This window comes from Schistocerca piceifrons, chromosome 2 (assembly GCF_021461385.2).
Source record: "Schistocerca piceifrons isolate TAMUIC-IGC-003096 chromosome 2, iqSchPice1.1, whole genome shotgun sequence".
Lineage (NCBI taxonomy): Eukaryota > Metazoa > Arthropoda > Insecta > Orthoptera > Acrididae > Schistocerca > Schistocerca piceifrons.
In genome coordinates, this window is record NC_060139.1 from 511,563,259 (window position 1) to 511,707,437 (window position 144,179).

General features: G+C 41.8%; 1 protein-coding gene and 1 pseudogene across 1 annotated transcript; both read right to left on the bottom strand.

Annotated features, from left to right (window-relative positions):
* Positions 1-897: 897 nt before the first annotated feature.
* LOC124775527 (alpha-amylase-like) lies at positions 898-16,866 on the bottom strand. The gene is made up of 10 exons (XM_047250359.1): positions 16,693-16,866; positions 12,387-12,538; positions 10,762-10,927; positions 7,630-7,745; positions 6,995-7,122; positions 6,777-6,899; positions 5,386-5,507; positions 3,219-3,435; positions 1,158-1,276; positions 898-1,074 (listed from the first exon to the last, which is right to left on the bottom strand). Exons 1-10 carry the CDS (start codon positions 16,864-16,866, stop codon positions 898-900), a joined length of 1,494 nt encoding a protein of 497 aa, XP_047106315.1.
* A 35,829-nt stretch (positions 16,867-52,695) lies between these two features.
* LOC124775528 lies at positions 52,696-94,110 on the bottom strand (annotated as a pseudogene).
* Positions 94,111-144,179: the final 50,069 nt, after the last annotated feature.

Here is a 144,179-nt window from a genome sequence, read left to right on the forward strand (position 1 = left end):
AGAAGAAATAAAAACCTTAAAGGTTTGCTGATGGTATTGTAATTCTGTCGAAGACAGCAAAGGGCTTGGAAGAGAAATTGAATTAAATGGACAGTGTATTGAGAGGAGGATATAATATGAACACCGAGAACAGGAAAACAAGGATAATGGAATGTAGTCGAATCAAATCGGGTGACGTTGACGAAATTACAATGGGAAATAATACACTTAAAGTTGTAGATGAATTTTGTTATTTTGGCAGAAAAATAACTGGTTATGGTCGAAGTAGAGAATATATAAAATGTAAATTAGCAAGGCAAGAAAAGTTTTTCTCAAAAAGAGAAATTTGATGACAACGAGTATAGATTTGAGTGCCAGGAAGTCTCTTCTGAAAGTACTTGTACGGAATGCAGTCATGTATGGAAGTGGAGCATGGACGACAAATAGTTTAGACATGACAAGAATAGAAGATTTTGAAGTGGGGTGCCTCAGAATGGGCAGATCACGTAACTAATGAGGGGAGAACAGAATTGGGGAGAAAATAAATTTGTGACAAAACTTGACTGTAAGATGGGTTCGGTTCATAGGACACATTCTGAGACCTCAAGGGGTTACGGATTTAGTACTGGAGGGAAGTACGTGGAGTTCAAGTTGTAGAGAGAGACGAAGGGGTGAATACAGTAAGCAGATTCATTAACAAGGAAGTTGCAGTAGTTGCTAGGAGCTGAAGCTTGAACAGGATAGAGTAACATGGAGGGCTAGAATCAAACCAGTCTTCGGACTGAAGAAGACAACAACCGAAACGACAGAATTCGAGAATGGTAGAGTCACGTCCACCATAATGGCAACTTTTTGTACGAAAGCTCGTCTATTAATCAATGAAACTCGATTTGAGAGAATTAAGTGCGACAGATGAAATTAGCACTGTAGTTTACTTACACCAGTGTGGATGGCGAGAACACCGTCGTCCTCCGAGACCAGGATCTCGATGTAGGCGGTTCCGTCGGAGTTCACGGTGACTGACTTGCCTGTGCAGCTGCTGCCGCTCACCTCACCAGAAATGACGTCACAGTAGGTGCCTCCCGCAAGACCAGTCTGTAACAAGAGACCGCCTCGTTACTGTCACTGCATCATGTCACATTTCGGGGCACCACAGCTCATCTTAACACTGGACATACCTGTAGAGTTTGCTTCAGGTCCGCACTGGCCTCGTTGTTGATGGCAATGAAGCCTACAGTGCCTCGAGAGAAGGCTATCTGGTAGTTGTCATTGTCCCACCAGTTGGCAACCTCGGTAGCTGCAAAGATAACGATAGAAAATGTCATGTACTGGATTTGTCTGTAAAATCTACATCTACGTGATTACTCAGCAATTCGCAGTTAAGTGCCTGCCAGAGAGTTCATGAAACCACCTTCAAGCTACTTCTCTGCCATTCCACTCTCTCTCTATAGGTGGGCTCCAACAACACATTTTCATTCTCTCAGGTAAAAGTTAGTCATTGAAGTTTGTTTTAATGACCGACACCTCGATTCGTGCATAATATCTTTGGCTCTGTCTCCCTATTTCACGATAATAACGTTTAATGTTTAGCGACAATACATAAAGCTCCAGAGACAACAGTTCAGTGTGTCACATCTACATGGATACTCTGCAAATCACACTTAAGTGCCTGCCAGAGGGTGGTATGTATTACACTTGTCTGTAGCCACCGGTGATTAGTGTTTAATGAATATTAACGACGTGCTAATTGATATCATTTACACTTTTTCCAGGCCAGTGAGCAAGTCACAGGCATATAAAATGAAGCTGGTGTGAGGAAAACAATGTATCATAAAAATGTTGTATCAGGGATCGTATCTAATGGTTCAGGTCACGTAACTCTCTTCACGACAATCTCTTACGCTAGCGTCAATAGTTCTCCTACTGCCCACCAGGGATTTTGTACGCTGTCCACTGGAACAACACTGCTTACCAGGGCTAGTAGCAACAGCAGCTTCTGTGTCTCTCCTTGTAACAGAAAAAAACTGACTAACGTATGATAAAGAAAAATTATCATAGATCGATGGAAAAAAGGGGAAAAGACTATGTGATAATGGTTTGGAGCAAAATCAAGAAAAGGGAAACGACCTCCAATAACAGACAGTGTAACAACGTTGCTTACTGCTATTGTATTGCTGCTGTTTGTGTATGAAACTTGCTTAATGAAATATGCTGATACTTAACGTCTGGTATAGAACTCAGCCTGGACTTAAGGGACGTTTACGATGCTCACACATCACTGGCACGGCTCACCATGACAGAACAGGTCTACTTATTCTAGCAGAGCATTTAGCCTGGAGAATCGCTGCTAGCTATGATTCTCGTCAGGTCAGGATATCAAGCTGGTTTGTGTGTGGAGCAGCAGCCATCTTCGTCGGTTCTGAAACTTAGACTGCGATTGGTTTATTCAAGGTCATTCTATCCGTGCCGTTGTCTGGAAGGCTGCTTCTCTTTTCACGGTTTCTCTTCCTTGGGCACCATACACTTCATTCTAACTCTGAAAACTTCTGTGTACTGTGTGGCAAAGAGTATGTACCACTGTGGCACATAGAAGGATTCTTACCATTCCACCCGCCTATGAAGCGTGGGATATTTAGGGTCATCTGCCCATCTGCATGCCTTTATCAGTTCAGATTTTTCAGCAATGTACCTGAAAATACTAATTCGTCGTCTTACGATACTTGAGAATTCACATAAATGCTTTCCTCTTTCTGCGTTCCTGTTTCATTGTACGCTGAAGGAACGTTCCTTTCTCGAACTTGAATTTAATCAAGAAACAAAATGTTAAATCCTCGTCAATCTTCTTACCCAGCCACATCTGGTTCCAAATATGTAGTGCTGAGTATGAGTTTAACAGCTGGGCCACTGAAAGATAGGGCTACATTTCAACGATGCATTTTCAATGATTTAAAGCCGTTACAGAAGAACTTACAGCAAGACTGAAATGTAAATCCTACTCCACTGTGGGTTAGAGACGTTTCACGTGCTTATGGAGTAGACTAGGTTTCGTTTCTTCGTTCGCGTAATCAAAAATTTCGCTCGATACGTACACACCACACTCATACATCTCGAGAAATTACTTCTAAGAAAAGTAAGAAAAAGGTCGTGAATGGCCGATACCAAATTGTTAGAAAAAATAATCCTTTCGAAATACATACGAAGTTATCCAGAACACGAGCTAAATGACAGTATGTACTTACTTCCAGCGACATTCCTGAAGCCGACCATGTTGTATATCTGCCTCCAGCGGTGCTCGCACACCCACGGGCGGGCGCAGGAGCCGTCAGAGTTGATGGTGGGAGTGATGATGGCCTGGTTGCTGTCCTGTGGTGGTCCGTCATCTGAGGTGCTGAATTCGTAGCTGGACATCACTCGTGGGAAGCCGAACGGCCACGCCAACATGAAGGCGTTCGCCATCTGAAAATATTATCAACTAATTAATATCATAAGCGGGTTTAATGACAGTTTTTCTAATTCCATTCAGCAAGACGTAGCACTGCACACGGAGAGAACTGCGAGACATGCACTTTGTTTATGGTACAGCATACACAGTTGCAGTTCTACACTTGTTATTATGGGTAGTGGTATGCCGAATTAGTGGTGGAGGATGGAAATACTCACATCAAAGAAGGTTTGATATAATTCACGTTAGAACTAAATATTTGTGTAGGTATAGGTATTTCGACTGGGTTTCTTATCAAAATTTAATCCCAATAATTTTATGGATCTCTTCTACTTGAATCTCACCAAAGTTTGTATAAGATCTGGTGAAAACTTTACAGCAAGTGAAATACATACACGGAGAATTCAGAAATGTAATGTCCACTCTAAAAAATACTGCGACAGAGCCAACAACAAATGTATTTCGGGAAACAATCAGGTGTCGGAAAAGAATTTTGAGAGAGCACTAGACCTATGCAAATACGCCCGTGGAGAAGGGACTAAAAATTCTCCTTCTTAAAACACTGCTACACCAAAGTTGATTCAGGCTTAGTTTTATGACAGCCTTGCGTTCGCACTGAGCCACTGAGTAGCATGTAGCGCTATACTGCCTCTCTTACTGTTTCACTACTTAACGTGAAGTGATACACGTGGAGAGAACTGCGACACCTGTTCTTTCCTAATGCAGCAGCAGAACGTAACGGTCGAAAAGCTCAGCGAAAGTACAGCGAACTTTTCTCTGTACGAGTATGTCCGCATTATTATGGATGAGCAGACGAACTGAGCGAAAGACCAAGATGCCGAGTTCAAGGCAAATGTAGCGTCCAAGGGGCTTTTCTGGAACTCTACGAGAGGGAGAGAAACTGGAAAGAAATTTACTGGCATAGTTCTCTGTAAGGACAATCTCTGTGTGAGACAAGGTCATCTTGCGTCGAGGAAAAAATGCAGTAATTTTCTGTGTGTTAACGAACGGTAGGCGGATAGCTTTGCTTCACAAGAGCAGCAGAAAAACAGATTTCAGATTACTTGAGCGGTCAACATGGAGACTTTATCTCCAGTACCGAAAATCTTGAGCACCAATCGAACAAGTCAACAGACGCGTTAGAGAGCTGCTACAATCACAAAGATATCTTCAGTGGAAATCTAAACGTAACCACAACCTGCTAGACAGTCAAACACTGCCGGCCAGTGTGGCGGAGCGGCTCTAGGCGCTTCAGTCTGGAACCGCGCTACCGCTACGGTCGCAAGTTCGACTCCTGCCTCGGGCATAGATGTGTATGATGTCCTTAGGTTGGTTAGGTTTAAGTAATTCTAAGTTCTAGGGGACTGGTGACCTGAGATGTTGAGTCCCATAGTGCTCAAAGCCATTTGAACAATTTTTCATTGTCGCACTGTAAAGCCCCTTTTGTCTCCTGCACGACGAAAGCATATTGCTGTGTAATTTCACATCGTTGTCGTGAGGCAGCACCTTAGTCCTTGTGGGTTCACACACGCGGGACTTAAGCAAATGTTTTGGATGTATTGTTTACTGCATGCCGCTTGGACTGTGTTTACTTTTTAATTAACGTTATCTGTTTCCATTGTAGTAGTTGTGAGTTTAATAAATTACGTTGACATGTATGGACGTTATCAAGGATGGTCGATCTCTCACGGCTCATTCCTTCCTTGCCTTGCAACCAAAGCGTAATAAGTGCGCTACATTGAGCAAAAAAGTGAAGTCTGGGATTTTCGTGTTGGTGTATTAAGCGTGATATTTAATTTTCTTCGTCACATAAAATTGGTACCAATTCAGGTGATGATTATTAAGATAGTTAACTCAAAGAGAAATGCATGTCTCGGTAAAGTGAGTTATCTGCAACACACGTCCAAAAATACTGGTGTATGAAAGTATTTACTTTTGCGAGCAGTTACAAGAGAGGAACCTACCTTGTACAGCTTAGGGGTCTGGAAAGTGATGACGCTGCCACCACCTCCGTGACCTCTCTGGTTGTCGTGGTTATCGATGAACACAAGGGCACTGCTTCCGGCTACTAGGCCCCAGGATTCACCTGAAATTAGATGCAGAGAATAAAGCGTCTTGTACTGCATCATACAGAAACCATGCGACAAGTCACAAAAGGTAAGAGTAAGAAAAAAAGTGAGGTGACAGACACAAATGAAACTGCGAGAGGGGTTAGAAAAGTCTTTTTTCTTTCACATAAACTGTTTAATATTTTTTAGATGAATTAGTTAAAAACTGCTTCCAACAAAAGAGTGATTTGACAGTACAAGAAAAGATAATCAAATGTGTAAGATTTGCTGATGACATGGTACTACTAAGTGAAAATGATAACCCACTTAACAGTATTTTAAAGGAAGTGAAAAACTAGTTGTGAAGAGCATGGAACAAAAATAAATGTAAAGACTACTGACGCAATGGTTTTTACAAGACAACGAAAGAAGGTAAAAGTGAAAGTTTCTAATAATTTAGTGAAAGAAGTTGATAACTTTCCGTAGCTAGGATGTAAAATAACCAGTGACACGGCATGTAACCAAGAAATGAAAACAAGAATACGTGTCATGAAATAAATATTTTACACAAAGAAGCATTTCCCATGGTCCATTAAAATAGCTGTTAAGGAAAACTGTAGTGAATTGTATTGTATGACTTGTTGTTCGTACTTTGCAGAACCACGGACACTGCGAGGGAGAGAGGACGACTACCTCGATGCTTTCCAGATGTGAATTTGGAGAAGCATTTAAGGCGTTAAATGGACAGAAAAAATGAGCAATGTGTATGCGTTACACGTGGGGAATGAAAAGGTAAATACTGGAAACATTTAGAGGAGGAACAAAAGCTGGGCTCGGTGCTGGATGAGAAGGGTTTACATAATAATTGACGCATTAGAAGCACCAGAGGAAGAAGAAGACACCAGCCATTTCACGACATCAAGATAGCTGCATAACATGCAGTGTCTAATCTGTCAACGAGATGAATACATCACTATCATCGTGTGATGTCCCGTGCCATGCCGTGAGTGTAAAATTAGCCATCACAAGCTGTAAACTAGAAATCATTACTCAAACAGCAAATTTCATTATAGGATGTAATGTCTATACCACATGTTGGCAAGGTGCAAGTGTTACCCCTGTAGCATCACGCATAGGAACTGATTATATCTCTAATGACTATAGAAAAGATTTGAAGATATGAATCAGACGGATGTTGGTCCAACACGTAAACTCTATCATTTCTAAATTAAAAGTTGAGGACATTAGGCCACAATGTAATGACATACGCAATGTAATGACATGCGTTGTGAGATAATTTTTCTTACCGAAGTTGACTAGCCACTTCAGCTGGTTTTGTCTGTTAAAGCAGTTTGCTAGCTCGGTTCCATACTGGAATTCGCACACTCTTCCAAGGCCGACATATTCAGATTTCTTGACCGCTTCAGTGCCTAAAAATGAAAAGAAAACCACATCATATACTTCCTGACCTTTGTAACATATACTGTTTCAATATACACCCTGTCAGATATGTTTAATGTCTCACCAGGATCAATGACCTCCTGGTAGATGAAAGGTCTCTTCCCGCTTCCAAATACACCACTGTCCAGATCGCTCAGCTGGCTGTAGATCATGGCCAGGTTGTCGGGCCACATGTGCTTAGCTGCGTCAATTCTGAAGAGAAGAAATAACACCGTCACAGACCGAACTGTTAACCGGGCGGAAAACAAATAAGCGTGAAATTTTCTGGCCTATCTTTTCTAGTTGTTCTTACATTGACTCTTAAATTTATTTTTGCTGACATTATCCAGAAATATACATATTCTGTCAAACACTTTCGAAAAATATTTAATTTGAATATAAGGTCTCTAACCGACTTTACAAAAATTTATTGGCATGGCAGGTAGCATCCATGAAACAGTTTTATGTTATAAAATAGGGACTGTATCTTCCAAGATGATAACTTTTCTACTTACATGGCTGATGTATACATTTTTCAAAGAAACTGTTCTTTCACAAAAAAGGAAAAGAAAGTAATAGTCACTCTAAATCACATGCTGGGCATTCTCTGAGTAACGTACAGCAAATCGGATCAAGGCCAACAGAATTTCCTGGTGACACACTTCCTTTTATGTGCCATAGTTACATAACACACACAAAATTTCTGCTTGGTGAACCTACCTGAAACCAGCAACTCCCTTGCCGATGAGAGTGTTCATGTAGGCGGCAATCTTTCCACGCACAGACTCAGATCCGTCATTCAGATCGTGGAGTCCAGAAAGTTCACAGTTACGTACCTGTGGTGAGAAATGATAATTGTACTCACTCCAAACACTGACTCAGGGCTGTCCAACAATTTAAATGCTAACAAATATGTGTAGAGAATATTCTGCTATTTACTGATTTTTAACACTCGTACAAATTCGGTAATAATATACAGGGTGCCCCATTTATCTTGACCACCCTAAATAAATGTTAGTCCAGATGAAAATTACAAACTGTTTCAAGCAAATGTTCTATAGCCGTCAGGGAGACATCAATCAGCATGATTGCCTTCGTTGTAGCTTTGTTCTTTACAAAGATATGAACAGGGATATGACTTTTTTAATTGGCACTCTGTATTTTTTATTCGGTAATTCATTGCCTCTCTGAAAGACCTATTCAAAAATCTATCACAGAGTACCATTCATTGAAACATAACGTTATTAATTACATAACATGACATTGACGTTGACGCTCCCAGCGCTTGGTTAAGGTATTCGGGGTAATGGAACACATCCACGTGCTCACGTTGACAGAGCACAAATATAAACATGAGGAGAATGCACACCCGTCATTCCGTCAACCAACTTCAGTTGAAGAGTTGTGTGAGTAGAATGTACACCAGCGAAGAGAAGGTAGAAATGCTACTCATCTATGGGGAATGTAAGCTATCAGAATAGTAATTGAGTAATTGCAATACTGTTTTCTTATGTACGGTTTCATTTAGAACAGTATTTTAGTCCTTTTAAATACTGTCGTGTAGAGTAGGCACACAGTAAAAGCTGTCCTTCGTACAAACTGCATCGACATAACGTTTCTTTTATTGTTGTTGTTGTTGTTGTTGTTGAAGGTTGCCGAAATGCTACGCAGGCAGCGGAACTGTACAGAGAGCGATATCTTGACAAGAACCTACCTTCCCGACGGATGTTTTCTCGTCTTGTTGCGAAATTAAAAAAACGGGAAGTTTCAACCAACGACAACGCAATCGTCTTAGCACTCGCACGTACGAAGCGGCCGAAGTTCCTTTGCTATGAATCCACATGTGAGCACACGACAGCTTGAACACAAGACTGGCATTCCTAAGACCAGTGTACGTCGTATTCTTACACGTCACCGGTTTCATCCTTACCATGTACACCGACATCAAGAGATGCATGGGAATCATTTCCAGAATCGTGTACAGTTCTGTCAGTGGACACAGCAGCAAATCCTCGCCAACCCGAACTTCTTCTCCAATGTTCTATTTACCGATGAATGTTCCTTCTCAAACAAAGGACAGGTAAATACAAGGAACCTGCATTACTGGTCCAGCGACAACCCACTATGGCTTAGACAGGAGGAACATCAGCGTCAATGGAGGGTGAACGTCTGGTGTGGGATGCTTGGTACTACAATTATTGAGCACTATTTCATCAATGGTATGGGCACAGCGTTTGTCAAATTCCTCATACGAATTCTTCCTCTTCTTCTGGATGATGTGCCGCTATGAACCAGAATGATTGTGTGGTATCAACACGATGGATGTCCTGTACACAATGCTTTGCGAGTACGTCGTGTTCTGAACCGAAGGCATCCTGCCAGATGGATTGTTCGAGGAGGAACAGTTACTTGGCCTGCTAGGTCTCCTGATTGAAATCCTCTGAACTTTTGTGTTGGGGATGCATTAAAGACGTTGTCTATCGCGATATTCCAACAACTCCAGAGGACATGCAGGAACGTATCGTGCTTGTTTGTAATTATCTTCAGCAGGCAACACTGGAAGCAGTAAATAATTCTTTCATTCAACGAGTGAATCAGTGTTTCGAGGTCCTGGGTCACCACATTGAGTACCTTTGAATGCTCTACTCCTGGTCAATGGTACAAGAGACTCAAAAGTCAATTTTGTGTTATGTTTTTACTTGGTTGTCATTTGTTTTCTGACATCTCCAGCAAGTTAGTGATTCCAGCCTCAAAGTCAGTGTCGTGTTATGTAATTACCAACGTTGTGATTCAGTGAATGGCACACTGCGATACATTTTTGAATAGGTCTTTAGGAGAGGAAATGAATTACCAAATAAAAAATCCAGGGTGCCATTTTAAAAAGTCATACTGCTGTTCATGTCTTTGTAAAAAACAAAACTACAATGAAGGCAATCATGCTGATTGATGTCCTCCTGACGGCTAAAGAACATTTGCTTGAAGCATTTTGTATTTTGCATCTGGACAAACAGTTATTTGTGGTGGTCAAGATAAATGATACAACCTGTATGAGTTAGTAATAACTCCCAGTCATATCCTAGAACGTATTTATAAGCCAAATATTAACAAATAAAAGATTCTTCTGGTACAGAATGAGAATGAATAGGAACAGTAGCAGCGTTCCGTTATTTTCTGATCCACTACATATTTCAAATGACCTGCTCAGTTACACACTGAGGCCACATATGTGGACAGCGGCAAGCCGGTACGCTTGCCTGACATCGGAGGGCAACAAATAATTTAGAAGGGTTTCTATGATCTCTCCCCATAATTTCAGACCAACACCAGAATGATTATATTAAACTGATCGTTTGGGTTAATACTTGCGTGATATTGAACATTCGCCTCCGCATGTGTTCAGTTGGCTACACGCTCCGTCCCAGAAACACATCAACAAATCAAGAAATCAGATTGAGCTGACTTTTATATGATAGATAGACCATTAGCTTATATGAACTTTTCTCCCGTCGTAAAGGTAAATGTCAGTAACTCACTAAGATTGGCACGTGACCACGATGGTAAAATATTTTCTAAATTAAAAGCGATCGACTGCCCAACTTTTGTGAGTTCCAAAGAGGCATTAACGCTAGCTTAGAATCTTGGAACATTATACTCGTATTTGCTTTGATTTCCATTGAAGCTACTCTTTAGTCAATAGTGCCTTGTACTTCGCTTGAATTCAAACTGAAGCGTAAAAGCATAAAAAATTAATCTACACTAGAAAGAGTGAGATCTATTATCGGTGATGTTTGATAGCCGCTACAGAAAAATCGATATTCTCTTTTTCTACGTTGAAATATTGTAACTACTTACGTTGGTAGCGTCTTGGTAGTTGTTCACGGTACACGGTGGGTAATGGAAATCAGATTGCGTGTATGGGACGTCTGGGTAGTTGTATCCACTAGGTTTGCTGCCGCCAACGCCGCTCAGACCGTCCCATGAGGCACTCATGTGATTGATGACAGCGTCCACGTAGATTCTGCCACAAAGAAGGGTATAAAACTAATCAGTTGAAACTGTCTGTGTCAACGTAATACAGTTTACTTTTCTGCTAAAGTCTGCGAAATACACTTATTAGTATAATTGATAATGGAATATACACGGTTAGAAACCAATATTTTTGCATTTTAATGCCTACCTTCATCTTTCGTCGGTATGACTTGTAAATGTAAGTGTAAATTACTATTGAATGAAATGTGGAAATACAAACAGTGTACAATTAATCCTTCTCTGACGCAATAATAGTAAACCAAGAACGTTAAAATTACTGCTCTGAGTATAACAAAGTGAGAGATGCTTCAGGATGTAAGTGGAAAACTGTTTACCTTCATGTTTTTACCTACTGCGAGGACATTTATATCCCCGATGACGACACTGTCAGGTGGAAACTGACATAATCTAGTAAAGATTATCGCGTCTTGCCTTCTCATTCCTAGATATTTCAGTGTTTTTTTTTATCTGCAAGACGAACGGTACGATAGAAGAAACGTTGCTAGAGAACTTACAAAGATTCCGTACACGATAGTCAAACACATTATTGTACGTTGTTTGTGTGAATGCCCCTGGATCTTGGAAACTTTTCTCATACGCTCGGTTCCATATGGTTAAGCAGGGTAAGGTACCACGTCGGCTATTTTCTTCTTGGTTGTGGTTTTCACAATAGTGAGATTAATTATGAATTATCTCTACTATAAGAATACGGAATACCAAGAGATCATTCACGCTCATTGTTGAATACGACATACATTTCTGTTACCGCTGCATTGCAAGCTATGAATGACATTCGTTACACATGTTTTGTAAGTATTTACCACTGTGAAGACATAAATGCTATGTCAGAAAAGTACATTTACATCTACATTTATACTCCGCAAGCCACCCAACGGTGGGTGGCGGAGGGCACTTTACGTGCCACTGTCATTACCTCCCTTTCCTGTTCCAGTCGCGTATGGTTCGCGGGAGGAACTACTGCCGGAAAGCGTCTATGCGCGCTCCAATCTCTCTAATTTTACATTCGTGGTCTCCTCGGGAGATATAAGTAGGGGGAAGCAATATATTCGATACCTCATCCAGGAACGCACCCTCTCGAAACCTGGGCAGCAAGCTACACCGCGATGCAGAGCGCCTCTCTTGCAAAGTCTGCCACTTGAGTTTGCTAAACATCTCCGTAACGCTATCACGCTTACCAAATAATCCTGTGACGAAACGCGCCGCTCTTCTTTGGATGTTCGCTATCTCCTCCGTCAATCCGACCTGGTACGCATCTCACACTGATGAGCAATACTCAAGTATAGATCGAACGATGCTTGGAACAGAATGGCTGTTGCCGTAATAACGTACACATCTAGCCAGCTGTGGTATGGTGTCCGTTTGCTGCCATAACGAAGACGGCTTACTTCAGATGTAAACAGAATTGGAATCACTGAGAGCAGACTTACCGAACTCCGACATTGTTGCAACGGCTGACCATGTCGCCGAACTCGGCCTCGGATCCGGAACGGCTGACAATCCTGTAGGAGACAGGTTGGTAGCGCTCCCACCACGGCCTGTTGCTGCTGGTGATGGCCATGTACTCGTTGGGCGGGGATACCTGGAAGAACAAACATGGTTTCTACGAAACGTGTCCCTCATACCAAACTCTCACGAGGTAGTTTTGGCTAGGGGAGGTAGGGATTTTTAATGGCATGTACGTGTCTGCAACAGTTCCAATGACAGTGTGAAAAATGTAGAGAGGCACAAATCCTCAGATTACCGAATCTAGCAGTAGTTCGTATTGTAAATTTAGGACGTATTTTGGAAACCGTTAAACAATACAGGGCCTTCGCCTTTGATGAAAGGGTTCCAAGTTTTTCATTTTGGATTTTATTGGTTGCATCGTCTCGTAACTATTTTTTCATGACTATTTATTTTAAACTGTCGGTAACGAATGCATTAATTTACTGTAATTTATAGTCAGTTTGATGTTCTACCTGGACAGGTTATTGGCCTATCAGGAATATTTCTACCTGCGGGATCAGATTTTTGTTTAGAATTCCTCTGCTCGAGGTGAACTGTGTTCATGACGACCTCTGGAGCATCGCACAGTCTAACCCGTTGTGAACAATCTTTATCTATGTTTTTTGTAAAGGACATTTGTGGGAGACCCTGCCAGATCTTACTCCACCGCTAGCATAGCCCGCTGCTCCCAATCACGTAGTCCTCTCCAGATGGCACTGCATCACCCTGGGATCGCCAGACTACTTAGCAAATATGTCTTTGTAACACATATGTTAGAAACGTCCTATCTGTCAGAGTAATGAAACGCCATAACATGAGAATACGTGTTGGCGAATGTACTCTGTATTGCCTATAAGTGTTATTTGTTTCGTAGATTAAAAGAGGAGTCCTAGCGGTGGTCTCTGGTAAACTACACGGACAAGACAGAATTCGTCGCAGCTGGAAACAATAGGAAAGACTTGCAGGTAAGGCTAGAAATAACGAGCTGTAAGTTATGTAAAAACCGAGAAGTGTAAATAACAAAAAAACGCAACATATAAACTGAAATTGTGAAGAGTGTAGGTCAAGGTAGAGCAGTAATAAAAGCCCTACTATGGAGTAGAGAGACAACTTACGCTACTAAGGGTAGAATAAATCGAACGAAGTTTGGAAGTATAAGTAGGTGTGGGTAAATTATAAACAAGAACGAAGCGAAAATAAAAGCAATGTAAATTGAATAGTGTGCGCGCTTTTACTTAATACCGAGAACAGGGATAATGGGCACAGAAATAAGATAACTAATGGAATTTAAAGCTGGTATTATAGAAGGCTGGTAATGGCAAGGAAAGCATTTCTGAAGAAGAGAAATTTGTTAACATCGAGTATAGATTTAAGTGTCAGGAAGTCGTTTCTGAAAGTATTTGTATGGAGTGTAGCCATGTATGGGACTGAAACATGGACGATAAATAGTTTGGACAAGAAGAGAAGAGAAGATTTCGAAATATGGTGCTACAGAAGAATGCTGAAGATTAGATGGGCAGATCACGTAACTAATGAGGAAGTATTGAATATGATTGGGAGAAGAGAAGTTTGTGGCACAACTTGACTAAAAGAAGGGATCGGTTGGTAGGACATGTTCTGAGGCATCAAGGGATCACCAGTTTAGTATTGGGGGGCAGCGTGGAGGGTAAAAATCGAAGAGGGAGACCAAGAGATGAATACACTAAGCAGATTCAGAAGGATGTAGGTTGCGGTAGGTACTGGGAGATGAAGAAGCTTACACAGGATAGAGTAGCATGGAGAGCTGCATCAAACCAGTCTCAGCACTGAAGACCACAACGACAACATTATAGAAGGAAGGACGATTAAAATTTAACTTCCTCCTTACAGTGATGAAAGAAGCACACCCTCGTATGGGGTGTGGATGGGAAATGAAAGAAGCCGCAATCATTTAAAGTAAAGCATCTTGGGTTTTCCCTTAAGAAATTAGGAAAACGATGGATAATTCAAATTTAGATGGCCAGAAGAGGATCTGACCCATATCTTGCCACTGGGTCACCTCACCCGTTTGCCATTATGGGGCAGCTGAAACTAAATGACTGTGATTGTTTGAAATGGCAAATAGGGAGGACTCATTTGAACAAAGAATGACGGTTTAAATCCTCATTAAGGAAAAAAAGTAGATGGCTAGACATAAGATGAAGGAGACATGGATTGCAGAGACTTGAGAGAGAGTAGCCGCAGTGATAAAGTTGCGTAGTGGAACTAATGGTGGTGCAGGTGATAATGATGGGATCGAATCCTAATAAAGTCTCCCTAATTCACGTAGAGCTTATTGGCATCTTAGAAATCTAATAACTTTTAGTATTCTCTTGCACTCCGAAAAGATGGCGCCTAGAATCCACAGATAACATTTAGTTCAGTGGACACTTGCAGTTACGTATAAAAATACTTCATTAAACACCAAAAACGAGAACTAGTTCCGTCTACATAAGATTGTCTACTTTACTACATCAGTTGGTTAGTCTTCATTACACTGGCCATCCAGTACATTATGACCATCATGGTATGGAAGGGACGAGGCCTTAGCAGATCGCTGGAAGGAGATGGCATCACATCAGTACACACAGATCACCTAATTCCCGGCAAGGAGGCTATGAGCTGTGACATCACCTTCAATCACATCCCAGATCGTGTTTAGATCTGGCGCGTTTGGGGGCCAGCACATCAGCTGGAACTCGCCACTTTGTTCCTCTAACCATTGCATCACCCTCTTGGGCTCGTGACATGGCGCTTATCTTGCTGAAAAATGCCATTGCTGTCGGGAAACAAGATCGTCATGGCGGATGTACTTGCTTTGCAGCCAGTGTACTATACTCCTCGGCCGTCATAGTGGCTTGGACGCGCTCCACAGGGCCCATGGATGCGCACGGGAATGTTTCCCTGAGCATAATAGAGCCGCCTCCAGTTTGTCTCCGCCCCGCCGTACTGGTCTCAAGGAGCTGTTCCCCTGGAAGACGACTGATTTGCGCCCTCCCATCGGCACGACGAAGAAGGTATTGGGATTCAGTTCATCAGACCATGCAAAGCTCTGCCACTGCGCCAACGTATGCTGGCCGATGGTCGCGTGTCCATTTCAGTCGTAGTTGCCGAGGTCGTGATGTTAACATTGGCACATGCTTGAGTCGTCGGCTGCGGAGACCCTTCGTTAGGCTTGTTCTGTACACTACATGTTCTGAAACACCTCTTCTCTGTCCAGAATTAAAGTCTGATATTAGCTCCGCCACAGTGCTCCACCTGACCTGCTTCACCAGCCTGCCCAGCCTACGACGTTCCACGTCTTAATGAGGTGTGGCCGCCTAATCCCACGACGTAAGGATGTAGTTTCATCTTGGTTTCTCCAAGCGTTGAAGACACTCGCTGCAGCACTCCTCAAACACCCGATAAGGTAGTGCAATTTCCGAGATACTCAAGCCGACTCTTCGGGCCATCACAGTCTGCCGTCCGTCAAATTCAGATATATCACGCGGCTTCCCTATTCTACTCATGAACAGCACGCCCACTGATAGTATATGCACCGTGCTTCTCTCTTACCAGCAGTCATTGCTTGCCAGGTGATGCTGCTATAACCTGGAAGGGTTTATATCGATAGTAGGTCGATGGTCATAATGGTTTCGCTGATCTTTCTGTATTCGAGACAAAGCTCAAGAATACGGACGCAACAATTTATAAAGAAATAAAGTATCTCTCAAATTGACATTGAAGATCGATATAAGATATTTTGCTTCAGTACGTCAACTGATTAGTGTTTGTTTAATGCTGTGTCCAACCATCCACTACTTGATGTTTGGAGACCCAACATTGTTGTTACACGTAGTCTGCGAAAAACAGTTCATAGATATTGACCACTGAGGAATTGCGTATACGACTAGAGTTAACTCCTTCAGCGTCAGTTAATGCCTAAAGATGGTGCACTGAAGCACCTAAACTGGTAGCTATATAATAAATAACATCATGGAAATTGTCCGTAAGGGAGATTTTATCGTAATAACGCGATACCTAAATCCTACAACATCATCTCATTCTTCACACCGTACCCAAGTATAGTTTCCTAAGCGCTAAGGTGATTAACGGTAAGCGGTATCTGAGTCACCTGAGAAGTGGGAATGAGTAAAAAAGAATGAAATTTATGCAGCCAGGGCCTGCATGCCTGCTCGAGATAGGCCTTTTTAAAGGTGTACTGCCGAGACATAAACACTGCGGGCTCACCTGAACGCCGCCGTAGCCCCTGGCCGACAGGAAGTTCTCGCATTCTGACGCGATGTCCACCCACTTCCACTCAAACAGGTGGACCATGGCCGACCGGCCGTCGACGACGTTGGGCTCCCACTGGGCGCTGACCGCACCCAGCAGGGCGGCAACAAAGCACAGTGTGGCACGCATTGCCGGCTTCTGCGGTACGCAACTGCTAGAGGCGGTCTCCCACACCGTCCCTTATATAGGCTATGGTCGCGGTTAGCTTGGGAAACACTATAGCCTCAAAAATATCTCCTGGTTATTCCAGAGTTTGATAAAGATCAGTTCAAGTTAGTTGCAGACGATAAGAGTGTACCGCTAAGAGGATGATGGGAGAAATTCGTGATTAGCTTCATCGTTTCCCGGAATCGATGCGTTACGCTACGTACCGATAAAAAGTACGACAGAATATTCTCCGAGGATTTCAACGTCTTGTTGCACAGAATATTTGTTGCACATAGCTATGATATGAAACAGCGTTCTTAACGACTTTTTTGGGTTATAACAGGTCTATCCGAGGCCTTCGCTGAAAAGTTAGCCTTGTTTTAATTACGAAGTAGTTCAGATGTTTGTTTGACTGATAGAATTTTCTGTTATTTTCCTAGAACACTTCAGGCGAATGCCCAACTAAGCTGCCTAACTAACGACTGCGGTTTAGCGTACGTTCTCTTTCCACCATTTTCTTTACACGCTTTAATGTTTGTTTACAGTGATGTTTAGGGAATAACATGATAGTTTCTTGTCACTGTTGCCTTTCGAATTGTGTACAGGGTAAAGCGAAAAGAGATAACACGTATTTCGAAAACATTGTCTAAATCCTGTAAAAATGCATATGTATCAGGTTGGTGCATATGCTCGTAGTGTTTTTGTTTTGTATGTTAGTATTAGTGTTGCTCCGGATTTATTTATGGATTGTAATTTTTTATTTATAAGTCAAAAAATATGGCTCTGAGCACTATGGGACTTAACATATGAGGTCATCAGTCCCCTAGACTTAGACCTACTTAAACCTAACTAACCTAAGGACATCACACACATCCATGCCCAAGGCAGGATTCGAACCTGCGACCGTAGCAGGGGCGCGGTTCCGAACTGAAGCGCCTAGAACCGCTCGACCACAACGGCCGGCTATTTGTAAGTCACCGTTGTTATTTGAGTTTATATATTGCCATTTTGTGATTTGGAGGTAGTGAGTGCAGCTGTGTGGGCTAAGAAATCGAGTACCAGGTGGAGAATTCGGAACATTTCCGACGTAGCCTTCTCTTTGAATTCACTAGAGGAGTCACAACAGCGGAGGCAGCCGGGAACGTTTGTGCCGTGTATGGCAATCCTATAACGGGACAGAGCATCTCAAGAAAATGGATTTCTCGTGTCAGGGAGGATCGTTTTGACATTAGTAACTCTCAACGTTCAGGAAGACCTTTGTGGTTTGATGAATATTGTCTAAACGCATCAATCCACAATAATCCACGTCAGTGTACTCGAGTACTGGGAAATGTGATGAAACATCGTCATTCCACCATCGTGCGACATGCACATGCAATGCGAAAGGTTCAAAAATAGGGTGTATGGGTAACTCACACTCTAAGCCAAAATCAAAGAAATCAGACACATGTGCATCTCTGTTTGCTCGTCATCAATTAGCTTGGGAACAACGCCGACTATTCCTATCCTGTATCGATACTAACGGGGAAAATTCATGTCTTTATGCTAAGGTAAGGAAAACAAAGGAATGGTTCAGCCCAAACAAGATTCCAAGTAAAACACTTACACATGACCATAAATCATAACGTTATACATCTGGTGCAATTGCAACGTTGTGGTGTGTTACGGATTATTTCCCCCAAGTGTAATAATCACTGCTGACATTTATTGTCAACAACGGAGACGTCTTGTAGACGCTATCCAATAACAACGACCAGGAAGACTGCGTGAAGTGATACTACTCCACTATAACATCCGCGCTCATTCTGCTAGACTCGCAAAAAGCACTGTACATGAGTTGGCTTGTGATGTTGTTCCGCACTCAACTTCCTCACATGTTCTTGCCCTCAGATCTTCACCTTTACGTTCTCAAAAATCTTCAAGGAACGTCCTTTTTGGATGAAAATACACTCCTGATATAGTTCGACGAGACCGTCTCAGAACCACGTGATTTCTACAGCCTATTACTTCGGTCCCTTGTGTTTAACAAACTTACAGAAAAACGATACGAACGTATGCACAAACATAACAGAAGCATAAATGCTTGCCAAATATGTGGCACACATTTCTCATCTATGAGAAAAAATCGCTTTTGTTAATACATCGTGGAAATTGGAATATTTAACATTATCTAAAAGAACTGTATTTAGCCAACTTTACTCCTACGGTAGGTAAGATGACTCACCTTGGGTAAGAGAGATACCCTCTGATTGTACTTCGTAGCTAGTTCGATTAATTATATAAACAAGTATAACCTCCAGGTCTACAGCTGGGTTAAGAATCGTTTATTACGATTTCAGGCCAATGGAAACAATGAAGGAATCAAAATAACACTTAACTATCATAAGCGCATGTGGTAAGTGATACAAACGCGAAAACTACGTCGAAATATTCGTGGGTAGGTGACTAGACAAACGAAGAAATTACAAGATAGGAGGTATTGTTCTACTTTTACATAACTGCTGTTTTGCTGCTTTTTCTTTTCATTTCCTCCGCAAAGGGCTGTAAATTGAACAATCTTCATGCAACCACCGTTTCGACACTACATGTAACTAGTCAGCTTTAGATTGGCTTTCAGAGTAATTTTCGATGCGTTCGATACATACATCAACATTTCATTCCCCTGAGTCGTTACAGCATCGGCCGGATTTCTCAATTCATTTTCTCCCCAACCAACTCGATTCGTTATCCCACTGTAGGATTCGGCATGATGTCTTTGCAAACGTAATACACGTGAATTATCAGGCTATATGAAAGTATAAACGCAAAACTGCCGCACAGTAAACTGATACCCGTTTCACGTTTTAGGAGGGAATTTCCTCAGCGACTGCCAGAGCTAAGTACCGGAAATTTCACGAACGCCGCACAGTATTATTATACAGTGTGGTTGAAAATAGTCTGAGAAGGTAGTAAGGGTGTTGCTGAGTGGATTGTGCTGAGAAATAACAATTAAGAAAAAATTCTATTTGTCCCTCTGTTTCCGAGTTAATTAGCATTGAAGTTAGTTAGTTAGGCCCTTGGGCGTGCAGATACAAGCGGCCAGCCAGGAACAACCAGTGTCAGTTCTTCTCATAGTGCAAATGATAGTGCACGAGACTGCTCAGCCTTTCACTTGGTTTCGATCCTTACTAATGTCCCATGTCCAATTTTTGTATCGCTCTCTTTTTCGGTTTTAGGAAAACAAACGAAACACACGTCTGGTGACGCCGTGTCTGGCAAGCCGCTCGAATCTGCGTTGCGCAGCGGTCTGATTGGCTAACTTCAAAGCTAATTACCTCGGAAACAACGCAGCGTATCGAATTTTTTCTTACTATTCCTCACCACAGCCTACCCTGCATCACCCTTGCAAGCTTTTCAGACCACACTGTGTAATAATACGGCACTAAGAACGTGAAATTTCAGATACCTATTTCGGCCGCTCGCTGAGGAAATTGCCTCCTAAAACTCGTGAATTTGGTCACGATTTCTATAGAATTTGCAGTACGCCTGTGCTCCACAATATTACTAACTCGCTACTAACATTCTGGTGCTGCCACATCCGTCAAGAATGAACAATGAAAGTGGGTCTTCTCTTCTACCAGCGTCTACTAATTTTACACCAGTACATTTCCTGACTTCCAAACAAATTTCGATAGAGTTATCTAGTAGGTACGAAGTGGAATGTGGATAGTATGAAGACATCCTAGTAAACAGCTTACGTCGTTCGTGGAACACACGTATCAGAAGAAAAAAGATGCAACTAGTATGCATAATGTGTGATATAACCATTTTTGTTCGCGAAATATACAAACTGTGTAGCAGATAGTGTTTGCAGATTTCCGGAGCTCTTCACAGATGACACTGGGTGGTGGTCATGCCGTTAAAAATTGTTGGCGAATACAGTTACATTTGAATAAGATGAACGCTTTGTGCAAAGACTAGTATCTGACGTTCAACATTGGTAATTACAATCCAATGGTCTTAAGTGCACTAAAACATTTTTGTTGATTGTCAATACGATTTACCGTTAATCACTGGACTCGGTGCCCGACTCCGCAGACGAGATCAGTAACCCACTGCTGTGGAATGACTTACGACTGAGAATTAAACAGTTCGAATCCTGAAGGTGAACGAAATAATGTTCACTGCCCGAACCTTGCAACCATATTATGCAGTGAGGGTATTTCACGCTTCTAATGGCGATTCGTCTGTTGGGGGGTGAACGTTTAGTTTGGTGGCACCCTTGAGGGTATTCGAGAGGAGAAAATACGAGATACACACACTTCCATCTTTCGTCATCATATAACGGAAACATTACAACACTCAATAAACACTTTCATCACAGTCACCTACACTTAATAGCTACACTTAAGGCGAAACTCTCTCACATTTTAGGAGAAAAAGCCACTGGGATGAGAAGACGAAATCAGTTAACCTACCTCTTAGGGTCTCCCGGTCGCCATACGACTCGTTTTATTTACTTTAATTCCTCAGTACTGTCAAGACTGTGTGAGTTAGTCTTCCCAGATAGCCGCGCGGTGTAACGCGCTGTTTGCCGAACGGAAAGGCGTGCCGGTCCCTGACACGAATCCGCCCGGCGGATTGGTGTCGAGGTCCGGTGTGCCTGTAGCTGTGAACACCACCTGCCTCTCCAGCTGCTGCAGCGCCGTGCACTTGCCTCTGTAGCTTCCACGCCATTCGGACTTGTCCGAATGGCAGACACCACTATTCATTAACTATGCTCTGGCTCACCTTCGCCTCCCCACACCTGGCTCAAGTTGCCCATTTGAATGCGTTTTCTGCCAATAAATGGCCTTGTCACAAAAATTATCCAAATGATTTATTTCCGCCTACTGCCTTAGCCACTCAGGCGATACTCAAACTGGTGTCAGAAGTGGGATACTCTCCCATAGCGACTTTGTCGCTAATCCAAATTCTTCCAAGAGAATATGTCTTGCCAACAGCGCCATTCCACGGTACGTTCTACTTCTTTATGCTTCTAGCGCCGGCGTTTTGCATATGTAGAATGCGTTAGTGGGCCGCCACGTTCACACCGTACGGGTTGCGGCTGTGCCGGTAGAAACGTACAGAAAGCGCGCTGCAGCGACGGGTGAATTGCCCCCTCTGTTTATTGATTAAATATCCACTGAATTGCTATTTGTTTATTTAATGGGATAATAATAATTATTAAAAGGTGGCAATTTTATTTAAGCAGTGATTTTACTCTTTCGATTCTTGCGAGTCAGCGATAGTGCAATGCTGGTTGCTTTGGAGAATACACATTTTATAAGAATTATTTGGTCCAGGAAACACTTTTGCGATCACGGTTGCGATTTAGACGGTATTCGCGTAATTGTACTGATTAAAAGTTATCGTTTCCGAAAGACGCAGGTTCGATTAAAGCTGTGTGCACTTTTGTGCGTATAATGAAATTATTCGTAACACGTCGCGTAACAAAAAGAAACATGCGAATCACAACCTTGGTCAAACGAAGAAAATATACGATAACATATATGTTCTTCGCCCCCCCCCCCCCCCCATGAACCATGGACCTTGCCGTTGGTGGGGAGGCTTGCGTGCCTCAGCGATACAGATAGCCGTACTGTAGGTGCAACCACAACGGAGGGGTATCTGTTGAGAGGCCAGACAAACGTGTGGTTCCTGAAGAGGGGCAGCAGCCTTTTCAGTAGTTGCAAGGGCAACAGTCTGGATGATTGACTGATCTGGCCTTGTAACAATAACCAAAACGGCCTTGCTGTGCTGGTACTGCGAACGGCTGAAAGCAAGGGGAAACTACAGCCGTAATTTTTCCCGAGGGCATGCAGCTTTACTCTATCATTACATGATGATGGCGTCCTCTTGGGTAAAATATTCCGGAGGTAAAATAGTCCCCCATTCGGATCTCCGGGCGGGGACTACTCAAGAGGATGTTGTTATCAGGAGAAAGAAAACTGGCGTTCTACGGATCGGAGCGTGGAATGTCAGATCCCTTAATCGGGCAGGTAGGACAGAAAATTTAAAAAGGGAAATGGATAGGTTGAAGTGAGATATAGTGGGAATTAGTGAAGTTCGCTGGCAGGAGGAACAAGACTTCTGGTCAGGTGACTACAGGGTTATAAACACAAAATCAAATAGGGGTAATGCAGGAGTAGGTTTAATAATGAATAGGAAAATAGGAATGCGGGTAAGCTACTACAAACAGCATAGTGAACGCATTATTGTGGCCAAGATAGATACGAATCCCACACCTACTACAGTTGTACAAGTTTATACGCCAACTAGCTCTGCAGATGACGAAGAAATTGAAGAAATGTATGATGAAATAAAAGAAATTATCCAGATTGTGAAGGGAGACGAAAATTTAATAGTCATGGGTGACTGGAATTCGAGAGAGAAGGAAACATAGTAGGTGAATATGGATTGGGGGACAGAAATGAAAGAGGAAGCCGCCTGGTAGAATTTTGCACAGAGCACAACATAATCATAACTAACACTTGGTTTAAGAATCATGAAAGAAGGTTGTATACCTGGAAGAACACTGGAGATACTAAAAGGTATCAGATAGATTATATAATGGTAAGACAGAGATTTAGGAACCAGGTTTTAAATTGTAAGACATTTCCAGGGGCAGATGTGGACTCTGACCACAATCTATTGGTTATGACCCGTAGATTAAAACTGAAGAAACTGCAAAAAGGTGGGAATTAAAGGAGATGGGACCTGGATAAACTAAAAGAACCAGAGGTTGCACAGAGATTCAGGGAGAGCATAAGGGAGCAATTGACAGGAATGGGGGAAATAAATACAGTAGAAGAAGAATGGGTAGCTTTGAGGGATGAAGTAGTGTAGGCAGCAGAGGATCAAGTAGGTAAAAAGACGAGGGCTAGTAGAAATCCTTGGGTAACAGAAGAAATATTGAATTTAATTGATGAAAGGAGAAAATATAAAATTGCAGTAAGTGAAACAGGCAAAAAGGAATACAAACGTCTCAAAAATGAGATAGACAGGAAGTGCAAAATGGCTAAGCAGGGATGGCTAGAGGACAAATGTAAGGATGTAGAGGCCTATCTCACTAGGGGTAAGATAGATACCGCCTACAGGAAAATTAAAGAGACCTTTGGAGATAAGAGAACGACTTGTATGAATATCAAGAGCTCAGATGGAAACCCAGTTCTAAGCAAAGAAGGGAAAGCAGAAAGTTGGAAGGAGTATATAGAGGGTCTATACAAGGGCGATGTACTTGAGGACAATATTATGGAAATGGAAGAGGATGTAGATGAAGATGAAATGGGAGATACGATACTGCGTGAAGAGTTTGACAGAGCACTGAAAGACCTGAGTCGAAACAAGGCCCCCGGAGTAGACAATATTCCATTGGAACTACTGACGGCCGTGGGAGAGCCAGTCCTGACAAAACTCTACCATCTTGTGAGCAAGATGTATGAAACAGGCGAAATACCCTCAGACTTCAAGAAGAATATAATAATTCCAATCCCAAAGAAAGTAGGTGTTGACAGATGTGAAAATTACCGAACTATCAGCTTAATAAGTCACAGCTGCTAAATACTAACACGAATTCTTTACAGACGAATGGAAAAACTAGTAGAAGCCAACCTCGGGGAAGATCAGTTTGGATTCCGTAGAAACAGTGGAACACGTGAGGCAATACTGACCTTACGACTTATCTTAGAAGAAAGATTAAGGAAAGGCAAACCTACGTTTCTAGCATTTGTAGACTTAGAGAAAGCTTTTGACAATGTTGACTCGAATACTCTCTTTCAAATTCTAAAGGTGGCAGGGCTAAAATACAGGGAGCGAAAGGCTATTTACAATTTGTACAGAAACCAGATGGCAGTTATAAGAGTCGAGGGACATGAAAGGGAAGCAGTGGTTGGGAAGGGAGTAAGACAGGGTTGTAGCCTGTCCCAGATGTTGTTCAATCTGTATATTGAGCAAGCAGTAAAGGAAACAAAAGAAAAATTCGGAGTAGGTATTAAAATTCATGGAGAAGAAATAAAAACGTTGAGGTTCGCCGATGACATTGTAATTCTGTCAGAGACAGCAAAGGACGTGGAAGAGCAGTTGAATGGAATGGACAGTGTCTTGAAAGGAGGATATAAGATGAACATCAACAAAAGCAAAACAAGGATAATGGAATGTAGTCTAATTAAGTCGGGTGATGCAGAGGGAATTAGATTAGGAAATGAGGCACTTAAAGTAGTAAAGGAGTTTTGCTATTTGGGGAGCAATATAGCTGATGATGGTCGAAGTAGAGAGGATATAAAATGTAGGCTGGCAATGGCAAGGAAAGTGTTTCTGAAGAAGAGAAATTTGTTAACATCCAGTAATGATTTAAGTGTTAGGAAGTCATTTCTGAAAGTATTCGTATGGAGTGTAGCCATGTATGGAAGTGAAACATGGACGATAAATAGTTTGGACAAGAAGAGAATAGAAGCTTTCGAAATGTGGTGCTACAGAAGAATGCTGAAGATTAGATGGGTAGATCACATAACTAATGAGGAAGTATTGAATAGGATTGGGGAGAAGAGACGTTTGTGGCACAACTTGACCAGAAGAAGGGATCGGTTGGTAGGACATGTTCTGAGGCATCAAGGGATCACCAATTTAGTATTGGAGGGCAGCGTGGAGGGTAAAAATCGTAGAGGGAGACCAAGAGATGAATACACTAAGCAGATTCAGAAGGATGTAGGTTGCGGTAGGTACTGGGAGATGAAAAAGCTTGCACAGGATAGAGTAGCATGGAGAGCTGCATCAAACCAGTCTCAGGACTGAAGACCACAACAACAACAATATGTTCTTCGCTGTTATTCAAGACAGGCTCAGATTTGGCCTTGCAATTTTTAGTTATAGGAAATGACAAGGCGTTACACTTGGGAGATATTTGTTTTGAATAACTTGTATTTACCTTCTCTCTATCTCCTTTTTACAGCCTTTATACCTCCACATCGATTAAGGAACTTTTCCTTCTCTACCGACCAGTACGAGAACAAAATTCAGACTCAACCAAATGTCTTACGTCGAATTATTACATGCTTAACCCTTAACAATCATATATAGTTTCGTAGTACAAACAATGCTAATTTCTTCCGCGCACTAGAAAGGCTTTGATACACTGAGCACAAAAATGAAAATAATAAAATTAAAATTACATTTTTAATATCATGAATACTTCTTTAAATCATGGAAATCAGGTTTGACATCGTCGTAATATTAATTTTCATCGTTGTAGCACTACATTGCCCCCTTTGGATGTACAGTCACACTTGTTTTACTGGACATCCAAGCAGGCTTATTTTCCTTGTTCGTTCTGTTTAAAGTTCACTGTATTCTTTTACTTGGAAGCATGTGCTTTGTTTACTTTTAAGTCCCAGGGATTTTGAATTACGCTCCCCCATTCGGGCAAAGGCCAATGGGAAAAACCCCGGAAAAAAACCACGGCGGAGCGAGCACATCTTCCACACCCTCTTTCTTAATTTTCAACATTTGAATATTCACTTCGTATGACATTTAATAATGGTACAATTTCGTGATAGTGCTGCTGGTGACGACGGCTGACGACTTGGTGTACTGAAACACCGATGTCTCGCCCCATCAGGTAAGTCTGCGATGGACTGCGATGACGTGGCAGGGTGCGGCAAGGGATGACGGATGATGTCGCTGCAGTATGCTGCCCTCACCGACACGTGTGCTCAGCATCCCAGCATACAGTCACATGAAATTCAAACAGCAGTATCAGTTCCTTAAATTAACATCAAAATTACATCATATTTCACGCACTCTTTCACTCAACAAGAAGAATGTGTTTTTTTTTTATTGTGAGGTGTTCGACTGTTTGTGAGGTTTTTTTATCATGATGCAAGTCCATTCGTCCTTCCGAAGTAACTGACTATCTGCAATTAAAGGTTCGTGTAATTACATTCCAACATTGATACAGTTCTGCAACGGGTTTAAGGATATAGTCTCACCACTGTTGCTGATTGATCGATAAAAACACGTGCTCTCGAGTTTTAATTTGCCTGGAATGTTACGTCCACGCATGTGGTCCCAATAACAGTCTGAATATTTGGCATTACCAAACACTCGTAGCACAAAATTTGAAAACGAAATCATGGTAACACAAGGCACTCATTGAGCGTCCACTTTTGTGTTAAATTCCACCCTTTCGCCAGTGAAATAAAGTTCGTACGCGCAGAGGATAATGTTCACAGGAAGTCTTTGTTCATAGGTCATCTGTGACATGTTCACTCCACCACGTAGTCACTTGATCACAGTTATCAAGTCTGACAAGGTAAAGCCCTTGTGCTACCCATAAGAACGTCTTTACACAGTCTAGTTATATAATGATAAATAACTGAATGATTGTACATATCAATGAAGTACATAATTGTAGTCATTTAGAATATAAAAGCAAATCCTAAGTCATATATTTTCTCGAAAAGGTGCTCCTGGACTTACAAAGAATTGTGCAGTGATAAACACAAGTCTGTATATGTTTGTCTGTGTAATGATCTGTTCAGTCATGGACAACATCTTGCCCGAGCACTAACTTACGGTGGAAAATTTGTTAAACCTATACGTAACTCGCGTAAACTTTACATGTTGTAAGTGTATCCTATACACCGTCTGAATGAAAAAAAAGAACATAACTTGCTCACCCTAGTGATTTCAAAATAGTTAACAATCAACAAAATGAAATGTTTATTTTCTAAAGTCACTATATCCTACTGTTGTGTGAAATATGCAGTTCTGTTCACTGTTCGTAGTTTCACACACATAAGTTCATGAAAGTTTAGTAAATCTCAACAAGTTTGTATTGTGTTTGATTAAGCGTCTAAGGGTGGAATCATCTTGAAGCAATTCCTCCTCTCCTTGCTGTAGCTCGGCGTCCTCTTCTCCGTTGAACTGGAGCTGAAATTTTTTTACAACTAATTGGTATTCTGTTACTGCTTCCCTTTTCGCTCTGGGTATTCAGTACGTTTGATGACAGTAAATATCATGGGGAAACACTTGCATGTCGTACACGTAACTTTTAATTAGTCCAGGTTTTTTTCAAAAATACTTTACGATAATTAGTAAGTATGTCTAATAATTGCTTTTGTTGCAGACTGTCAAGACCAGAGTATTGTTGTACTTTTTCTACTATATCTGAGAGGTGGATATTCTCCTCGTCCTTCACATCTTCCATGACCGGGAAGGTACGGCAATTGAAACTATCTTGAAGCCGTCATAAATGTGAGCGAATCGGTTCTATCTTTAAAATTTGACAATATTTGCCATGCAATTCTTTGGTCTTTACCAAGTCTAACCTGACTCTCGTGTCACCGAAACACATGCTGCATTCACCCTTTGCGAGATCGATTATAGTTTCCGTCTCTCGCAAAATATCTAATCCGAGGAGACAGTTCACGGCTAAATTCTTTACAATAAGGAAGGTGCACTTTTTGGCTCCCATTCCAAAATTAATACAAATCCGTGTCTGTTCCCGAACTAGTTGGACTTTCTGACTAATGGCTCCTGTAACTCGACAATTACTGACTGGAAAAACCGGCATCTTTCTAACCTTCTTTAAGTGAAGAAAGAACGATTCATTCAGCACAGAAACAGATGTTCCAGTATCTAAAATCACCGTAGTTTGAATACCATAAATATCAAAAACTATAGCTGCTAGTACAACTTCCCGTTCAAACAAATTACACTTCTTCCGAAAATCTTGACATAATTCCTCTCGTATATCGACTCCGTCATTATATCTCAACATCTGCATAGCTGAACTACGTTGCTGAGCAACATCAACAGAATTAATCCTACACACTGCATCTTTTGCGTCGTTCGACCCGATCGCTGCTGATTCTATGCGACACACATTCTCATTGTTACTACAGCTGGTTGTCTGCACGTTTGGTTGCTCGTTATTGCTAACATCATTCATGCAGGTGCCTCTTAGACACCCTGCGACTGACACACGGGAGCAGAATGTCGTCGCGTCTAGTTTGACTGACTGGTACTGGTTGGTGGTAGCGGCTCACTTACCTCAATGTTCTTGATATTTTGATTCGGTGGTTGCCATGGCTGCGCATTCATATGCTGCTGCATGTTATTTGGCATATTTATATTGTACGGGGGTTGTACATGATTGTTGTTGTGATATTGCGGTGGCCTAGGCTGCTGCCGTTGCTGTTGTGCATAACTCTGTGTTGACCAGTTATGTGGTGGTTGCATGTTTTGCTGATTATTTGAAAAACTACCGTTATTGTAATTGGCGTTAGCTCTAAAATCTCGTTTCCGTTTCTTTGAAAAGTTTCCGTTATTTCCACTATTGTTCTGTGGATGATAATTGTGATTCGGTGAATTACCGTACTGTCCATATTGTGGTTCTGCCATCCTGAATAATTCGGACTATTCCATTGATTTTGATTCCCGTAGTAGGTGTTTCTATTACTATTGTTCTTGTGGTTTCGCCCGTTGCCATTACCATTACCATTATTCGACGAATTATTCCCATAATGGTGTCTGTCCACTTCGATAACCAAATCTAAAGAGTCCAGTATAGATAGAAACAATTTCTCCTTCAGATCACGCGGTAACTTCTCCTTCAATATCTTTAAAACATCACACTCAGGGATTGGTGTGGATAAATATTTCACTTTGTCCAGATACTTTTCGAAATATTTCCGCAAAGTACCGCCTTTTCTATTGAATTGCTCAGGACTATAAACTTCTGTTCTTAATCGTTCTTGTACCCCACGCGACCAATACTTGTTTAGAAAAGCTTGTTCAAATTCATCGAAGGAGCTGCATCGATCAGCTTTCTGTGTCGCGAACAACGCTGGCTCACCTTGAATATGGACAATGGTAAAGACAATTTTCTCCCTTTCGTTCCAACTTTTTGGCGTTATTCCGCGGATCCCTTTGATAAACACAATTGGATGGGGTCCGTTCTTATCATTGGTAAACTTCTGAAACTGGGAATTCTTCACTAAAGCATCCTGAGTCACCGGTGATTGTGTATGATCTTGATAAACGGATGTTACTCCACGTGTTGGATTGAAATTATTGCCCGTCTGCCTCCTACTTACAGTTAATGGCGTTTCATAATGATCAGGGTGTGTTTCTGTGATACTAACACACTCCGGTGAACTGTTATGAGATATTTGCATACGTGTTTCATTAAGCACTTTCTGCGCTTTTGGAATTCAGTCTGGAGTTCATGAATCTTTGTGTTGTTTTCATGTATCAGTTGTGTTCCTGCTCGTTGTAACATCACAGGTAGTTCCTTCTGTATAACAGTACTAATTTGTTTGTCTTTATCATTTAGCCATGTGTTGAATGTGGTCACAACGCGTTCTTCTTGTTCTTAGCATTTTTGTTCTATTACGTTTCGATTATCAACCGTAAGGTTTTCTATACGTGTGTGTTGCGTGTTTCTGCTTCCAAAGAAGTGTGTGTTTGTTGTAATTTGTCCACATCCTGGGTTACTTGTTTTACATTCTGTGGTAAGTCATGGTATGTTTGTTTCATACTTCAAATGTTGTTCTGTATAGCAGACAACTGGGCATCTATTTGCTGTCGCAGCTGGCGATCGTGTTCTTTTAACCGGTTTTCAAGCTTTTGATCTATCTCTTTTGAGAACTGTGAAAAGCTTAACTGCGTACGCTCGTCTAATTGACTGATGCGTTCATCCAAGGTCCTAATCCGTTCATCTACTCTGCTAAGACGTTTATCTAAATTATTATTAATCTCAGTTGCAAGCTGTTTAGCAGTTTCTTGTCCACGCTGTATCTGTGATTGTTCCTGTATTTTAAACATTTGTTCCTGTGATTGTTCCTGCATTTTAAACATTTGTTCCAATTTCATCATTAAGAGAGAAAATGGATCCATTACTGTTTGTGTTGGCTCTACCGGTGGTAAATCGACTGTAACTGGTGTTTCGTGTGGTTCTGCTTCAGTATGCACTTGAACTACGTCTGTATTCTGCCTGAGTGTTCTACAGCAGATGGATCACTGACTTTAATATTAGTGTCCTGTTCTATATCCTCTCTCTGATCTGAAAAAATATTATCAATTTCTACATCACTAGTTATTCCTTCCTCTTCTGAATGTTCTACATTTACTTACTGCTGTGTAGCTTTTCTTACACGTCGCACTATTTTCACCATGTCTGCAAATGTTTGGGTGCAAGTCTAATCGGGAAAACGTCACACGCAACACATCAATTATTCCGTCACACAAAACTTAAATTAATTACTACACTGCACCAGATTGGAATCAGTACTATAAATGTTCACTTTCGTTTGATTAAAATTCAGCTCCAATCACGTTCAGTTAACCTCTACTGAAAACACTTGATGCTGTATTTTTACTGATCCTTCTCGCAGTTATTTAAATATAATTGTCTCTGATAGCTTACTAAGAGGACACGCTCACAAAATGTAAATTTTATTTTATTTTTGTTTGTTCAGTAAGATACAGCACCAAGTTGAAAAAGATGTGCATGCCTTATGCAGTGCTGCGTTCTGGCCACTGGGATGGAATAGTACAGCAAAAGTATTGTGCTTAGGGTCGTCTTAGATTTCCGCTCATTACAGCCTGAAACAAATAGAAAAAACACACATTGGCACACATATAAGCTAGTCCTGTCAATAGGTTGCCACTGAATTGCCCCCTCTGTTTATTGATAGGATATCTACTGAATTGCTATTTATTTATTTAATGGGATAATAATAATTATTAAAAGGTGGCAATTTTATTTAAGCAGTGATTTTACTCTTTCGATTCTTGCGAGTCAGCAATAGTGCAATGCTGGTCGCTTTGGAGAATACACATTTTATAAGAATTATTTGGTCCAGGAAACACTTTTGCGATCACGGTTGCGATGTAGACGTTATTCGCGTAATTGTACTGATTAAAAGTTTTCGTTTCCGAAAGATGCAGGTTCGATTAAAGCTGTGTGCACTTTTGCGCGTGTAATGAAAATATTCGTAACACGTCGCGTAACAGAAAGAAACATGCGAATCACAACCGTGGTCAAACGAAGAAAATATATGATAACATAAATGTTCTTCGCTGTTATTCAGGACAGGCTCAGATTTGACCTTGCAATTTTTAGTTATAGGAAATGACAAGGCGTTACACTTGGGAGATATTTGTTTTGAATAACTTGTATTTACCTCCTCTCTCTCTCTCCTTATTACGGTCTTTATACCTTCACATCGATTGAGGAACTTTTCCTTCTCTACCGACAAGTACGAGAACAAAATTCAGACTCAACCAAATGTCTTACATCGAATTATTACATGCTTAACCCTTAACAATCATATATAGTTTCGTAGCACAAACAATGCTAATTTCTTCCGTGCACTAGGAAGTCTTTGATACACTGAGCACAAAAAGGAAAATAATAAAATTATAATTACATTTTTTGTATCATGAATACTTCTTTAAATCATGGAAATCAGGTTTGACATCGTCGTAATATTAATTTTCATCGTTGTAGCACTACACGGGGTCCGCCTGAGTCCGAGGGAACCAGCCATGAGTGCCGGACGCCGTTGCGCCGCGCGCCGCCGCCCGTCTCCCTGCCAGAGGCCTACGGATGCAGCCGAACCACCGTCGTCCACTGCCATCGCATCTGCTGCTGCCCAAGGGTCCAGTAGCCGCCCTCCCGCACATACGACGGCCACTGACGATCCTGGCGACCGCCGCACCATCATGCTGTTGCTGCCGCCAACATGTCGTGTTGAATCAACCTTCACATAAGTTGCAGCATCGCTTCAAACTCTAACATCATGAGCCGTCCGAAGCTGAATTAGGCTATTTTGTGACTTCTCGTTTTGTAATGTTCATTCTTGGGTCACTAGTGCCCCCTGATTTTGTAAGCATGCTGATGGGAATTCGAGCAATCGAACGGGATACTCCCAAAGAGGCAGCTACCTTGCAAGACCCACTCGAAGCTATCATTACTAGAATGAACCAACTGTTCATCCAAAATCGAGAGTTAATCGAGCAAAACCGCATCTTGAAACAGACGCTGGACGCCAGTGTGCGAACTACTGTACCTGTGGTTAGCCCCACACCTGTAACAATTGTGCAACCCGTGACAACTGATAGTAATTCTGTGACTAATACAGCTGCCACAATCTCAGCTAACATGGCATCTGTAAATAATTCTCTTGCAGCTTCTTTCATTTCACCTTTTCTGGAAATACCAATGAAAATGTGGTTATGTTCATACAGAATATTCGTGATTTGGGTTGCATTTGTGCCTGGCTGGATGATCTATTGGTCAACGTAGCCAGATCGAAGTTGACAATGAAGCAGAGCCTGTTACACCGGTAGCCCTAGACAGGAAGGCAAGAAAGAAAGTAGTACAACAGCCTAGAGCACAACCTAGGTATGTTCTAAGGTCAAAACATCCCTTTGGGTTACAGTCCAGGGACTATGTCCAGCATGCCATGTAATTAACTGGAAAAGTTCTTAGTGAAGTAAGAGAATTAACTGACGGGGAACTGCCATCGTTGCTATTTATTCATTTAAGTTGTGCATGTTATTTGTAAGTATTCATAAGTGTTGGCAATCATTTGTAATATAATGTAGGAAATCACATGTTAACTGTGGGGATTGGAGATTTTGTAATCATTCTGTCTTACATCATTTAATGTCCCCAGTAACGTTGTCATAGCAGTAGAAAACTGGAAACACAAACACTCTTTAGTAATGGAACTAAGGGGAAAAGTTGTCCTTGTCAATGGAACACACAGAGTTAAGAATCAATTAATTTTTTATATGTCAAATGGAATGACACTTCGTCTGTTGATTTAATGAAGGATGAACAGAAACAGCTGTGAAGCCCTTACCATAAAAACATGTTAGTAACGCGTACTCATTAGCATAAAATCAGTGACAACATGCCATGCTGCCCTCTACCTACCGTTTGAAATACACTACACTACATGTATGTTTATGCTAAACGTTCACACACCGATAATGACACTGCTGCAAGGGAAAGAACAATTCGAATACCAGGCTATAGAGACAGTAGTTTCGATTAACAAGAATACATAGGTCTAAGCTAACCAGCCAATACGTTCCTTTGAAAGTAAAAGGAGCCCTCCCAAAGTGCTATATTATTGTTTTCTTAATATGCCACTGAAGAGACAACGAGGTGAGTTTCCTTGATACTAAGTGGCTCTGTATTTCAAATGCAAAAGAGAAAGTCACGTGGTTAATCCCAGGCAAGACTGCCACCCACAGTTTGTTTACAAATCTCAAGCCACGCCCCTCCCGCCGTCTGGTGACATGACAACCCTCACTCCTCTCCCTCCTCCCCACAGGCCTCTCCTGCAAGGGAGCAGCCATTAGAGTTCCACCTCCCCCCCCCCCCCCCCTGGTGTCTTGTGATGTGTACCAAGCTCCCACCTCTACCGCTGGTGGAAGCAGTGTCTGCAACTCTCCCCACCACCCCATCTTAGCTGCTCAGACTGACCTACCGTCTTCCTCCTGCACAGAGACACTCCAGCCCCCACCTCCTCACTTCCCCTCTTCCTCCCCATGGACCACACATCTCTGCCGCTTGGATCCACTTCCCACGCTACACTTTCGTACATTCATACGGTTGCAGTGTAACCAGCAAATCCAAGAAGATTGTTATGAAAATAAATCCACCAGCCTAATATTGCCCTACAGATTGTACTAGTTTTACCCAGGGATAGAAATCTATTCGCGTCATCTATCTGAATCCTCAGTAAAGAACAAGAAAGAGAAAAAAAAGTTTTTTGTAAACAGTGCCTAATCCACAAAGATATGAGACACTGGGATCTCAAATTGGTCTCCAAGTACGTTGTATTGCCACCCTCTTGGTTAATAAACAGATCTATATGGCGTCAAGGAAGCCCACCCTTGCCATGATATTTATTCTGTAAGTGAGCACTGTGTGGGAAACACGTTGGCCAAAAGATCGAGTTTGAAATGCCATCATAAAATAAAGTAGAATAAAAACTGAGTTAATATCAATCCAGAATAATAGTTCTAACTGCAGACTCAACTGTCAACCTCAGTAGTAATTAGTCCCAAATTTCAAGTAAACGATATGTGACAGAGCCAAGTCGTCATCACAACTCATGCAGAAGTACAAAAATTTATAAATTACGTACATCTTAGAATATCAGAGTATCTAAGTGAGTAAATCAATCATGATAGTTGCACGAACTTTAACCTTTAACGATTGAGTTATCTGAGTCCTTTGAAAAGAAGATTCTTCATGAATAACTGTTGTGAACAACGTAAGCTAAGTCTGGGAGAAATATTGTGACCACCCAGAGGAACTTGACGCACAGCAAGGAAGGCTGCCCAGCCCCCACATACAAAGGCCCTATTCTACTCTCCATCACCGTAAGACCCCCCCCCCCCCCCAACAGGACCAGGCCAAGCCATCTGTTTTGTATCCATCCCCAGTCAAAACAAACGACTGCTGAGAAAGTCAACACCCCCGCATCCCTGAAGCGTCTGAGACGTGTTGCCAAATGCAGTATACATTAGCAAAGGCAAGAAGTACCCGAAACATCTACACCTTATATGCGACCATTTTTACCTTTGCTAATACTACTGCTACTGAACTTAATTTTTAATCTGTTCCCACAGTATCATTGAGAGTGTTCTACATACGTATTAATCAGGAGTTGTAAAGTAGGGAAAGATAAAAGCCCCAATTGAACACCACGCAAGTATCCTTCAACAGAGAAATAATCAGAGTAAAATACAGAACTACCGTATACTTCAGTTTGGAGAGAGACAGCCCCTACTAGCATCGAACCCATGACCTGCAAACAGTTACTTGAGAAGTCATCTATGCCTCTATCTACCACATTAGGTATACGAGTTACAGTCGCCGTTAGTACTATAAAATAATCAATGAACCCGTCTTTCGCAGAGAATTATTCTAGAGTTTTTTAGCGCTCGATGCTCTGCTGGTAGGACAGCTACCAGCACCGCTCTCGCACTAGTTAGAGCCGGTCATATCTGTAATGTCAGCACTCTGCAATCGTACGAGCGTGTCACCTGGGGCGTCTCCAGCGACCCGAGTAGCACTGATTCTCAACACGGGATTCTTAACCACTAAACGACGAATATTTTGAATAACTTTACGGACATTTTCAATACTAAGGTAATTACCTTCTTTCCTATACACTGTACACATGGCAAATGGACTCTAATTTTATTCAGAAACCAAAATGTACAGTATTTAACCGTATGACGTGTCTCAGGGCACTGCGATATATCTAACGATAGATGTGAGTTTTAAGCAACCAGCTGGGCCCTATGAGGCCAGCACTAAGGAGTTACAGAGGCAGCGAATTTAGTCGCAAAATGCTCGAAGTTTTTTTTTTTTTTTTTTTTTTTTTTTTTTTTTTTTTTTTTTTTTTTTTTTTTTTTTTTTTTTTTTTGAGAGAGAGAGAGAGAGACGTCGAGTTTTAAGAATAAGTACATAGCAGCTATCTTGGGATCGCAGTATTGTCGTATAAACAGTTAAGTAGGCGACACCGTCGTGTCAACGATGCGCCGTACATTACACCTTCATAAAGGAATAGCCCATCAGAAATTAAGCTCCACTTAGTCTTTTCTAACTCAACCCCTTACGCTTTCTATCTCCACTGCGGAAGTTTCTAGATTCTCATCAAGTTTTGATTTTCTCTTCTCGTTCTCAATTATTTTGGCATTCAATGGCACAGTTTTCGTGTGCAAGAACAGGAACCCGAGCCTAGCAGACGAACTTATCCATTCACTGGGTGCACGAACCCATAATTACATGCCTTATAATTATTGTTTTGTTGGTCATCATTGAATGAACCATATCGATTGCACTCATCTATCTTTCTTATTCAGTAATATTATACCCCTTCTGTGACATTATATTCATCACTTCTCACAATGAGTCACATAAATACGTTCATCGGGTGCAGGTGCCCAAAAATCATGTGGAGCTTCCGTTCTGCAAGTAATCGAGAGTTCGAAGTACAGTCAGCACAGTAAACAACATCAATATGTTTTATTGCCCTCTCGTTCTTAGACCCGCTGCTTACTTCCTGTGTAGTGCAGTGACATAGCTCGAGAATTTGCCTTGTAGTCATCTGCCGTATGCCGCTCTGACGTAGCTGCCGCGCTGACCCTGAAGTCATCTGCCGTCCGCCGCTCTGACGTAGCTGCTGCACTGACCCCCGCCCGCATTACTAGTGCTACCACGATATTAGCACTTCGTTCCTACGACAATAATTTCCAGTTGCAAACATACGAGATAGAAATCTTGAACAGCGGACTATTAGTAAACAGTTCATATTGTAATGTCATGAAGCCACTTGTAACCTTTCGTGTCAGTATGACTTTCTCTGTCAGTATTCGCGCCCATTTACCTATCTCTTTTTCTACCTGAAAGTTCATTCGTGATTCCTTTGTCAACTGAATTAACTGCTTTATCTAATATATCAAATGATCATCTTTTAACGTCAATCAATGGCCTCTTATGAAACGTGTGAACCTCCCCTCTTACTCCATTGCGCTGAGTGTCAGTGAACGCCCCCTTCAGGCAGCACCTTGTGCGCTGCCCGCTGGGGACAACAAAACGCACCACATTGCGCCACTCAGTCCCGCGTGTAACTTCAGTGGTGATATGTATACTCATTTAAAAAACAAAGATACGTGGCGTGTATGCCTGATTCAGATGTTCAATTCTAAGATGTTTTATTCACACTTGTTAACTCAAGTAATTTTATTTGGTTCTTTATATTATTTATTCCTTGTTCTTGTGTAAACAAATAGTGTTGAAGGGTGTAATCCCGTTTGTGACCCCTAGGAGATCTTCAAAGTCTCTACACCCCCCCTTAGTTTAAGGCCACTGCCGTCTTCTGTGGGGACCTTTAACAATCAAATAATATCTACTTTGTTATGCAAACTAAAATTGCCTACACTTAAATAACAATTACAGTCAGCGAATTCACGTACGTTCTCCGCTCCAATTGAAGGGGGAGGAGTGTAAGGTTTAGCCAGATAGTAGAGGATTCAATCGTTAATTTATTTCGAAAGGTTAATTTCATTCTGTCGTTACCGTCAAGCATTAGCTGGCAGCTTCGGCTGCCTGTAATTTTCTCGTCCCAAGGTCTGGCAATAGCAAGTCAGCAACGGGGTTAGCAATCTCGATCACGCGCCTCTCTCGTGTGCTGACAAGGTATCGCAGCCTAGGCGACGCTGACCAGGCCACACTTCGCTACTTTCCATACTGTCCCTGTGGGTTTCTTGGCCTCCGATCAATCAGGGCGCAGGAAGCCGCATGGCCATGCTGGATGCACGCTGCCGCCCGTCAGCAAGACCCTCTCTCTGCCGCGCGCCCTGTAGCTGTGAACACCACCTGCGTCTCCCGGTTCTGCGGCGCTGTGGACTTTGTAGCTGCCACACATGTTTGACCTGTAATTCATGAACTATTGATTAACTTCGACCAGGTTTGATGCGAACTATGCATCGCTTACCACTACGCTCTGGCTCACCCTCGCCTCCCTAGGCCTGACTCTTGTTGCCCATTTGAATGCGTTTTCTGCTAATAAATGGCCTTGTCAGAAAAATTGTCCTAATCATTTATTTCCTCCCACCGCCTTAGCAGCTCCAGCGATCCTGAACACGTCGTTTTGAAGAAACTATGCGGAGATATGCGGCTGGAAGCTCTGCCGTGCACGTGACTTTTTGACAACTCTTAAATTATTCATGCAATTTCGGTAATACTGTGTATTGTTTGTTTGTTGATCGACCTTGTACTGCGACGGAATTGCCAGGAGCAACATGAAATAACTCTTCATGCCACGTTCAACACTGCTAAGGCCTTGGAATTTGCTGTATCTACTTCAAGGCTTCTGAGTCCACTCAGGAAAACTGGGTCTAAATGGCGTAATTGGACGGTTATCTAATAATGTTGTCCATCCAAATTTTAGTACTGTTTGTAAATATTATCCATGATAAGGAGACACACATACTGCCCGTTCCATAGGTGCATAGTGAGGAGATTCTCAAGTACCTGGAATGTTTCATAAAAAATACACAAGACATATTTACAAAAGAACAAAAACGTTAATATTCGTTACGAGATCATAAAGTGTATTGCTATTGAGGGTATAGAGAATCTAAAAAGTCTGAGATATTGTAAATAATAAAATGTATCTACATCGGAGGGCGTAATATATCTCTCAGGTCTTAGTAGCTACGTATCATAAAATAGAAAATGGTTTACAGTGCACAGTTACACAGATTGCTACTACATTGAAAACGTGTATGTGTCAGATTTTCTATAGTAGAATGATTATTTGGTATCATTAACCGATCGAACTTAGTATTAGAAGCTAAGCTTTTTATTTTCTTTGGAAATTTAGAGACAAGATCTATTCCTCATTAATGGACATCTATCTGGAGCAAAGTAGGTAATTTTGTGCACGTAATTGTTATTTATAGAACAGATTCCGTGAACTGAGCTCTTGGCCTGAAACAAAGATACATTATTTGTGAATAAATCTTCAAGGAAGCAATAGCTACTATTCTCAGTTTCTTAGCCATATCTCTGCAGGAAGCTGTTAAATGTACCTCTTGATTCGTAGAAAATGTTATCAAAGCTGCGACTGTATGGATGTACTGCATTGGAAGTCGTTATCTTTGAATCACAAGCCTGCTTGATTTGCAGAGCTCTTCTTTCCTGCAATTACAACGCATTACGAGGGGGAAAATGCTGATTGGTTATTTCCACGAGAGCAGACGTTTGCCTGCATATGAACAGCGACCGACAGAAATTAAAACTGCGCAACTGCCACAAGTCGTATATAACTTTTTTCTTTATTTTTACATCCTTCACTTGACCAACGCGGGCATCTTCAGAAATTATGTAACTGAGAGCAACACTTACGACAGAGGCGCTGTATGTAGCGCGATGCTCGTAACGTGAGCTCTTCGGTTACGTAGTAATATCTGGAGATGCTGGCACCGGTCCTGTGAAACATAAAAATAAAGAAAAGTTACATGCGATTTGTGACTGCTTTAATGTTGTAAAAGTTATTTCCATTTTCCTCGCTTTCTGTTTCTGTACTACTTTTAGATAATTGTATGTATTGATTCACACTGGGGTGACAGAAGTCGCAGAGTAGCGATGTGCACATATGCAGATGTTGGTAGTACTGCTACAGTGCATTGGCGGAGCTCTCGTTTGAACTCTGGTAATTCATGTGGAGCGGTTCCTGACGTTATTATGGCCGTACCACGGGAATTAACAGACTCTCAACGCAGCATGGTAGTTGGCGCTAGGAACATGGGACATTCAGCTTCGGAAATCGTTATGGAATTCAGTCCTGTTAAATCCACAGCGTCAAGAGCGTGCCAAAAATACCAAATTTGAGGCGTTACAACTCACCACGGACAACGCAGTGTCCGACGACCTTCACTTAATGACCGAGAGCAGCGGCGTTTGCGTAAAGTTGTCAGTGTTAACAAACAAGCAACACTGCGTGAAATAGCCGTAGAAATCAAAGTGGGACGTACGACCAACATATCCTTTAGGATTATGCTGTGGAATATGAACTTAATGGGCTATGGCTGCAAACGACCGACATGAATGCCTTCGCTACCGGTATAACATCGCCTGCAACGCCTCTCCGGGGCTGCTGACCGTGTCGGTTCCACCCTAGACGACTAGCAAACCGTAGCCTGGTAAGACAAATCCCACTTTCAGCTGATGGTAAGTTTCGAGTGTGGCGCAGGCCCCACATATCCACTGCTCAATGTCGTCAACAAAACACTGTGCAAGCTAATGGTGATTCCATAACGGTGTAGGCTGTGTTTACATGGAGTGGGTCCTATAGCCAAACTGAATAGATCATTGACTGGAAATGGTTATCTTCAGCTACCTGGAGACCATTTGCAGCCGTTCATAGACTTCATGTACCCAAACAACAGTGAATTTTTCGGATGACAGTGTGCCATTGTTCACTATTGGTTCGAAGAATATTCTGGACAATTCGAGCGAATGATTGGTCAAGCAGATCGCCCGACATGAATCCCATGCTCAAAATCCAGCACCGGCTACACTTCTGCCATTATGGACTGCTGCAGCGCGAGCATGGCTCAGTAATTCAGAAGGGCACTTCCAACGACTTATTGAGTCCGTGCCGGCTCTGGTGGTCTAGCGGTTCTAGGCGCTCAGTCCGGAGCCGCGCGACTGCTACGGTCGCAGGTTCGAATCCTGCCTCGGCCATGGATGTGTGTAATGTCCTTAGGTTAGTTAGGTTTAAGTAGTTCTAAGTTCTAGGGGACTGATGACAATGGATGTTAAGTCCCATAGTGCTCAGAGCCATTGAGTCCGTGCTACGTCGAGCTGCTGCACTATGGCGGGAAAAAGGAGGTCCGACACGATATTAGGCGGTATGTCTGTTCTTTAAGACATGTCAGAAAGGCAAGACACCATTTTATCAATGCTCGCTCGCAGCTGGTCTCTGTGATTCTTTTGTCTCTTTATCCCATGACTTCTGTCACCTTAATGTTTGCCATACTTTATTTTATTTATATACATTATGACATAAATTTAAATGACTTTTAACTATGAAAGTCGTCGCTAAGAGCGCTCTTAACGATTTCCTCGTTCTATTGCCAACCATGTTAGATTCCCTATTTATCTCAGGCAACCATCACACAAATAGTTTAGTGACTGTAAATAATTCTTCGTAGATGGCTGTCATCTAGTAATACCCTCAATGAAATGTTGACTCCTAGCATGTTTTGACGCAGCCATTAGTCAAGAAATATTTACGGGCTATCGAGAATGACAGGAGAGTCTAAACCGGGAACCGGTACAGCCACTGAGCAAGTTGTGAGAGCATTGACTGAAATAAACTTTACAATGAGTAAGTGTTGTACCAGTTAAGATTCTAGCTCCAAATCACGCTGTTAACACAGAAAGTCACAAACTTCAAAAGAAGATCATCTTATAGTATTATAATAATTTATTAACCTCTTTTACAGTCACAGATCAGTTATTCCCACAAAAGGTTTACGACCTTCAGAGATAGGTGTACGTACTTTATTCTTCGGATGAATATTATTCTTCGAATGCAGTGCCGCTTTTCCATGTCTGCTTCTGAGAAACGAAGAACATTTTAGTTTATTTGTTGTATGTGTAATTCCTTCTATTTAAGGCACTGAATATTTGTAAGGTATTTTTTTAAGATCAAACTACAGAGATGAAAAACTGCTCACACTTTGAAAACTCTTTCCCAAGCGGAAGCAAACTTCAGGAACACGTGGTTCGAACAGATTCGTATAGGCCATCTCGGTCCAGTGTCGTTACTCCCCACTGCAACACGACCGTTCTGTATGAATGCAGAACCAAGAGTAATCTGTAGTCGGTGATGCTCTGGTTTTGAAATTTTAAACTTATCCAAACGGTGTCTCAAAAATTAATGGCTAGCTAACTTGAAATCAGTCCAGAAATAGTGGTGATTATCGTCTAAGATAAAGCCTCTCCAGAATAGCCTTCTAATTTCAAACTGGTCGGCCTCCGGTACAGCACAAAATTTTTGAAAATGAGGCATGTTGCGTGATGTAACCATGCAGTAACACAACATTTTAAATAACATCCATTGAGTACCATACGTTATTGTATTAAATTTATTATAAATCATTTTGTTTTTGCACTGACGATGAACATCCCTGAATCGTAGATCGCCCTTAACTACATTCATGCTCATAAAGTAAGGATAACTACCGAATGTGGTGCCACACAACGTGGCACTATGCAAAACTGGCGTTAATAGCATACGCACATAGGGAACTCACACGACACAGATCTTTAAGTCCACAGTATTGGTTATAAGTTGAGAAAACCGTCCCGAAACACATGTGATACAAAACGACACTGTTTCCTGCGCATGTACCCCGACATCAACATGCGAGATGATCACCATGCACACGTACACAGGCCGCAAGACGGGTTGGCATACTCTGGATTAGGTGGTAGAGCAGCTGCTGAGGTATAGCCTCCCATTCTTGCACCAGTGACTGTCGGAGCTCCTGAAGCGTCCTAGGGGTTTGAAGACGTGCAGCGATACGTCGACCGAGAATATCCCAGACGTGCTCGATGGAGTTTAAGTGTGGAGAACAGGCAGACCACTCCACTCCATTTTCTGTTTCAAGGTACTCCTCCACGATGGCAGCTCGGTGGAGTCGTGTGTTATCATCCATCAGGAGGATATACTGGTTCAAAATTACGTCCCGAAACAGCTGACCTGTTACAGTTCCTCTGTCAGACATGCAGGGGTGTACGCGCACCAATCATAATCCCACCCCACACCATCAAACCACGACGTCCATACAGTTCCCTTTCAAGGACATTAAGGAGCTGATATCTGGTTCACGCCAGATGAAACCCGGCGAGAATCACTATTCAGACTATACCTGGACTCGTCTGTGAACATAACCAGGAACCACTGTCCCAACGACCATGTACTGTGTTCTTGACACCAGGCTTGACGGGTTTTCCTGTGACCTCGAGTCAGTGGAATGCATCTAGCAGGTCTCCAGGCGAATAACTCATATCTGTTCAGTCGTCTGTAGACTGTGTGTATGGAAACAACTGTTCCAGTGGGTGCGGTAACGTCCCGAGCAAGGCTACCTGCAGTACTCCGTGACCGTCTGCGGGGGCTGCTCGTGAGATATCGGTCTTCTAGTGGTGTTGTACACTGTGAACGTCCCGTACTGTAGCGCTTGGACACGTTTCCTGTCTTCCGGAATTGTTGCCATAATCTTGAGATTACACTTTGTGGCACACGGAGGGCTCTTGCTACGACCTGCTATGTTTTACCAGCCTCCAGTCGCCCTAGTATTCTACCCCTCATAACGTCATCAATATGCGTTCTTTGAGGTATTTTCAACACACAGTCACCATTAGCACGTATGAAATTGTCTGCGCACTTTCTCGCTGCACCGTACTCTGACATGCACCAACACACCTCTGCGTATGTGGACTGCTGCCAGCACCACCGTGCGACGACCGCAGGTCAAATGCAACGCATGGTCATACCCCGAGGTGATTTAAACCCGCAAACCGCCCACAAGAGCGTTGTTTCACCATGTACCAGCATTATCCTTAATTTATGAGAATGAATGTATATAACTCGACAGCCAGTTCCAAACCTGGTGACTGGACGCTATGTCATCCCCCGCCAATGTTCTCGTTCGGATGCAGCCTGGATGGACATTAGGTCAGTACACCGCTCTCCCAGCCGCTGTAAGTTTTTCACATCTTGAAGCAGTTGCTTCGCATTCTGGTAACACCGTAAGTGACCTCACGAGGTCCCGTCGCCGGTCCTCTCACCAAGCAGAAATCCATGGCAGTACAGAGAATGGAGTCCGGGTTCTTAGCATGACCGTCAGATATGCCGATCACTCAGCTATGGACGAGGACCGCCCATAGTGCTTGTTCAGTGATTAAGGTACATCGGGTTGTTCGAACCAGAACTGAGAGTGAACAGCATTAGCTTTTAAGGAGACATTTTGGAGAGAGACTTCGTATATGTGAAAAATAGACCTCATTAATAAAAGGTAATGAAATGGTCTGACTAGAATTTTATTTCACAGTAATCCTCGTTCATTTCATTGCATTGCGTTGCATTGTATTATCATTTTTCTATTCCTTTTCAGACATCAGCCTTCAATAGTGACTCTTTTCATGTACTTCAGTGCAACTTTCGCTTTCTTGGTGATCTGCTGGATCAACAGTGTACGTTGCTTACATACTCGTGGTCTAGGGACAGCTTCTTTGATAGTCGACCTTCAGCCGCGACACTGCTCGGACGCACGGTGCGCGGTCCACCTCTACGCACGTGTGTTTATTTACTCGGTTGTGCGAAGTACCGCAGTCGCTGTTGTGATTTACAACTCTGACTAGATATGGCGTCCTCTTGTCGCCAGGAGACGGTGAAATTCACGTTAGACGAATCCTACGGCGTCCAAAGGCTTATAAAATCGAAAGTTTTTTGAGAGACGACATGCGTGTCGATCTCCACGAGCTGATAGGCACCCATCTGGCTCTCATTTCCAGGACAGTGTACCTCAAGATGAAAAATTAAGAGGCGTGTGTGAACCCAGTCTGACGTCTCACCAACGGCTACGCTTCCGCCATGCTGACGGAAGTGTGTACGGTGCGCATATTCGAACTGCTCGTCACTGATGCGTTACGGCCGTATGGCACGTTCTTCAGCTAGGGGGAAGTAGAACGCGTTTTGAAACGGATCGCGTCCTCAGTGGCATCCGACAGGTACACATCGAATTCTGCAGACACGTGCCGTCATACGTGTTCACCGACGGTTGCCAAGCCATCACTATTTATGACAGACAGCCGCTGTGGACAGGAAGGACACGTCCGATCAAATTGCCTACAGCGCCGCCTCGCCCAGGTATCATGCGCGGAACCACTGTAGACAGTGGTGCCGACAGATCTACCTCTTTGAGTAAATGGAATCCGTGTGGCAGGTGTGCACAGTAGCCACGCCCATGTCGCAGCCTCATGCGAACACGAGCTCAGCCGCCGATGACGCCATGACGGCGGCGCCGCACGAAGAGGCGTCCTTGAAGGAGACGACGTCAGCCTCCACCACAACCGTTCAGTTTATCATGGTCAGTGGTTCCGGACGTCGGCCTTAAGGCCGAAGCTGGTGTACCCGGCCCCTCAACGGGGGTGGACAGGCGGTCCCGGGAACAACGGTCGACGTAGAATAATAAGAAACGACGCCTCTGGACGCATGACGATCAATGGAGACAAGTGCAAGCTGCCGACACCGTCGTTGCCGGCGGACTTTACCAGTACCGCCCCAAAGCAGGCAACTGACGCTGCAGCAGGTCGGTGGCCTCGCCCACACCAGACGACCCCATGCCGACGCTCCTCAGGATAAATACCAGGCGATGGAGCCCCTTACCGTCACCGATCGCTTCCCCACTCAATGACTGGGCTACTGAAATGGAGGCAGAAGACGCACCAGACACCCTTGACGCTCGTCCGCCATATGGGGCTGACGCCGCTCTTGGGGTGAGTCTGACACCTACAGAAGGGCCACGTTAAACATGCCTGCCACAAGGCTGGGTAGCCAAGTGGCCTCAATACCACCGCCATCTGCCCCAACATACTCTGCTTAAAATGTTCCAATCTTACCATGTGGGTACAGTCATCGTCAACAGTATACACTCTGTTATCAAAACGTGCATGTTCCATGACATGTTCCAAGCGGCGGACCTGAATATCACCCTCCGTCAAGAAGTCCACCTGGAGCTGCGATTGGACATATGTGGGTACATGGCCTACTGCAATCCATCTTGCGATGGTACTGGTAGCATTGGACATCACATATCTGCCATATGCATGAGGCCGGACCATTACAGTGGGAATAGTCTGTATTTTCAATGTATATGCACCCTCCAAGACATCTCGCTACAGTGAACGGATCACCGTTTATTCTGAGGAAATTGCTCCACTCCTGCATGCGAATATGGACCACTACCTCAGAGGCGGCGATTTTAATGGCGTCTTGTATCTAGCAGATCTGTGCTGCTTTATCTGCCCTGCACTATAGGCACTCGTGCGGGATCTGGTGCTCCAAGACATGTGGCGTCTCCTTCATGGATACCGCCTAGCTATTTGTTCTTTACGAACACTTTGCCATCAGCCTCAACCAGATGTACATCTCCCGAGAACTCTGAGCTGTGGCAAGAGGACACGGAAGCGTGGTTGGCAGCCTTCACCGACTACTTGGTGCACATGTGTTCAGTCACTCTCCCCCAACAACTCGTATGCCGAAGACACTGTCCAAGGACGTTGAACACTGCTTGTCTGTACGAGGACGCATGCTGCTATGTGGGAGTGCTGCCTCCAGAGTCTGCATGCACATCCTTCCACCTTCCATTGGTGACTCGACCGCGCAATCTGGCCCTCGGATGGACACTCATGGGATGTGGTCATGACAGAGCGTGCTGGCGTCGGGTGAGGTCGGAATTGTATTAGACAGTACTGACGGAACTAACGACACAACCGCCCTCACGATCCCGGCAGCAGCAGATAATCGTCTCAAAGCTCGCCTAATCCGTATTACCATGGAGCAGTCTGACAGAGCGCGAGTCTGTGCGAGGACGCCGGATACCATCCCCACCAAAATGGCGTTCGCATATCATGTCATCCGAGAGAGACGCCATCGCGAGCGCCACCTTACAACATCATTAGAGACATCATAAGGTGGACGCGTCAACATACAATGTGCCATCACTGCAGCATTCGTCCAACATTACAGAACGTTTTATGCCCGTGACCAATGGACTGTCCATGAGTATGAAGGCATCCTGAGCGATTAGCCCACCCCTAGAATAGTGATCCAGGACGACGTCCTGCTGGCTCCCATAACTGCTGAACACTTAATACTGGTCTTGGTGTGCACCGATAGGTACAAATCTCTGAACGAATTATATTGCGTCTTCTATGCCCTGATGGGCGCTCAGTGGATTAACATGTTTCAAGACCTCCTCCCCAAAGACTTTACCGTCCTCATGGATTTCCTCGAAGGCATCGTGATACTGGTTCAAAAACCAAGTGGCTCAAGCTGTTGTCACGATTATCATCCTCTTACGCTCCTGAAAGCGAGTTACAAACTTTTCACCTGTATCCTTCGCACGCTTCAGACCACAGTTGGACACATGATCCAACTAGACCAGACAGGTTTAGGTGGCAACGACCACATCCACATGGCACTTGGCGTCTACCGCGACGTCACGGCACTAGCGACTGTCAGCCGCCTACGAGACGCCCTTGTCGCAGTCGATTTTGATCACGTCTTTGATCGCACCTATCACTGTTTCCTTCATGCCGTGCTTGAACGCATCGACCTCTCGCAGGTGTCAGCTAGGGTGATTCTACGTTTAATCGATTGACCGCGCTCCCGTATTATGGTCAATGGCCACCAGACCAAACACATAACTCTTGGACAGTCGGTATGACATGGATGTCCTTTATCAGGTGTTCTATTCGCGGCGGCCCTCGAACGCGCGTTACACGGCCTTAGCCGAAAGGCATCTGCATTCGAGACGTGACCTGCCGATGTGTTGCCCCCGCTGGCGATGTGACACTCTTGGCGCGGTTGGGAGACGAAATTCAGCGACGTTTCTGTGGTTGCGTCGCTCCGTCTTTCGGTTACGACGCGGCTCCAGCCTGCGTCGTCAACATTTGCAAGGCAACTTACATGGATGTCAGAAGAGGCCTTCAACGTTCGACAGCGATCCACTTCAAGAAGATTCCCCCACTGAACCATTGGGAGGGTAGTTCGCCGAACAGTTATAGCCACGTATCGCCGGCTGCTACCGCGGACACATGCGCTGCTCCCTCACAGCAAGATCCCCCCCAGATGAATACGGACGAGCTACGTTAACACTTTCCTGGAGTCGAAACTCAATTATTTTGCACACATTCTTCCCTTAACGGTCACCTAGGGCCGCAGTTTCCAGGCGGCATATGGACATTTTGTGAGCGCAGGTCAAATATCCAAACTCCGATACGCTACTTTAACGGGGCCGCCGGTGACGGAAGGTATATGGTTGACAGCAGAAGGTGTATGGTTGACTGATGTCCAGTACGGACGACGCGACTCGCACGGGCCGCAGCCTGTACCAGCTTGACGGGCACGCTGCTTCAGATCGTCGCGCCCAGAGATCTTCCACCGCCGTGGGCCAGATAGCTCCGTCTCACACCAACATGCGAGATTTCCTGGTCGAACTGAGCTACATGACCGAGCATCCATCGGCGACGAGAGCGCCCCGCACAAGAGACTATTACCATCTCTATCTAGCCCAACAACCCCGCAACAAGGTCGAAAAGCAGCACCTGACAATCAGCTGGAACAGCGTTGGCGGGCTGTCCACACCCCATATCACCACAGGTACACTCGTTCCTTGTGGCACGTGGCGGTGAAGGGCAAATTAACCATACGACAACGCCTCCATTCCATCCATCTTACAGACGACACTGTGCCTGCTCTGCGCAGTCGTCCATTTGGACGCCCACCGCTTGAGGGTTGCGACGGGCAGCTGCATGGATTTTATAAAAGATATGATCGCGCTCCTGTGTCGGTCGAACTCATATGCTCAGATACTGTTTACTTTTCCGCCGCCAGAAGGAGTGCCGTCAAGTGGCTGAAGGATGTAGCGCTATGCTACGTTTTTCAAGCCGCGCCAGAAAGTGCTCTCGACTTATGATTTCACCGGCGCCATGCAATCTACCGAACACAACTATCTATTTATTTAGGTGCATTATTCGAGGGTCCTCTTGTCCATTTCTGCTTTCCGAGCACTAAAAGGCACACGTGAGGATGATTCACGAAACATGATCGGTCCTCTGAGGGAACTGTCTAGAGGGTGTCTTCCTCCATAAACTTGCACGAAGTCGACTCGGAAGCTTCTGATGCCGGTAGTAGGATCTGCGGAAATAAATAAATACATTTGTTCAAATAAACCTCTCTTGATTCTGTGAGACCCCTTTCCTTCCTTGGCTCCGGGAGGGCGGGAATGGGACATTGTGGCAATACACAAATGTTGACCCCTGCCCTCTTTGTCCCCGACACTCCTCTCTGGCTCGTATTTTTTTTTTTTTTTTAATGGGGTGTGGTAGAAAACTTCCTGACTCCCACGATACAAGCACATCTTAAATTTTGAATAAATTACCAGCAGCGCCGGCCGAAGACTTACAGCATAAGAAGTTACCCTCATTTTGCAAACGGCCTTATCAAAGAGGGCGGAGGAGTGGGCAGAAGTTCAGTGCACTCCTTTGCCCTTTAGGTTGGAAACTGCCTCTAAAGATCGAAGAATCAACAGTGATCAACGGCATGAAGATGCAAAAGGCGATGGGAAACACTGCATTAAAAACACATAATGAAGGTATGTATCGACAGGACATACGGCCGGAAATTGATGTCATGTAAGTGTCTTGATGCTCTATGCATTAGTCCCCGCGAGGGGACTGCATAAGGGGAAATGACTGAAAAAAGGATAAAAAACGAAATGATACCCTTCTGCGAGTCGGGACGTGGAATGTAAGAAGTTTGATTGTGGTGAGGAAGTCAAGAGATCTGAAAAGGGAAATGCCAAGTTTCAGTCTAGACAAAGTGGTCGTCAGTAAGTGTAATGAAAAGTAAACAACGACTTCTGTTGAGATGAATATAAGGTAACATCAACAGAAGCAGAGAATGTTATAACGGGAGTATGATTCCTTATGAATAGGAAGGCAGGATAGAGCGTGAGTTACGTTGAACAGTTAAGTGATGGGTTTGTTCTTATCAGAATAGACAGCAAATCAACTCCAACAACGCTAGTTCAGGTGTGCGCGCAAGCAGAAGACAAAGAGATAGATAAAGTTTATCAGGGTACTGAACGGGTAAATCAGCACGTATAGGGAGAAGAAAATCTAATAGGCTTGGGGGATTGGAATGCGGTTATAGGTGAAGTAGCAGAAGATACGAGGTAATATCGGCTTGGTACTAGGAATGAGAGAGGAGAAAGTGTAATTGAGCTCTGCATTAAATTTCAGCTAGTAATAGGCAATACTCTGTCGAAGAACACAAGAGGAGGAGGTACACTAGGAAAACGCCGGGAGATACGGGAAGCTTTCAGTTAGATTTCATCATGGTTGGCCAGAGATTCCAGAATCTGATATTGCATTGTAAGATGTTCCCAGAGGCAGATGTAGTTTCGGATCAATATAGTAATTATCAAGACCAGGCCGGAAGAATCAATGTCCGAAGAAGTAGGATGCGAAAGTACTAAGGAACGAAGAGATACGCTTCAAGGTCTCAGAGAGTATTGATACCGCAGTAAGAACTAACTCGATAGGCAGGTCAGTTGAAGAGGAGTGGACATCTCCAGAACAAATCGGGACTCGTAAGTGAAAACCACAATGGCCCACTGTTCGACCGTCTAGGTGGTATGTTGACGGCTCCACTCCAGACGTTCTGTTCTGCAAAGGCACGTCAGAGGTACGCATACAGCAGGTCTCCGACAATAAAGGCCACTCTACCGATGCTTTCTGTACACAAAAAGAGATAATTTGTTTTCGAATAAAAAACTGTGTTGTTTTTCGTTTCCATATCAGGTGATTTAGATGAGACGTAACGTCTACCACGAAGTAAAATTATTGGATTCATTGATCGTTCGTTAGTTCTGGATACTGAACACCCTACTTATGGAGAAACGGTTTCATTTCTCTGAATAAGATAGTTTCAAAACTTTTCCTCTTGACAACCAACGTAACTTATTATGCAGCAGAAACTCTGCTACTCACTCTCCATTTCAGCTAAAAATTCTTTAACTTAGCGGTGATCAATAGCTTTAACCTTGTACGCGCTCGCCCGCACGCGGTCTTTCCTGCCAGAGCCACATACAAAAGCCCGACCCCCGATACGGCACGTGAGCCGCGGTTTGCCGATTACTCTTTAATTGCCGTCAAGGCATCAGTTTTCTCCAAACTTAACTCACTTAGCCATACAGTTCTCACTAGATAGCACATTAACACATTTACGCTTATCAGTACCCTCTTTAGGTTTTATCAGTATAACTGCTTCGTCCACGGAGTTGGCAGCGTGTCAGCTATCTTGCAGCTTTCTTGTAAACAATCGATTAAAGATATCCCTGAGCTGTTAATTACCTTGATATCATATCAACTTGATCTTCAATGCTACATTATACAGAATTGCTGCCAACTGTATGTTTCAAGGTAATGGACTTCAATCCGCCTTAAATAAGTATTGTTGATTTGTCGAGTGTTACTAGGCTCGGACACGTACTAAGTGAAAATGGGTGAAAAGTAAAGAAGAAATATGGGGAGGCTATTCATCAATAGTACCACAGTTCACTACCTTATGAGACTCCACGTATTCATGGAAAACGTGAGGTGTCGATTGAGCTGATTACGATACTCCTAAGACGCTGTAAGTGCGATCACCAGTGACTACAGGGAATGGGAGCTCCTCATAAGATCATGCAGATTTAAGGGAAACATTTCCGGGCAACAGATACAGTCTTATTTAATGAAAATTACTAGGGGTGCCCAGCTAAGATTGAAAGTACGGGTACTACACCTCACAAACTAAAATTAATAAAGGGGCTCACGTAATTAAAAAAGGGACACTACAGGCAGCTATAATAATTTGGCTTATTGCCGTAAGACATCAAACAAATGATTTACTCACTGAATAAAGCATACAAACAATTGGGAAATGGACAGAGGGCTGTAATTGTGACCTACGGCCTTTACTTTACTTTACTTTACTTTTCCGTGTCCAGATCAAATTTTATTTCTCCAGTAGTTAGCCACCACTACGGCTTTGTCGTTGGCTTGTAGCAGGTGACTAAAACTGCAGTGCTCCGGCAGTAGTCGGGACATGAGCAGATGTGCCTCGTCTTGTACCTCTCCGCATCCGCAAAGAACGTCGTCATCGTTAGTCAGCAGTCCCCACTTGCATAGATTAGTTTTGCATCTGGGTGCACCAGCCCTCAGCCTATTTAGTGTTCTCCACACTGTATAAGGATTTTGTTTCCAAGTGCCATTTGCTCTTTTGGTGCGGTTTTGTTCATTCTCCCATTTACGGACTCTATTACCTTCCTGTGAACCGTCAAGGATCTTAGTTCTTGCAATAAACCTATTTCTAGACTTAAGCCTCCGGGCCTTAATGACGTGCCCATTCAGTGGGTGTCGAGAATCTGTTTCTTTCTTGGTTCTCTCAGCGTCTGCTGCCACTTGCCTTCTGATCTTGGATGGGGCAATTCCAGCAAGTAGGTACAAATTTCCTCTGAGACAGCCTGTAACAATTCGCATTGTCTCATTTACACTTACATCAACCTGTTGAGCATGTGCAGATGCTTCCCATACTGGCGCTGCATAGTCTGCTGCAGAAACACACAGAGCAAGTGCTGATGTTCTCAGTACTGATGGTTGAGCTCCCCATTCATAGTTTGTCAGCCTGCGGATGACGTTATTCCTGGAGCAGACTTTAGCCTTGGTGTTTTGGCAATGCTGCTTGAAGGAAAGCGTTCTGTCAAGTACAACCCCAAGGTATTTAGGTGCTGGACAGTGCTTAGGTGGACACATGAAAGAGTAACATGATACGGCAAATGACTGCGAAAATGGTTGGTGAAGAAAGAATCCCAAAAAAGTACGTACAAATACCAATAGAATTACCAAAGTGCATGATAGTAGCAACTACCTGGCTTTAAATGTTAAAACTGCGCAGTTATACCTCGTGTTAATTAACTATCGTCTAGTGATCGCATCACCGTCTCATGCTTACCATTCTCAAACGATGTGAGTGCGGAAGACGTTGGCGGTAATGACTGGAAATTCTGTGTCCATCTAGACTTCTGTGTTCTGCTCTAAATAGGAGTTGTCATTCTCTGCAGTTCTCTGCAACGACTTGGAGCAAGGGCTCTCTTAACCTCTCTACTTCACTTGTTTTCTGACGTTACTCTCTGAATCTTGGCTGGTTCTGTCAGCACAGGGATCTCGCCAAACAATCCCCACAGTCCTCTGAAGATCCGACAAATAATACTTCTATGAACAAGTTAAGCGAATTCATCATCTCACGGATTTTTCTTGGTTCATCAACAATGGTGTGGGGAGGGGACGAAGACAGAAAATCTTTCCCACTACACGACAGTCCGCCCCCGGTAGCTGAGTGGTCAGCGCGACAGACTGTCAATCCAAAGGCCCTGGGTTCGATTCCCCGTTGGGTCGGAGATTTTCTCCGCTCAGGGACTGGGTGTTGTGTTGTCCTAATCATCATCATTTCATCTCCATCGACGTGCAAGTCGCCGCAGTGGCGTCAAATCGAAAGACTTGCAACAGGCGAACGGTCTACCCAACGGGAGGCCCTCGTCACACGACATTTCATTTCACTACACGACTGATATCCAACACTGGCTAGTCAAAAGGATTGCATATAGACACATGCGGGAAAACGCACCTTTTACTGAAATAATTACTGTGTACTGTGAGCGAATCACAGTCCCTGTCATTCAGAGGTAAATGAAAATTCCTTTCTGGCATGGTCGTGAACAATGGCCGATCCTGTGGTCTCAAGTTACGTGTGCCGTTCCTGACCGTTAGTTAGCTCATCAAATAGGATTCCTCCTATTGTCACGCACGATGCAGTTGTACAGCGGTAGTAGCAGTAGTAGTAGTTGTTGTTGTTGTACTTTTATTTACCCTAGATCTCTTTTACAAGAGTACTGGAGATCTCCTAGCAATAGTTTATGAACAATAAGAAAAAAGTAATTCATGTATAAAAGCATTTTCAGATGTACAGGTCTAGTTATAGTGGGAACCTGCCTGAAATGATTTAGCAAAACTACAGAAAACCTAAATCAGAATGGCTGGATGAAGATTGGAGCCTCCACCCTCCCAAATACAAAGCTGTTTAAAACAGTGATATCTCATTCAGTGTGGCCTAGTGTAAAATACTGTTTTAAGTTATTAAATAATGATGAAAGGCTAATGACACAGTCTTCATTATTTTACTATTCCCAGTCACAGCACACAGTACACACATTATACACACTATCGGATTGTACCAGGGCTATTTCATGCCCTTCAACTTCCCATTGCTAGCCCGAAGAACAGAGTCAGTATCCCTCTATAATGAGTGAGCTGTAGGGCTCAAATAGATGATATGGTGTTAGATTATACACGAGCAGCTTTTGGAGAAGAACAGGAAACAATAAGGAAAAATATGGCGTGAAATTGTTGTGTGGAATGTTACATGTTTAATTATTGTTATTATTATTTGTATTACATTTTTTAAACAAAACCCTACTCTGTGTGTGGTAGTGACGGAGCGTAACTCGGGATATCTGCAGGGTGACTTTCATGCCTCCGCCACTAAACACGTCGACACTGTGCTGAGTGGTGATGCTCACGTGTGTCTTATTTTGCGGTGGCTAAAGATAATGATAAGCGATAACAGTTTAGATAGAGACTACAGCAACACCATTGTCTGCACGTTGAACAGCGCATAGTTAATGCATTTTTACACTGGAATTGGCATGGTCCAACGCATCATTGCACTAGCTATATTATTATGTATTTTCGTAACTCATTTCACCCGAGTAACGACTAAAAGTTTTGCGTAATAACAAAAATGTCAATGTCAGGACCCAAAGGTACACAGTGTGGTCAGAAACACCCGAAAAGCTTGCAAGGCTGTTGTTGGTGAGGCTGTGCTCAGAAATAATTGTTCAGACAAAAATATTCGAAACTCTGCACCGTTTACGAGTTACTTAGCATTGAAATTAGCCAATCCGGTCGCTGCGCGCGCAAATTCCACTTCTTGCACGAGCTCGAATGTGGTGATCCAAGGACATGTGTGTGTCGGTGAGTCACCAAGATACTCATTAGCGGCTAAAATGTGCCTTTTTCTGAACTGAAAAATTTAGCTAAGTGATACGTTTCTGCGGTTTTTAAGGAAAACAAAGGAAGAACACGTTTGGTTACACCGCCCCTGGCAGGCTGCTCTAATTTGCGCACCGCTCGACCTGACTGGCTGACTTGAATGCTAAGTAGCTCGGAAATCCTCTTCTTAGCAATTTAGAATCTTCTTCTTAGCAATTATCTCTCTGCACAAACTCCCCTGCAAACCATTACAAACTTTTGAGACTGTTTTGTGACTACCCTGTATATGCGGTACAGATTCTTCCTCATATCGTCTTTGCTGCTAGGACTATGTGTTTGAACGGTATGTGCTGATATTCTGTGATATGCTGATGTCGGTAACCGACAAACTGCTTCCACTCAACAGCATTTTATAAAGCTTTTAGCTAGAACTGCCTGCAAGCGTCCAAAATTGATCAGCGAGTGAAAAAAGAAAAAATTTATCATTGTAAAAATGAAATAAAACTATACACCAACTGTCCTTATTTCGTGGAATAATCAGTTTTTAAATATTGTACTTGCAGTTAGGTGGTGAGTATGCAGATGTGACTTCTCTGCAGTTCTGTCATCCTGTAACACCCTACGCAATAGTCGTTTGTTGCCATATATGTTTTGAAGGAAGATAGCAACAGAGAATTTAGTTTTTGCTCTATTACTGTAGTGCAATGAAATAGTTATATAAGTCTGATGTAATTGTAAAAAGAGGAGCAAGAAATTAAGAAAGCAATCAATGTGGCAACTGTAAATAAAACGTTTTACACTGGAACCCATCCTTCCATGGCGTTCTGCTAAGTTCCCGCTCGATTATCATTTTGTGTGTTAAGTATACGTTATTTTAGAAAGATACAGTTGACATTTTTCGTTAAACAGCTATATAATTGAAATGGGTAATACACTGTACTCGCAACAATAACGAAAAAAAATTTTTAATAGCAAGTGTAAATTTGTTCAAATGGTGAAGCAATCAAAAACAGAACAGAAAATACCAAAAAAGTAAAAGGCGTTTTGAGAGTGCGAAAATTTTATTAATGAAGTCAGGCTATAATTATTTTTGTTGTCTCTTCGTTTCAGTTCAAAATAAATAACAGGGAATGAAATTTGGCTGTGGTCGATGGAGTCCTTACTGAATCATTTGGTTTTTCAGTTTCTTCCTGCGGTTGAAGTAACGGCTGCAAATCTTCCTGGGCGCCAAATATTACAGCTTGGCCTGGAAAACAAATCGCAAATTAAGTTGGCAGCATTGCCATATGTACCGGGTGATCAAAAAGTCAGTATAAATATGAAAACTTAGTAAACCACGGAATAATGCAGATATACTGGTAGAAATTGACACACATGCTTGGAATGACATGGGGTTTTATTAGAACAAAAAAAAAAAACACCCCATGTTGCTAGACGCGTGAAAGATCTCTTGCGCGCATCGTTTGGTGATGATCGTGTGCTCAGCCGCCACCTTCGTCATGCTTGGCCTCCCAGATCACCAGACCTCAGTTCGTGCGGTTATTGGCTTTGGGGTTACCTGAAGTCGCAAGTGTTATCGTGATTGACCGACATCTCTAGGGATGCTGAAAGACAACATCCGACGCCAATGCCTCACCATAACTCCGGACATGCTTTGCAGTGCTGTTGACAACATTATTCCCCGGCTACAGCTATTGTTGAAGAATGATGGTGGACATATTGGGCATTTCTTGTAAGGAACATCATCTTTGCTTTGTCTTACTTTGTTATGCTAATTATTGCTATTCTGATCAGATGAAGCGCCATCTGTCGGACATTTTTTGAACGTTTGTATTATTTTGGTTCTAATAAAACCCCATGTCATTCCAAGCATGTGTGTCAGTTTGTACCTCTCTATCTACATTATTCCGTGATTTATTCAGTTTTCAAATTTATATTGACTTTTTTTATCACCCGGTATGTCAATAATTAGTGACGTACTCCACGCTGTTATATCCTTTACTTCTCTAAAATACGTCTGACACGACATTACGAGACGTCTGTGTTTCTTAAGAAGTGAAAATTGGAACACTTTCTCTCTCGAATACAATAGTAATATCTGATTTTGAGGCTGCTTTGTTGGTTACTTACGCCGGTGTGGATAGCCACGACGCCATCGTCCTGGTTGTAAGGGATTTCGATGTAGGCCGTTCCGTCGCCGTTGACGGTGACGGTCTTGCCCGTGCAGCTGCTTCCACTCTTGTCACCAGAGATGACGTCACAGTACGAACCAGCGGGCAGACCAGTCAGCAAATGGCCAATTACTGTTAAACTACTGCTTAGCTTTATGAGTAATACTCTGTCACTGCGGATCCAATATTTACCTAAAGGGTTTGTTTCAGGTCAGAATTGGCCTCGTTGTTAATGGCAATGAAACCGGTGTTTCCTCTGGAGAAAGCGATCTGGTAGTTGCCGTTGTCCCACCAGTTAGCCATCGCCGTAGCTGTTGAAACGAAATATGAAATTACGGTATTAGCAAACAGGAACTTACCGTACATGCGATTACTATCATTGAGAGATTACCAAGAGACTCAATGTGATGCTCGACAAAGGAAAAACGTTACAATTAATCCACATCCTCGTGGCTTCATGTGAGTAGTCTTGCTACGCGCTTTATATGTACAGCTACATCGAGTAAAAGTCAATAGTAAAACTCCGCTCTGTGAAATTATCCATCGACAAAGAGTGTGTGTTATAATTAAGAAGTAACAGCCGAATGGAGCTCTGAATAAGACGGTGAACACTCCTCATCTTCCATGTATTGCAAGTTCGGGATACGAATACGATACACATTCACCTGTGCTGATTCAGCAGAGGTTCAGTTAATTATGAGGTCGTAATATAAACAATGTTCGTATTAATAATGGAAATAATGCTCCTTTGAATGCTATTTATTCTGGTTTCAATTTCTTTGAGTTCTCTGTACCAGAGTGGCATGATGTTATCCATTGCCTCTAGTAGCATCGTCATTGACATTAAAGCAGTATACTGCCTTAAGCAGTAAATGCATGTTTCTTTCTCAACAAAAACTGCTACTTTGGTTTCTGTTCTTCATGACCTATTTTCACTTATTATACGTTCGGAAAACTATGAAAATCCACTCGTGCGGACCTCTGGTTACCTCTCACTGTACAGTTTATTTCAGTCCCTGCTCACGTAAGCTGTATAATGGCTATGCCAGTTTCGGCCAGTTTCGACAGACTAGGCGTAACCTATGGGCCACGAATATCTCGTGGGTGATTGCTACATCAAACCATTCTAGGAGTCAGCGTTTCAATAAGTTTAATAGAAGCTAAGAAATATAGGGAAGTTATAAAGTTAATGAAACGATTAATGTGTGAGGTGTAACACTAAGTGCTATTGGATTTCATAAAACCAAAGATGGCAGAACCAGTCCACTTGTGCCAAAGGGCATAATAACGAAACAGCCAATTAGTAGAGGGTTATTATAAGTGGTTGACGGGATTTTGTAGATTGTCTGTAGCCAGTCTACTTGTGCCAAGGGGCATTTAAACGAAACAGCCAATCAGTAGATGGTTATTATTAGTGATTGTTGCGATTTTGTAGATTTTCTGTAGCTATATTATTTTACTTATTGTCTCAGGGCTCTCCACATAAACGTAAGTCATCTTTTTTTGTATATGGAACTGTTTTCCGTACGTTACAGTTGTTTTCTCAACTAATTTCTAAGTATGCTATAAATGAGAGTCAAGTAGAGGTACTGAGTCGTAAGAGATTTGACAGTAGGGCTAATTGGTTTCTCTGTACGCAAAGACGTAATTTAAGGATATTGGCTCGTTAGGATATTTCATAAACTTCGCTTGTGCTTGTTCCCTAATTCTTGAACCTTACGAGACGTCTTCGAGATTTGAAATTACTTATTTGCTCTAACCCCGTGTGTGCAGTTCAGTCTATCGATTATACCCAACCAGTTGAAGAAACAGTCCATTCGATGCCGGACATTTCCCCCCACTGCTACATCTAACGAAGGAATTAACATTTTCTTGAACATCAAGACCGAGGGAAATTTGGAATAACAAATTTGTCGACAAAGCTGTCAATGAGTCCTACACAATACGTACTGAGATACACTGAATATCCATTGCTGTTTGGCGATCGAATCACACGTCGGTAGGGGGATGAGGCACAGGAGGTGCATTTGCTAAATCAAACTGCCACATCTATAACGTACCCATTCTAAACACTTGCTTAATGCGCTTCCGCATATGGCACCGGCTTATGATCCGTGAATTCGATGGTCCCACCAAAAGCGAGCGTACGACATCAACTAATAGAACGCGACATTTCCGAATGGTGCAACCCACTTTTAACGAGAAGGAAATGCATTTGAAGTACTTATTTAACCCTTTGTACCTCTTCACACATTCTTAGACTTTTGATGTGCATTAGTATTGGCCTGTTGCTTCGCTCGGTGGCTCAGTGGTATAGTACTAGACTAAGGATCCTAAAGTCCGCGTTTGCTCCCAGATCAGACCTAAGAGTTTTATCTATCACTTCTCATACCTTTCACATCTGACAACGCTGGCAAAAATTTCATATTTGTGCCGTGGTTCGGCTTCGACACTAAACCGTCGGCCTTTCAATAACTGGCTGAGTGCGGCAGTTGAAATGTCGAAGGAAGGCAACGGTAGACCATATCCAATGGGACCGTGCCTATTAGGTCATTATGATACTCAAACCAGCCTTCCGGCAGGTGACAGATTTGCCCTTACCCTCATACAAATTTTAATATTCTCTGACGACACGTTATTGTAGCTTGGGAGTTAACTGCCGGATAGTCACATATCTCTATCGGAACATCTACGACAAGACTACTACATAATATTTTCTGTATTCTGCCACGCATTCAAAAGAAATGTTTGCTTTTCGTGTACCCTGTCGATAAGTTTTTGTTGGCGGTTGTCCACCCCACAAGAAGAACAATGTGATTTGTAACGTCCCGTAGATTTCTGCTCAAGATAACATTTTCTTCCGAAAATTGAGTGCTTACTTCCCGCGTTGTTCCTGAATCCGACCATGTTGTATATCTGCCTCCAGCGGTGCTCGCACACCCACGGTTGGGCGCAGGAGCCGTCAGAGTTGATGGTGGGAGTGATGATGGCCTGGTTGCTGTCCTGTGGTGGGCCGTCGTCCGAGCTGCTGAATTCGTAGCTGGACATCACTCGTGGGAAGCCGAACGGCCACGCCAACATGAAGGCGTTCGCCATCTGTAAGTCAGTTCAGTTTCTGTAAGATGGCGTTCCACAAGCTGCGACATCGTCGCGAAAAAACACAGTGACACGTATATGTAATAAGTTTCCTTTAATTTACGTCTATGGTCACAATCTTTTTGTTTAACAGATTACCGGTTTCAGTCTTTAATGAGCATCATCAGATCTGTTTTATAAAGACAATGTCCTAATGTACTGCAGCCATAGTGACGATGCCACTATGGCTGCAGTACATTAGGACTTTGTTTTTATGAAACATATCTGATGATGGTCATTAAAGACCGAAACCGGTAATCTGTTAAACAAAAAGATTGTGGCCATAGACGCAAATTAAAGGAAACTTATAAGATAGCATATGTTGCGTCATTAAATGTAAAACTGCGTTATGCAGGTAGTTGGGTTTATTATCATAAGTCGGCATTATAATATTTGTACTGTAGGCATTCAATGCTAAATTTATGAACAGAGTCAGAACCGCAGTGTAGCAATTCATACTTCGAGTGAATTTCAGAAATTCGCAGATTCATCTGGATCACGATCACGTTGGCGTCTTACAGGGATTAAGCAAACGATTCTGTAAGACATCGCTTCTCGTAGAAGATTATCGAAATGACAATGTGTTTACAGCAGCATGCAAGTGGACATCATTACGAAGCATCTTAAACGATAGACAACTTGTGATCGAATTTCAAGAGGAAAGTAATGTAGCTCCTACAGTTTCTATCCTGGAAGTAGTGCTAATATGGACGGAAGAAATGAGCACTTTATTTAGCCTCCGTTGCACTTACAGAAGATGGAGTGACAGGTTTGGAAATAAATCAGGATCTTCTGATGGATTGTATTTTTCGTTAATGATTTGTAAGAGACTCAGCGACAGGTATCTGCATGAGGCCGGTATATTTCACTGAGTGTTCCAATGCAAGGGGGAAATGAAGCAGACCTCAACTGCTGCCTAATTTGTTTGGCTTTCTATTCAGAGACATTAGATTAAACACTATCAGTGAACGAGAAGCGGTATGTTCGTGTGATATGTGGACGATACTAACTAGTATCTCTAGTCCCCTTGTGTGAGTATAGAGAAGTGACTGTCTCTGTTATACAAGGTCGATGCAATCATTTCCAAACCCGTGTCTTACTTGGTCTGTAAGTAATGTTAATAAGGACGAAATTCTGTAATATTCTAACTGAGGAAAGACCTAAATGGCACTACATAAACTACGAGCTTCTGAGGTGTCTATGTTGTGACGCAATATGGGGTGGAACACGAAACCAATACACCAACAGACCGACAGTGGGCCCTTCTTACTGTGTTCTGTAGGAACATACTTAGATTTGAGTACCAGGTTTGGTCTGGTTTGTTTCGGGAAGGAGACCAGACAGCGAGGTCATCGGTCTCATCGGATTAGGGAAGGATGGGGAAGGAATTCGGCCGTGCCCTTTCAAAGGAACCATCCCGGCATTTGCCTGGAGCGATTTAGGGAAATCACGGAAAACCTAAATCAGGGTGGCTGGACGCGGGATTGAACCGTCGTCCTCCCGAATGCGAGTCCAGTGTCTAACCACTGCGCCACCTCGCTCGGTTTGAGTACAAGATGGTACAGAAAGTGTTGTCGAATACGAATTTCAATCCAAGAGCTGAATACTTATAAGAATATTTCCAACAAATTTCTCGGAAGTAATCGCTGGGACCTAACTTTGCCAGATACGACACGCCCCATTGAATCTCCGGAATCTACCAACGCCTAGAATCCTGCCCGCCACACGGACGTCGTATCTACGGTTTCGACACTATGGTTTCAGTGAAAGGTCCCCTCTTCTTCGAACGCAAATTTGTAGAGCGTTAGACAGTAATACAGCGGGAGTTTCGTAATGTTTTCTGTTATCAGAGTAAAAAGTTTATGCATCTCGTTAAATTTTCGAAATAATAATACGGTGGCTAAACAAGGTGTTTTCCATTTTTCAGCGCATTGTGAATATGAGAACAGCCATAAATAGTGCGCTTCGAGTTCACGAATTGATCTTTCCTACAGTCGTGTACTTATTGTATACGTTACACAGGACTGAGTATAAAACTATTTACACTTCATTTTACGCTCTGAATTAATTATCAGACTTTTAGTACATCAGAACATTTCGTGTACCTTGTACAGTTTAGGGTTCTGGAAGGTTATGACGCTGCCACCACCACCGTGACCCCTCTGGTTGTCATGGTTGTCGATGAACACGAGAGCGTTGTTTCCGTTGACAGGGCCCCAGCTTTCGCCTGTAAAAGTGACATTTATTTATTAGAATATCTGTCGGAAAATGTGAAAAGAAATTACAGCGACATTCATGCATAAGTAACGACTGGAATGAGTTTCGAATTCACGTTAATGGCGTGCACGGACAAGCACGAAATCATACACTCGTTTAATTCTGTTTGGACAGGTATAATGCTGTAAGTAACTGATGATATTGTAGGTTAACTACCAAAGTTGGAAAGGTACTTCATCGGGTTTTTCCTGTTGAAGCAGTTTGCGAGCTCTGTTCCGTACTGAATTCGCAGACTCTTCCCATCCCGACGTACTCGCTTTTCTTCACGGCCTCAGTACCTGTAACGTGGAGATATGTTTTGTAAGACTTCAAATAGAAATAATTGACAGCAGTGAGTTTTCATAGACTATCCTCGTATTTATGTCTCAGTGGTTACCTGGGTCTATGACTTCCTGGTAGATCATTGGTCGCTTGCCACTGCCAAAGTAGTTGCTGTTGAGGTTGCTCAGTGCGCCATAGATTTTACCGAGGTTGTCTGGCCACATATGCTTGGCTGCGTCAATCCTGCAATTACGAAACATATAGAAATCATTCCTTCATTGACAATAGTGTCATTAAGCGTAATTGTTTTGAAAGAATCGAAAATACAATCTGCATCCATTATTCAATCCTTGTTCCGTTTCCCTGGTTTTAAAAATTATGTTTCGTGACAGGTCCTTAAAGTTCTTATGGGCGCAGTTTTATTACCTGAAACCTGCGACACCAATGCCGATAAGCTTGTTCATGTATTCCACGATCTTTCCCCGTACGTAATCAGACCCGTCATTAAGGTCGTGAAGTCCGGACAGCTCGCAGTTACGTACCTACGAAATCAGAAAAATAGATGGATTTATTCGATGACAATTGATTCCTTCCTGTGAAATAGATATGAGTTGACAAATACAAGACAAGCGGTATTCTCAATCTTACTGTCACATCACTAGAATTACACAGTCACACAGAGAACTGGAGAACAAATATCTCCCTCCAACAGTGCATGTTTTAAAGGCAATAACCGTTTCAAAGAAATGACAAGATAATGACGACCTAGAGGACATAAATAGGTGTGAACCACAGTCTTGGACCGATACAACTGGTAACATAGAAATATTAAAGGCTTAACTCTATATAGACAACAATTCATAGCTTAGAATGAATCAGGTGGAAGTACACCGACTTAGCACAATAATGATATTTTGGTAGTGCCTATGGTTTTGGAAAGGTAGAGTCCATGATAGGTTTTTATATTCATTTTTGGTGTTTTAAACGAAAATACTTGAGAACAGTTGTCATATTATCACTTTCTTCATTTTTGGAGATAGCTGCTACTCCGAAACCGCGCACTAAATTAACGAACAACCATTGACGCTTCTTTACCACAGCACAATGTTCATACCTACTACAAGGTTTTCTAAGTACATAAATGGACGGACGGACAGGGTGAGCTGCAATTTACGGCTGTTGCTGACGCTGTTGCCGTGTTCGGAAAGGCGTCGTCGTGGAGTGATTGAAGGAAGATACAGGATGACAGACAGAATTTCTCGTTGATATGATAAATGGAAGCTTACTCTAAATATGAGTTTCTGCGGATGAGTACGAATAACCTTCCTGTAATGCTCGATTACAACATTAGTAATGTGCAGCTTCACACGACCACACAGATTAATTATCTGGTGGTAACATTGCAAAGTAGTGTTAAATGGAACGAGCACGTCAGGTTAGCTCGTTTCACTGATTGAATGTTGGGAAAGTGTAGCTCATCTACGTGTTGACGTGACAAAATTCATGAGATACCTTCTAATATCGTGTCAGGTCTCCTTTTTCCCGGCGTAGCTCAGCAGTTCCACGTAGCGTGCACTCAGCAAGTCTTTGAAAGTCCTCTGCAGAAACACTGAGCCACGCTGTCGCTATAGTCGTCCGTAATCGCGAAAGTGTTGCCGGTGCAGCATTTTGTAAACGAGTTGACCTCTCGATTACGTCCCGTAAACGTTCGATGGGATTTACGCCCGGCGATCTGGGAGGACAAATGATGCGCTCGAATTGTGCAGGCATTCATTCAAATCAATCGTGAACAAGTGCGACCTGGTACAATTCTAACGTTGTTTGGGAACACGAAGCCCATGAATGGCTGCAAATGGCCTCCAAGTAGCCGAACCTAACCATTTCCAGTCAATGAATGGTTCATTAGGACCAGAGGGCCCAGTCCTTTCCATGTAAACACAACCCCGCCATCCTGGAGCCACCACCAGCTTCCACAGTGCCTCGTTGGTAACTTGGTCCCAAGACGTCGTTGGTTCTGCGCCACACTCGAAGCCTACCATAAGCTCGTACCAACTGGAATCGGGACCCATATGACCAGGCCACGGTTTTCTGGTAGTCTTTGATCCAGCCGATATGGTCATGAGCCTAACAGAAGCTTTGCAGGCGCTGTATGCTGTTAGCAAGGCCACTCGCATCAGCCGCCTGCTACCATAACCAATTAACATCAAATTTCGCCGCACATTCTAAGGGAAACATTCATCGTACGTCACACATTGATTTCTGCGGTTATTTCACGCAGTGTTGCTTGTCTGTTAGCACTGAAAATTCTACGCATACGTTGGCGCTACCGCTCAGTAAGTGAAGGCCCCGGTCTCTGCGTGGTGAGAAGTAACGCCTGAACGTTGGTGTTCTCGGTACACTTTTGACAGTGTGGATCTTGGAATACTGAATTGCCTAACGACTTCCGAAATGGAACGTCCCATGCGTCTACCTCCAACTAGTATTCTAATTCCCGTCGTGGGGCCATAATCACTACGGAAACCGTTTCAAATTAATCACCTGAGTACAAATGACAGCTTCGCCAGAGCCGTTTAATACAATTGAGAAAACTTGGAGAACCTGTGTTTGAGGCCGACTGTAAAATAATTCTAGTTCCAGAAATGCACATGTCGAGTAAGGGCAACGAAGATAAGATGAGAGAAATTAGGGCTTGTACTTAGGTTTATAGACAATGGTATTTCCCTCGCTCTTCTTGCCAGTGGAACGGGCAAGGAAATGATTAGTAGTAGTACTTTGTACCCTGCGGAATGCATCTACAGTGTTATGGAGTATGTATGTAGGCCGGCCGCGGTGGTCTAGTGGTTCTAGGCGCGCAGTCGGGAACCGCGGGGCTGCTACGGTCGCGGGTTCGAGTCCTGCCTCGGGCATGGATGTGTGTGATGTCCTTAGGTTAGTTAGGTTTAATTAGTTCTAAGTTCTAGGGGACTTATGACCACAGTAGTTGAGTCCCATAGTGCTCAGAGCCATTTGAACCATTTAGTATGTATGTAGATGTACAAATTGGCTACGGTACCAAAGTCGAAACCGGTCGTGAACTAAAATAAAGCACATTACAGCAACAGGAACACTTAATTATTAACACTTCACACGAATAAATTAAATAAATTCAAAACTTGAAACGTGGTTACAGTTACATAAAATGGACTGCAATACGAAATAAAAATAGATGATTTTTCCCTAACGTAGAGCCACAGTCGTATAAATCTTACGGAAAGATATAGCCACCAATTTTCTTAGTTTTCTGCTATTTGTACTTTTATTGTATATTCATCTATTCCAGTTGTAAACTTGGTACTATCGTAAGTCTGAAATCTGGATCATATAATATAGCATATCTTTCAGTCAAATGGCTGTTATATCTTCCTTTAAAATAATAAAAATAAAACTAATAAAAATTAATGGAGAAAGATTTGAATCAACCTTTTAGGAAAAACTAGTTTCCTCTTTCTTTCCTCTTATTTTTGGTGAGTGCAATTGCAGATTTAGTAATCTAGACATCATGAGTAAACACCAAATTGTTTAAAGACTCGTTCTCCCATGTGCGGAAGAGCTTCAAACTTCTGACTGCTTTACGAGTGAGTTTATCTGTTAAACACAGTAAATAAGTAGAAATAGTTTAGAAAAATGTTTGAAATTGTGCTTAAAGTTTGGTGGAAGTCCCTAGGTGCTCTTGTTATTACACACTTGGCGAGTATAATCTGGGTATTTTCGTTCTAAGTAAAAGCTAGTTTTCCACACATCTCAGTGCGTATCTTCCGAACTGTGTGTCGTACAATGATATCATTCTGCGGGGACCTCTCGAACAGGACAATCGTCGTCCACATGTGACAAGTGGCTCTATAAACTGACTGCATGATGCTACTTCCGTGGCCCGCTGTAATGAATTGCCTCCCACAGAATATGTATGGGACCAGCACAGACATCAGCTCTGTCGCAGTGCCAGACTACAGGACTTTAAAGTGCACCACCTTTCCAAAAATAGAGCTATTTTCACACCACCAGGTCAATATTTGCTTTTGGGGTCATGAAATGAAGCAAAATGAAGACAATTTGATGCATCTTTTTGTGAAATTACTACATTTTGCACTAGTTCTCTTCTGTTCCATGCCTAAGCATTTTCTCTTCCTTAATAGGTTTGAAGATTTTGTTTCATCATAAACCAACAATAATTAAGAAATATTAAAATATAATTTATGGAAAGCACTAGTAATTCTTCGTACCCCCCGACAACAACGGCCACCATCAGCAACAATAACTTCAGAATCAATGGTAAACCTGCAGCTGTAAAATGAAATAAAATTTGAATAATGATGTTGCAACAGTTGAAACCTAAATTCAGTTAGTGCTGGCATGGATTTAACGTTTCCTGTCTATCGATTGTGTACTGTCTTGCTCGCCGTGTTAGTGTTTACCAGAACGGATTTCTTACGACATGATTATGCCGAAAGTTAAAAAAAAAGTTTCGTGTACTTCGAGAAGAATTAAAGAGTCGGAACTAATGGCATCATTCTGTGATGTTCCACCTACGATATCAGCATTGCAGTCGATGACAAGCATCAAAGAAACAGAATAGACGAGCACATCCAGAACAATAAACATTTAAAAGACAATGAAATTCGCAAGTCGAAACCTTAGCAAATTCTTCTGGTATAAGCCTTCGCTTTAGGACCTGGAAAGCAGTGTTCATTGAATGAGTTTCATACGAATCTTCCCATTGTATTAATCCATTCAAGAACTATAGTCCACAACGTAAACAATCCCGTATTCAAATTATTTCTTGACAAGTACACACGAAGGCCAGTAACGGTTACAAGAACATTTTAAGGAAAATAAAGGAAGCGGTCGGAAAACATGAAGTGGGACTGGTTTCAGATGAAACAGCTGATGAGCTGCAAAGGTATATTTTGAATGTGTTGGTTTTTCCATTACTGGTGGCTAGGTAAAATCAATGCTTTTTAAACTGAGAACTGGAAATGACAAATGCCTGTACGATAATCCAATCTTTCAACGACTCTTGTGTGAACCATTGGCCAGTGGTCATAGAATACAAAACGGTCAGGCTTGTGATGAATAATAAAGCACACTACATGCTTTTGGTTTTCCAACAGTTGAAGAACGTGTACCCCACCTCAACCATGTACATGTATTGCACGTGGTCTTCACCGTGTTTGCGAAAGCATCAGGAAGAATTAATGCGTCGCCAATGACTTCATTTTAGCTCTATAGATGATTCTGATAAAGGATGTAAGGCGTCAAGTTTCGTGTCAAGAAATTACGGGGCTCCACATTTCACAGCTTCCTGTCATCACAAGCTGAGTTACTTGGATAATTTCTTGTGTGGAAACTTTGATAAAATCGAAGACTTCATATCTGCTCTAGACTCAATGGAAGCAGCAGTCATCTAAGTAGCCCAACAATTAGTCAACAACAAAGACCTAGAGTTGGAATTTTTGCAGTGTACGGCTACAAGTATTTTCATTATGTGATTCAGAGTTTGGAAAAAGATGGTACGGAGGAGGAGGAACAGTGGAAGAAATAAATATCAGGAACATCCTTGATGGATCTGCTAAAGACAAAATGCAATTACATTTGGAGAAAAATCCAGGTGTGTAAACTTTTGCAGCTTCGATTCAGCTTCTTTTAGGGTGGTGACGAGATATGTTTCATTGGCTCCTGTGGATGCCGAGCCGTGTTTCTCCGTATGTAAGGAGCTATTCATCTCAAAGCGCCAGGGTTAGTTTCAAAAACATGGAAATGATGTATGTAATCCAGAAGCCGACCTCGGGGAAGATTGATTTGGATTCCGGAGAAATATTGGAACACGTGAGGCAATACTGATACTACTACTTCTTTTAGAAGATAGGTTAAGGAAAAGCCAACCTACGCTTATAGTATCTATAGACTTAGAGAAAACTTTGAAATTTTAACTGGAACACTCTCTTTGAAATTCTGAAGGAAACAGGGATACAGTACGAGAACGGAAAGGTTATTTACAACTTGTACAGTAATCAGATTGCAGTTATAATAGTCGAGGGGCATGAAACGGAAGCAGTGGTTGAGAAAGGGGTGATACGAGGCTGTAGCCTATCCTGATGTTATTAAATCTGTACAGTGAGTAAGCAGTGAAGGAAACTAGAGAAATATCTGGAGTGTGAATTAAAGTCCAGGAAGAAGAAATAAAAACTTCGAGGTTTGTCGATGAAATTGTAATTCTCGCAAAGACAGCAAAGGACTTGGAAGAGTAGTTGAACGGAATGGACACTGTCTCCAAAGGAGTATATAAAATGAACGTGAACAACAACAAGACAAGGGTTTTGGATGTAGTCGAATTACATTACGTGATGCTGAGGGAATCAGATAAGGAAACGAGACACTTAAAGTAGTAGATGAGTGTTGCTGTTTGGCCAGCAAGTAGAGAGGATATGAAATGTAGACTGGCAACAACAGTGAAAGCGTTTCTGAAGAAGAGAAATTTGTCAGCATCTAATATAGACTTAAGTGTTAGGAAGACTTTTCTGAAGGTATTTGAATGGAGTGTAGTCATGTATGGAAGTGAAACATAGAGGATTAGCAGTTTAGACAAGAAGAAAATAGTAGCGCTTGAAATGAGGTGCTACGGAAGGATGCCGAATATTGGATGAGTAGATCACGTAACTAATGAGGAGGTAGTAAAGAACTGGGAGAAAAGAAATTCGTGGCACAACCCGACTGAAAGAACGAATCGGTCGATGGGGCACATTCTGAGACATCAGGCGAGTATGGGAGGGAAGTGTGTGTGTGTGTGTGTGTGTGTGTGTGTGTGTGTGTGAGGGGGGGGGGGGGGGGAAGAAATCGTAAAGGAAGACCAAGAGATGAATATAGTAAGGATGTAAGTTGTAGTGGTTATTCAGAGATGCTTGCACGGGATAGACTAGCAGGGATAGTTGCATCAAATCAGTCTTTTGACTGAAGACCACAACAACAACAATCCAGTATAACAGAAGCTCGTAAATGGGACAAAGAAAGTTAATTTAGTTGGTTTAACCCTAAATATAGTAATTTCATCGGCACCTTATTTGCCCCTTTTGTAAGTATTTTGAGAACCTTCCCTCCCCCCTTTTCTGATCATTATTGACCCTTAAAATCTCTTCACTAGTTATAAACAGCTGCCGACCAGCTTGCCTCACGGGAGGCCATAACCAACCGTGTCAGCCTTCGCATCCAGGCCAGACGAGGGTGCAGCATCATGCCGATAAGTCGGCTTATACTGCTCTAGGTTTTCATAAATTTGACTCAGTTTCATAATTACTGAAATAACATCACGTGCCCTTACGAACGAAGTTCCCTTCAATTTCCTCGTCCCTTCTGAGTGCTTCACCTTTTCTGTAAGGTAGGGTAATACGACCAATTAGCAATGACCGCATCAGGGGTTTCTGTTCACTTACGTTGTTGGCGTCGTTGTAGTTGTTGACGGTGCAGGGCGGCTGGTGGAAGTCGTTGGTGCCGTACGGCACGTCCGGGTAGCTGTAGCGCTGGGCTTGCTGCCGCCCACGCCGCTGAGGCCGTTCCACGAGGCGCTCATGTGGTTGATCACCGCGTCCACGTAGATCCTGCAACGTGCCCAACAACACTTATCATTATACATCACTACACACTAAAGTGACAAAAGTCATGGGATACCTCCTAATATAGTGCCGGACCGTCTGCTGTCCTGCGTACTGCAGCATCTCAACGTGGCATGAACTCAGTAAGTCATTGGGAGTCCACAGGACAAATACCGAGCCATGCTGCTTTATAGCCCTCTTTAGCCGTCCATATCTGAAAAAGTGTTGCCCGTGCATGAACTGATCTCTCGATTATGTCCCATAAATATTCAGTGGGATTCATGTCAGACGATCTGGGTGGTCAAATTATTCGCTCGAATCGTCAAGAAAGTTCTTTAAACCAATCGCAATCAATTGTGGCCGGTGACAATTCTATCGTTAGTTAGGGAACATTAAGGCCTCCAGGTAGCTGAACATAATCATTCCCAATGAATGATGAGTTGAGTTGGATCAGAGGAGCAGTCAGTTCCCTGTAGCCCAGCCCACACCATTCTGGTGTCACCACCAGGCTGCGCAGTGCCTTGTTGACAACTCGAGTCCATGGCTTCGTGGGGTTGTGCCACACCCGAACCCTACCATCAGCTCGTACAAACTGAAATCGGAAGTCATCTGACCAGACCACGGTTTTCCAGTCGTCTAGGGTCCAACCGATATGATTAAGAACCCAGGACTGGCGCTGCTGCCCTAACCCATCAACGCCAAATGGCGCTGCACTGCCCCAACGGTTACCTTCGCCGTGCGTCTCGCATTGATTTCAACCGTTATTTCGAGCTGTGTCTTTTGTCTATTAGCGCTGACAAATCTACGCAATCGCCGCTGCTCTAGGTGGGTAAGCGAAGGCCATCGTCCACTGTCTTTTTTCGTGATGAGGGGTAATGCCTAAAATGTGTTATTTTCGGCGTACTCTTGACACTTTCAATCGCGGAATATGGAATTCCCTAACGAATCCAGCTCCAACAATTCAAAGACTCTTAATTTGCTTCTTGTGGTCATAATCACGTCGAAAACCTTTTCACATGAATTAATTGACTGCAAATGACAGCTCCGCCAACCCACTGCCCATTTACACCTTGTGTAAGCGATACTACCGCCCATGTGTATATGAGCAAATTGCTATCCCACGGCTTTGTCGCCTTAGTGTAGTTCCACTCCGAACAGTAACGTTTTTGTCTAAGATATGATTCAGACAGTTTTGTTTCAAGTTAATGCAAAAATGGCCCGCACACGAGAAATTGTCCAGAACCTTATCTTAACAAAAGAGAAGTCAGGTCGTTCTCTTCGTCTGTTTCACTGCATTTCAAAGAATAAATTACATTCGTTATCCTAATACAGGGCTGCTTATGAAGCCATTGAGAAAGTTTCTGACGCTGCGGCTGATAATGGAAGCAAGACTAAAGATAATATATAAACATGTGTATATGTTTTGTCGTACTGGAAAAATGGTGCAAGAAGCTCGAAATTTTGTGAAAAGTAGCGGTAAGCTATAGAGAAAGACAGCTAACACACAATATGTACAAGAACCAAAGGGGAACAATTAGAGTTGAAGACGTAAAACTAAATAGTCCGATTAAAAATAGTGCAAGACTTGGATGTAATCTTCCGTCCCCTACTGTTTAGTCTGTACATCGAAGAAGCAATGAAAGAAATAAAGGATAGGTTCAAGAGTGGAATTAAAATTCAAGGTGAAAGGATATCAACGATACATTTCACTGACGATATTGCTATCCTCAGTGAAAGTGAAGAAGAATTCCATGATATACTGAATGGAATGAACAGTCTAATAACTACAGGATATGGCTTGAGGGTAAATCGAAGAAAGTCGAAGGAAATGAGAAGTAGCAGAAGGGAACAGCGAGAATCTTGACATCATAATTGATGATCACGAAGAAGGTGAAGTTCAGGAGCTCTGCTACCTAAGCAATAAAGTAATCCGTTTTGGATGGAGCAAGGAGCACATCTAGAGCAGACTAGCGCTGGTAAAAAGGGCATTCGTAACCAGAAGAGAAGAAAAGCGAAGCATTTGAGAAGTTGTGCTACAGAAGTGTGTTGAAAATTGGATGAACGGATAAGTTAAGGATTATGGAGGATCTCCGGAGAACTGGCGAGGTAAGGAATATATGGATAACACTGAAAAGAAGGGACAGGATGGTAGGACATCTATTAAGATATCTCGGAATAACTGGCATGGTACTAGAGGGAATAGTAGAGGGTAAAAACTATAGAAGAAGACAGAGATTGTTATACATCCAGCAAATAACTGATGTCGTAGGTTGCAAGTGCTCTTATAGGATGAAGAGGTAGACACAGGAGTGGAATCCGTGTCAAGCCGTATCAAACCAGTCAGAAAACAGATGACCCAAAAAAAATTTCTGCAATTGTTGTGATATTGTACCACTGTTTCTTGCTCTCTTTATCAGGAACCACAAATTATCTGACACAATGAAACGATGGTTATAGCCTTTACGGGTAATCTTTAAGACTGAAAGCATGTTTTCGAGTTTCTCCGTTTTAGTTTCTACGTGGTATGTGGATTGGTGAAACTGAAGGACAATTTTGGCTATTGACTTGCGAAATAACAACAGCAGTGAACTGTCAAGACCTTGTGTCTTCATTACAAAGATGATTCCAAACGACCACTAGATGTTTAGAGTTCATTTTCTGTACACCCTATACTTGTACAGCGATGCTATACAACAAATGACTAAGACGTGCGAACAGAAGTAGTTTCTATTGCACGTGCGACAGTGTTTACTGTAATTTCTTTACCTCCAGTACTAAATGTTGATAATTAGATAATGTACATCAATGGTTCAAATGGCTCTGAGCATTATGGGACTTAACTTCTGAGGTCATCAGTCCCCTAGAACTTGGAACTACTTAAACCTAACTACATCCATGCCCGAGCCAAGATTCGGACCTGCGACCTTAGCGGTCGCGTGGTGCCAGACTGAAGCACCTAGAGCCGCTCGGCCACTCCGTCCGATGTAGATAATGTACTATTATGTGGAATACGAAAAACTGCAACAGAATTTTATTTTTCTTACTTACCGTACGCCGACGTTGTTGCAGCTGTTCACCATGTCAGTGAACTGGGCCTCCGAACCAGAACGGCTGACGATCCTGTAGGAGACAGGCTGGTACCTCTCCCACCAAGGCCTATTGTTGGTAGTGATGGCCATGTATTCGTTGGGCGGAGATACCGGCAATGAAGTAAAACTTTTCTCTTCAAATTACTCATAAATATCACGTATTTTTTGAACAACAAGAATCGACTAACTTGATCCCAGGATAAAACGTAAAAATAATTGCTGGATGATCTTGTGGGCCTATGTAGGTTCAACCAAAACTGGACCGCTTCAGCATGCAGGAAGAGGACTCATCCTTTTAAGGTGTTTTGCTGAAAATTTTCCTTCCGTAGTTACGCCGCGTTCGATGTGCCACTGCTAATGTTTCTACAGTACATTCAATTAAGGCGTCAATGTTTGACACTAGCTAAATATAAAATACAGTTTATCGTCTACGCACGATTTAATTCGTTAATGTAAGTGGTTTCAGAATTAGCACTCTAACTAGAGACATAAACTCCTAAAAATTGTTACCATACATTATCATTAACAGAACAGTAGCTTCTTATCAAATTACAGCCTTGGTTATTGTAGTTGTATGAGAAATGGACAGTGAACTAAGGCACGCTTGTGTGCCTAAGTTTCGCCTCCTAATGCTGGAATGGAAACATCCTCAGAGACTTTGAATTCTTCGTTAGGTCCTTTGCGGAACCATATAATGTCTGCATGCCTTCTTGTGTGGGGTTTAACTACATGAAATCCATTATGTTATCAATTCTGACGTTGATTATTCGATCAATCAAAACTGAAAAACTGTACATGCACAAAGTGAGATCACCTGAAGATATCAAAGACGTTAGTATCATGGTTCTTCGTGTCTGAAAGGAATTTCAGATAGACTTAGACAAGCTGACTCATATAATTGGTCGCAGAGAGTTACGACTGAGAACGTCGGGGGAGCTCCACTTTTATGTAATTCTGAACGAAGATCCATGTAGAGTACAGATTGGCACTAACTTTCCTATTTTTCAGCGTGTACGGTGAAAAATCAATGACTGGAATAAAAGAAGGGTTCAAGAGCGAGATTAAAATTCAGGGCGAAAGGATATTAGTGATAAGATTCGCTGGCGACAGCGAAGGAGTTCTGCTGTCTTGGAAGTAAAATAACAGACGACATACGAACCCAGGAGGTAAGAAACAGAAGGTTAACAAACTCAAAGAAAGCGTTCCTCGCCTAAAGAACTCTTCTTGTATCATTTATCGCCCTTGTCTAGAGGAAATAATTTTTGAAAATATGCTTTTGGAGCATTGAACTGTATGGAAGTAAATCGTGTTCTGTGGGAAAACCGAAAGAGAAGAGAAACAATGTACAGGGTGACAATTATTGAACTATATGGAAAAAGACGTAAATTACAGTCAGTAAAATTCTTATGGGTTTGTGGCCGGACTGTCAACTATAAAATTCCGGCGTTTCGACGACTATTGCAAGATGCCTTCCTCATATTGTATTGCTAACTGTGACAACTGCCGCGGAAGCCTACGTTTACAAAATGTAAATTAGTTACAAACTACGGGGGGCACACAGTTTATTCAACATGTAAACGTCACTACATACATTAGGTTTTAGATTATGAGATGTTCGATGTGTCTGCCGTATTGGCGATGATGTGACGCAGACGAGTACCGAGATTCTGGGTCACCTGCTGAAGTGTCGGAACATTGATGCTGTCAGTGACTTCCTGAATGGCTGTTTTCAGCTCAGAAATGGTTTTGAGGTTATTGCTCTATGATTTCTTTAATATATCCCCACAAAAAGGAGCCCCATATGTTCAGATCCTGAGAACATGGCGGCCAATCGAGGCCCATGCCGCAGTCTGGAACCGCAAGACCGCTACGTACGCAGGTTCGAATCCTGCCTCGGGCATGGATGTTTGTGATGTCCTTAGGTTAGTTAGGTTTAACTAGTTCTAAGTTCTAGGGGATGTAACGTCTAGTAAGAAACGAAAACAACATATTATGTAGTAACGAGAAAATTATATGTATCATATTGTGTTATTGTATAAAATTATGTATTTTTTTTATTATTTATTTTTGAGAATATCTGCGTCGGCGAGTAATGAAACCGCCACAGACGATAAATGTCGAACAAAGATTAAAATAAGTAACTAGTATATAATACGTGACGAATATCAACTTCTTTGTCTTCTTCATCTGGGAGTCGAGCGAGTAAGATATCCTGTGTCGTAGTAGCGAACGCTAGTGTAACATTCTTTTGTCGAGACTAAGAGATGTACGCCATTACGTGTGAATTCATAAAGGTGTGTAACAATTGAAATATTTAAATGTTTTAATAGAGTTATGTAAATGAAAACTTGCATTATTAATTGTTAAAGCTTGCTTGCCTATTATCCCATCCTGTTGAGACATTTTTCAGTTATATAAATATTATCTGTGGTGCTGAGCTGCGTGGCGAACGAAAGAGCCGCTGCCGCGGCGTATTCAAACGACTTCCAATATAGTCTACCATACCGCAAGGAAGCGGTAAAGTAACAGTAAAATAATATTATTTCTTTTAGCTTCCAGACTTGCAGTGCAGATCAGCAGATTTTATGATGTGTTGCAGGTTGACGCGGGCTGCTGATAGTATATAACTCACAGTACAAATAAGTTAATGTACCGCCAAAATCTAATAGGAATCTTGCTGTTCGCCGTTCTGGTCTGGCAAACTTTATAGTGAAAACGTATTTTTTTAATAAGAGTCTCATGTTCTTGTGCTAGTCGTGGCATTGAATGGTGTTTTACCGAGAAACAAAATCCACTGCTAAATTTTGTTGTTGAACGATCATACGAACTGTAACATCAGTGTTCATAACCAAGTAATTTCAATTTTCAATAACTATAAAGTAGGGAAGATATGTTGATTTTTAGAATGAGTTACAGTCACGAAAAAACGTTCCTTTAATTGTAGGCCAGATACAGAACAATAAGATCTCAATATATAAATTTTGCTTTGTTAAAAGGTAATGATGATAAAGAAATTCAAAGCACGGCATTGTTAACAGATACTTCGCGGCTCTTTTCGTATATGCGATATTAAAAAACGCGAAACTGGCGCCCAAAAACGCGGGGCCCGAATTTGCAGTGGCCACAAAATTTTTATGTATTTTCCTTTCAGTGTCTATTGTTATATATGTATATATATGTATTTAGTGATAAATGTATGTATGTGTATCATGATTAATGCAATGTATTATGAATGTGCAACTACTCTTTCATGAAAAAACGTACTACTGCAAGCGAGTCAGAGAAGACGATCCTGATAGTACTGAGAAACTGTAACGACTACGTAATCCGGGGGCAGCCGAACCCCGAGATCAGATAAACTAAAGGTAAGACTACAGTGTAGTTGTCCTGTTTGTAGAAGCTGAGCTCCAGTGAAGTGATCTCATATCGCTAGTGGTGTGCGTATTGTGCGTAGTTTGATGTTAGTGTTATGACAGGACAATGTTGATGGTAGATAGTAATTTTTAGTGGGCAGTGTAGTGTAGATAAATTAACGTATTTTGTGTGCAAGTGGTAATTTATGGATATGGTTAAATTGCGTAGTCAACGTCCGAGCAATATGGATACTGAGGAACAGCCATTAGTTAGTGCAGGAAATGTAGAAACGGGTGCATTAAGCAGTACAAGTACTCTCTTTGAGGATATACCATGCGAAAATGTGGGGGCAGGGGCGCAGGAAGTGATGCCACCGCCCACCAGTGCTCAAGGAGAGGTAGATAAAGAAATTACACCACCTCCAGAAAAGCAGGAACCAGAGAGTGGTAATCTGCCCGGTGGATACTCACTTCAGGCGATATTAGAGCGCGTGCTGGATTACCAGGCAAAATTTGCGGAGCAACAAGCCGAGCGAGATCGCCAGCAAGCTGAGCGAGATCGCCAGTTAGCAGAAAATTTACTTGCCCAGCAGGCTGAGAGGGATCGCCAGCAAGCGGAGCGAGATCGCCAGCAAGCTGAGCGGGACCAGCAACTTGTGCAATCGTTAGAACATATGAAAAAGGAGATTGCCTGTATGAAACAGAATTATGAGTCGATACCTAAGGCCGTGCAGGAGTTGACTGTACAGGTCAACAACCTGCAAGTAGCAAACACTAACATGGTAGATGAGATAGGTGTCTTAGCCAACCGGTTAGAAAAGCTAGAGGTAGATTCCACACAGATTGTAGAGCAGAAGTGGAACGAACAAGCGACTAAAATTGAAACCGAATTCAACTCATGGCTAGAAATGAAGGAGAGTGAGATCGAAAAAAATATTAATTCTAAGGTACAAGCAGCAATAGCAGATAGAGATTCCGAATCGTTCAGTACCGCAGTAAATAGTCAGGTACAGAACGATGTGCAAACCATTAAACAAATACTCAGTGAGGATATCCCGCAGTGGCAAGTGAATATTAACAAACGGATATCCGACTTGGAAAAGGGTTTAACACAAAGTAGCAAACATCTTGAACATGAAACTATGTCGCCAACAGCCAATGTTTTTGGCAACGCACAAACTTATACGCGACGCAACAATAGTGAATCTGTAGTCGATAATGCGAAGAGCTGTAGCTTCGGTTCGGAGCAGACAGCATATGTCCCAGGAGCAAATTCATATAGTTCAAAAATATTAGTTGAAGAAAGTTTAATCAAAAATAGGCAGTTTCAAACGTTTACTACTGAACGGAAGTCAGTACACCCAGTAGTATTCATAAAATGCTTTAAAAATATCTTGCCTAGTGTGTGGAATGAAGCACAGAAAATTCAATACGTAATGTCATACATTCAGGGTGATGCAGCGTTGTGGGCTACGGAAGTAGCAGACATCTGCATGACATATGAACAGTTCGAAAGGGCGTTTCTGTCGAAATATTGGTCGCCTTGTATACAAGAGCGTCTAAGAAAAGAAGTATATAATCCCGAACCGTACTCACCCCGTCTTGGGAATTTGAGACGGTATTTTGAAAAGTATATAAACAAAACGCGCTACTGGGATGAGCCTATATCACCAAGAGACATAATAAGACTACTAAAATCACATTTACCCATTCATATCAAAGAGAAATTAATACACGTACCAGAAAGCGACGTGGAACATTTCCTGTCTGTTCTAGATTCAATAGACTTGATCCAGGAAGACGCAAAATCAGCGTGCGATCACTCGCGGAATAATGGATCAGGGTGTAACCATGACAGAAATAATAGTGCACAAAACCACAACCATGGAAATGGTGGGGGTGGTAACAAGCGGCAAGAGCATTCGCAAAATGGTAGTAATGGTAGAAGCCAGAACGGGTATGGGCAACCAACTTATAACAAAAAGCGTCGATTTGACGACCGGTACGAATCCGGAATGTCAGGGACCAACCGCTGGAAAAATGCGCGAGGTCAGTGGCATAGCAATTATAGTGATAGTAATCGAAATTGGCATCAGAATCAGAGAACAAGCCCAGAGCGACAGGGTAATGACCGGTATGACAACAATAGACCACCACCGCAAAACGCGCCTATTGCGCAGCCGTGGCGGCCTACAAATCAGAATGTACACATAGTGGAGGTCACGGACAATAGCCGTCCAAGTACCTCACAAGTAAGCAATCCAACAAACTAGGATCGGCCTCGATATGCTCTCCATCGCTGGCCGAGGGGTGGAGTGAGAGCAACACGAATGATAATAATATACCTGGAATATGTATGCTGCGATACAACGACGGTATCAGTATGGATAAAGATCTACTGAACGAACCGCACGAATGTAAGAAAGATAATAACGAAAATGTGCAAGCCGTAATAGAAGCGAAAATCAATGATGTTGCAGTGAATATAATCATCGACACAGGTGCCTCAGTCAGTGTAATGAGTATAGAGTTATTTAAAGCACTGGGAAAAGGACGTAGCATCCGACTTTCCCGGTTAATAATTGTAAGGTGTCTGGAGCCATAAGTGCACAGAGCCAATTAGTTAAATACCAGGTGCAGGTAGAGATTTGTAAGGAGGGCGAAGCCATAGTGAGCTCGTTCCTCATTGTTAAAGGACTAAAGGTGGCCTGCATTCTGGGAGTAGATTTTCTCCGTGAGAGGGACGCAGTGATCGACCTCTCCTTGGGGAAACTAAGCATAGTTAATAAAGGTAGGAGGATTGAGTTGTCTATGATGAAATCGAAGGAGGTACTTGTGCCATGTTGTAATCGAATTAATATCAAATGTAGGAACCCCTGGGTACTACACCTCGATGATTTTTCACATGTAGCAGACCTCTATTACCCGAATTTAGAGGATCGAAATTTTGAAACAAATGTTGAGACATTTCAAACCAAAGTGCAGGAATCTGAAGGTTTAAGCGATATCCAAAAGCAACAGTTGACGCAGCTGCTATCGGAATATACTATGGTATTTACCGACCGACCAGGAATAGTCAAAGGGTACCACTATCACATAGAGGTGATGCCCCACAAAACATACTGTCGCGCAACTTAATCCATCCCTTGGTCGAGGAGGGAAGTAGTGGCTAAAGAGATTCGGAAGATGTTGGCACACGAATGTAGCTATTTGTTAGCACATCCCCAGACGGGGAAAATAAAAGGACTGTATCCACGTAAAGATGTAAAGTTATTTATTCAGTGACATGTATGATGTAAATAGTAGTGGTAAGAAGATTTCAATTGTGTTTTAGAGTATAAGTATGTTAGTTTTAAGAAAGAATTTATGTATAGTTACAATTTTGAGGAAGTAGAATCAGTAAACTGAGCAATAATATGCAAATGGAAGACTTGGTTTACAGACAGTTAGTGTCATTAAAATACTACATGCTCTTCAAGCAATGAATAATCTTTTGTTGATAAAATAATGATTAATTTCTTGAATGATTTTGTTGTAAGTAAGTACAATTAATGATGAAATCTTATATAAATATGTAGCAGATGTAATTGTGTTAGAATCAAGGAACCCTGAGAGAGAGTCTATACTAGCCAAAAATTGACTTTGTAGTACGAAATAATTATGTGATGTAATGTTTACTGCCAATAGTGATCTGAGAACGACACTGGAGCAGAATCCAATAAAAAACAAAACCGTTCCGTGTAACCTATGCTTTGTATGTATTAATGCTTCAATTGAAGCCTGTGTACTTGGCACACGTTCTTGAATATTAATTACGCGGTACGCGAATCAAGTTACGCGGAAACTACACTGTAGTCCTGTAGGACGGACCGTTAAAAGTAATACTAGTACTAAATGAAGTATTTATTGAACAATATGCCCAAGTCAAGCTGTCATGCACATGGTAAAATCTGTTTGCTAGATGGGTGATAACCTGGCAAGCTACACTAAAAGAGGAAAAGAAAGCTATGTACAAAAAAAAAAAAAAATCACACACCTTTAAATAATTACAAAAAAGCAATATATGCCTAGTAATAGTATTAGAAGTGTGTAATGAGAACGTAACACAATGGACTCAATGTAGAAGAGAGTGATTATGCTAAGAACAGTTGTTATGCATTAAAAATAAACTGTGTGCATAAACAACCTAGGAAAGGACGGAATATTGTGTGTAGTAGGGACAGAAAATGACTGTTGTATCTGCACCAATATATACGTCGGTATAAGTTAAGTGTTGAGTGACTAACTGTCATAGTGCAGTGCTCAACGAACAGTAGTACACTATGAGTAAAAACGGTAGTTAGTGATCCGTTCGGAGTCGATTCAAACAAACATCGCTCGACGGAGACATTTAGTATGTGTGTACCGAAATATTTTCGCGTGTTGAAAGACGCTCTGGCAGTGTATCAACCGTGAGAACAAGTGAAAGTGTGTAGTACAATGTGCGTGTGACGAACCCTGAATACCAGTGTCACAATGCCACAAGAAACCTGTTATCATGCCAAAACATCCTGTGCATACCAGCGAAGCGACGGCGTAATGAACAATAAACACTTTTAAACAAGTTGCATTTTCTTCCACAGCTAGTAATCTGTGTCCTTAGAGACAGTACACCGTTGTGGAATGTTTGTTTCATGCACTACGACGGGGAGCCATGCGGAGAAGCAGAGACGAGTGCCTTGCCGCCAGCCGGCCGGTCGCGGTAAACCACGGCAACTCGCCGACATCGGCGAATGGTTCGGCGCGGTTCGCGACTGCTTGCGCCACGTCAGCACGACGTCGCTGTTACTGAGAGCCGGTCGTCGAACCCAGCGGCCGTCGGCACGCGGCGTTCCAAACGACGCGACTCAACAATTGCTTCGCGCCGCCCGCTCCGTACGACATTGTTGTCATTCAAATGAACTATCAACTATGTGGTTAATGCACTAATATGAAAACGGTATATTGGACACGAAATGACGTGACAAACATTGTGTTTTTCTTTAGTTACTCGATGCAGACTCAAAGTATTCATCGGTTCAGTGATGTATAGATATAATATGTTTTCGTCATGTTAATGAAGTAAACTTGCACGAATGCTAGAACATTTTAAAACAATTGTCGTGAGTAAGTGCAGAGACGATTCATTATACCACTGTAAAACTGTTTAATGAGTGACTTTCATTGCAATACAGAACACAAATGTGAAAAAGGGTAGAAGGTATATCGGTAACAAAGAGACTAAAAGTTTAACACGTTGTCATAAATAGCCTTTGATATCTGTCAACATTGGATAGAGTCTGAACTTTTGTGATCAAACTGGGTATTAAAACAAACCAGGCGAGATGACTATGGCTCCGGCGCAGTTTTCCCAGGTTTTCTGATCGCACGTAGCCCAAATGGGGGAGCCAGATAAATGTAATGACCCTGGGACTAGGTTTATGGTCACCTCGCAAAGTGTAAGAACAGTATAAAAAGTGTAATTAAACCTACAGTGTAAAAGAACTAAGAAGTTTAAAGTGAATGTTCCAACCAAGGTAACAGACAATAACCAAATAGACGTTAGTGGCAGCATATTGCCGAACATTCTTAACGTTAGTCAATTGCTGCCAGGGGGCATTGTAACGTCTAGTAAGAAACAAAAACAACATATTATGTAGTAACGAGAAAATTATATGTATCATATTGTGTTATTGTATAAAATTATGTATTTTTTTTATTATTTATTTTTGAGAATATCTGCGTCGGCGAGTAATGAAACCGCCACAGACGATAAATGTCGAACAAAGATTAAAATAAGTAACTAGTATATAATACGTGACGAATATCAACTTCTTTGTCTTCTTCATCTGGGAGTCGAGCGAGTAAGATATCCTGTGTCGTAGTAGCGAACGCTAGTGTAACATTCTTTTGTCGAGACTAAGAGATGTACGCCATTACGTGTGAATTCATAAAGGTGTGTAACAATTGAAATATTTAAATGTTTTAATAGAGTTATGTAAATGAAAACTTGCATTATTAATTGTTAAAGCTTGCTTGCCTATTATCCCATCCTGTTGAGACATTTTTCAGTTATATAAATATTATCTGTGGTGCTGAGCTGCGTGGCGAACGAAAGAGCCGCTGCCGCGGCGTATTCAAACGACTTCCAATATAGTCTACCATACCGCAAGGAAGCGGTAAAGTAACAGTAAAATAATATTATTTCTTTTAGCTTCCAGACTTGCAGTGCAGATCAGCAGATTTTATGATGTGTTGCAGGTTGACGCGGGCTGCTGATAGTATATAACTCACAGTACAAATAAGTTAATGTACCGCCAAAATCTAATAGGAATCTTGCTGTTCTCCGTTCTGGTCTGGCAAACTTTATAGTGAAAACGTATTTTTTTAATAAGAGTCTCATGTTCTTGTGCTAGTCGTGGCATTGAATGGTGTTTTACCGAGAAACAAAATCCACTGCTAAATTTTGTTGTTGAACGATCATACGAACTGTAACATCAGTGTTCATAACCAAGTAATTTCAATTTTCAATAACTATAAAGTAGGGAAGATATGTTGATTTTTAGAATGAGTTACAGTCACGAAAAAACGTTCCTTTAATTGTAGGCCAGATACAGCACAATAAGATCTCAATATATAAATTTTGCTTTGTTAAAAGGTAATGATGATAAAGAAATTCAAAGCACGGCATTGTTAACAGATATTTCGCGGCTCTTTTCGTATATGCGATATTAAAGGGACTAATGACCTCAGCAGTTGAGTCCCATAGTGCTCAGAGCCATTTTGAAGAGGCCCATGCCAGTGGCCTCTGGGTACCCCCAGAGCCAGAATGCGGTCCCCATAGTACTCCTCCCGGACATCAAACGCTCTCCTGAGGTCGAGCTCCGTCTTGACAGGAACCACATCTTGTCGAAATTAAGGTCACTTTGGATACTGAGGATGAAATCATATTCCAAAACATTCACGTGCAGTTCGGTAGTCACTTTGCCATTAAGGAATATCGCGCCAATTATTCCGTTACATGACATTGCACACCACACAGTCACGAACTGAGGGTGAAGAGATTTCTCGATCACGAATTGCGGATTCTCAGTCCCCCAAATTCGGCCAATGTGACATTTTCATGAGCAGATGGCCGACGACAAGATGGTGCGTGCGTATGCGCATACTATCTGTCATTCCCATTATGCCCTGCGGCCAACAGTTGAAAGGTGGCTACACTGAGCCACATCGCCAGAGATTGCGCCAAAGAGTATTATTCAGCCGCCTCCTCTGGCAGTGCTTGGGGAGAACTCGTAGTAATCAGTGCTTGTTCAGATGTGCTAGTGAAAAGTGCTTGCTGAGATGTTGTAGTGAAGAGTGCTTGTCGACAGGTCGTGGTGGAGAGTTCTTGTTGAGATGTGGTAGTAGCAAGTAGGTGTGGAGATATTGTAATGATTAGAGTGCTTTTCATCAATATAAATGAAGGTAAAAAAAAATTTTTTCTTTTCTCTCTCATTATTTCAGTGTCCTGAATAATGCGTCATTACAGGTTGAGTCAACAAAGCATCTGGCGTGTGTTCTTGTATTAGAGAGTAATTCTGGTTTTCTTGCGCAGTTATAGTATTTCTAATTTTTTTTTTACTTCAGTATATATGGTATTTAAAATTTCTTGTCTTGTTGAAGAAGAACCGTGCCAGATGTGTACGTTGAGTCACACTCCCACACGCAGAACAATTACACTTGTGCTTTGGTTTTGTAGGTTTTATAGTTGCTGGGGACTTAATTAATTAATTGTGTTAACAGAAAATTTTCATTTCATTCTTTGTTGTTGTTCTATGCAGTCAGATTGCGTACTAAAACTAGTCAGGGCCAACCGTTTACGAAACAGCGTAATCGGACTTACAGCTACTAAAAATTTAAAAGGTATTTTCACTTTAAATAATTAAGCCCCCATGCACATGGCGACTCTGCCAGGATCGTCCCTTGGAATTCTTCTGATTGTAAAAATAGTAGACAGTAGTATTGTTGTAGTAATTTGTAGTTTAGTAATTGTAGTCTATTTTGCATGTGTAGATTTGGTAATTGTCATTCTTCTAATGGTATTTCAGAATTTAATTTTATTTTCTTGTATACGCGTTTGACAATTTAGGGCAATTATTTCAATTGTTCGATTAATCGTGTTTGAGGGAAACATTTCGTGTGAATGGTATTGTTGGAGATAAAGAGTCATTGTATGTAATTTTCGTACAGCGACGAGTTTTGTATGTTTTGTAAATGATTACACGATCGATGAAAAAGGCAAAAATGATGGATAGTGAGAATGACGAAATTGTTAACATGGCGAACTCGCCAACAGAGGAAAACAGCATCATGAATAATGAAGTGGAAAACAATTTAATAAGTCGGGAAAATAGTCCGGAACCATTTCAAAATTTTTCTCAATCAGAAAATTCACAGAATCCGAGATGAACGACAGAAGATTCTGGAACAGTATCGAACACAGATAGCTTTATGACTATGCAGAAGGAAGTTAGTTTTGCGGGAAATGTTAGGGGCGAAAAGAATTTTGAACCATTTAATATGGAGCAGTTGATGGGTGCAATATTAAATTTGGGATCTCGGTTAGACTTACAAATGGGAACAATGGAAACACGGATAGGAACAATGGAAACTCGGTTAGGCTCACAAATAGCAACAATTCAAACAGAGATGGAAATAATGGAAACACGGTTAGATTCACGAATAGGGACGTGTTTCAAAAATATGAAAGATGAATTAAAGAAAGAAATCAGAGAAGAAGTACAACCGATTTTGAATGCTCACAATAATAGATTAATTGCAGTAGAGATTAGACAAAGGGAACAGGATAGAGAACAGGAGGAAAGAGATCGCGTGATAGTACAGAAATTTTCAGAGTTAAATTTACAACGTGCAAAATATAAGGAAGAAATATTTGAGAGAATCGAGGAATCCGTACCAAATGACAGATTAAATAACCTAACACAACAGTATGAACAGTTAACGACTAAATGTGTTAATACTGAAACCCGAGTCGCGACACTTACGGAAGACGTAAATAAACAGAAAGAAAAAATAGGTGATTTATCGGAAAGAGTCGAGGAGATTTCAGACAAATCGACAAATCTTAGTTTAAATGGGGACAGAGATTCAGATGATACAGCACCATTGCCATTTGCAGAAACCGAAGAGTACCAGAACATAAATAAACATGTTGAAAATCAGGGAAAATTTAATGAACGCGTTAAAAGGGAAGTTGAGGCATTACGAAAGCAAGTCAAACAAATTGAAGGCGAAATCGTAGGAAAAGACAGCAGAAGAAATTTAGAATCACGGATAGCAGAGGGCTTTGAAGAAATTAATTTATTTCATTTACGAGAAGCAATAAGAGAGCGCCAGGCGCGCGAACTTGACAATAATCGACATTGGGACAGGGGCAGGCGCGGTAGGTCTTTGTCGCCACGAGGCGAAAACTTTGACTATAAACACGTTTTGACTGTTCGGAAATTTAAGATCTTCCGCAACTCTAAGAATGACATACATCCATGTTCGTGGTTAGATCAATTTATGTACCCACTCCCGCCAAATTTGCCACTAAGTCACAAACTGGGAAATACGTGCGGCTATTAAGGTCCTCAGGGGATTCACTACACTAAGTGAATATGTGCCGTAGCGTGCATACGGCCCCGAGCTGTAGTGGTGCTATTTCCCTTTTAGTTTTCTGCACCGCTGCCTACTCCTTTACTATTCTTTGCATCTGTCAAAAACAACTCTTCTACTATCAATCTATCTAGAGAGTAAGTAAACAATAACCGGATATGACTATTTTACCCAAAAGAGATTTCGGAAATTACCATTTGGACTTACTGTACCTTCAGTAGCATTCATTCCTAGCTTAAATTAAATTTTACCTGTTTATCTTCGTGACAATATTACTTCATATGTTGACGATATTCTTATTGCTAAACATTCTTGGAGTGAGCACAACAAAATTTTGGATTCATTATTACGTATTTTTGCAAGAGTTGGCATTACAGTGAACTTAGAAAAATCTGAATTTGGTCGTTCTCAGGTGAAATTTCTCGGTCACATTATTTCTACAGAAGGTATTCTTCCTGATCCAGAGAAATTAGACGCTATTCGTAATTATGCTGTTCCTACCACAAAACGTGATGTTCGTAGTTTCTATGGTGTCTGTAAATTTCTTAGACGCTTTTTTAGATTGGACGATTTGGCCACACCTCGTTTTGCGAACTATCTGGAAAATTCTTTTTAAAAGAAAATCGGTCGACAACTCTGTTTGGTTAGTTTGTATTCCTGATGAGTGGGTTAATAAGCTGATGTGGTATATGCATTTCAGTTATGCACACTTTGGTCCCAGAAAATGCTTTCATAAATTACGGGAAAATTGCTACTTCAGTAATATGGAAAAACGTATTCGATCTGTTCTGGCCAAATGCAAATTATGTCAAAAGGCTAAGCCGCCAACAATTTCTCACAGAGCACCGTTGTTTCCTATCATTCCAGCGAAATTAAAGGAGATGGCTGCAGTCGATTTGTTCGGTCCAGTGGTTCGTTCTACTAATGGTTTTGCGTACATTTTCGTAGCAGTGGAGTTGACATCAAAATATGTGTGTTTTACACCATTACGCAAAGCAACAGCTCGTTCAGTATCTAATGCTTTCATTAACCATTTTCTTAAAGAAGTTGGTCATGTTGATAAGGTTATATCAGATAATGGATCACAGTTCCGTTCTAAAATTTGGCTTCGTACTCTATGGCGTCGTAAAATTAAACCAATTTCATTTCACTTTTTCACCCTCAATCTAATGCTTCAGAGAGATGGATGAAGGAAATCAATAAATTGTGTCGTCTTTATTGTCATCAGAATCACAGAACGTGGGATCAGTACCTTCATATTTTTCAAAACATTCTGAATGAAGTTCCTAATGACTCAACTTCTTTACCGCCACACTGATATTAAAAAACAAAGCACCGAAAAATCGCATTTCTGAAATCGTTCCTTTTCCGCCTTCACGGAAACTGCGGCATTCTGAAGTTGTCAACCTGGCTCTCCGAAATATTGCATCTGCGGCTGCTAGAAGAGAGAAATCAGCTAAACGTCCTGGTCGTTTAAAAACATTGTCAGTTGGTCAAAAGGTATTAATTAAGTCCCACCGTTTGTCTCACAAAGGAAAAGGCTTGTGTCGCAAATTTTTTCTGCTTTATAACGGTCCATATAGAATTCGCAAAATTATTCACGATAACACTATCGAAGTAGAAACTCTTAAATCTCGGCGCTCTAAGGGAATACATCATATATCAAACGTTAAAATTTTTGTGGAATGACATACTTTCGAGAAACCAACAGTTTACGTAAACATGCAGAGAATAAAAGGATACCGCCCTGTGTTTTGGCGGCGGCACATACTCAAAGCAACAGTCAAGTCTGCGCGCCGCACAAGGCAGTCGTTGACCGCAAACAATTGCTTCCTACGTCACACGCCTACAGCTGATCGAGCGCTCAGTGCGAATGCACTGACAGCCGTAAACAAATACACAGTCTAAGTTCTCCGACTAAATTCAGTATAAAGCTATAGTGACTTGATGAATTATGTTATTAACGTTCAGTATTTTTCAGGATACGGTTGTATAAGATATTTAAAACCTTCAGGTAAATTCTGTGTGTGTCCGACGTTAAGAGGACTTGCTATCGAGAAAATTTCAGGAAGAACGTAATTTGGAAGAAGAAACTAATAAACTAAAAATGTAACTATTAATTGAGTTTATTTTTTCAGGTAACATATTTCCACTTAGGTACATACTTTAGACGTAATTTGCTGCTCGCAATTACGTGATTCATACTTTGTGCTAATTTCATGTTCTATGAATTTACTTGTGAAGCGACGTGCTTGCGTACATTTGCTGATTTTTGTCAATGTTTTATTAATGAACAGGGTTGTTATTTGTATAAGTTATGCATCGCTTGGCTGCACTGCTTTTTCACTGATGTCATATTTTTGTATTATGTGCCTGCTGTGCTTATTTATTTAAATTATAATTGTAACCGGATTAATTGTGCTGGCTGTGATTATGTATGTAAGTTATACTTTGTGATTTATCTGCTTGCGCCTTCATGTTTACTTATTAAGATTACATATGAACATCAATTTGCTTATGCTGATATGATGCTAATGACCTGTTTATTATGTTAGATAACATATTTGCTGCCTTGCTTATGGATTGCATATTTACACATTTCTGTTTTGTTGTCATAACTACTCTTTAATTTGGTATATAGAAATGCTGATATACTGTGAATGAACATAGAGTTTAGGTCACACTATTGTATTAATTATAGATTGTTCGCTTGGCAGAGCCTCGTTGTAAGAATTGTGCTGCATCCACTTGTTGACATTCTGTTCTCTACTGGTATATTTACTCGCTATTGCATGTTTTGCTTACGCTCAGTGCCTTATACTTTTAAGATAGGAAAATGAACTGCTATAATTCGACATAAACGACATTAGTACAAGAAACTTCATAGAAGTCACATGAGCTGGAGGTTTTATGAAAGATGTATAAATGTATGCTAATAGGAAGGAAGCTAACGACATGACATACCAAAACTAGGTTTAGACCATTGACAGTTCTTACACTGCATTTTTCGTGAGCAATTGAAATAGGAAGTGACACTTGACACAAGAAATACTCCACATGTTTGCTTCTAATTGCCATAATTCTTGAAGTGGTGTACACACTGTGAAATATTATGATCATTCACACTCCGTAATCGTACTTAATTACTGAGAGTTATTCGAACTAAGTCTGTTAGAGGTCATGTATGCATTTCTTTTGTTTATAATTCATAATGAGTAGAAGATTTGGGTCAGATGGATTACACAGAGGTTGTGTGTTGACAATGTGTCTTCGGATTGTATGGGATGATGAGGTTTGCATTAGGATTTTATCTGTACTTGTTCGAGGAGACTGACTAGAGGAAAGAGTTGTTATGGAAGTGAAATGATTTTGGCGATAAGGTTTATATGTATCGACGTATTGAAGAGGTGTTATTGAGATTATATGAAGTTGATGATTATTGGAGTTTATGTGGACAAGAGGTAAGGTAAATGATATTGATGATAAGATTTATATGTATCGACGTAAGAGGTATTATTGAAGTATTGAGATTATGTGATGCTGATGATTATTGGAGTTTTGGTGGATAAGAGGTAAAGTAAGTGAGGTGCATATTTCTTTTTTGTTGGTCTATATGGAACAAGGAGGATGAAGATAGCAGATTAGAACACTAAAGTGGAAGGAAGATCGTTTACACACACTTTGTTAAATCAATAAGCAGTACATACTTTTTTTGAAGAGAGGAAGTATTTGCATATCTTGGCTCACTGACAGTTGTTCAGCAACAGTACATTTTGATCTGGCTTGGCAAACATTGGTCTTGACATGATGACTATGATGTTGACTTAACTATTATTGACTGTTATACATTGCTGCCACTACTACTTGATACACATGATGAACATCAAATTTTGACAGAATTGCATTTACACAGTTAACACAATTCAATTACACAGTAGTCCTTAATGTGGATGAAAGATGAGTGAGTGTGTTTTGTGTATTTTCCTTTCCTAATCCCAAATAATTAGTCCCAACCTATCTCCTAAATATTATTTTACTTGTCTGTTGTGGCTTGCACTGACACCCATAAATATTATAGGTTTACTGATATTTGAGTATTTGTAATAGTCAATATGACAATTATCTGACATCATTTGTGTGTTTGTTATGATTTGTATGTTTAGTGTAAAAGCATTTGTATGTGCATACAAACTATTGTTCATGCCTGAACTGTCTTATTAGTGATGGTGAATATTGTGGACTGTTACCTGCACTTTTTCAACATAATGGGTGCCACTTAGAAATGATTAATTTCTGCTGATGAACTGTGTGATTAAGATAGTGAATATTATGGACTGTTACTTGCGCTTTTTCTACATGATTGGTGCCACTAGGACATGTTTAATTTCTGCTTATAAACTCTGATGAACAGTGTGATCAGTGATAGTGAATATTATGGACTGCTCTCTGGACCTGCTCATCATTGCTAGGTGCAACTGATGGACTGCTTCTACTGAAATAATGTCACTTGTTGGTGTCTGCACCTGCTCAACATTGCTGGGTGCCACTGATGAACTGCTTCTACTGAAATGATGTCACTTATTGCTGTCTGCACCTGCTCAACATTGCTGGGTGCCACTGATGGACTGCTTCTACTGAAATAATGTCACTTGTTGGTGTCTGCACCTGCTCTACATTGCTGGGTGCCACTGATGAACTGCTTCTACTGAAATGATGTCACTTATTGCTGTCTGCACCTGCTCAACATTGCTGGGTGCCACTGATGGACTGTTTCTACTGAAATAATGTCACTTGTTGGTGTCTGCACCTGTTCAACATTGCTGGGTGCCACTAATGGAACTGCTTCTGCTGAGAAATGTCCCTTGTTGCTGTCTGCACCTGCTCAACATTGCTGGGTGCCACTGATGGACTGCTTCTACTGAAATAATGTCACTTGTTGGTGTCTGCACTTGTTCAACACTACTGGGTGCCACTGTTAGAACTGTTTCTACTGAAATAATGTTACTTCTTGCTGTCTGCACCTGCTCAACATTACTGGGTGCCACTGAAGGACTGCTTCTACTGACATAATGTCACCTGTGCTGTGTGCATCTCTTCAACATTGCTGGGTGCCACTGATGGATTGCTTCTACTGACATAATGTCACTTGTTGGTGTCTGCACTTGTTCAACACTACTGGGTGCCACTGTTAGAACTGTTTCTACTGAAATGATGTTACTTGTTGCTGTCTGCACCTACTCAACATTGCTGGGTGCCACTGATGGATTGCTTCTACTGAAATAATGTCACTTGTTGGTGTCTGCACCTGTTCAACAATGCTGGGTGCCACTGATGGACTGCTTCTACTGAAAAGATGTCACCTGTTGGTGTCTGTACCTGTTCAACATTGCTGGGTGCCACTGATGGACTGCTTCTACTAAAATGATGTCACTTGTTGGTATTTGCACCTGTTGACCATTGCTGGGTGCTATTGCTGGAACTAATCATTGAAAGCATTTTATGTGAACATTTGTATAAACTGATTTTTTGTGTATTGTGTGAACTATTATGTAAAGTCGCATGTATGAAAAGAAGTTGTATAGCTTACTGTATTTTATATATTAGGTTATTGAAAGGTCAGTGCAAAGTAAAAATTTTATCTAATTATGTGATATTTACGTATTAATATTATCTTTTATTTTTGTCTGTATTTTTGTGGACGAATTTAGTGGTATTTTCACCACCAATGCTGGCAAAAATACCATCAAATTCTGGCCCGTGGAGGAGGGGCATTTAAAAGGTGGCTACATTGAGCCACAGCGCCAGAGATTGCGCCAAAGAGTATTATTCAGCCGCCTCCACTGGCAGCGCTTGGGGAGAACTCGTAGCAGTCAGTGCTTGTTCAGATGTGCTAGTGAAAAGTGCTTGCTGAGATGTTGTAGTGTAGAATGCTTGTCGAGAGGTCGTGGTGGAGAGTTCTTGTTGAGATGTGGTAGTAGCAAGCCGGTGTGGAGATATTGTAATGATTAGAGTGCTTTTCATCAATATAAATGAAGGTAAAAAAAAATTTTTTCTTTTCTCTCTCATTATTTCAGTGTCCTGAATAATGCGTCATTACAGGTTCAGTCAACAAAGCATCTGGCGTGTGTTCTTGTATTAGAGAGTAATTCTGGTTTTCTTGCGCAATTATAGTATTTCTAATTTTTATTTACTTCAGTAAATATGGTATTTAAAATTTCTTCTCTTGTTGAAGAAGAACCGTGCCAGATGTGTACGTTGAGTCACACTCCCACACACAGAACAATTACACTTGTGCTTTGGTTTCGTATGTTTTATAGTTGCTGGGGACTTAATTAATTAATTGTGTTAACAGGAAATTTTCATTTCATTCTTTGTTGTTGTTCTATGCAGTCAGATTGCGTACTAAAACTAGTCAGGGCCAACCGTTTACGAAACAGCGTAATCGGACTTACAGCTACTAAAAATTTAAAAGGTATTTTCATTTTAAATAATTAAGCCCCCATGCACAGTGCAGTTTGAACCACCTAACCCAAAATTTTCAGAATGACGATTTTATTTGATATAATTCAATAATTGTCGCCCTGTATGTGGGATGTGCTATTATAGACGGATGTTGGAAATTAGATGGTGAGATAAGAAATGACGAAGGCCCCCGCAGAAGTAGTGAAAAGACGGATATGTGGGAAATACAGACAAGAAAAAGGTGTAGATTGACAAGGCATGAGCTGAAATGCCAATGCATAACTTCCATGGTAGTAGTGGGAGCTATAGCTGGTAAAAACTGTAACGGGTGACAGAGATTGGAATATGACCAACAAATAATTGAGGGCGCTGAGTATTCTTGGCGGGTCGCATCAGACAGGTCAGAAGACCGATGATGGGAGAGAAATGCAGAGGCCGTTTTCTTCTCTTTATACTTACAGTATCAAGGAGTTTCGCATCAAGTATCTGAGGATGCTGTCTCACCTGTACGCCAGCATAGCCCTTGGGAGCCAGGAATCTCTGGCACTCGGAAGCAATGTCCACCCACTTCCACTCGAACAGGTGGACCATGGCGCTACGGCCGATCGCCACGTTGGGGTCCCATTGGGCGCTGACTGTGGCCAGCAGGCAAAGTACGGACAACATGGCTGCAGCCTCGACTGTCCTGAACTGGGCGATGGGCGTCAGTAGGCTACCCGTTTTATACTTCTGCAGAACTAAAGAAATATTAGCCCAAAAATTCGGATCATGACCACCAAACTGTCTCCTTGAAGATAACCGATGATCAGTGCGGCGGATAACACTGTCGTGACATCTGCTGGCAATTAAGACCAAAGCAAGAGATTAGATTCACTCATCGTTTGATGATAATGGGTAATCTGACGACAAACAGCTCGTCATTACAGTACGTGAACTGTTTTCGTAAACTCGAGATGTCCACGTGGTGGCAGAGGCTGTAATCTGATTATCTTTCAGTCCTTTACAAATAACAAATAAAAAATATTGTTCTCATTTGCTATTTTGAGGGAGAAAGTGATGGACTCTAGAATGTTGTCTTGTCTTGGTAATAACAACGTGCTCAGTAATACAGAATTTCCACGACATAAGCGTTGCTCGACAGATAATGCGCTTTTCATACTGGAACGCCTCATTAAATTACTAAATACTACCGACCGGAATTTTTGTGATTGTCCAAGACGGTTCGGTTCATAAATGACAGCGTTTCAGAAATTAACTCCAGAAACTTAAAAGAAGTATAAGCAAAAATGGAACCATGCCAAATAAATAACTACGCTAGCACACTGTTTTGGAATCATTTTATAAAGAAAGTAGAACATGCTACATATGAGCGATAAAATTTGACTGTTACCTAATGAAATACTTAAATACACTGTTGGAAAATGAAAATCGCAAAGCCAAAAAGGAGTCGTGCGACATAAACGAAAGTTGGCAAGCGTGTTTCAACAACTGAAAGATGATGTCTATTCCAATTTCCGTCAGTCGGATAATAGTGGCGCTAGTAGCGCCACTATGAAGATACAAATCAGGTTTGCTTTAAATACGTGATGTAACAGTCGTGACAGTTAATTACCTTTGAGATTGGATGTGAGTTAATGTGAGTCAAGGATGCCCAGAAGGCGACAGAGTCACCCTTATCAGCACCTCAGTGAGTTTGAACGAGGACGTGTAATAGGGCTACGAGAAACTAGATGTTTCTTCTGTGGTACTACAGAAAGACTTCACACGAATGTAGCCACCGTAAATAATTGCAGGCAGTGGTGATCACGAGAATGCACGGACGCAAGAAGACCTAGCCCGAGACGGCCATGTAGCACTACCGAGAGGGAACGCCATCGTGTTCGGCGTATGCGCTGGGGCACCGTACAGCATCTGCAACAGCAATTAGAACAGAAACTGGCATCACAGTGACCGCAATGAAGTGTTACAAACCGATTATATCAAGGGCAGCTCCGAGCCAGGAGCCCTGTTGCGTGCATTTCAGTGACCCCATTTGCGACTTCAGTGGAGTCAAGCGAGATCTCATCGGAGGGCGCAGTGAATGTCTGTTGTGTTTTCTGGTGAAAGCTGGTTCTAGCTCAGTGCCAGTGATGGTCTTGTGTTCGTTAGTAGGAGGCCACTTGAGGGCCTGCAAAAAATTACCTGCTTGCTAGACGCACTGGAGCTACATCTCTACTTACGGCGTCGAGTGCGACTTTGTATGACAGCAGGAGAACCCTCGTGGTTATCCCAAACATCCTGACTGCAAATTTGTACGTCAGTCTGGTGATTTGGCCTGTTGTGATATCATTCATGAAAAGCATTCCAGGGGTGTTTTCCAACAGGATAACGCCCGCTAAAATAGGCTGTTGTAACCTAACATGCTCTACAGAGTGTCAACATGTTACCTTAGCCCACTCGATAACTAGAACATAAGGGGCAACATCGGACGACAGCTCGAACGTCATCCACAAACAGGATTAACTTTCCCGTACTGAGCGGCCACGTTCAACAGGTGTGGAACATCACCTCACAAACTAACGCCCAGCAACTTGACATCAAAATGTACTCGAGTTTGCATTCCTGCATTCAAAATTCGGACCGTTACACGGGTTATTAATGTAACAGCATGTCACATTTGCAATGGCTTATCTTGCGCTTATATTGTCTTGTTATCTTCCAATTTTAATCACTTAAATACGTTACCTAGACAAACGTATTGCCGGAATTTCGTAACTGTACATTAAAAAGTTTTTAGCGTTGCGGTCCCTCGCAATTGGTGTGGACGACAGAAATATATCGCAGAACTAAAATTAACGAAGATCAGTGAAAAGAATTTTATAAACAATTGTGGAAAAGAGAATATTCAGGATTGAAAGAAGAGATTACATTACTGTGGATACAATCACAATAGAAGAATTGCCTGTAGTTTTAAAATATATGAAAAACAGGATAACACGTTGACCAGATGATATTATTAAGAAAGTGATTTGGTAATTTCATAACTTGGAAAAATTTCTGAATGATATCAGTTTTTTTAAAGATCAAAGAAACTAGTGTAAGATGTATAGAGGAATCAGTGCTCTGATCCCAGCCCATAATAGATTTCAAAACAATTAATAAGGGCACAAAAATCGTATAACTGATTCCTCATTTTGGTAAAGCAAATTGGAATCTGGAAAGACCATTTGTCCGTTAGTAATATATTTACCGTAAAAATTTCAGAAATACGAAGAGTTGTCAATTTATAGACATACATAGCTTTTATTGACTTTGATAAGCTTTTAAGAGAGTGGAACTGTACATAGCCTATACAAGTTTCTAAAGCTATAAAAAGACATAAAAATAACAACAAAAGTTGGCATTAATAACAATGAAGAAATCGCTAACAATTAGGGACTTGAACAAGCCTGTAACTTGCTATCAACCTTATTTAATTTGTATATAAACGACTGCATAATAACTGGAGATTCGAAGTAAATTCAAGTTCACCGAGTAATCTCCGCTCAGGGACTGGGTGTTGTGTTGTCCTTATCATCATCATTTCATCTCCATCGACGCGCAAGTCACCGAAGTGGCGTCAAATCGAAAGACTTGCACCAGGCGAGCGCTCTACCGGACGGGAGGCCCTCGTCGGAAATTTTTTTTTTTACCGAGTAATGAAAATAAATTTGTTAATATTCTCATGCATGCAGATACCATAACCATTTTGAAAGAAACTGAAAAAGCATTACCTAAAAATAGTGTATAAACTACTCAGTATAACTTTCGTAAATCAGTAAAGAAAATTAAAATCACAGTTCATCATGGGAAAATAATACTCCACCTGAGGAGGCCTCCAAATTCATTTTTTAGGATGTGATATGACCTATGATATAGACAAAATATAGAAATTAAAATGAAAAAATATCAGTCAACATGTGGAATGATAAACAGAACATTCCAAAACAAAATATGGAAGATAGCAGAATTAAAATGTCGCTAAACATGGCTACACCTGTAATGCTATATTGGGGTGAGTCGTGGATCCCCATACAAGATGATTAACGTTAACTACAAGCAGCTACAGTAAAATTTCTCTGGAATTTACTAGTTAAGGCCATATAAGGAGTGAAGATATTAGGTGTCAAATAGATATGTATAATGTTAATGATGGCGTCCTCTTCGGTAAAATATTCCGGAGGTAAAATAGTCCCCCATTCGAATCTCTGGGCGGGGACTACTCAAGAGGACGTCGTTATCAGGAGAAAGAAAACTGTCGTTCTACGGATTGGAGCGTGGCATGACAGATCCCTTAATCGGGAAGGTAGATTAGAAAATTTAAAAAGGGAAATGGATAGGTTAAAGTTAGATATAGTGGGAATTAGTAAAGTTCGGTGGTAGGAGGAACACGACTTTTGGTCAGGTGAATACAGGGTTATAAATACAAAATCAAATAGGGAGAATGCAGGAGTAGGTTTGATAATGAATAAACAAAATAGGTGTTCGGGTAAGCTACTACAAAGAACATACTGAACGCATTGTTGTGGCCAAGATAGACACGAAGCCCACACCTTCTACAGTAGTACAAATCTATATGCCAACTAGCTCTGCAGTTGACGAAGAAATTAAAGAAATGTATGATGAGATAAAAGAAATTATTCAGATAATGAAGGGTCTCGAAAATTTAATAGTCATGGGTGACTGGAATTCGATAGTAGGAAAAGGAAGAGAAGGAAAAGTAGTAGGTGAATATGGATTGGGGGTAAGAAATGAACGAGGAAGCGGCCTGGTAGAATTTTGCCCAGAGCACAACTTAATCATAGCTAACACTTAGTTCAATAATCATAAAAGAAGGTTGTATACAAGGAAGAAGCCTGGAGATACTAATAGGTTTCAGATGGATTATATAATGGTAGGACAGAGATTTAGGAACCAGGTTTTAAACTGTAAGACATTTCCAGGGGCAGATGTGGACTCCGACCACAATCTATTGGTTATGAACTGTAGATTAAAACTGAAGAAACTGCTAAAAGGTGGCAATTTAAGAAGATGGGACTTGGATAAACTGGCTAAACCTTAGGTTGTACAGAGTTTCAGCGAGAGCATAAGGGAACAATTGACAAGAACGGGGGAAGGAAATACAGTAGATGAAGAATGGGTTGCTTTGAGGGATGAAGGCAGCAGAGGATCAAGTAGGTAAAAAGACGAGGGCTAGTAGAAATCCTTGGGTGACAGAAGAAATACTGAATTTAATTGATGAAAGGAGATAGTATAAAAATGCACTACATGAAGCAGGCAAAAAGGAATACTAACGTCTCAAAAATAAGATCGACAGGAAGTGCAAAATGGCTCAGCAGGGATGGCTAGAGGACAAATGTAAGGATGTAGAGGCATACCTCACTAGGGGAAAGATAGATACTGCCTACAGGAAAATTAAAGAGAACTTTGGAGAAAAGAGAATCGTATGAATATAAAGAGCTCAGACAGAATTCTAGTTCTAAGCAAGGATGGGAAAGCAGAAAGGTGGAAGGAGTATGTAGAGGGTCTATGCAAGGGTGATGTACTTGAGGACAATATTATGGAAATGGAAGAGGATGCAGATCAAGATGAAATGGGAGGTATGATACTGCGTGAAGAGTTTGACAGAGCACTGAAAGACCTAAGTCGAAACAAGGCCCCGGGAGTAGACAACATTCCATTACAACTACTGACAGAATTGGGAGAGCCAGTCCTACCATCTGGTGAGCAAAATGTATGAGACAGGCGAAATACTCTTAGACTTCAAGAAGAATTTAATAATTCCAATCCCAAAGAAAGCAGGTGTTGACAGATGTGAAAATTACCGAACTATCAGTTTAATAAGTCACAGCTGCAAAACACTAACGCGAATTCTTTACAGACGAATGGAAAAACTGGTAGAAGCCGACCTCGGCGAAGATCAGTTTGGATTCCATCAAAATGTAGGAACACGTGAGGCAATACTGACCCTACGACTTATCTTATAAAATATATTAAGAAAAGGCAAATCTACGTTTATAGCATTTGTAGACTTGGAGAAAGTTTTTGACAATGTTGACTGGAATACTCTCTTTCAAATTCTGAAGGTGGCAGGGGTAAAATACAGGGAGCGAGAGGGTATTTACAATTTGTACAGAAACCAGATGGCAGTTATAAGAGTCGAGGGACATGCAGGGGAAGCAGTGGTTGGGAAGGGAGTGAGACAGGGTTGTAGCCTATCCCCGATGTTATACAATCTGTATATTGAGCAAGCAGTAAAGGAAAAAAAAGAAAAATTCGGAGTAGGTACTAAAATCCATGGAGAAGCAATAAAAACTGTAAGGTTCACCGATGACATTGTAATTCTGTCAGACACAGCAAAGGACTTGAAAGAGCAGTTGCTCGAACTGGACAGTGTCTTGAAGGGAGGATATAAGATGAACATCAACAAAAGCAAAACGAGGATAATGGAATGTAGTCTAATTAAGTCGGGTGATGCCGAGGGAATTAGATTAGAAAATGAGACACTTAAAGTAGTAAATGAGTTTTGCTATTTGGGGAGCAAAATAACTGATGATGGTCGAAGTAGAGAGTATATAAAATGAAGACTGGCAATGGCAAGTAAAGAGTTTCTGAAAAAGAGAAATTTGTTAACATCGAGTATAGATTTAAGCGTCAGGAAATCTTTTCTGAAAGTATTTGTATGGAGTGTAGCCATGTATGGAGGTGAAACATAGTTTGGACAAGAAGAGAATAGCAGCTTTCGAAATGTGGTGCTACAGAAGAATGCTGAGGATTAAATGGGTAGATCACGCAACTAATGAGGAGTTATTGAATAGGATTGGGGACAAGAGGAGTTTGTGGCACAAACTGACTGGAAGAAGGGATCGGTTGGTAGGACATGTTCTGAGGCATCAAGGGATCACAAATTTAGCATTGGATGGCAGCGTGGAGGGTAAAAATCGTAGAGGGAGACCAAGAGATGAATACACTAAGCAGATTCAGAAGGATGTAGGTTGCAGTAGGTACTGGGAGATGAAGAAGCTTGCACAGGATAGAGTAGCATGGAGAGCTGCATCAAACCAGTCTCAGAACTGAAGACCACAACAACAATGTTAATGAAAGAATTGAAGAAAATAAAACGGATACTGTCAATCAAGATCGTAGTCAGACAATATATGAATTGAAGTGCCAGAGAGTATTATGACTGGAAAGATACTAGTACAAGTACCTACATGGTACAATTTTATATATTGTCTGACTACGATCTTGACTGACAGTCAGTCAGCACTATGTTTCACACATTTAAAAAAAATACAATCTTTTATATAAATTATAAGGAAGTGTCAGTATACGGGATATGGATACACGATTAGGGTTAAAAGCGAAGACGGAGGATCTTTGATGGTTAAGAGCGCCGGGCGCGCATAGTAAAAAACTCGGAAGTCGCAGCTAGGTGCCTGGAGGAAGCAGATGTGTGCGGACAGCTTTAAGGTAGGAGTCGCGCTCGCTGCGCAGTTACCCTAAGCAAACTGTAGCACGTAAATGAGAGAAGATATATAATGATTTCAAAATTGTTTTTGTTAGATAATGTTCAGGGTTAGAATTTGTATGTCCAAGATTTGGCGCAGTAAGCGTTTTGTAAAATTTTTTGTAAGAGTGATTCGTGCTACAAAAATGTTGGAAATGGTAGGTTTTGTGTATAAATTAAAATTTTAACAATATATATCTTGAGATAAACATTGCTGTTAAATCTAACAGCCTGAACCATAATCCACATCCTTTGCTTGTATTGTATATGAAAATGAATAGTAAAGTAAAGTTATCCACCAATGAAAGAAAGTAGAGAAAATGAGGTGTCTATGCAATATATATGTGCAACTCATGGTTTGAAATCGATTTTGGTACAACCAACGTTATCAGAGCAAAGTTATTTCAAGTAACTAGTTTTATGCCATTGCACAATTGGCGTTATTCAAGTCAAGATATAATTTCATTAAGTAAACATCAGGGCCAAAAGTTAAATGTTCAGCACCATCTTAATGCCATAGCACAAACGGCATTATTGTCTTAAACTTGATTGCTGAGTCAAATACAGTTTGCATTTCTGGCTAAATGGAGGAGTGCAAAAAACAAGTTCACAGACGCAGTCAGATGCAGGTTTGGTGAATAATCAATTTGGAACAATCTTATCATCGATACTTTCACAAATGAAAAAGAATACAATTTTGGTTAGATACTTTCACTGGGAGACATCCTCTGTGGTGACGTTCTTGGATATATTTTCCGTAACTGTGGACTATGTTTTCGAGCATTCCTTTCGCCACCGCTGTTTCAGCTGTGTGCTGCATTGCTAGATTCGTAATATTGCGTTTGCTGCTACACCACTGTTTCAGCTGTGCACTGCGTCGCTAGTTGCGTAATATTGAGTTTGCTGCTATGCTCCTGAACATTTATTTTAGCTCTAGCTTCTGCTTATATTGATTTCATGTGTCCATTCTAATTCTTTTACTTTTTCTGTACAAAATATCGTCTTGTGAATTGCTACCATTTTGAGATTTTGTCCGCCATATTGTCTCCTTCAAGATGTCCAAAACAAATCGACAGGGTGACAAAATACAATTACGCAGTTCCTCAAAATCATGTAAGCAACAACAACCGGACAATGACCTAGTTTTGTAGGCTAACCCTCCTACTTCACAAAGTGACCGGGAATTTGACAACAATGCTGCGGCAAGTAATGATGCCACAGAGTCAGAAAATTCTGCAACGGTTCCTCTTCTGCCTTCGGATTCTCAGACCGCAGTAAGCCAATTAGAAACAGTTTCCCATGACTCGTTCATATTAATTCAACCTTCACAAGCCTTTGGATGATTCCGACAACCAATTTCTCTTGCTATATTCTTTCACAGACAGAGAAATTGTTTCATCTGAGAATTCTCACACAGTTTTTAGCAGCCCTCTCCAGCAATATGAGTTGGAACACCAAAATCCCGAGGTGACATCCCCAGCTCTAGTTTAAGATAAATAAGATTGTTTTCTTCTACTACTGGGCGAACGTGACGCAAAGCGTGGTGAACAATTTGCGCAATACCGAGCAGACAATGCTTAACGTGATGAACAATTTGCTCAATACCGTGCAGAGAATGCTAAGCGTGACGAATACCTTACCGGCAATATTCAGAAATTAACCAAAACTATCGACACATTCAAAGAAATAACTGACAATAAATTACAGGATATCATTGAAACGCATAAGCGCGACGTTACTGACCTTAGGGACAGAATCAATGCAGAACTTCCACGTGAGCCTACTGAGAAGTTGCAACAAACTTTCGCTGCTAATTCTGAGCACATACAGGCCTTAGAATCATGTACCGAATCCCTTACACCTGACGTCACTCAACTCAACTTAAAACAAAGGTCAGTGAACAGGGTGAGCAATTCCACTCACTATTAGGAACCATTACGGAAAGAGTAGCCGCTTTGGAAACTCATGCAGAAAATGAATTAGATCAGACAACCCCAGTTGCCTTTTCAGAGACAACTGAATAACAAGCTCTGGCTAAAATTAAGAGTAAACAGATCACTATTAATGAACAACAAAAGCGAGAACTCAACTCAATTCATAGTAAACTTTCCGATATTCAGCAACAATTACATGACGACATTGCGCCCTGTAATTTTGTCCCAGAACAGCAGAGAAATCCGTTTGCATACCAGCAACAACAGCCCCTATTCTTATCTTCACATGCTCCATTTGCACAAGATTACCCTGTACAAATTTTCCTTTGCCCCATGATGATCCTTCTTCTCCACGCCTAGACAATGTAGATTACAAACACTTCTTGTCAGTCAAGAAATTTAAGACGTTCGGGAATAACCTGAACGATTTACATCCTCTTGACTGGATTCAGAAATTTATATTCGCTTTTCCTCCAAATTGGCCAGTGGCACATCAATTAGAACTTGTCTGCAGTTTCTTGGAAGGCGAACCTGCAACTCGAATGAGATACATTGCACGGCAATGTTTGTCTTTCCAGTCATTCCAACAACAATTTCTTGATGCTTACTGGAAACCCACTTCACAGCGTGGCAATGTTTGTCTTTCCAGTCATTCCAACAACAATTTCTTGATGCTTACTGGAAACCCACTTCACAGCGTGCTGTGAAAGATCAGTTGCTAAGTATGCCACCTTTTTACAACTCACAGTTTGGCACTTTGACACAATATTTTGACCATATGATTCAGCAAAATCAACGTTTAACTGAACCTTACAGCCCTTCCGGTCTCATTCAGCTTTGTATTTCAAAATTACCTAAATCATTGAGAGTTCCGTTGTTGGCAGGGAATCGCACAGAAAACTTGAACACTTTTCGTGATGTTTTACAGCTTCTTGAACTGGATGAAACACACAATCCACGATCAAGTCAACACTATTTCCCAGAAACACAAAAGAATAGAGACAACCGTTTCCGTAATAACGGCAGGCAGTTTCCGAAAAATAGACCTCAATATGGAAATGTAAGACGCTTTCTTCCACAACCCCAGTATCAGCAGAATGTTGTGAATGCCTACCCATCCAACTTTCCCCTCCGAATGGGAAAATATTTTGTTGAGACCGACCTACATAGGGCGGAACGATCACCACGATAAAATAAGGGAAATCAGAGAAGATTATTTCCGCGCGCTATACGAGACTGGAATAACAGATAATTGTGAATGTGGTTCGATGAACCCTCTGCCAGGCACTTAAATATGATTTTCAGAGTATCCATGTAGATGTAGATGTAGATGAATCAAAATTTTCATCCCTTTCCTTCAATGTCATTCCGCAATGGTCAATATGGCAATACCCTACAAAATAATCGGTGGTACAGTATAACCAGAGAAAATGGGAGAATCAGCGGAACAATTCCAACACTTCTTTTGAACAAAGAAACCAAATGTGGCACCAGAACCGCCATCAACCATAGTAACCAATGATTACTACCAACGACGACAAAACATTGATCGCCCACCCACTCAACAGTATAGTCAACAGAATTTTTCAAATCGTAATCATAATTATCCAACCAGAGACAAACCAATGACAGCCAACAGATTTACGGCAATGACAGACGAGTACCATTTCATCAACCTGATTCCCGTTTCCACCGCAGACATGATTTCAATAATTCATCAGGTAGAACAGTACAGTTAGTAGAAGTTCGTCCACCAAATCCACGAAACAATGGAGATCATCAGCGTGAGACAGAACACGAACAATAGCAACTAAATACTCTGCCTACCGCGTGCTCGCTGCATCGCGAGCGGGCCCATGATGCTTCTGAGAATTTTACATCACAAGTTATCCGCTGTGACGATATACAAGAGGACCTTCTGCTGTAAGAAATCGAACTACAACCAATTGTTCATCATCCACTAATTAATATTTCGATAGGCACACACAAATTCTCTGCAGTCCTTGAATCGGGTTCTGTTATTAATGATATCGCTTTTCAAAAATGCGCCACTGTTTCTATCATTCAAACACTTCCGCTTTCGCATACTAAGGTAAGTGGTGCTGTTCCTGGCAAAAGTATAGATATTAAACAGATATTAAACAGAATTTCAAGTCGATACACATTTTTTATAAGCTACATTCTTAATAGTTCCGTTTCTCACTACAGACGTCATTTTGGGGATCGATTTTTTGAACAAATATAAAGAAATTTTAGATTTTGAAGATCATTGGATTCGTCTCTGTGATGATGGAGTTTACTTCTTTTTGGACTTTCACAAACATTTGTCGCAGGTGGAACAAGACCTTAACAAAATTAATTTAATTCAGTCTCTGCTCACGTCGGACGTAACACTGACGTCATTTTTTGTTCCTGTCCTAAACATTGACAATGACGATACGACACCAGACATTGGTAACATTATTCGGGATAAAATCAAGGTAGTTGATTCAGCTTCAGTTCAAGAAAAGGAAGATTTACATGCCATCTTAACTGAGTTTTCCCATGTTCCAGGCACAATTAAAGATTTTTTATATGAATTTCACGTAAAATCCCATACCCCTTTTGTTGTTCCACCTTATCCGATACCGCTAGTTCACCGTGAAAAAGTCAAACAGGAAATTCAGTCTCTGTAGATCACAATGTTATTGAAATTGCTACCAGTCCATACAATTCCCCAATACACGTTGTGTCTAAATGGGATGGTTCAATTCGTCTTGTTTTGGATTCAAGACAGATCAATACGATCATCATACCAGAGACGGAGAGGCCACTAACTTTGAGTGAAATCTTACAACAGTTTGGTGGCGTATCTATTTTTTCCTCCTTTGATCTTCGGTCCAGTTTTTACCAAATAGAATTACACCCCAACTGCTGCAAATACACAGCTTTTCTCTGTTTTGGTCAGTGGGTTAACAATCTCATCTGCAGCCTTTACCAGTGGACTAAATACTGTGTTGCCACCTCATTTGAAAAACAGGACTACCATTTACGTGGACGATATTCTCATTGTCGTCTCTTCCTGGCAACAGCATAATGAAATATTGTCTCAACTTCTTCACTCGTTCTCTAGCTTCAGTGTTACAGTAAATCTAGAAAAATCTCATTCTGGACAAGTTCAAATCAAATTTTTAGGCCATCTTATTTCATCATCTGGAATTCAACCAGACCCTGACAAGCTAAAAGCAATCCATGACATCCAGGTTCCTCGCACTAAAAAGTAACTTCGCAGTTTTCTTGCAATGATAAACTTTTTTCGCAGGTTTATTTAACAGCAAAGCCTTAGATACGCCAATTTTATGTAAATTTATAGGAAAAAATTCTGTCGGGATTTGAAATAATACTGCTCAAAGGGAATTTGAGACATTAAAACAGTCTCTTATAGATGAACCCCTGTTATCTCATCCCGATCTTAATACTGATTTTTGCATCTCAACAGACTCCCCAAACACAGCCCTTGGATTTCATCTCTTTCTAGAGTTCATTGAAGATGAAGTTAAGGTACAAAAAACATCACATTTGCTAGTCTAGTATTATCTTCTGCAGAAACAAACTATTCCATCAGTGAATTAGAAGCTCTGGCTGTTGTATGGGCATTTTCCAAATTTAGACCTTTTCTTTTTGGTAGAGACAGCACGATATACACAGATCATAGAGCATTACAATTGTTGATGTCAGCTAACCTATCTAATGGTCGTTTAGCGAGATGGGCTCTCTTGTTACAAGAATTCTCTTTTGCCATTGTGTATGTACCTGGACCTCGAAATTTGGTGTACGTCATATCACAAACTGCAAACATTTAATTCAATAGAAAGTACCGTTTTCGTTGGTAACATTTAGGGTTTCACTACTACGGTTTATTACAGTAAATCCCAGCTACGTATGTCCAGCTATTATGTTTATATTTTTTCTCCCCGTCCCGGACATGGTTTGCGGACGTGTAGCGCCTCTGTGGCCGTAGCCTGGAACCCTCTTAAGGGCCTGCGTGGCACAAATTCCTGTCACATCTAGTGGTAGCCCACAATGGATACAACACGCACCACTGGCGGTACAGACCTCTTTCACGTTGTTAGGCCTGGGTCGCACGCATTTCTTTTCTGGTGTCCAAACATTTTTCAGAATATTTCCCTGTGTAAAAGCTCCAAATAACACCATCTGTGTTCTGTTATGGCATTATGATAATGATATGAGTTCAAGGACATCTTTTTCTGGAGATAGCTTAGTAGTGTTATCTACTTTCTTTCTGGAGTGTTATAGGTTTCAAACTTATTGTAATAACCTGGGATTAATTCAGTACATTGCTGATGAATTTCATTATTGTTTTCTATGAAACTCTTTTCACACTGGCATTTGAAGTTGACATTACAGTTGAGAATTTCGGTCATCAAATTGATGTTGATACTTTCTACATGATATCTTTGTTCCTATTTTTTGTTGGATGATCACCTCTGTTACTTTGCGATGACTGCGGTGAACTATGTTTACACAACATAATGCCACTACCTGTAACAAGATTTTGCAGGAACGAAGGCCACTTTGTATGTTGATGTTAAGCTAGTGGTACCAATTTTCCTCAAGTTTACTTAGGGTTTTCGCGATAAAGGTTGTAATATGAGTATTGGCAATGTTTATAAGAAGATGGAACTAATGATTTGGATGGTTTTAAGATATTTGAAGAAAGGGTGTGTTCATACGAGTTTTTAAGATGATATTTGAAGCTTATGAGCAGAATGAGATACTGTGAGATTTAAGTACCTTTTTTATTTTTTAGACTTTGGAATCTCGGATACTACAACTGATGATCAGCAAATACTGTGTGCTGAAGCTACGACCATAGCAACATGAAGTGATAGTGATGTTGTTCTACATTTTCCAGAAATGTCGATGGTGATTTTCTGACAAGTTTCATAGTTAACTATAGTTCTACTTAACAATTAATTTTCTCTGCAGCTTTTAAGAACAAGTATCAACTATTTCACGATGTACCAAGTAAATTTCATTTCTGACCCTTTCCCTTTTATAATAAGCAAATACTTTTCTTGGGAAACTTAACATTTTGTTTCCGATTATATACTGTTTATTAATTTTCAACTATTTTTCAAATGCCATTAATGAAATAAAATGATGACTTGGGATTACTAGAGTCCAATTGGGATTGTTTTAGGACTCAATGTTGAGGATCCACTCAGGACTTAATTCATGACATACTACAAGCATTCTTTAATGAGTTTTTCTCTTATACCTGCAGCACCACACGTATCACAATTCTTACCTTTTATGATGTCTCTGTGCTACCTTCTATGTTGCCTTTTTCTCTTTTCAAGTATTTTTCAAGTAAAGATATAATCATCTGTTACTATTTCACTTATGCTATGCATTTCTTATGTGTCTCTACACTTTTATTTTCTGGTAGTGTTACCTATATCAGGATTAAGATAATGTTATGGTCTATGCTTTCAGTTAAAAGTTTTGTTTTGAGTTTACATGCTATTATTTGAAGTTGACATATAATTTTTTTTACAGTTATTTCCAAACTTCCTCTGAATGCATATTATTTTTTGTTTATGCTAGACTGATTATGGATCTTTTAAACAAAGCTTTTGCCTTTGTGCTTTGTGACACTAATTATATTGCCACTTACTATAAATATATTGTTCTATTTATGCACACCTTTGGTTTGTCACACTATTATTTTCCGAGACATACTTCTCCTTGGCTGAGCTAAGTGTTTTGTCCATTCCTAAGCCCTGTTCCTTAAGTGTGATAGTTTTTTTCATTCTACATTAATATAACATTATTGTGTTTTGTTTCCATGACAATTATGTTTCTGGTGTACCATAACAACCATTATTTTCTGCTACATTAATTAGTATCATCATCATTGTCTCTGTCTATAATTTATTTAAGTAAATTTGGTTACTCTTTTTCTCACAAATAATTTCCATTGTAGACATTATTTCAACACTTGATAACAGATTATCCTTGTGGTCCACACAAAAAAAACTAATGGGGGTAGAGGTTTGGTTATTCTTTAACTGACACACCATGTGGTGTTGGTGCCCCATACCCTTGAGCTCTGTAGAACTCATTCTTCCTTACTGAGTTCTCAGTCTACTCCACTTCCTGTTTTAAATATTTTTCATTTTTCTAAGATGTCTGTGTAACTGTCCACTGATAGGTAAACAACGTTTTTAATAACTGTACTGAAAAGAAATAAGATTTCTACTATGAAGTTAAAACACTTATTCAGACTTTATCAAAACTCTTTCTAAGAAGGTTGTATAAAATTTGTTGCAGCATGAACTGTCAATACTTAATGTAAAGTTAACACTAAAATGCCGACTGCGATTGTGTAGGTTATTGTAATCATTAATATTCACTTGTAAATATAGTCTTAATGACGATTCCAATACAGCATTGTTACTGACCATATGAGGTTATATTCACCTTAAATACATACAAACATTTATTTTGTAACAAATGTATGCTGCATAGTGTTATTTTTATGGTATACTACCTTCAGTAGGAGTTTTTTTCTACATAGATTCTATAAAACTAATTACTGTTATTGCTACAGAGTATACGACGTTATTGTTTCCTTCAAGATATGTAAAAATGTTACAACAAATGTCCACTGCATACAGTTATTGTATATTACTTTCCATATTAATTTCTTGCACAGTCACAATATTAACGTAACTAAGATTATGTTTCTGTCACTATGACAAACGTATTTTGTAAATGTTTTTAACTTAGCATCAGACTAAGCTGTCACCTGACAGGACATATGTTCTGCATCTGCGAGAATCTCATGATTGTGTTTAATAGTCAGAGTGGACTACCACCTGACGTAACGAGGAGCCTGAGTCTATGTAAATATAAGTGAGACTCAGACTGAACTGTCACCTGACTACATAACCAGTCTGAGTCTACAAGAATGTAACGAAAGTCAGTGTGAGCTACTTTCTCACATAAAATGTGTCCTATAACAAACTGATTATCACGACTTTAAGTGTAGGTCAGTGTGAGCTACCACCTGGCATAACACGTGTTCTATGACAGATAGAATATCATAATTGTAACTGAATGTCAGTGTGTGTTGTCACCTGACTTGACATATATATTTTACAATCGATACTACCATGGCTCAGGGTGTCCCATCACCTGATGCCCATTCTTCTTCAGTCTTATTGTACTACTGATCACTATTAAAGTCAGTGTGTCCTATCACCTGATGTGACAGGTATTGTACATTGGACAATATTTGTGGCTCAGAGTGTTTCATCACCTGAGACCCCTGTTTGTGACATAAGATAGCTTTTCATTACGGTAACTGAAACATGGTGAGTTATCCCCTGACTTAACAGGTATTCTACAGTCACAATAAGATGCCTCAGTGTGTCCCATCACCTGATGCCCACTCTTCTTCAACCTTATTGTACTACAGATCACTAATAAAGTCAGTGTGACCTATTACCTGATGTGACATCTATTGTACACTCGACATTATTTATGGCTCAGTGTGTTTCATCACCTGAGGCCCCATATTTTACTACAGTTTACAATTAGAATCTGTGTAAACTGTCACCTAATGTGACATGGATTGTACAATCGACACTAGTTGTAGCTAAGTGTGTTTCTTCACCTGAGGCCACACATTTTACTGCAGTTTACAATTAGTCTCAATGTAAACTCTCACCTAATGTGACATGTCTTCTTAATTTACTATTGTCCACGAAACTCGGAGTGTACTCTATGTCTACTACAAGACAATGATTGTAACTGAAAGTCAATATACGCTGTCACCTGATGTGACACATATTTTATATTTAATCCTACTATTAATTAAAGTCTCTTATTGCATCATTTCACTGGCATTAAGAGTTCTCTATGATGCATTTATGGACATATGCTCTTAACGTCTAGCAGATATTTTACTATTTTATGTATTTTACCTCACATTGTACATTTCTGTTTTATAAAGTTTGGTGTTATTTGAGGTATTTTACCCCACATTTCCATGCTTCTATTTTGTAACTTTTAATACTATTTGATACACTTCTCTTCAGAAATCTAAGTATATTCTGCGTTTTACTCCACATTCTACATTTCTGTATTATAACTTTTGATGTTATTTCATACAATTCAACTTCGAAATCTAAATACCTTATGGATTTTACCTCACACTTTTCCTCTTTTTTGTAAATTTTAATGGTGATTGATACACTTCTCTTAATAATCTCAATGTCTGATGTCTTGCCCTACATTTATGTGTTTATGTTATGTACATTTTGATGTTCTTTGATTCACTGCAATTTGACAATCTAATGATATTATGAATTTTACTTCACATTCTATGTTTCTGTTAGTGAATTTTATTGCTTTGTAATAGCCTTTTAGTTGGAGTACTATGTTTGATTTGTATTGTCTCTTACATTGCATTTTTTTTTTACAAATTTCGTGGAGAAATATGTGCTAACTGCACAGATCCCCCCACAAAATTCTTGTCCAGCGGACCAGGGTGTTATGAAAGGTATGTGATAAGATCTAATCAGATTAGATCCAGAAAATAAAGTTGTTAGTTGCCAACCACAAGGTCGAATGAGTATAATATCTTTGAGTAGGAGGATCTTTGATGGTTAAGAGAGCTGGGCGTGCACAGAAAAATAACTCGGAAGTCGCAGCTAGGTGCCTAGAGGAAGCAGATGTGTGCGGACAGCTTTAAGGTAGGAGTCCAGCTCGCTGCGCAGTTACCCTAAGCAAACCTTAGCCTATAAATGAGAGAAGCTGTATAATGATCTCAAAATGGCTTTTGGTAGATAATGTTCAGAGTTAGGATTTGTATGTCCAAGGTTTAACGCAGCAAGCGTTTTGTAAAATTTTTTGTAAGGGTGAATTGTGCTACAAAAATTTTGGAAATGGTAGGTTTTGTGTATGACTTAAAATTTTAACAATATATATATATATATATATATATATATATATATATATATATATATATATAGAGATAAACATTGTGTTTAAATCTAACAGCCTGAATCATAATACATGTCCTTTGCTTGTATTGAATATGAAAATGAGTAATATAGTAAAGTTACCCACCAATGAAAGAACATAAAGAAAATGAGGCCTCTATGCAATATGTATGTGCAGTTCATGGATTGAAATCGATTTTGGTACAACTAACGTTATCAGAGCAAAGTTATTTCAAATAACTAGTTTTATGCCATTGTACAACTTGTGTTATTCAAGTCAAGATATAATTTCATTAAGTAAACATCAGCGCCAAAGTTAAATTTTCAGTACCATCTTAATGCCATTCCACAAACGGCATTATTCTGTTAAACTTGATTGCTGAGTCAAATATATGTTGCATTTCTGGCAAAATGAAGGAGTGCAAGAAACAAGTTCACAGATGCAGTCAGATGTATGTTTGTTGAATAATCAATCTGGAACAATCTTATCATTAGTACTTTCACAAATAAAAAAGGATACAATTTCGGTTAGATACTTTCAATACTCATTCAGCTACAATTAAAAACGAGCTTTATACCGTTTCCATGATTTTTTTTTTTAATACAATCGCAACAGCCTGTTCAAACTACTAGTCTGCACCCTCTCAGACGGTCTTCTGGAGATCGAGTTGCTGCACTAGAGGGTCGAAACTGGTAGTTTGAAAAGGTAGCTGTGATTGTGCCAAAAAAATAAACAAATACAACTAAAGATAAAGAACACGACCAACTAGGTTTAAGTTTCTCGGTATAGGTATAGCTGAGTTCGCAGCAGGTATTGCCAAATTTCTCCCTTGCAAGAGGTACAAGGGCGTGCTGAGAGACAACGCCACTGAATTTTTTATTCTGTTCTAAATATCGGTTGAGGTCATTGCAACTCATGCCTATGCTCATTCGACTTCCCCGCTTCGCTGACGCTATTTTTTATCGTCTGCCGATTGAGGGCTCTGAACTGAAGCGTGTAACATGTCGGTGAGTAAACGAACTACGTCGGTGTGAGGGAAACAGCCTGCCGTAATGGAGATTCTATCCGGAGAAAACTTTGTCAATTCATGGAGCACCTTCCCCTTATACTTGACGTAGCCAGACCATACACAAGCGCTATGACATGTAGAACAATAGGATGCCTTCCCTTGCTTTTACTGACTTCCATCATCCTCCATACAATCCTACTTCACCCCATCCGATTTTCATCGGTTTCCAAAACTTAAAGGACACCTCCCCCACCCCCCTCACCACCATGAACCATGGACGTTGCTGTTGGTGGGTACGTTTGCGTGCCTCAGCGATACAGACAGCCATACTGTAGGTGCAACCACAGTGGAGGGGTACGTGTTGTGAGGCCAGACAAATGTGTGGTTGCTGAAGAGGGGCAGCAGCCATTTCAATAGTTGCAGGGGAAACACTCTTGAAGGTTTGACTGATCTGGCCTTATAACACTAACCAAAATGCCTTGCTGCGCTGGTGCTGCGAATGGCTGAAAGCAAGGGGAAACTACAGGAGTAATTTTTCTCAAGGGCACGCAGCTTTACCGTATGGTTAAATGATGATGGCGTCCTCTTGGGGAAAATATTCCAGAGGTAAAACAGTCCCCCATTAGGATCTCCAGGTGGGGACTACTCAGGACGACGTTGTTATCAGGAGAAAGAAAACTGGCTTTCTATGGATCGGAGCGTGGTATGTCAGATCCCTTAATCGGGCAGGTAGGTTAGAAAATTTAAAAAGGGAAATGGATGGGAAATTAGATATAGTGGGAATTATTGAAGTTTGGTGGCAGGAGGAACAAGACTTCTGGTCAAGTGAACGCAGGGTTATAAATAAAAAATCAAATAGGGGTAATGCAGGATTTAATAATGAATAGGAAAATAGTAATGCGGGAAAGCTATTAGAAACATCTTAGTAAACGCATTATTGTGGCCAGATGACGAATAGTTTGATGAAATGTGTGATGAGATAAATGAAATTATTCAGATAGTGAAGGGAGACGAAAATTTGGTACTCATGGGTGACTGGAACTTGATAGTAGGAAAAGGAAGAGAAGGAAACGTAGTAGGTGAATAAGGAATGGGCGTAAGGAATGAAAGAGCAAGCTGCCTCGTAGAATTTTGCACAGAGCATAACTTAATCGTAACTAACAAGAATCATGAAAGAAGGTTGTATACATGGAAGAGGCCTGGAGATACTAGAAGGTATCAGATAGATTATATAATGGTAAGACAGAGATTTAGGAACCAGGTTTTAAATTGTAAGACATGGCTGAATAATTTTTCATGCCCTTTAAACAGATTTCCTATATGAACTCAGTCACACGGTCCATCACTTAACAGTTCGTTAGGAGGAAATCCAAAAAGTTAATAACAATAACAAAAAACTTTGTCAGTAAATGCCGAACACACGAGCCGTTTTCGATCCCTTTTTTCTTCATTGAGTAAAGTTACCATTTTCGTCTCTTCACACCTAAAGAATAGTCGGAATTTACAATTTTAGTAGGACCTTTCGTTACAATTTGATCTGCCGTGGAGGATTAGGCCAATTACCTTGGCCTCGGTTCTTCATTATTTCACGATCTATATGTGGGACAGCAGCAGGTCCGCAAATGTTTGTTTGAGCACCTGTAACTTGTTGCCTAAATCTGTCCCTTTTACGAAACTGCAGACACTTCAAAGCCCAACAAAAAAACATATTTTAACACAGAACGGTCACACGTCATATGAATCGGTGTGAAACGGAAACCCCCGACAATGAACAAATTGTTCTGTGAGAGACACCCGCTAACCGATGAATGTAATGCTTGATAGCGACAATTAGTAGCAAGGCCGCGGAGGGGCATTGAGAAACAGTGAATCGCATATCCCTTAATTTACGGATCAGCAACAGCCATATGTTAACAATAGATATTATTATCGCCTGTCCCTATCACAGTCTTCGGATCCCTCGTCTCCGATGCAGCGACTTCTAATCTTTTCCAGTTTATCTGTAATATCGACGTTACAGGTGATAGTTCTAAGATTACCTTCTCATTCTTTTCGTGATGTCACAGAAGTGAGACGCCCTGTGAGGTTGCACCGTTTGCACATGTCTAAGACCGGCCCTGGATGAAGGATGTAGCATTTCTTTGCCAAGACTGTAGTTTTCCTATTCAGAATTTATTATGTACCACCTTTGACACATTTTTGTACGTACATTGATCAGCAAGAGCATTATTAGCATCAACCTACAATCTGTATAAAACCGTCCAGGAGATACCAGTGCCACTTGGTGAGGAATGACTGCTATTTAGACACACGCATGGTGTATCAGTGAGCTTGCTGTCCGTGTGTAGAATGGGGAAGGCGCGCCATCTGCGATCGAAGGCAGATTGTGATGGCCCGGAGGCCTGGCACGAGCATTTCGAAAACTGCTTAACTTGTCCGAAGTTCGAGGAGTGCTGTGATGAATATCTTCAATATGTGGCGGAAGCAAGGTGCAACCACATCCAGACGTCGTAGGGTTGGGCAGCCATCTCTCATTACGAATATCGGACGCCGTACGCTGGGTAGACTAGTAAAACAGGACAGGCGGCAAACTCCCGCGGAACTAACATTAGAGTTTAACGCTGGGCAGAGTACAAGTGTGTCTGAACGCACAGTGCACCGAACACTCCTAACGATGGGCCTTTGCTGCCGATGACACATGAATGTGCCAATCTTAAATCCACGACATCGACATCTACGTCTGAAATGAGCACGTGACTATCAGCATTGGAAACTGGTGCAGTGGCAGAACGTTGCATGCTCTGATGGATCACGATACAATCTCCATCTTGCCGATGGGAGGGGGCGAGTCCGTTGTCTTCGGGGGACAGCTCCTTAACACGCGGCTCCCACAAGCCCTGGGGAACATTCACGTGGGCATCCACGGGTCCAGCGCAGCTTTCGCATGGCACCATGAGGGTAGAGCAATATCGTACACTGGTTGCAGGCAACGTACACCCTTTCCTGACGATCATGTTACCGACGGCAGTGGCATTTTTCAACAAAATATGAGCCATGTGACAAGGTCATTGTCTAATGGAGTAGCTCAAGGAACACAGTGGTGACTTCCAATTGATGTGCTTGCCAGATCTGGACGGGATCGAACATAATTGGGAGGTGACTGCACGTGGCGTCAGAGTTCATCACCCCACTCCCCGACATTTACTGGAATTAGATGACTTGTGTGGGCAGATGTGATGCCGGCTCTCTCCAGCGACCTACCAAGGCTTCATGGTTTCGCGTCACTGCTGTTGCCCGTGCCAGAGCCGGATATTCCGACTATTACATAGATGCTCATAATGTTCTGACTGACCGTGTTGTACAGCTTCCAAAGTCGACAATGGACAGTAAATATTTATGAAATCGCAAGGGTGTGAATAAAATAACTTTCTTGGAAGAAAGACAATAGTATTTAAACAAGCTCATTATGGCATTGGAACCGAATACAAACAACGAGACCAGTAAAACCGCGCCGGCCTGAGTGGCCGAGCGGTTCAAGGGGCTAGAGTCTGGAACCGCGTAACCGCTACGGTCGTAGGTTCGAATCCTGCCTCGGACATGGATGTGTCTGATGTCCTTAGGTTAGTTAGGTTTAAATAGTTCTAATTTCTAGGGGACTCATGACCTCAGATGTTAAGTCCCATAGTGCTCAGAGCCATTTGAACCATTTTGTAATACCGCTAATAACACAGAAACCAAGAATATCTTTAGGTTACAATATAAGCGCTATCGAAACAAACGAGCTGTTCTTATGTTTCTCGCATTCGGGAGGACGACGGTTCAGTCCCGGCCATCCTGATATAGGTTTTCCGTGATTTCCCTAAATCGTTCCGGGCTGATGCTGGGATGGTTCCTTCGGAAGGGCACGGCCGACTTCCTTCCCCGTCCTTCCCTAATCCGATGAGACCGATGACCTCGCTGTCTGTTCTCCTCCCCCCAAACAATCCAATCTTATGTTTCGCAGTTTACTGAGATGAAATGGTTATAGTGATGTAATCCTCCATTGGGAACATTGTGAAGAAACTTGGGAAGAAAATGACCTCTCTTTCAATAAATATTTTTGACAGAAGTACAGAGAGAAAAATATGCCAGGCTTCCGATTATAACAGATTTCTTTCTACAGTACGTTGTACCTTGGAAAATTTTATTGCTAAATAAACTTTAAAATGACAGTATATGCGAGGTACACGCACATACATTTGTAGTAATGAGAGACAACAAACACGAACTACGTTCGGCAATAAATTTGAGCTATTTAGAGCGAATACACTGTTCAAAAATCAGAAGACAAGGAGGTATATACTTCGAAAAGGTCCGCAGACGCGGAACGAATCCAACTGGGTTACATATTGTCAGATAGAGATATCGAAATCAGCTACCGGAACAGAAGGTGTACCAAAATGTAGATACAGATAAACATCTCAATCTAGTAATGACGAAAAGCAGACTGAAGTTTAAATGAATCGTTCGGAAGATTCAACGTGGAATGATTTCAGTTTCTCTAAGGCTGTAGCCAGCGTGGTATTTATTATCACTTACTGTAGCTTGTTGAGGTGAAGAGGTGAAGAGGAATGGACTTTTCTGAAAAGAGCAGTAATAGAGGTTGTCTAGACGAATATAGGACGGTAACTGATAATTGCTCCAGTAATGGTGAAGTTCCATCTTGAAGAGATAAGTTTGATCATGTTGCATTAAAAACTTTTCTAATAAAAGGTCAAACCTTTATTTGTAGAGCTTAAATCTATTGGCGAAACCTTGAGGAGAAGAATACTAGCTTTTAGGAATGAAATAAACAGAGGTGACAGAAGTCATGGGACTGCGGTATGTATAAATACAGATGACGGCAGTATCAGGTAAACAAGGTATAAAAGGGCAATGCACTGACACAGCTCTGGTTATGGCCGCTCGACGGGAATAAACAGACTTTGAATGCGGCATGGGAATAGGAGCTATACGCCTGGGACGTGTCATTTCGGAAATCGTTAGGAAATTCAATTTTACGCGATCCACAGTGTCAAATGTGTGCCGAGAATACCCAGTTTCAGGGAATACCTCTCACCACGGACGACGCAATGGCCGACGGCCTTCACTTAACGGCCGATATCAGCGGCATTTTCGTAAAGTTGTCAGTCCTAACAGACATGCAGCATTGCGTGAAATAACTCAGAAATTTATCTGGGATGTACGACTAACGTCTCCGTTCGGAGAGTGCGGCGAATGTGGCGTTAATGGTCCGTCACAATAGAGGAATGGCGCGAGGGAGAAGTTAACAGCACGACGTCGCCTGCAGCGCTTCTCCTGAGTTGTGTTCATATCGATTGGACCTTAGACGACTGGAAAACCATAGCCTTTTCAGATGAGTCCCAATTTCCGTTGGTAAGATATGATGAGACCTGAGTCGAAACAAGGCCCCTGGAGTAGACAACATTCCATTGGAATTACTGAAGGCCTTGGGAGAGCCAGTCCTGACAAAACTCTACCATCTGGTGAGCAAGATGTATGAGACAGGAGAAATACCCTCAGACTTCAAGAAGAATATAATAATTCCAATCCCACAGAAAGCAGGTGTTGACAGATGCGAAAATTACCGAACTATCAGTTTAATAAGTCACAGCTGCAAAATACTAACGCGAATTCTTTACAGACGAATGGAAAAACTGGTAGAAGCCGACCTCGGCGAAGATCAGTTTGGATTCCGCAGAAATGTTGGAACACGTGAGGCAATACTGACCCTACGACTTATCTTAGAAAATAGATTAAGAAAAGGCAAATCTACATTTCTAGCATTTATAGACTTGGAGAAAGCTTTTGACAATGTTGACTGGAATACTCTCTTTCAAATTCTGAAGGTGGCAGGTGTAAAATACAGGGAGCGAAAGGCTATTTACAATTTGTACAGAAACTAGATGCCAGTTATAAGAGTCGACGGACATGAAAGGGAAGTAGTGGTTGGGGAGGGAGTGAGACAGTGTTGTAGCCTCTCCCCAATGCTATTCAATCTGTATATTGAGCAAGCAGTAAAGGAAGCAAAAGAAGAATTCGGAGTAGGAATTAAAATCCATGGAGAAAAAATTAAAACTTAGAGATTCGCCGATGACATTGTAATTCTGTCAGAGACAGCAAAGGACTTGCAAGTGCAGTAGAACGGAATGGACAGTGTCTTGAAAGGAGGGTATAAGATGAACATCAACAAAAGCAAAACGAGGATAATGGAATGTAGTCGAATTAAGTCGAGTGATGCTGAGGGAATTAGATTACGAAATGAGACACTTAAAGTAGTAAATGAGTTTTGCTATTTGGGGAGCAAAATAACTGATCATGGACGAAGTAGAGAGTATATTAAATGTAGACTGGCAATCGGAAGGAAAGTTTTTCTGAAGAAGAGAAATTTGTTAACATCGAGTGTAGATTTAAGTGTGAGGATGTCGTTTCTGAAAGTATTTGTATGGAGTGTAGCCATGTATGGAAGTGAAATATGGACGATAAATAGTTTGGGCAAGAAGAGAAGAGAAGCTTTCGAAATGTGGTGCTACAGAAGAATGCTGAAGATTAGATGGGTAGATCACATAACTAATGAGGAGGCATTGAATAGAATTGGGGAGAAGAGGAGTTTGTGGCACAACTTGACAAGAAGAAGGGACCGGTTGGTAGGACATGTTCTGAGGCATCAAGGGATCACAAATTTAGCATTGGAGGGCGGCGTGGAGGGTAAAATGGTTCAAATGGCTCTGAGCACTATGGGACTTAACATCTATGGTCATCAGTCCCCTAGAACTTAGAACTACTTAAACCTAACTAACCTAAGGACATCACACAACACCCAGCCATCACGAGGCAGAGAAAATCCCTGACCCCGCCGGGCATCGAACCCGGGAAGGAGGGTAAAAATCGTAGAGAGAGACCAAGAGATGAATACACTAAAGAGATTCAGAAGGATGTAGGTTGCAGTAAGTACTGGGAGAAGAGGAAGCTTGCACAGGATAGAGCAGCATGGAGAGCTGCATCAAACCAGTCTCAGGACTGAAGACAACAACAACAACAACAACAACAAGATATGATGGTAGGTTTAGAGTGGGGTGCAGACCCCACGAAGGCATGGACCCAAGTTGTCAAGGCACTGTGCAGGTCGGGGCTCCATAATGGTCACGGCTGTGTTTACGTATAATGGACAGGGGTCCTCTGGTCAGACTGAACCGATCATAGACTGGAAATTCGTTGTGTTCGGCTACTTCGAGACCATTTGCAGCCATTCATGGACTTCATCTTCCCATACAACGGTACAATTTTTATGGATGACAACGCTTCATGTCACCGAGCCACAGTTCTTCGTGATTGGTTTGAAGAACGTTCTGGACAATTCAAGTGAATGGTTTGGCCAACCAGATCGCCCGACATGAATCCCGTCGAACATTTATGAAACAAAGCCTTTCGGGTCAGTTCGTGCACGAAGTCCTGCACCAGCAACACTTTCGCAGTTATGGACGGCCATAGTGGCAGCATGGCTCAATATTTCTGCAGGGAACTTCCAACGGCTTGATAAGTCTACGCGAGGTAGGGTTGCTGCACTACGCCCGGCAAAAGGAGGTCCTACACGATATTAGGACGCATCCCACGACTTTTCTCAGCTCGGTGTAAGCCGCAAGGGCAGGGAAGCCAAAGCGAAATGGCTGCCAAAAAATGAGAAGTGATTGTCAGAATGACTGATCAAGCATGTACGAAAGTCAAACCAACCTTCGTAAAATTAAAATCAAAAATCTCCAGATTAAGGGTACAACAGGAATTCCGGTGTTAAATGCGGAGGAGAGGGCAGATTGGAGAAATGGGTATACTGAAAGCCTCTACGAGAAGGAGGAACTCTCTGATCATGTGATAGAAGAAGAAGCAGAAAATGATACGAAAACATAACAAATCCTGTATTAGAGTCCGCGTTAAAGGAGCTTTAGTAGGCTTGTGCTAATTAGGAGGAAGACACAAACAATACTTTTTCAGAATGTCTAAAATAATTGTTGGAAACACAACCAAACGAGTATTCAAGTTGGTTTCTAGAATCTATGAGTCTGGAAACTTATCATTAGAGTTTCGGAGAAATGTCATCAACGCAATAGGTGTGACAGCAAAGGACAGAAAAATATAAGAACTATCTCACTCTCAGATTGATAGTTCATGTGTCCGTGTTGCTGATGAGAAAAATTTATAGAAGAATGGATAAAAATTGAGGACCTGTTAGTCGACGGTCAGTCTGAATCGAGAAAAGTAAACGTATTAGAGGCAGTTGTGACGATGACGTTGATAACGGAAGCAGGACTCAAGAAAAATCCAAGCAAGTTCATTCGGCGTATCCACATAGAAAAACTGTTTGACAGTATAAAATGGAGAAACAGGTAATTTTAAACTGGGGCAAACACAACTAAAGAGTTATACATGATGACTTAACTAATCATACAGCGAACAGTTTTTTTACAAAACAGGTGTTAAAACTACTAAAATGAAACTGAATGTACTGTCCAATGGTCCGCAGTAGCTGTAATTTTTTCTGGTTCATTATAAGCCAACAAAACCGGTTATGCAACTAGTGAGTTGCATCTCTTGGTGCAAATATAATTGCTATGTTGTAAGTTATAAAATGCTGCAGACTAACAGTTGGCGTCACTGGGTAAAATTCTCAGCCCTCCAAATTAATAAAAAAGACTATCTTTAATGACGAATGTCATGACTGTGTTAATTCGCGAACTGCATCCTTGTCGGCCTATGTCAAGCAACAGAGGGACATCTATGAGGGGCATTCTGTTGCCTGATATAGGCCGACAAGAGCACATTTCAATGTTTCGCGACTTAACACAATCATGACATTCATCAGTGACAATGGTTTTTTATCAGTGGAAGATGAACTTCTATTAACTTAGAGGGCTGAGAACTTTAAATAGCTACGCCAATTGTTATTCTGCGGCATTCTCTAACCCGTGACATAGCAACTATGTTTGCACCAGAAGGTGCAACTTAAAAGTTGCGAAACCGGTTGAGTGCGTTCACAATCGACCTGAAGAAATACAGCTACTGCGTACCATTGGACAGTCTATTCAGTTACATTTCAGTAATTTTAACACCAGTTTTAAAAAAACTGAACGCTGTATGAATTGGCAAGTAACCAAGTATAAAATGGAGAAAGATTTTCTCAGCAAAATTGCCTTGGGCCGTTGGGAAGGATAGCCAACATACATTTGTACAAGAACCAGGAGGGAATAATATGAATGGACGTCGAAGAACTAAGTGCTCGAATTATAAAGGGTGTAACATAAGAATGGTTTCTGCTATTCAATCTAGGCATTGAAAAAGCAATGATGGAAATCAAAGATATGTTCTGGAGTGAGATTAAAACTCATAGTGAAAGGATATCATTCATAAGATTCACTGATGACGTGACTATATTTAGCAAAAGGAAGGAAGAACACAGCATGTTAAGTGGAATGAACGTTTGATGGGCATAATCTATGGATTGAGGGTAAACCGAAAACAGTAAAATAATGAGGAATAGCAGAAATGACAACAGCGAGAAACTGCCTATTGGCTTCTGTCTCGGGTTCTTCGGCCGACGTTCATCTAATGTTTTTCTGACGTTTCGCCAGCACGAGTGGCTGGCATTGTCAAAGCTTCGCCCTCCATTGCCGGTGGTGAACTGGAGCCGAGCTCGCGGCCGTTGACTATATGTACCTGGCGCGCCAACGTCCGAGGGCTTCAGGCCGGTTCCCACTAGGGCTCCCGCGCGTCAAAACCGCGCGTCAGCGGCGTGGTTGCCATGGAAATGGCGTCAGCGGCAAGGCGCGGCGGGCTCTGCGTCGCGGTTTGCCCATGTCGAACCGCTTCCGCTGCCGCGTGCCGCGCTCCAGGTGCGCGCCGCCAATCACAGAACGCGCTGAGCGTGACGTCAGGTACGGAACCCCGGGCCACACGAACTTTCGCCGAACCGCTCGCGCGGCCGCGGCGGCAGCTATGAAATATCATCCGATTCCAAGGAAACTATTCGGTAGAAAAATTTGATTCTTGGTCCTGTTAGAGCCTGATATCTTCTCTCGATAAAGGACCGAATTTCTTTCCGTTATTCGTTGTGGTTACTTGCTGTATCGCATTTACGCAAACCTTTACACGAAATTTGAATGAGTGTGCAGAGGTAAAAACGCATTGCGTGGACTTTGCATACAGTTCATTTTAGGTAATACATTATTGCGCATGAAATTTAGTCAACATATCGAAATAGTTTTTAAAGGTGAGATCAGATCGATAGCTATCACCGTTCTCGAGATATTGAATGATATGTCGGCGGACGGGCTGTGCCGTGAACGCGCGCAGGTTGCTCGTGGCGCGACCGGTACTTCGTCCTGCTCGTTGTAAACCGTGTGGTTGTATCAACCGCAAATTTCGTAAACGGTTCAAGATAGCGAAACGTGTTTTTTTTTTTTGCAAACGATAACTTGTGAAAAGTCATGTATTTCGTCGCATGATAAATATCCTAAATCTGTTTATCTACCGAGATATGAAAGTAACTACAGTTTTTCAGAAGGGATAGATGAATTGTTTTAAACAGCATTTAATAGCATGTGGAATGAGAAGTTAAACCGAAACTAATTTGCTGGTATGTCATAAAATGTAATTTACTAAATATCTACAGCTATTGATTATTTCCTTTGGTAAGTAACAAACTTTTTTTTCTTTATCCAGTGAACTTTACTGATTCAACGCGCGTTTCGCCTTTTACTTTAAGGCATCTTCGGTGGAATCAAGAATGATTCAGTTTTGTTTTGATATGTGATACTTGCAGATTATAAAACAGTTCACATCTTTTTTTACGTGAACGACTGATTACTTACAGTGAATCGAGTTTTTGGCGGACATATACGTTTCGCCTCACCTGGTCACATGCTGGGGGTTGAACTAAAACTTAGATTATGGAACATAAGCACATTTTCATGTTCGCTCTTTTTTCTTCTGTCACTAGCTGTAGACGTTTTACCGAAAACTCTGATTTGAAGTCGTAACTACAGTGTGTTCACCACATGTCCCTTCCTGTCTGGTTTGTTTATGTACATGTTGCCAATCTGCAGAATTATATGCTGAAAACTAATGTATGTTTATTTTTGTTCTCTTTATATCTGTATGTATGTGTGGTTAGCCAGTGATAATTATAGAAAGTTGAAAGTAAATCCAGTAGTTGTCAGACAGTGGTTGAAAGATTTGGTGTTCAGCTGATTTCAGTTTTGGTTTAAATGTTTTGAGGAGGAGTGCATGGAAGAGTAAATTCACTGCTTACAGTAATAGATAAAATAGTACAATAGCATTTCAACAGATGATTATTATCAGAATACTATCACCCAATCCCTTTGTCCTCACTCTTTGACGCCCCATAATACGTCCTGTCAACTAACCCCTATTGTTGTCAAGGTTGTGCCGTAATTTCCTCTTCCTCCTCTATTTAATTCCGTACTTCTTCTTTAGTCACACGATCCTCGTATCTAATCATCAACATTCTTATTGATCACCACGTTTTGAAAGCGTCCATTGTCTTCTTGATAGAACTGTTTATAGTCCACATTTCACTTACATACAAGGCTGCACTCCACACACATACCTTTGTAAAATAGTATCCAACCATTAGAATTTATATTCGATGTGAACAAATTTTCTTTTTCAGAACGCTTTTTGCTATTGTCAGTCTTCAGTCAGGTTTGCGTCTGCACCAGGAAATACCTTACAATTTAAAATCTGGTTTCGAAAACTCTGTTCCAAATTTATATTATTCTTTCGTGATTCTTAGGCAAGGTGCTGGCGATGATTACATTATGCTCTGTGGAAAATTCAGGTGCTTCGAATTGTTCCATGAAGAAGTTGGCCACCACTGGACTGAGAGGACTACCCATGGCGACGCCTTCCAGCTGTTCGTAGAAATCACCATTCCACGTGAAATAGCTCGTGGTGAGACATACATTCAAGAGCCTTTTGATGTCTTGCGGGAACATGGAACCGATGTGCTCCAGAGCGTCACTGAGTGGCACTTTCGTAAATAACGAAAACTAAGTGCAGATCCGACGCAGCGTATCACTCGGAATACGAATCGATTAATCAAGGCGTCTTCTCTGCCAGCGGACATACAGAGAAACCTGCGCAACACAGAAGCCCTACCACCTCAGCTGTATGGATTAACCAAGATCCATAAGAACAACGTTCCACTGAGACCGATCGTTAGCGCTCCTGGCTCACCAACGTATAAACTGGCAAAACACTTGGCCTCTCTGCTCCAGCCACACGTGGGGAAGTCCGACTCATACATTAAGGACTCAGGACATTTCATTGAGAAGCTGAAGGAACTGAAACTTGCACCAAACGACATACTGGTCAGCTTTGATGTTGTTTCGTTATTTACGAAAGTGCCACTCAGTGACGCTCTGGAGCACATCGGTTCCATGTTCCCGCAAGACATCAAAAAGCTCTTCCATGCATGTCTCACCACGAGCTATTTCACGTGGAATGGTGATTTCTACGAACCGCAGGAAGGCGTCGCCATGGGTAGTCCTCTCAGTCCAGTGGTGGCCAACTTCTTCATGGAACAATTCGAAGCACAGGCCCCGGACTCGGCGACTTGCAAACCTAAGGTGTGGTACAGGTACGTCGATGATACTTTCGTGGTGTGGAGCCATGGTGAAGAACAGCTCGGTGACTTCCTAAGGCACTTGAACAGCCTCCATGCCAACATATCATTTACCATGGAAGTAGAAAAAGACAAGAAACTGCCATTTCTAGATGTGCTGGTCACAAGGGACGACGAAAACCTGGGACACATCGTGTATCGAAAACCGACACACACGGACCGATACCTGCACAAACTGTCAAACCACCACCCGAGCCAGAAAAGAGGCATGATTAGTACGCTCGTAACGAGAGCAGGACGAATATGAGAGCCGCAACACCTCAAACGAGAAATGCAACACCTGGAAACTGTTCTGAGGAGCAATGGGTACTCCACAAATTACATTAGAAGTGTAACAGAGCCAAACACTCGACGAAGTAAGGAACCAGAAAAAGAAATCTCGGGTACGGCCTTTCTGCCATACATTCCCAGAGTGACGGACAGAATCGGCCGTATATTGCGCAAACATGGCGTAAAGAAGATTTTCAACCGACAAGGAAGATCAAAGAGTGTCTTAGATCGGCGAAGGAGATACCATGCACATGCGGAAAAATTTATGTCGGAATGACTGGACGATCCATTAACACCAGGATCAAAGAGCGTAAGCGACATTGCAGGTTGGGGCAGGTGGAGAAATCGGCCGTGGCAGAGCACGCACTGAATGAGACCGACCACGTAATAAAATTCGCCGACACGGAAGTTCTGGCTGTAGAGAAGCACTATCACACGCGCTTGTTTAGAGAAGCTGTAGAAATACAAAAACACGCGAACAGTTTCAACAAGAAAGAGGAAATATTAAGGTAAACGGATCCTGGCTTCCCGTACTGCAGCGAACGACCGTCGCAGGTAGCAAGAGGAGAACCGCACCGGAAATGACCGCGTAGAAGCACTCGGACGTTTGCGCGCCAGGTACATATAGTCTGCGGCCGCGAGCTCGGCTCCAGTTCACCACCGGCAATGGAGGGTGGAGCTTTGACAATGTCAGCCACTCGTGCTGGCGAAACGACAGAAAAATCATTAGACGAACATCGGCCGAAGAACCCGAGACAGAAGCCAATAGGCAGTTTGTCAACAAGTGGCCACGAAAGCCTTAACAATTTTGTTAACAGCGAGAAACCTAGCATCATGATTGGTGATCACGAAGGAGATAAAGTGATTGAGTTTTAGTACGTTAGAAGCAAAATTAAGCAATACAACCAAAGTTAGGAGGACATAAAAAGTAGACTAACCCTGACATAGAACGCATTCTTTGCCAAAACAAGCCTGCTAGTATTAAACATCGGCTTCAATTTCAGGAAGAAGCTTCTAAGTTTATAGCACAACGTTATATGGAAGTGAATGATAGACTTTGGGAAAACAAAGAAGTCAGAGAATCGAAGCATCTCAGATGTGGTGTTACAGAAGGATGTTGGAAATTGGGTAGACTGACAAGATAAGAAATGAAGAAGTTTTCCGGAGAATCGGCGAAAACAGTAGCATGTGGAAAACATGGACAAGAAGAAAGAAGAAGATGTTTCAAATGGTTCAAATGGCTCTGAGCACTATGGGACTCAACTGCTGGGGTCATTAGTCCCCTAGAACATAGAACTAGTTAAACATAACTAACCTAAGGACATCACACACATCCATGCCCGAGGCAGGATTCGAACCTGCGACCGTAGCGGTCTCGCGGCTCCAGACTGCAGCGCCAGAACCGCGCGGCCACTTCGGCCGGCCGAAGAAGATGTGTTTCAAGCAGTAGTACCTGTGCAATTAGTATTCGACGACGTTTCAGTCCTGCACTGGGAAAACGTTGACATCTTGTGGCAACATGTTGACATCACCTTGCTGCCAGCCCAAACGCTCGTGGAACAGGGGAAGGGATGATGAGATCCGTCTTAAGACATCAAGGAACAACTTCCATGGTAAATGAGAGAGTTGTAGACGCTAAAATGTAGGTTAGATTGGAATATATCCAACAAATGGCTGAGTACGTTTAGTGGTGGTCCTTCTCTGCGGTGAAGCAGTTGACACAGGAGAACAAAAAGAAATTCGTGGTGGGCAGCATCAAATCAACAACCACTCAGAAGACTGGTGACCAAAAAGACCTACTGTGTCAGTGCCTCTATTCAGGAAAGAAGCAGTTGCCACAGATTGATGATGTCGACATGTTCCGTGTAAGTTTCCAGCGAGATGCCAGAATTTATCAGTTCCGTGTAAGTTTCCAGCGAGAGGCCAGAATTTATCATTCTCGAATTTTCTGATGGTAGTAACTTCAGTTACTCAGTATCACCGTAAGTGAAAATGTTGACTCTTTAAAGTTCTGAAATTTTGCAATCTCTCTTTATTTATCTTCCTAAATGTCTTACTATCGGAGCCATGCCAGCTGAAGTGCTACCAATTGATGGTCCGCGACATAATATCGAGGTACAGCTCGCGCCTACTTGCATGCAGCGTACGAAGCCAGTTTCACATCTCGGGCCCGATCGTAGCTTTCATGACGATACCCCTGCGCGCCGTAAAACTTAACGTCGCGTCTTCCATCATGTGTGTCATATATCGACGGTTATGTTGCTATTAACACCCTTTTTACGCTGCTGCCGGCAGAAGCATAAAAGCTTATTCGAATTTCCTGCAAACGAGCGACAACGGGAGACTAACGGGATGTATATTTAACGAGTCTCACTACGTCATAATATACTCGTTACTGAAAAACATTATGCAGTTTAAGAATAGTTACTTTAAACAAAAGTCGTCTACACTTATTGAAATTTCAGTTTACATTTATTCTTGAAGCATTAAAGATCGGCATAACGGATTCTATCCGTCGTTTACGGTGTGTTACCTAGTGACAGGATGAGTTTCTTTCCTGGCATTTCAAAGATCGAAGTATCTGAAATACTTCAGCGATACTAATGCTAGTATTTAGATAGAGTTGCCGAAAGCATTTCCAGCCACTGAACGAGAAATTACGTAATGATGGTTAACGATTTATTGCAAGTGATTTTTATTGTGAAGAAAGTGTAAGCATATCATATTAACTGAGATCTCCGTAGATACTTGGTCGACCACGTCTCTTCTTCTTTGTCTTCTTCTTCTTCTTCTTCTTCTTTTTCCTCTTCTACTTCATCGATTCTGGTTACAAGTAGTACACTGCTTCTTAAGGTTTCCGTCTCCTCATCGATCTCGTAGGAACTCTTTTTCTTTTCATTTTGCAGTTATTTATTTTTTGTTATAACCTTCGTAGATCCATTTTTAGCGATTGCTCAGTCGACCTCCTGTTACTTTCTTCTAACTTTTCTTTTATTCTGCAAATACGAAGTTCATATCTGATTTCAATATTTCTGATTCATTCTGTACTTGTTAAAGTATTTGTTAGATAGACTAACCGATTTCTCATGCACAAACAACAGTTGACCGGCGTTGCCTGGTGAAACATTGTTGTGATGCCTCGTGTAAGGAGGAGAAATGCGTACCACCACGTTTCCAACTTTGATAAAGTTCGGATTGTACACCATCGAGATTGCGGTTTATCGTATCGCGACAATGCTGCTCGCGTTGGTCGAGATCCAATAAGTGTTAGCAGAATATGGAATCGGTGGGTTCAGGAGGATAATACGGAACGCTGTGCTGGATCCCAACGGCCTCGTATCACTAGCAGTCGAGATGACAGGCTCTTATCCGCATGGCTGTAACGGATCGTGCAGCCACGTCTCGATCCCTGAGTCAACTGATGGGGACGTTTGCAAGACAACAACCATCTCCACGAACAGTTCGACGACGTTTGCTGCAGCATGAACTACACTTCTGGAAATGGAAAACAGAACACATTGACACCGGTGTGTCAGACCCACCATACTTGCTCCGGACACTGCGAGAGGGCTGTACAAGCAATGATCACACGCACGGCACAGCGGGCACACCAGGAACCGCGGTGTTGGCCGTCGAATGGCGCTAGCTGCGCAGCATTTGTGCACCGCCGCCGTCAGTGTCAGCCAGTTTGCCGTGGCATACGGAGCTCCATCGCAGTCTTTAACACTGGTAGCATGCCGCGACAGCGTGGACGTGAACCGTATGTGCAGTTGACGGACTTTGAGCGAGGGCGTATAGTGGGCTTGCGGGAGGCCGGGTGGACGTACCGCCGAATTGCTCAACACGTGGGGCGTGAGGTCTCCACAGTACATCGATGTTGTCGCCAGTGGTCGGCGGAAGGTGCACGTGCCCGTCGACCTGGGACCGGACCGCAGCGACGCACGGATGCACGCCAAGACCGTAGGATTCTACGCAGTGCCGTAGGGGACCGCACTGCCACTTCCCAGCAAATTAGGGACACTGTTGCTCCTGGGGTATCGGCGAGGACCATTCGCAACCGTCTCCATGAAGCTGGGCTACGGTCCCGCACACCGTTAGGCCGTCTTCCGCTCACGCCCCAACATCGTGCAGCCCGCCTCCAGTGGTGTCGCGACAGGCGTGAGTGGAGGGACGAATGGAGACGTGTCGTCTTCAGCGATGAGAGTCGCTTCTGCCTTGGTGCCAATGATGGTCGTATGCGTGTTTGGCGCCGTGCAGGTGAGCGCCACAATCAGGACTGCATACGACCGAGGCACACAGGGCCAACACCCGGCATCATAGTGTGGGGAGCGATCTCCTACACTGGCCGTACACCACTGGTGATCGTCGAGGGGACACTGAATAGTGCACGGTACATCCAAACCGTCATCGAACCCATCGTTCTACCATTCCTAGACCGGCAAGGGAACTTGCTGTTCCAACAGGACAATGCACGTCAGCATGTATCCCGTGCCACCCAACGTGCTCTAGAAGGTGTCAGTCAACTACCCTGGCCAGCAAGATCTCCGGATCTGTCCCCCATTGAGCATGTTTGGGACTGGATGAAGCGTCGTCTCACGCGGTCTGCACGTCCAGCACGAACGCTGGTCCAACTGAGGCGCCAGGTGGAAATGGCATGGCAAGCCGTTCCACAGGACTACATCCAGCATCTCTACGATCGTCTCCATGGGAGAATAGCAGCCTGCATTGCTGCGAAAGGTGGATATACACTGTACTAGTGCCGACATTGTGCATGCTCTGTTGCCTGTGTCTATGTGCCTGTGGTTCTGTCAGTGTGATCATGTGATGTATCTGACCCCAGGAATGTGTCAATAAAGTTTCCCCTTCCTGGGACAATGAATTCACGGTGTTCTTATTTCAATTTCCAGGAGTGTATGAGCTCGGAGACCATGGCTGCGGTTGACGCTGCATCACAGACAGGGGCACCTGCGATGGTGTACTCAACGACGAACCTGCGTGCACGAATGGCAAAACGTCATTTTTTCGGATGAATCCAGGTTCTGTTTACAGCATTATGATGGTCGCATCCGTATTTGGCGACATCGCGGTGAACGTACATTGGAAGCGTGTCTTCGTCATCGCCACACTGGCGTATCACCCGGCGTGATGGTATGGGGTGCCATTGGTTGCACGTCTCGGTCACCTCTCGTTCGCACTGACGGCACTTTGAACAGTGGACGTTACATTTTAGATGTGTTACGACCCGTGGCTCTACCCTTCATTCGGTCCCTGCGAAACCCTACATTGCAGCAGGATAATGCACGACCGCATGTTGCAGGTCCTGTACGGGCCTTTCTGGAAACAGTAAATGTTCGACTGTTGCCCTGTCCAGCACATTCTCCAGATCTCTCACCAACTGAAAACGTCTGGTCAATGGTGTCCGAGCAATTGGCTCGTCACAATACGCCAGTCACTACTCTTGATGAACTGTGGTATCGTGTTGAAGCTGCATGCCCAACTGTACCCGTATACGTCATCCAAGCTCTGTTTGACTCAATGCCCAGGCGTATCAAGGCCGTTATTACGGCCAGAGGTGGTTGTCCTGGTCACTGATTTCTCAGGATCTATGCACCCGAATTGCGTGAAAATATAGTCACATGTCAGTTCTAGTATAATATATTTGTCCAATGAATACCCGTTAATCATCTGCATTTCTTCATGGTGTAGCAATTTTAATGGCCAGTGGTGTATATTCCAATCTCTGTCTTCCCCTACATTTTTACTTTTTACAACTCCCTCATTTATAATGGAAGTTATTTCTTGATGTCTTAACGCGGACCCCATCATCCTGTCCCCGATTGGAGAAGGTTTTGGACTAGCAGAAAGATGATGTCGACATCTGGCCCACTGCAAGCGTGAAACGTCACGGAAAACTAATTACACCGGAAATACGGCGAGAAACAGATCATGTCTGTTCTTGTTGTCCATGTATTCCTAATGTTACGCTCTCCGCCGATTCTCCTCAAAACTTCATTTCTTATTTTGTCAGTCTACCCATTTTCCATCATCCTTCTATAACACCATATCTGAAATGTTTCGATTCTCTCATTTTACGGTTTCCCGAAAGTCTATCATTCACTTTCATACAATGTTGTGGTACAATCTCAGAAACTGCTTCCTCAAATGAAGGCCGATATTTGACTCTAGCAGACTTGTTCTGGTAAAGAATGCGTTCCTTGTTTGGGCTAGTTCGCTTTTTATGTCCTCCTAACTTCATCTACTTCGTGATCACCAGATGTTAAGTTTCTCGCTGTTGTCATTTTTGCTGCACCTCATTACTTCAGTCTTTCTTCGGTTTATCCTCAATCCATAGCTTGTGCTCATTAGACATACCTAGGCCATTCATAGAAAACTCATCTTCGTGCTCTGCACATACGTTTCGTGCTTCTTGTTCCCCGTCTATGACGCAACAGATTTGACAGAGTAACAGTTTGTAAAGCTTTAACCGAGTTTAGTTTTGCATGTATCTGCTAATTGTTAAGAATATTAATGTGCTTATTCAGTGTAATTTGTATGTCACTATTACTAGTACTTGTATATGATGTAACAGGGATTGTCATAAAGTTTTAATTACCGTCCCGAAAATCTAAAGCTGCGACAGTAATATCAGTAACGGTCACAATCATCCGCGACACATTCACCAGTGCAACACATTTTTCCCGACGATGGACGACACTGCGTGTACACTGTTCGTAGAAGTCCGCATTTTAGCTTTTCAGGAAATGTTCAATTTCGAAAATCATCCCATCGACATTCGGGAAATTTCCGTAACCCAGTGGTTGCTCCATCCGAGGAAAGAGGAAGAAATCATTAGGTGTCACGTCAGGAGAATATGGGGGAATCCAAATTTTATAGCCCAAAGAAGCAGCATGACTGACTCCGGTACGGATTTACCTGGGGCGCCGTGGAGGAAAAACACCACCTCTGACAGATATTCAAGACTCTTCAGCTGGTCAGTCTGTCGTGAGGAGAGTTATAATAGAAAATCCCATTGACGCTTTGTCCTTCAGGAGAATCATCTGTTAGCACCACGCCATGGCAGCTCCGAAAACCTACACCCCACCACCCACCCATTGTGTCGTATAGATTAAATGAATTCGCAATTGGGAATAAGGTCAATTACAGCTGTAAAATGGAATGACGACAGTAAAAATTTGTGTCGGATCGGGACTCGAACCCGGGCGTCCTGCTTATCGCGAGAGGTCACCTTACCATATGGACATCCGTGCACAACTCACCGTCAGCTCTAAACATCGATATGTCGTCAACCATGCGTCTATGACCCGTACTCGTACATCCATTATGTATAAATGCTATATTGCAGTGCCTCTGTTGTTCTGATTACTATGCAAAGTTCCTTCTGACATGCCTGTTGATGGTTGTCCTTATTCGTAATAACATATACGTCTAATGTATTTCGTAACGGCTATAGTCGCCGCAGAGCCTGTTCCTTTGGACATGCATTCATTTCCAAAGGAACTCTGCATCGTAATTACAGTAACACAGGCACTACAATATAGCATCGTGTCGTATGGTAGTGCACTGTTGCCCCACACTTGCGCATACTCATCTGGGATTGTTGCAGCATTGTTGCCCTTCACATGCCGAAAACTACCTACCGCGTACTATGCTCCACTTAACCAATCAGCTGCACCATTTTATTTTGGCTGGTCTAGCGGCTTGCTACGATACCGTAGAGCATGGATTTCTATGAGTACCAGCACTGCAGAAAAAAACTGTGTACGGTACATAATGTTTTCGGGGGCGAAGGTACTCTGTCCATTCACCTTAATGGGTCCGCACACAGTACCGTGTGTACGATAGGGGCATCACAAGAAATCTGAGAAGCCGCAAGCACCAGGCGCAGGCGGCCAAAAATTCTGAAGATGGCTTAGACAAAGCCGAAACCGATTAATAAAGAAATTTTATTGCGATTCGGCTGTTCATTTTAGCCTAAATGTGGAGTCATGCCATGACCAGTTGTGTTAGGGTTCTCGGATGTGGATCCATGGAGCAAACAGCCCTGTCTAGATGGTCTCACAGATTTTCGATTGGGTTTAAACCCAAGGAATTTGGTGGCCAGGAGTGTACAGTAAACTCAACCTGGTGCTCTTCAAGCCACGCACATACACTGTGAGCTGTGTGAAGCATTGCGTCGTCCTGCTGGTAGATGTCATCGTGGCGGGGAAAAACAAACTGCACGTAGGGCTGGACAGAGACGCCAAGAACGGATGTGTGTTTGTGTTGAGTCATTGTGTTTTCCAGAATGACGAGATAATCCTGGGAATGCATTACGGCCTTGGCCGTTCCGACGACTGTCGCATGATATTCGATCCTTTATCGGTAAAGATCTGCATTGGTGGCATAATCTATTTTTGAAACTTAATGAATCTAATGACTGCATAAGGGTACTTCCTTTATTACGCTTTCCTTGCAGACATTCGGTACGCATGCGACAGCATAAGCAACAGTTACGTTCCACAATGCTGCAGGTAAGATCATAATTTTTCCGGGGCTCATACCTCGAGTGTTATTGGTGACAGAAAGTTGAGGACAATTGTTTTGAGTAGCCCTTGGACTAGGGACCATTTGTTTGCCCAGCAGAACGAGTCTTACTGTAACTACAGTACAGGGTCAAAATATGAAAATTGTACACTTTCTTCGGCTTTGGCAAATGGAACAAATAGGTTGATTCTTTTTGCATTATATGTGATCCATGGTGCGCCTTAAGGAACTTATGGAGGCACCACTTCGCTCATGGGTGGTTCCTGAGAGAATTCGAGAAAATAGTTTTTCACCATTTTTTTGCAGTCGGCACCCGATATCTAAATAACTAACAGCACCAAACTGCTCAAATTTTAGAAGTATATTCACTAGGTACTTAGCTAGAAGTGACAGTTTTCCGTTTCCAAATATCTTTATCCGTAATTGAGAAACATCCAAAAACAAGGTTTTTGAGTACCAAAACCGAACAGCTGATTTCTAGACGATTACGTGCAGCAAATAGCTATGATTTTTATAATATGTTCTTAAGATCCCGATCTCGAACAAACTTGAAAATTGTTTTGATATCTTTATCCGTTTTCGAGATACAGAGGTTCAAAGTTACCCTACTAGCACGAGTGGAACACGCAAGTAAAATCCGATGTGGGGGGAAAACTTAGTTTGCAAACGGGCGTAGCACATAGAAAGTTGCTGTAAAGAGTCTTAGATTTCATCAGACGGGTTCTGGGAACCTCATGTTATTGTACTGAAGTAAGTGCAGAATTTCTGTGCTCGTAAAATGCGGTCTGATATGTAAAATTAGTTTTGCGTGATTTCAGTTTCACCTAAGTAAACTTTCAACATTTTACTGACACATAAAGTTGTTTTCATATGAGAGACATGGCATACCGTTGCAGGGAAAACGGAACCATCGGAAGAATAGTTCTATCGGAGCACAAAGAAAGGCGAATATGCTGTAGCTTAGAAGACTTTCTCTGAAAAGTGGGATACAAGCCGCATTATTTTACCTTCCTCAGCAACTTAAAAAATTTTCGCGAAACTTTTGGCATGAGAATATATCCACACTATTTTACGCAAAGAGTGAAGGAGACAGTGGCAGTGAGAAAATGACAGGAAGGCAATGTTTGTGGAAGACAGCAGACAGTGGTTGTTGTATAGAAAGAGCGAAAGAGACAATAGCAGTATGAGAAAAAGACAGTGGCTGTGGAACGCAGTTAACATTGCTAGGAAAGAAGGGAAGGAGGCAATGCCTTTGGGAGAGGAATAAAGACAAGTGGAAAGTGAAAATGGGTGTGAATCAGTGATAATGAGTGACAGAGTCTATGACAATGACATCAAGGAAGACTTAGACAGTGACAGTGAGAAGAGTCAACAGTATTGGGAAGGAATTAATCGATATTAGAAGTAAGAGGCACCAAGAGGGAGACAGTGACAGTGAGAGGAGACATGTGATATTATTGGATTTCAGACATTTTGCATATGAGAAAAGGACAGCCACCGAGCTGTAGTTTGTAATGATACTAAGGATGACAACGCGAGAGTAAAGAAACGAAATCTGTTTATAACGTGCGCCTATACCAAGACGCGCGGCCAGCGTTTAAAAAGTACTTTTAAACACTATGACTCGCTGGGCGCAGATATTTAAAATCATTGCCGCAGCGCTTGATAGCAAGAAGCTGCGAAACAGAAGAAAGAACAATTTGTCATTCGTTAGGAAAATTCTAGAGTCTTTATAGTTAGTTGTACTTCTGGTCGCCGATATGTTAACATGTACTTCATTACCTTTGATGTTTGGTCGCCGACTTGTTAAGACGTGCTGTGTAGCACCGCTACAAGTTATATTACATTTAGTGTGAAAAACCACGTTATCACCAAGAAGAAAAAAAAAACGCTTTTGTAAACCTTGTGACCATAAAAAATACGCGCACGCCCGGACATTTAATTTTTACAAAATATCACACATACCAAAGCAGCGATTGTTGGACTGCTCCATGTAGGAGAAAAACATAAAAATGTAAGTTTTGTATTCATTGTAAATTTGTGAATGTTTATAGTTTAACGCCTTTCTTCTTTGAGAATATATTGATGCTTCACTGTACAGAAAATCTATGCTTATTCTTTTCGTTAAATTAACCACAAATAATGTTTATGTTTAAATGAACTTTGTTACAGGTTCGCTCTTTATCGCGGTGTCTCGATTGTATTTGGGAGACCATTAATGTGTTCAATTTCCGATCTGACAACCTTTTTTACAAAATTTCACTGTTTTGCATTCATTTCTAATTTTCCTTATTATTATTCAAATAGGTCCCTTAGGTAATTTCATTCAAGAGTCTGATTGCGTGAAAGCAATCCGGGTTAAGAGGTCATTTGAGAAACTATTTTCGCGCAATCAATCTGTACGTCTCCTGAACACAATCGAGAACCGACGCATCGGCGATCATTCATTAATTTTTCTCTCTTTCCAAGTCGTACCAAAAAACGGCCAAGGAGAACTGCCGTGAGTACGCAATCTAGTGTTAAAAGGTTGCATTCTTTATGTTGTCGGCAAACATTGCCATAAATTATCATCATCAATGTTATATTTGGTTAAATGTGAAAAGCAAAAAACCTTTTAACACTAGAGACAGTAGTAGTAGAACTGAACGAAGGAGACAGTGGCTGCAACACAGGGGACACTGACGCAGAGACACAAAGAGATAATGACAAAGAACTGTGATAAATGAATGATAGAAATGGGCAAGTGGGAGCGGGTGAGTATGAGCCACTTAAAGCGGTGGACAAGTGAGTGTGGGAGTGAGTGGTGAACTGAATGTGAAAAAGAAGGCGAATATGGTCGCTTGCCAAAATTTCTGCTGCATAAAATGGATCATAGTTTTCTGTGGAAAAACTGAACAGTGTTCACTGTACTTGTAGAACACAGAGCAGTGCTGAAATATAAATCCTACTTCATTCTGAAGCGAATGAGAGTACTGTTTGAGTACGGGAGGGGCAGGTTACTATTACAACTGTTTCGTGTGCCTATGAAGAGGGCTAAATCCTGTTGCTTTGTGCGTTTAATAGTCAACAACATGAGCACGGCAGTTCACTTCATGCGTACACCCCAGAGCCACATACCATGAATAGTCACACGTTGCACAGGTAAAAAAATTATGAAAGTGAGGTGCCTAAGTGGTAAAATACGAATAAACCTTTCCAAACAGACGTGACACACTGAAGCACCGCAGAAACTGGTATGTGCATGCATATTCAAATACAGAGATATGAAAACAGGCGGAATACGGTGCTGTGGTCGGAACGCCTGTATAAGACAACAAGCGTCTGGCGCGGTTGTTAGATCAGTTACTATTGCTACAATGGCCAATTGTCAAGATTTAAATAAGTTGGAACTTGTTGTCATAGTCGGTGCATGAGCAATGGGACACAGCATCTCCGAGGTAGCGATGAAGTGGAGATTTTCCCGTACGACCATTTCACGAGTGTGAAACATCAAATCAACGACATCGCGCCGCCGGAAAAATATCGTACAACAACGGAACCAACGACGACTGAAGAGAATCGTTCAGTGTGACAGAAATGCAACCCTTCCGCAAATTGCTGCAGATTTCAGTGATGGGCCATCAGTAAGTGGCAGCGTGCTAACAATTCAACGAATTATCATCTTTATGCGCCTTCAGAGCCGAGGCCCACTAGTATGCCCTTGTTGACTGCACGACACAAATCTTTACGCCTCGCCTGGGCCCGTCAACACCAAGACTGAAGCGTTGATGACTGGAAACATTATGCCTGGTCGGACGAGTCTCGTTTCAAATTGTATCGAGCGGATGGACGTGTACGGGTATGGAGACAACTTCATAAATCGATGGACCCTGGATGTCTACAGGGGACTGTTCAAGCTGGTGGAGGCTCCGTAATGGTGTGGGGCGTGTGCATTTGGGTGATATGGGACCCCTGGTACGTCTAAATACGACTCTGTAAAGTGACACGTACGTAAGCATCCTGTCTGATCACATGCATCCATTCATGTCCCTTGTGCATTCGTACGGACTTGGACAATTCCAGCAGGACAATGCGACACACAACACGTCCAGAATTGCTACAGAATGGCTCCAGAGACACTCATATGAGTTTAAACACTTCTGCTGGCCATCCAACTCCCCAGATGTGAGCATTATTAAGCGCATCTGAGATTCGTTTCAACTTGCTCTTCAGAAGAGATCTCCACCCCCTCATACTCTTACGGATTTATGCAGAGCACTGCAGGATTCATGGTTTCAGTTCCCTCCAGCACTGCTTCCGAAATTAGTCGAGTGCATGCCACGTCGTGCTGCGGCATCGCTGCCTGCTCGAGGGGGCCGTACCCGATATTAAGCAGTATAGCAGTTTCTTTGGCTCTTCAGTGTAGTTTATGCTTAGGTGCAGCTGCATTTCCAAAGCAGACTATCGTTTATATCTGCCTCCAGAGGTGTTCACACACCTATGGACGGTAGCGGGATGCATCAGAGTTGAAGGTGGAGGTCCTTCTCTTCCAGTGGAGAACTCGTAAATTGACATCGCTCGGTGAAAGCCATACAGCCACCAGCACGGAAGCGCTTGCCGTCTGCAAACATTATCTAGTAAACCCATCATGACACGTCCTTAATTTAATATTCCATGTTTTCAAACGCAACACAGTGGCTTAGGATATGAAACCTACTCTTCGCTTGCTACAATTCAGCAGTTTCGGCTTAAAAAAATGATGGAGACGTTTAGAACTTATAGGATATTCATTCCGTTAACTCAACGTTTATAGATCTTTGTGATTTTAGAATATCTGTCAAAAACAAAATAATATAAATATATTTCATCCAGTACTGATATGCTTCAATCTTTCTTCTTTTTCCTCGCATTTATCCCGTGTCTTCAGGGGTGGCAAGTTAATTGATTAATTACTGGATTTGGCAATGTTTGTGGTAGAAGGCGGTTGCTGTCCCCAGCCCACATCCCCCACCCCCTCTATCACTCTCTCTCTCTCTCTCTCTGAGACGGAATTTGTGCAACCCAACTGTCTGCGTCTAGTGTGAAAGTGTGCGAAGTTTTTCTGAATCTTTGCGAATCGCTTAATTGAGGGACGACCTGGGTATCTGCCCAGTATCACCTCGTCGAATGTAGGAAACGGCCTAGAAACCCCATTCAGGCTGGCCAGCACACTAGCCCTCATCGTTAATCCGAAGGGTGCACGTCTCCCTGAATCCTAGAAGCGGCATGCTTCTCTTGCGCGGCTGTCCGGTGACTGAGATGCTTGCGTATAATGTACGTTTCTCACGTCCATGTTAAATGAGCCACAAATATGTAGAACTTTTGACAATTTTGGAACATTTTTTAATTTATCCTTGCTGGAATAAATTTTTTAGGTACTTAGCCTATTATATTTACACAGTATGCGTGAAAATTGCATAGAACTGCATTGTATAGAATTCATGTTTTGTAACATTATAACTAATAACACGTACAACACTCAGAAGGAGTTCGCGAGCGATTTGGCCTTCAGGCTCTTCTTACATTTCATTAAAAACAATCTTTTTATGGTTGGTGTACAGTTCCTGATAATGAGCATCCATAAATGCACCATAATTGTTTTTCTTTGGATCTCTTATAAGTTTAGATATTTATGATCACTGGCCGCTGCAGCTGACACATTTCTAGCACCACAACGGGAGATGCATGCCAGCTACTATGTACTAGAGCAATAGACATTCCAATCTGTCCGACGAAATATCCTGACAACAATTTAAAAAAATAATATATCTTGTTAAGCACTGCGCTTCTCAAATCAACCTTTTTACGTATTTCATATTGCCTTTTACAGAATTCACTATTCAAATGGTTCAAATGGCTCTGAGCACTATGGGACTTAACAACTGAGGTCACCAGTCCCCTATAACTTAGAACTACTTAAACCTAACTAACCTAAGGACATCACACACATCCATGCCCGAACCAGGATTCGAACCTGCGACCGTAGCGGTCGCGCGGTTCCAGGCTGAAGCGCCTAGAAACGCTCGGCCGCAACGGCCGGTTTCACTATTCCATACGGCTTATAATATTACTAGGATGGGTAGATGAAGTGTGAGATACTTGTAATCAGTTGTTATGGGCATTACAATCGTTGATTCATTCCATAAAAGCAAGAAAATAAAACGATATATATTTATCGAGATGATAATGAATCTTCTAGACAGAAAACATATCTCTTCAAAATGAATCAACTGCAAATTAAGCCGAGCAATACTGGCAAGTCACAAAAGAGCGGGATACCTTGTACAACTTGGCGCTCTCCACCTCCGTTACCTCTCTGATTGTCATGGTTAGCTATGAGCATAACAGCGTTGTTCCCATACACAGAGCGCCATTCTTTACCTGTAAAAAGGATAATTACTTATTGGAATTTATATTTACATTTTCAGAAACAAATAAGGATTAAATTCGTATCTAACTAAACGCCGCATTGAGATTTTGGTGCTCGTTGTTCTCAGCTAACATTTTATCGCTGCTTCGGCTACTAATTCACAGGAGTTACCTGAAACTTATTAGGTATATAATATCACGTGTCTCGTGCCGGATTATCAAGTAGCCATCTCTCCTGAAACGTCATACTTTTTTTGGTGAAGACAACAATGGAGTTTAAAAATAAAAGACTGTATAATGTTTGTATCAAATTGTAAACAATATCTTTTTTAATTTCTCAATCAAGGGATTAAGACTATTGAATCTTATTGTACTGGCGTTTATTGTGAGCTTCTAAGTATTGCCGGTGGGGGTGGCCGAGCGGTTCTAGGCGCTACAGTTTGGAACCGCGCGACCGCTACGGTCGCAGGTTCGAATCCTGCCTCGGGCATGGATGTGTGTGATGTCCTTAGGTTAGTTAGGTTTAAGTAGTTCTAAGTTCTAGGGGACTGATGACCACAGCAGTTGAGTCCCATAGTGCTCAGAGCCATTTGAACCATTTTTTCTAAGTATTCTTACCGAAGTCGAAAGGCACTTCAGCAGATTTTTTTCTGTTAAAGCAATTTGATAGCTTGGCTGCATTTTTGAATTCGCACACTCTTCCAGTGCTGACGTACTCAAGATTTCTTGACCGCTTCCGTGCTTGAAAATGAAGAGAAAATTGTTTGTTGTATGATATTCCTGCTTCTGGGCCGTTTTGGGGCTGTCATGTGCTCCTGACATCACCGTAATTTATCCTAGCTTGATCTTAAGATTATGCTTATGATCATCGGCATTCATTTAGATGAAAGCACTTCACATTAACCACTACTGCATCCGCTACAGTCTTGTGAGAGTTAGGTCAATAGCAGTCTACCGTAGGCTGTGTTTCCAAGAAGGGTTGTCTCACAGACCACATAACTGTAGGCCTATAATGCCGAAGTCAGTCTGACGTAGAAGTCTGGATGAAAATTTTACATTCACGTTTTATTACGTTTCTCTCTATATAGTCGCAATACCATAGATTTGTTTATGTTGAAGGTCAACTGCCAGTTATTGCACCTAGCGTAGATGCTCTGCAGTTTTTCCTGCATTTCGTTACAGTTCTCTAGCTTTGCGATATCTCTGTATGCAGCAACATCATCTGCGAGAAGCCTCGAGGACCCTCCGCCCTTACCTACCGTGACATTCATATATACTCTGAAAAGTAAAGGTCCTGCAACACTCCCTTGGGGCACGCCCGAATACACTTTTACGTCTTAAGACTTCTCTCCGTCGAGAATGGCACGCTGCATATTGTTTGCTAGAAACTTTTCAGTGTAACCATACAGCTGATCTGATATTCCGTATGCTCGTATTTTGTTCATTAGGCTCAGTGTGGGATTTCTGGGAATCAACTGATGTAGCTCCTCTCGTTCATCTTCTGAACAAAATACGAGAGTTCAGAATAGCAACCGAGCTTTGTGATTTTATTGAAGAGCTCATAAGAATCAGAACACGACATGCCATTCTTAACGGACAGAAAAATTCAGACGCAAAAGCATCCACGCCAAGATAGTATTATAGAACTGTTACTATTCATAATGTAAGGAAATGGCTTACGTTATGACGAGAGCTCTATGAGGTTGTTCAAGGATGATGTTGCTGTACGTTGAAAAATCACAACACAAGAACATTACAGATAAATGCAAGAAGACTAAGAGAACTGACACATGGTACAGGAATGGCAGTCAACCCTAAACACAATAACACAATAGGCGGAAAGACCTGTCACTGTATGATTACGCGCCGAAAAGAAACACTGGAAGACATTACATACATTTGATTGCTGACTGCATACTTACAAAGTGATTTAAAATGGAACAAACACATAAAAATAAACGCATTTTTTCCGTCTTGGCCAATTTCCGTTAAATGAGTGCGGTACCTATTGTCGGACATCGTGGAATATTCCCGCTTCAGCCCCTGTAGTTTCTTGGAGTTCCATAATTGGTAGCGCTATACGTAGCCTTCAAAATGGAGTCTATAGCGGAGGTTCGTTCCCAGCATAGAGCTGTCATTGAGTTCCTCTGGCGGAAAACCAGAGCTTCACAGATATTCATAGTCTCTTGCAGATTGTCTACGGAGACCTGGCACTGAACAAAATCATTGTGAGTCTGTGACACTAAATGAGCCCACGAACAAGGCTACGGATTAAGGAAAACACATGGGAGGGTGGCCAAGTTTGATGCGTCATTTACTATTACCACACAAAAAACTTTTATTTAATAACAATTCAATCATGAGTCAACGGACTCTCACCATGATTCTAGCGGAATACATACAAATAATTAAGATTTTTAAATTAAACTCACAGTGTATAACACTTGCATTATAGATAAACTTACAAAATGTCAACTGTGCAAAACAGTGGTGGCCCGACAACTAATAGTTAATCAATTAAATAAACCTGCAGCTGCACTCTGTCGCCTCAACTACTTAACAATTGCGGGGTAATCCCACAACAGGTCTTGAATAAAAGTTCAACAAACATTACATAAAAAGCATTAAAATGCAAACATCTCCACTGGTTATTCTGCTTTCATATGACAAGATACGGCCAAGTGGCCAAACGCTATCCACATGTAAAACCGAAGTGCTTCGCCAATCGGCCACAAGCACATTCCACAAAGGTCACGTTAAGTACTTAAATAAACCACCTGGCCGCTAAAACACAATTAAGATGATAATGACAATTAAACCCTTAATTTTTTAAAGAGATCAAGAAACTCAGTGCTCAGTTTGCCCAAAGACTTTCTTCACACGCCCACAAGGGCTTTACTATAACAGAAATACTGACTTCGTAATCCGACGACACCCACGTCGTAACACAATACCAAAAGAATAACAACAAACTACTCAGCTTGAGGTTGGAACGGGAGATCCGCAAAATCGCGTGTGAACTGTCAACACTTAGATCTCCTGCGATGACAGAAAGGCCGCCGAAGTCGAAGGAAAACGCGTCCCTGCCCCGGACCAACAGAACACCAACGCTTTAGCCGCTGCCGATAAAAGTCTGTCAACATATACCAGACAACAAACAGCGAACAAGTTTTGATAAAATTAAAAAACACAATGATACGTAAACGGGCAATTGACTAATCGACTATTACAACTTCAGTAGGGGAGCGGCCCGCTCACAGCACTGCAAGTTCCCAGCAATAACAAGAAGTAATGTACATTGTCATTCATAAG

Coding starts and splice junctions, on each gene's coding strand:
- LOC124775527 (XM_047250359.1), bottom strand. CDS start 16,866: ATGCGTGCCACACTGTGCTTTGTTGCCGCCCTGCTGGGTGCGGTCAGC. Junction 12,539..16,692: donor GGGGCTACGGCGGCGTTCAG/GTGAGCCCGCAG, acceptor TTGTTCTTCCAG/GTATCCCCGCCCAACGAGTA. Junction 7,746..10,761: donor ACTACCAAGACGCTACCAAC/GTAAGTAGTTAC, acceptor TTCTCACCACAG/GTACGTAACTGTGAACTTTC.